Below are 121,896 nucleotides of genomic sequence, written 5' to 3'. Positions count from 1 at the left end.
AAGCCCATTAATTTTTTCTATTTAAAAAATAGTTTAAAAAAATGACGTTGGGTCCCCCCATTTTTGATAGCCAGCTAGGGTAAAGCAGACGGCTGTAGCCTGAAAACCACAGCTGGCAGCTTTACCGTGGTTGGGGATCCAATGTGGACGTCCCCCCAGGCTCTTTTTTTATAATTATTTTATAAATCTTAATAATTACACAAAAAAAGTAGGGTGCCCCCCAAATTGGATCACCAGCCAAGGTAAAGCGGACAGCTGTGGTCTGGTATTCTCAGGGTGGGAAGGTCCATAGTTATTGGGCCTTTACAGCCTAAAAATAGCAGGCCGCAGCCACCCCAGACGTGGCGTATCCACTAGATGCGCCAATCCTGGCGCTTCACCCCAGCTCATCCCGTGCCCTGGTGCAGTGGCAAACGGGGTAATAAATCGGGTTGATACTAGCTGTAAGGTCACCTGACATCAAGCCCAGCAGTTTGTGATGTCATGGCGTCTATTAGATACCCAACATCATAAACTGTCAGTACTAACAAAAAAAAAAAATCGACAAAAAATTTATTTGAAAAAACAGTCCCCAAAACATTTCCTCTTTCACCAATTTCTTGTAAGAAAAAAAATAAAGGGGTCCCACAACGACTCTGGACCGTCTAGAATATGGGGGGGAGACACTTAGGGAACGTATCCCCCATTTTCTAGGAGTGCAGACCCTTCATTTGAGGAGTGTGAGTGCAAAGAATCTGCACTCACTCTCTCCGGGTCCACAGCAGCAGAGTCCATGTCGTAATGGTTGCTACCAAAGCTGCAATGCCCTGCTCATGAGGTAAGGGCATGCCTAATCAGGAGAACTATTCTACATTTCCAAATATTGGTATTTGCTGATATTATTGCTATTCCACCTACTATATATTGGGGATAGCATCTTGGAGATGGAATACCCCTTTAAGTCCAGTTATCCAGCTGAATGAATACTTAACAACAGAGCTCGCTATTTAGATGTGTTTTCTTGTGGCGTATAACGGACTCTCATGTTTGGTAGTCGTTCAGCAGGGAAACTATAAAAGCAAATCCCTCCATTTGGAAATGTAGTATATAGCTCTCCTGATCAATTATGTTCCTTACCTCATGAGCAGGGCATTGCAGTAATAATAATAATTTATTCATTTATATAGCGTTATTAATTCCATAGCGCTGTATGTCTTTGGAGTGTGGGAGGAAACAGGAGTACCCGGAGGAAACCCACGCAAACACATACAAACTCCTTGCAGATGGTGTCCTTGGTGAGAATTGAACCCAGGACCTCAGCGCTGCAAGACTGCAGTGCAAACCACTGAGCCACCGTGCCACCCATTTAGCTTACAGATGCATAACCACCACTCACTGTGTCTGAACACAGGAAGCTGAGTTGACAGCCGCTCTGTGCATGCGGCAGCGTCTATTGTGAAGGAGAGGGCCATGGGGGGATCAACGCTGCACAGGTACCGTGGGACACCGGGGAACACCGGTGGGGTTATAGGGGGTGACCTGGCAGGGCCTGGGGAGGAGTTTTCTGTCGCATGTGTCATGGCACATGCGACAGAAATCAGAGGAGTAGGGTGAATGCGGCCGGCGCGCTGCTGTGCGCGCGGCCATCTTGGATTTCTGGGAGGGCATCAGGGGGGGGCATTTTGGCGACACCGGGGGACCGGAGGGGACCGGGGAGGAGATTTATCATGTTTGTTCATGCCAGATGGGAGATAAATAATTTTTTACCGGCGCTGTCATTTACTGTAACGTGATCATCGGTGTACGGTGTATAGCTGTGATCACGTGAGCGGGGACCGGAAAAACCATCCTGAATCATGATCTCCAGGGACTCAGCTAGCCCTGAAACCCCGGAGATTTTCTGACGCTGGGGGGCGTTATTCACTTATTTCTGCCTGCTGTTTATAAACGGCAGATCAGAATAAGGCTACATTAACACGACCGATCCATTTTTGCGGTCTGCAAAAAACAGTCTTTTTTTCACGGGTGCATCCGTGTGGCATCCGATTCCGTTCCGTAGACTGTCCGTATGTCATCTGTTTGTCATCCGTGTGCCTTCCAATTTTTTTGTGTACTGCAAAAAAACTGAAGGAGGGTAAATGCATAAATTTACCCAGGATCCATAGCTTCATCCTACATGAGGCGGTCACATGTTCACTCCAGTGCCATTTTCTACTGCTTTTCACAGCGTAGAGCGCTCTGGTGATTTTCTTGTGCTTGTGCACTTCATATCAGTCTTTTCTGTCATTATAATGGCAGAAAGACACATAATGTCCCACTCTCCTGCATTTTGTAAATTTGCACCCTTTGGTGCCTTTCATGTGGCACTAAGGGGTGCTTAGCTTTGTATTTAGCCAAAAAAATGGGAAAAAAAATGACGTAGGGTTCCCCCTATTTTTGTAGCCAGCTAGGGTAAAGCAGACGGCTGCAGCCTGCAGACCACAGCTGGCAACCTCACCTTGGCTGGTAATCCAAAACTGAGGGCACCCCACGCTGTTATTTTAAATTAAATAAATAATTTTAAAAAAAAACCACGTAGGGGTCCCCCCAAAATTGGATCACCAGCCAAGGTAAAGCAGACAGCTGGGGTCTGATATTCTCAGACTAGGGAGGTCCATGGTTATTGGACTCTCCCCAGCCTAAAAATAGCAGGCCGCAGCCGCCCCAGAAGTGGCGCATCCATTAGATGTGCCAATCCTGGTGCTTCGCCCCAGCTCATCCCGCGCCCTAGTGCGGTGGAAAACGGGGTAATATATGGGGTTAATACCAAATGTGTAATGTCACCTGGCATCAAGCCCTGGGGTTGGTGAGGTCAGGCGTCTATCAGATACCCGACATCACCAACCCAGTCAGTAATAAAAAAAAATAGACGACAAACACATTTTTATTTGAAAAAATACTCCCCAATACATTCCCTCTTTAACCAATTTATTAGAAAGAAAAACAAATCCAAGTCTGGTGTAATCCAAGGGGTTGCCATGACGATCCACACTGTCCCAGTCAATGAAGAGCAGGATGTTCCCCATTGGCTGGGAGAGCAGTACAGTGACCTGAGCTATCATCAATGGGTCAGCCCAGGTCACTGCAGGGGATGACAAGTGCTGATGTCAGCGAGGTACATTACCTGCGCTGATCTCCTGCACTGCTGACAGCACCTGTCACTGAGTTCAATGACCTTCACAGCCAAGTATCGCGAGAGGCCTGTGACGTCACCGCTAGTCAGTCTCGGGTCAGAAGCAAGAGAAGGTAATGTGACAAGCGGCGGCCATGGAGGACAGTGACAGCGCTGAGGTCGGGACTTCATCACCGCAGGTAAGCCGAGCGGGACCATGTGTGCAGAGTGCCAGGAGGACGTCAGTGTCGTGGACTGCATGGCTGGGGACATGTGTGTGTGTGTGTGTGTGTGTGTATGTATGTGTACATACCGTGTGCAGGAGAGGGCGGAGCGAGCTGAGCGGGGAAGTGTGGGCTTCCTGCACGTAACTAGGATAAACATCGGGTTACTAACCAAAGCGCTTTGCTTGGATACCCGATGTTTATCTTGGTTACCAGCTTCTGGCAGGCTGTCAGCGATGGCTCCTGCACACTGTAGCTGTAAAAAGCCCTGCTTTTTGCTGCTAGAACCATTCTCGATCGTATCTAGAACTATCGAGCTTTAGCAAAAAGCTCGAGTTCTAGTTCTATCTAGAACAGCCCCCAAAATCACTCGAGCCGCGAACTGGAGAACCTCGAACCACGAACCGCGCTCAACTCTACTCATGAATAAGCAATATTCTTGAGTAGCCTGTCGTCTGTTCCCAGACACACCTGAATTTCTTAAAGGAATATTGTTTTACCGGACTGTCCAAAAAGCTGTATAAAATGTTATACTTTTGAATACACGGGCAGAAGACCTCCACTTCTCCCAAATAGAGACACATTTCTCTGTGTGGTCATTTTTCTGATTCATATACCTCTGCGCAGTTCTGACTTGAAATCCAACTCCATGACCCTGAGAGAGACCCGGAGGTCTCCCCCAACATTGGTAGTCAGGGAAAGCAGTGAATATGAATAAGGGATAATGAGTGGCCCTGGAAGTACAGCCACGGGAGCAGTTACATCCACAGGGAGACTTAGTAAGTATGTCATGCTTTAACCCTTTTGCTTCCTCTTTTTTTACAGTGAGTTCCCTGGCCAATCACAGCCATGCCAATACTTGACATGACTGTGATGGGGCCGGGAGTGAGTTTTCTGCAAACAAACACTTACCAAACATTGCTGACTTTTGCGCAAAGTGTTCAATAAGCTGAGTCTGAATCAACCATCCAAGGCTCGTACCGAATCTGAAATTGACGAACGCAAAACATCTCTAGTGTCTAGTGCCCCTGTAACATTGTTTGTAGGAGAAGGGGGGTGGTGGACAGGATTGTGCTTAAAAGGTGGGAAGTGCAGTATAGTTTAGTGCAGGCCTTAGAAAGAAAGTCAGTCTTTATCATCCATCCTAGCCATTACATAGAGCAAAAACAAGGAACAAGCAATACACTCCATTCAGATAGATTATACAACCCTCTTTCCCATTCCCATAATAATTTTGTATAGTTTCAGGGAAAGTTTAGACTGAGAGGAAGGGATGGCTTATATGGTTGTATGTGTGCGTGTATGTGGGAAAATTGTTAGGTAATTGGGAGTTTTAGTCTTTGCTAATGTATATTCTATTAGTCTTGTAATAAAATAATATGCTGTAGACTTTTGTGTGTATATTCAGAAATATTCATTATTCTTAGTACACGGTTTTGTCTCAGTTTAGTTGCAGTTCATATAAGTAAGCACAAAAATAGCATAGGGAGCAGAAAATATTAAGGCCTAGTTAAATAAAATACAGTAATTGTCAATAGTCGAGACTGAGTGACACCAGCAATAAACATTGGATAATCCAGAATATCAGCTAAATTCGACTCTTTAGCAACTATTCATACAATGTAGAAAAATATAACAGTTTTAGATACATTAAAATAAAATGTAACATTTTGGTCACAGTTCTTAAATGAAATAGGAAAAATAAAAACTAATAAAATTATTGTAGTGATGAAATGTGTTTATTACAATACAGTATTTAATACTGACATCACAACAATACTCTGTGATAAAATCACCAATGATACATACTGGAGTAATGCACCATATCTGCCAGCTTTAATCTAGATTCTCATGTCACAGTAAATAAACATTTTCTATACAGTTAAAATCTAAAATTGCATTTAACGCCCAAATAGCCCTTCTTGATGGCTAAAATTCCAGCTGCAGCAGTTGCTAAGAAGGTTGTGCAGCCAATAAATCTAAGTAAACCTTGAGTAGATGGCAAATTTCGCTCCAAAAATGTTGTTGTAATTGGCAGAGCCGGAACATCCTAGAATGAGGAAATACAATTAGAAAGTTGTTCATTAAATTAGTTCCAAATTATTATATAGGTCTTTGAGCATATGTTTGGAAAAAGTCTGAAATCTAAGATAACATTTGTCACACTAATCAAGTAGTATGTATGTAGCCAAAGGACATGGCAATGTAATAGTAGCAATTATAAGCTTCTCTGCCACTCTCATCCCATTGTTATTTAAATATATAGAATTCACAATACCAAATGAGATGATTATCATTAGACACTCTGAATGCTACAGTCCTACTATCTGAGGCATAAATAAGTAAGTGGTCTTTCAAGAAGGGGGAAGTTTAGAAATAGCACACTGTACATTTTTGGACATCCTAAGATAGACAGTATATAGGCAGCAAACTGTCACGGATGGGCTAGGTTAGCTGGGAGACCTGAACTGGCCCTAAAACTGGCATCCGAGCACTGATCCTCAACGCCGAGGTACACTTAAGGGTACTGAGGTCTAAGTCCACAGTGTGTCCCTATCTCCTATTTATGCCCTGACCTAACCCCTTGCACCTATGGGGTGGGCAGGAGACACCAAGATAACCCCCCTCCCAGAAAGACACGGACAGTGGGAAGAAGTGAAACTCATTCACTCTGCAAATAACCACACAGGGAAGAGAATACAGGCACAGGGGTAAATAAAATATAAGGGAGGAAGTAACGCACACCAAGGGACACTTCCACACCCCACTAGCAACAGATCGCAGGTCACCAAAGAGGACTGCCAAGGGTGCCGGATATTCACAAGAGCATGAGCAGATGCTATCTTCTGCGATTTCCTAACAAACTCCTGAACCTTAAATGGTAATCAGAAACCTGACTCTCAGAAGAGTCGCACACTGTTCAGAGAAAGATTAACTCCTACATGGCTGGGAGCAGTGGACACAACTCAGCCAATGCCCTGCAGAACTGAGTATTAAAGAGAAACCAGGTTGTCTGTTGGACTCTGTAATGTGAACAGGGTCAGACCCTTTTGCGGTAATCTATGAGTGCGGATCCAGACAGCCCATGACACAAGCACAGAAACAGTTCTTGGTGTTCATGTGTTGGAAGTAGAAAAAAATGGGAAAGCCTAACGATATTAATAACTTTGTCAGCTATCAAACTGTGAAGGCTACATAACTGCCTCAGATGATATCCAAAACAGCAGACCTTGTTGGGGGTTTCTTGTATGCAGAGAGTAGTACCTGCTAAAGTTTTCCAGGAAAGAACAACAATATTCAAACATTCAAACTACTGTCCTTTAGCTCAAAACTTTAACTAGTGATGTGGTAGGGGAGCTTTTGTTCTTCCTAAGATAGTAGGGCTGTTACGGGGGGACCGGCAGATTAGGACCAGGGGGTATATATCCTAATCGCCAGTCGGGGCCCACCGTGCTCCAGATGACAAAGGAGCTGCTGGCACCTGAGGGTTAGGCGGAGACTATAGAGCTGGATGGCTCTGAGATAACCCAGGAACTCTGGGAACCGGTCACGTGTGTTGGGACACGTCAGACCGGACGACAACCCGATTAGCGTTTTGGTGCACCTAGCGCTACACCAACCACGTGTGCAGGAAACACGTCAGGCCGGGTGGTAACCAGGTAGCGTTGACCGGAAGACCGCCACGAAAGCGCCCTGTCGGCCACGTGTGTAGGACACGTCAGGCCGAACGGTCCTCTGATTAGCGTTTCTGGCCACCTCTCGACTGGCCACATGTGTGTAGGACACGTCAGGCCAGATGGGTACACCTGTAGCGTTGACCGGGAAGCCGAGGAGGATAAAGAACACCCTGTTAACTCCACAGGGGTCCTGGGGTACGCTGTCCGTGCACATAGGGGGCACAACCGGACAGGTGGCGCAGCAGGTGCGTTGTCCGGGTGCGTAGAGGGCACAATTGGACAGGTGGCGCAGCAGGTGCGTTGTCCGTGTGCGTAGGGGGCACAATCGGACAGGTAGCACAGCAGCCGCAGCCCAGTTAACGCCACAGGGCTGCTATAGCAAGACTGGAACGGCAGGAGGGAAGCACGGCGCCTGACCCTGATGTGCCGAGCCACGAATCTTGGCGTGACAGGCACCGTTCGCCTAACCCTACCTACCGCTTCCCAACATAGGCTTATGCCGCAATGAGGCTCTAACATGGAGGTGTGCTCTGACTAAGCAAAAGTGAAGACTGCGCACCTCCATGTTGTCTCCAGCCCCTTTTATAACCTGGGTCCGCCCCAAACCCAGGGTGGAACCACCAAGGTCCAATAGCAGAGTGCCATGTCATCAGTGACGTCACATGCGACCTATCCGGAACCGCCACGTCATTGATGACCTCATGGCAGCCACGCCCCAAACACTTCACCAGTCATCGTCTGACGACCAATACTGAGGTGCCAGATCATAGGGACGGGCCTCTGCGAGCCAGTCCGGAGTTGCCACATCATCAGGACACCTGACACCCTCTGCCCTATCAGGGCCTGCCACCTCACGGACATGCTCAGTGAGGTCCTTACCGGACCTAGCCTCTGATGCACTAAGTGCCTGAGCATGCTCAGTAGCCTGAGCCACAGGCTTAGAAAGCAGACTATCAGTTTGAGCATGCTCAGTAGGCACATCCCAGAACTTAGACACAGCACGAAGTCCAAGTACCTGTGCAAAGAGGCTGTTAGGGTTAATTGTGGGAGCATGCTCAGTAGCCTGAACTGAGGACTTAGTCTCAGACATAACACAAACAGGCTGAGCATGCTCACTAGGCAAAACAGCGGGCTTAAACTCTGGCTGGGGTAAATCGGTGCACGCATGCGCACTAGCCGCCTCTCCACACTTAGACTTGGTGGAAGGAACAGCCAACTGGATGACCCGAGGCACGGCCAAGAACGGCAGCCGCCGCCTGGGCGCAACAGGAACCGCAGCAGGCTGCTTGCGGCTATGGTGGCGCCGGTTCGTAACAAGGGCATACGTGAAAGAAATGTATTTTAAGTGACATGTGGCACTTCATTGATTTGTAAGCCTGAAGAAGACATTGAACCTGTTCAGCATAGTCTGGTGCCATGTAGTTGCCTAGAAAGTTGAAAACGACATTCTTGAAGGCTGACCATGCAACATGTTCTGCACCATGCAGAAGATCATCAAAGTTACTATCATTAACTAGCTCTTGGATTTGTAGGCCAATGAAAACACCTTCTTTTATCTTGGTATCACTGATGCATGGAAACGCCTGTCACAAGTAAGCAAAGGCTTCAGTTCCCTTATTCATTGGTTTGATAAAGTTCTTCATTAATCCCAGGTTGATGTGCAAAGGAAGGAATATCATCTTTTCATCTACAAATGGTTCGTGTTTAACATTCTTCTGCCCTGGAATCAATATATTGTGTAATGGCCAGTCCTTCCTGATATAATGTGAATCTCTTGTGCGACTGTCCCATTCGCAAAGGAAACAACAGTACTCTGTGTATCCCAGCTATCTGAGCATGCCTGAGAGGGCACAACTAATACAATGCTTGATTAGGCAGGGCTTAAGTGCTGTATATTATAATAAAGAGAGTCCATGTTATGCATTTCATTGGTTATTTCTACTAAAAATGCACTTCTGAAATAAAAAGATTAATATAAGTGCCAATTTATTATGCACTATGTACAGTCCTTATTATAATCGTAAAATCAAAATATCTCGGAAATGGTATGTGCTACAAACATTTTGATTACATTTCTGAAATCAGCGCCTCAAAATACATAAAGACAATATAGCTTAAAACAGAAAACAGAAAAAAAGTTTAAATTTGTTGACCAATGTTATCTAAAATAGGTGGGAGCTCATAATTTTTTGTTTTAATTTATTCCATATCCATGTTTGCAGAGCAATTGCCCCCATTTTGCTCCCCTAGCCCTTACTATAATCATTTTACAGCCATTTTCAAGTTTGAGTCCCCATTGACTTATATGGGGTTCGGGGTCAAGTTCGATTCCCGAATTGAAGTTTTAACTAAAGTCCGGCCAAACCTGCAGAACCCGAATTTCCATGGGTCCGCTTATAAGCAGACAGAAGATCTGTGGTCAGATCTCAAAGATGTTTGGAACAACCTCCCTGCTAAATGCCTTCAAAAACGGTGTACAAATGTACATAGAAGAACGGTTTTCACACAGCATATTAATTTGAGCTATATTTCTTATTCGTTCATTCACTTTTTATTTTAATTAATACATAGAAACTATTAGCACTTTATTTTTACAGCATTTTTACTTGTAGCATTTTTGTCTATTTTTTTTTACAGTACTGTATATTGCAGAGGAAAATCCTACTGAATCAAGTAAAAGGTAAACGATATATAACAAAATATCATCTCCAAATAAAAAAAGATTCAGTGCTTCTGTTCTGTTTTACCATTCATGAAATGCTCCCTTACGCATAAAAGATGTGTAAAATCATGTTTTATATGTTTTACTGTTCAGCTGTTATCTGTACAATGAAAATATACCCACTGGGAAGATTAACGTTTACATCCAATGAAGATAAATAACTTATATACTTCCTGTCAGAGCAATTGGAAGGTAGTAAACCCGTTTAGAATGGTTATAAATAGTTAAACAATGAATTTATTTAGCTATCACTTTGTCATGCAATATACAGTACATTTTTGTTAGCATTTTTAAATTGTTCTATTTTTATACATACCACAGATTCTGGTTCTGGAACCCATATCTGGTCCTCTCCAATCAGTCCCATCCTGCACATAACCTGCAAGGACACATTTCATGAGACTAAAATTCTGTATGGTAAATTATCTGATATTAACTAAATTTTGCATTTGAAATTTTTTAAATAAATCAAGTATTTTATCTGATTCATCAGTAAATAAATTCAGAAATTAGTAGAAGGGCATAAATAATACAAAAGTATGCATTGTAGTATTTATGATGATTGAGGCCCAATTACACGCAACGACGTATCTAACGATATATCGCCAGGGTCTTGGATTCTGTGACGCACATCTGGCATCGTTAGCGACGTTGTTGCGTGTGACACCAACGAACGTCCGTTAACGATAAAAAATACTCACCTTATTTTTGATCGTTGATACGTCGTTCATTTTCAAAAAATCGTTGATTGTTGAGGACGCAGGTTGTTCGTTGCTCCCGAAGCAGCACACATCGCTACATGTGACACCCCAGGAACGACGGACTACAGCTTACCTGCGGCCGCCGGCAATGAGGAAGGAAGGAGGTGGGCGGGATGTTATGGCTGCTCATCTCTGCCCCTCCGCTTCTATTGGGTGGCCGCTTAGTGACGCCGCTATGATGCCGCAGGAACCACCCCCTTAGAAAGGAGGCGGTTCGCCGGCCACAGCGATGTCGCTAGGCAGGTAAGTCCGTATGACGGCTCCTAACGATATTGTGCACCACGGGCAGTGATTTGCTCGTGACGCACAAATGACAGGGGCAGGTGCTTTCACCAGCGATATCGCTAGCAATATCACTGTGTGTAAAGCCCCCTTTAGGCTTGGACCACACGAGCTTATGGCATCTGATGCGAGTGCATCAGATGCAATATGCTAATAACCCTCGGCTCCCACTGTGTTGCGAGCGTAAGCTGAGTGTCATACCATTGAGATCCGATCCTGCGATCGGATCACAGCTGTGAAGGAGAGGGTAGGCACTGCGGAGGAGAGGAAGGGATTAATCTCCCTATCTCCTCCATTGTCAGCTGATGCGATTATCGCATTACACTCCGCTGTAATGCGAGTGCAATGTGATGTTTCTCTCGCCCCTTAGACTTGTATGGGTGCAAGTAAATACAGATTGCATTGCACCTGCAGCATGCTGCAACTGTTTTCTTGTAGTGTATCCCAGCCCTTAGGGAGACAGTTCACTGGTAGCAAACAAGCAACCTTTCTGAAAAAAAGCATCAACGTGATAAATATTACATTGGGACACCATATCAACAGTACACTGATTAATATTAATCTTTACTGTGTCCTGAAATGTTAATCTATTTATGTCCTGACCTTGCAATCAATAGAATATTTTTCAGTTAAATAGATGATTAGAGGAGCACACCCACACCCAAAAAAATAATGCCTATATAGTGAAGCTTAAGCTTTATTAAAGAATATCAATGAAGAGGTTTATACCTTGTGAATACCTTATTAGGCTGATGTACGATATCTAGGTTGTCTACCATCTTGATTCTTTATTTTACTGTGAATCATACAGCAGAGTCTCTGTGTATGCTAAGTGATGTATACAGCAGAATCTTAATATATCTTATGTAACATATACTGCAGTCTCAGTGTAGCCTATGTAATGTATACAGCAGAGTCACAGTGTATCCAATGTGATGTAAATATTCTCAGAGTATTCTATGTGATATATACACCAGTCTTGGTATATCCTATATGATGTACAATGATCTTCATAAATGAGTGCATTTCCTTTGAAAATTAATTTTAATCAATATCTCAATGAACACAAGAACAATTTTCAAAATTTAGACAAGACAGATTCACAGAATGTTTTTTTTTTTAATCCATACAAATAATAATATAACTTTCATTATAAAATCTTAGTTTTACTCAAATTGGTTGATGCAAAACTGAATACTCCCTATATCAAAAACTACTACGTTTAGCATTTTGTATGACCTCCATGATATTTAAGCATGGCACCAAGTGTTCTTGCCATGAAATGAACAAGTTGACAACATTTTGCAACATATATCTTTTTCCAGTCTTGAAGAATGACTTCTTTTAGAGCCTGGATGCTGAATAGAGAATGATGCTCAAGTTGACTTTTTAAAATTACCCATATACTATAGGTGTTCAATTGGGTTCAGATCTGGAGACATACTTGGCCACTGAATCACTTTCACCCTGATCTTTGTCAGAAATGCAACAGTGTGTGTTTTGGATCATTGTCAGATTGGAAAAGTACCTGTCTATCAAAGGCACGGAGTGATGGTAGCATCTTCTCTTTCAATATAGAGCAGTATATCTGGGAATTCACAATACCATCAATGAAATGTAGCTTCCTGAAAACAGGAAAACTCTTGCAGCCCCACATGAGGACACTGTCACCACCATGTTTCACTGTAGGTAGCGTGCATTTAGAAAAAATATGTCTACTAAGGGCATGGAGTGATGGTAGCATTATCTCTTTCAATATAAAGCAGTACATCTGTGAATTCATGATACTATCAATGAAATATAGCTCCCTGACATGAGCAGCATTCATATAGCCCCACATAAGGACACTGCCACCATTATGCTTTACTGTAGGCACCATGTAATTTTCAAAATGCATTTTTCTAAATGGAAACTACCTACAGTGAAAAATGGAGGTGGCAGGGCTCTTATGTAGTGCTGCATAATGCTGCTGGTGTTTGGGAGCTTCATTTCATTGATGGTATCATGAATTCACAAATATACTTTTCTTTATTGAAAGAGTAGATACTAACATCACTATGCCCTTCGTAGATTTGTAGTTTTTCACCATGATAATTATCAAAAACACACATCTGTTGCATTGAAGAAGAAAAGGGTGGAAGTGATACAGTGGCCAACTATCTCTCCTGATCTAAAAGAAACTAAAACACCTATGGGGAATTCTGAAGAAACAAGTTGAGCATCACTTTCCATCCAGCATCTGGGCTCTAAAAGATGTGCTCCAACTTGTTGATTCCGTGCCTAGAAGATTTGGTGCAGTCTTAAAGAAAATCAATTATTCATAAAGTTGTTTTATTAAAAGAAGAAACTCTGTGTGTGTGTGTGTGTATGTGTGTGTGTGTGTGTGTGTGTGTGTGTATATTGATTTTAGCTACATACTGACTGCTTTTAAAGTCAATTTTCATCTAAAAACCTTTGTGTACCTTTTTTCAATGGAAGAGCGCTACTATCTTGTGGTGGCACAACTTCTCACTGGTTCCTCTGCACCATGCTAAAGCGCAAGTGCAGGCAGAGTGACCGGATGCACTGCCCCTGGGGACATATTGCTACTTTATTAGAAGAGTTTTCCTTGCCTTTGTACATCTTTGCCATCTATTATTGTCACAACAGTCTGTGCTCTGATCGGAGTAAAAACATTCCAATCAGAGCAAAGAGTAATGTGATAGTGTATGAGTAGCATGGTGGCACAGTGGTTAGCACTGCTGCTCTGCAGCACTGTGGTCCAAATCTCAGCAAGGATAACATCAGCAAGGAGTTTGTATGTTCTCCCCGTGTTAGCGTGGATTTCCTCGGGGTTCTCCGGTTTCCACCTACATTCCAAAGACATAAGGATAGGGAATGTAGATTGTGAGTCCCAATGGAGACAATGATTATCATGTCTGTAAAGCGCTGTGGAATTAATGGTGCTATGTAAGTGAATAAAATAAATAAGTAAATAAAATAATGTAGCTGTTGACAGGCAAGGAAGTGCTGTAAGCGGTCTTCTAAGAAAGTACACTGATGTCCCTGGGAGCCACATGTATGTTAAAAGGAACCTGTTACCAGATTTGGTGACTATAAGCTGTGGCCACCACCAGTGGTCTGTTATATACAGCATTCTAATGTAGCGCCCCTGAAGCTCTGGTCGCTACAGGGTACTGCAACTGAATTAAGGAGCACTATCTATCTGGGGTAAGTGACAGGAGGATTGCCAGTGCTCACACCACACACACACACACATTTCACATGCAGTGAGAGGCCTTCCCAACAGAGGAAAGTGGACTGGGGTGGGCAGGGAGACTCAGCCATCCAGTAGCATGGGACTTCCCGGTCACCAGGACAACCACTGGGGGGCAGGTGCCACATGGGGTATAAGAGGAGGTAGCCATTACACATAGAGGGCTTTCTACAGGGACGTCCCCTGAGACCAGACTGGGTGAAGGAAAGCACCAGTGCAGGAGAGACGAGACAAAGCTCACCTTTCTGCTGTGGAGCCTGGGACTTGTGAACAGGAGCTCAGCCCAGGTTCCTTCTGCCAGTCGCTTGATAGCGAGGACAAACAGGACATTTACACTGACACCGGTAACCACCAGGAACTTTCACCAGATAACCAGAGGCTTACCAGCAGTGAACCAGGACCCTCTGAGGCAATTTCCTAACCAGTGAGTAAACACCTGAACTGGAGCTCTTGCCTCGTCTCCCTTATTTACCGGCGACGCTGTCCTACGCTCCGGCGCCTATGACCCACTGTCAGTCAGCCGGCCACCCTCCCGGGGCAACCACTCCGCTTGTGGGAAGTGACTCCATCTTGGCTGCAATCAACATCCATCCCCGGTGAGAAGAACCCTGCAGTGGCGGCCAGCTTACCTGGCCGCACACCACAGGTGGCGTCACGTATAAACACTAACCTAAATCCCCTGTAAATACACCACATTACAAAAAGGGCCCAGGGCACGGAACCGGGCATAAGCCACCACGTGACATTCCCAAGAGAGACCTTGCCCGGGACTGAGTACCCCATATCCCTGGGTGCGACACTAACATGCTGTATACTGTATAAGAGCCCAGGCCACTTTGTAGAATGTAAAAATCACTTTATAATACTCACCTAACAGTCGGTGCGGTGCAGACCAGTCGCATGGGTTTCTCCGTTCTCCGGGTACGGCGCCTCCTCTTTCGGCTATCTTTGTCCTCCTTCTTCTTAAGCCTGGGTGCATGACGCGTCCTACGTCATGCACACAGGCCAGCATGGTGAGAATGGAGACCCATCTGACCAGTCTGCACCACACCGACTGTTAGGTGAGTTTTATAAAGTGATTTTTACGTTCTACACAGTGGCTTGGGCTCTTATATACAGCATGTTAGAATGCTGTATATAAGAGCCCACTGGTGGTGGCCGCAGCTTATAGTCACCAAATCTGATGACAGATTCCCTTTAACATTTCCTAGTTTCTCACGCTTCACTAAGTTTTGAGATCTCGCTACTTACAGTGGTAGATAGTGAAACTGCAGACAGACAGGTAAAACTCTTCTAATAAAGTAGCAGAACGTCCCTGGGAGCATTTGCACGCCACAACCCTGAACATGGTATCTACTCTGAGCATCACTATGTGGGGAGCAGATATGTCACTTCAGTGCTGTGGAGTAATGTAGCGCCACTAGGTATGTTGGGAAATACCAGCGACTTTTTACTGATAGTCGTATTAGCATATATTTTAATAGTTTTCCAGTATTAATAAAAGCCCTTTCTTCATTGATTTTCAATGACATATAGTTACAATTTAGTTTATTTTTTTCATTAGTAATATATTAAAATAAGTAAGGCAGCAGTAATTTGTGGTGATAAATAGAGATGAGCGAACCGGCCGTGGTTCGGCTTGAGTTCGGTTCGCCGAACGGAGGTCCCGTTCGAGTTCGGTTCGGTGAACCGGTTCGGCGAACCACTCGAACCGCATAGGAAACAATGGGAGGCAATCACAAACACATAAAAACACCTAGAAAACACCCTCAAAGGTGTCCAAAAGGTGACAAACAACTCACAACACAACACAAACACATGGGAAAGTGACAAGGACATATACTCATGCGAAAACAAAGAGCTGGACAAGGAAAAAGAGGAGGAGACACAGATATAGGCATGGCACGCCCTTCTAAAATCATGTAAAACACTGCAAGGTGACTCCAAGCGGAGTCTCCCTTTTTTCCAAAAATTGGGCCACACACACCCCCACCCCATCAGTGGCAGCACTTGTGCCCTAGTTGTACACTTCACAGGTAAATTTACATCAAGCACATTCAAAAATACGCCATCCTTAACCATCCCCAGGATGACACCGGGGTAGGTAGCTAAGTCTTTCCTGATCCCAGCTCTGTTCATCTTGACTCCTTTTAAAAAACACAGCAAGCAAGGGTTTCTCCAAGCGGAGTCTCCCTTTTTTCCAAAAATTGGGCCCCACACACACCCACCCCTTCAGTGGCAGCACTTGTGCCCCAGTTGTACACTTCACAGGTAGATTTGCATCAAGCACATTAAAAAATATGCCATACTTAACCATCCCCAGGATGACACCGGGGTAGGTAGCTAAGTCTTTCCTGATCCCAGCTCTGTTCATCTTGGCTCCTTTTAAAAAACACAGCAAGCAAGGGTTACGCCAAGCGGAGTCTCCCTTTTTTCCAAAAATTGGGCCACACAGACACCCACCCCTTCAGTAGCAGCAGTTGTGCCCCAGTTGTACACTTCACAGGTAGATTTTCATCAAGCACATTCAAAATCCACAAGCATTTACTCTCCCCAGGATGACACAGGGGTAGTAAATTCCTTGTGGATCCATGACTTGTTCATTTTGATGAACGTTAGTCTGTCCACATTGTCACTGGACAGACGCGTGCGCTTATCTGTCAGCACACACCTAGCAGCACTGAAGACACGTTCAGAGACAACGCTGTTAGCTGCACACGACAAAATCTCCAAGGTGAAAGTGGAGAGCTCTGACCATTTTTCAAGATTTGAAGCCCAAAATGAGCAAGGCTCCATTTGCAAAGTAATGGCATCGATAATCATTTGGAGATACTCCTGTATCATCCTCTCCAGCCGTTGACTATGTGTCAGACTTGTTGTCTCTGATGGCCTTGCTAAGGAGGGTCTAAAAAAATTATGAAAAGATTCAATAAAATTGCTGTTACCAGCACCAGATACGGTCCTACTGGTACGGTTAGACTGTTGAAGATGACGAGACCGTCCCATGTTTGTCAAGTTACAACTGGGAGATTCACTCCCTGCACCTGCATGGTTGTTTGGTGGAAAAGCCGAGCTAAGATCGAGTAACAGCTTCTGATGATACTCCTGCATACGTGCGTCCCTTTCTGTGGCTGGAATTATGTCACAAAATTTGGACTTGTACCGGGGATCTAATAGTGTGGTAAGCCAGTAGTCATCATCACTTCTAATTTTGACAATACGAGGGTCATGTTGGAGGTAGTGATGCAAGAAGGCACTCATGTGTCTTGCGCAGCCATGCGGACCAAGTCCACGCTGTGTTTGTGGCATAGAGGTGCTAACCGTTCTTTCTTCCTCTGACATCTCCCCCCAACCTCTTTTAACTGAAATTTGACCAAAGTCTCCCTCATCCGCTGAGTCTTCCATGTCCATGGACAGTTCGTCCTCCATTTCTTCATGTTCTCCTGCACCTTCCTCAACATTTCGCCTGCTACCATGCGCCCTTGTTGATCCCTGTCCCCCATGGTCCCATGCCTGCCGCGTTGGTGATGATGAACGTCTGGACCTTGGTGATGTTGTTGTCTCTTGCGCATATGAATCCTCCTGTAGTTCCTCCCCTTCCTGTTGTCCCACCCCCTGACTCCGAATAGTGTTTAGCGTGTGCTCCAGCATGTAAATGACTGGAATTGTCATGCTGATAATGGCATTGTCAGCGCTAAACATATTCGTCGCCATGTCGAAACTGTGCAGAAGGGTGCATAGGTCCTTGATCTGAGACCACTCCATCAGGGTGATCTGCCCCACCTCTGCATCTCGTTGGCCCAGGTTATACGTCATGACGTATTGCACCAGGGCTCAACGGTGCTGCCACAGTCGTTGTAACATGTGGAGAGTCGAATTCCAGCGTGTCGGCACATCGCATTTCAGGCGATGAACCGGCAGGCTGAAAGACTTCTGGAGCGATGCAAGTCGCTCAGCAGCGGTGGTTGAACGGCGGAAGTGAGCAGACAGTTTTCGTGCCCTGTTCAGAAGGCCATCTAGGCTGGGATAGTATGTTAAAAATTGCTGGACAACAAGGTTCAACACATGAGCCATACAAGGCACGTGTGTCACCTTGCCCGGGTGAAGGGCCGCACCCAGGTTTGCAGCATTGTCGCACACGGCCTTACCAGGCTGCAGGTTGCGTGGAGACAACCATTTATTAAACTCAGTCTCCAGAGCTGCCCACAACTCAGCCGCTGTGTGACTCTTATTTCCAAGACATGTCAAGCTAAAGACCGCCTGATGACGTTGCGCTCTGCTGCCAGCATAGTAATGAGGGTGCGTGATTCCTTCTGCGCAGTTAGAACGCTGGTGGCCTGACCAGGCAGGCTTGGGGCGCAGGTGGAGGACCCAGATGAGGTGGAGGAGGCAGAAGCAGTGGCGGAACTTGGACAGACAGAGGATTGACACACAAGTCGTGGGGACAGCAAGACTTGTGCAGCAGACCCTTCACCATCTATCACCATAGTTACCCAGTGCCCAATTAGCGACATGTAACGTCCCTTTCCATGCTTACTGGTCCAAGTATCGGTGGTGAAATGCACCCGTTGACACACAGAGTTTCTCAACGAAGCGGTGATGTTGTGTGTGACATGCTGGTGTAGCGCAGGCACACCTTTCTTAGAGAAGTAGTGGCGACTGGGCATCTGGTACTGGGGCAGCGACAGACATAAGGTCTCTAAAATCCTGTGTGTCCACCAGGTGGAAAGGCAGCATTTCGGTAGCCAAGAGCTTACAGAGGGATAAAGTCAACCTCTTAGCTTTGTCATGGGTCGCAGGAAGTGGCCTTTTATTTGTCCACATCTGAGGGACAGAGATCTGGCTGCTGTGTGTAGACGGTGTTGAGTAGGGTGTGCCTGGAAAAATGCAGGTTTGTGAGGAAAGTGCAGGCGTAGACATGATGTTGCCTTCATCCAACGTTGGTGCTATCGATGTCTGAGAGAGCTGTACACACGCACTTGTTTCCCCTTCCAAACCAACTGACGACCTACCAAGCAAACTGCCTGGTGCGGTTACAGTGGTGGAAGTTGTGCATGGAAAACCAGGTGTGACAGCTGTCCCCACAGTCCTAGAAGATGAAGAGCGCGCAGATGCACTGGAAGGGGCAGGCGGTGGATGGTTCGCTCCGCTAGGCTGCATTGCAGCACGGTCAGCTTCCCACTGGGACATATGATATTTATTCATGTGACGATTCATGGAAGAAGTTGTCAAACTGCTGAGGTTTTGCCCTCTACTAACAGAATCACGACAAATTTTACAGATCGCATAATTTGGGCGATCTTTTGCTATGTCAAAAAAGGACCAGGCTAGGCAAGGCTTAGAGGGCATGCGACCTGCTGATCCACCTCAATTAGTGCTCAGAGGCAGAGTGGTGGCTGAGGATGCAGTTGTAGACATGCTACCAGTGCTCCGACTCTGTCCAGGAAGGCGCAAGGTAACTTCGTCATCAGTTGCATCCTCCTCCACCGCCTCTGTTGACCTCCTCGAGGGCCTGACTGTGGGTTGACAGTAGGTGGGATCTAGAACTTCCTCATCAATTGTTGTGTTTGCACTCCCCTCACCCTCAGACCGAGCCTCTTCGTGCCCTGACAGAATATTTAAGTTGTCATCCCAATCTGGTATCTGCGTCTCATCGTCATCAGTTCCTCATTGTCTATAACAACAGGTGTTACAGTTTGTGAAAAAGGGTCAACATTATGCTCAGAAACTTGGTCCTCACGGCCTGAATCAGAGTCACAAAGGTTCTGGGCATCACTGCAGACCATTTCCTGGTCTGTACTCACTGTAGCTTGGGAGCAGACTACTGATTCCCAGGCTATAGTGTGACTGAACAGCTCTGCAGACTCAGCCATCTCAGTTCCACCATACTGTGCAGGGTGGATGGAGACTTCAGAACTGGGAGAAAGCAAGTGTGATTGGGATGACAACTCAGAGGACTGGTGTTTTTTGGATGCGGTAGTTGAGGTGGCGGAGAGGGCACTTGTTGGACCACTTGAGATCCATTCAAGCATTTTCCTTTTTTGGCCATCATCTACCTTTGTTCCAGTTGTTCGTGTCCGTAAAAAAGGGAGCACATCGGATTGTCCACGGTAAGTAGTAGACATCTTACTTTTGCTGGAAGATGGTCTATCTTCAGCAGATGTTAATGGAGCTTTGCCACCTTCCCCACGGACAAACCCTTTTTTTCCTTTTCCAACACGCCTCTTCCCCTTTCCACCAGCATCTGTCATTTTGCCACTCATTTTGATTGCGACAAGATTGTGCGCTTAAAATGTGGTAGTAAAAATTGAGAGGTGGTGTAGATTGCAGCGGTGGTCTAGCTTTATTAACAGCAGAATAAACAACAATAATTATCCCTGACAATGCAACTACGGCCCTTAAACTGGCAGCATAGTTTGCTAGTATAATGGCTTAGTAACAATGAGTTTGAGTGTGCAATGCAGAGGTTCTGCAAATAAATTTGCACTAGTGGGACACTAATGGAAGTCCAACTGCCACTTTTAGGATGCCACTAAGTTTACTCAGTGTTTGCTAGTATAATGGCTTAGTAACAATGAGCTTGAGTGTGCAAAGGGCAGGAGGGTACAGTGGCAGGGTTGTGGGTCTGGGTAGAGGAAAGGAAGCCTCACTTTCTATCCCTCCTAATGGGGAAATGCAGCGAGGAAATCCCTGACCTTAGCTACACAGACGCTGTTATCTTGTGTAGCTGTTAAAATCTGTTTTCACGGACCTGACTGTCACCTATGGCTCTGAGCCTGCTGGTATTAGCCCTTACAAGGGCTAATAGAAACTTCTATCCCTATTCTGTATAGCGCTGTGTGTAGAGCGTACACAGCAGTATCGGAGACAGGAGATACGCCAGCGGTGACTGACACCCAGACGCAGAAGGCAGATAATGGCGTCCAGACGGGCAGATGCCCGTATTTATAATGCAGGGACATGTGACATGGACATCCTATCACACATGCCGTTGCTTCTCTGGCTAAAAGTCCACTTAGCTGTGTGCGTGTCTGGGATTGGTTGACATGCTGGCCCGCCCCACTACACGCGCGCGCTTAGGGAAAGAAGACAAGGAAAAAAAAAAATGGCTATCGTCATTATACCAGCAGCAGTGATCTGAATGCACTGTTCCCGCACACTATACGCTGAAATTTCATAATAGTGTAAGTCACAGAGTGACTTACACTATTACAGCGGTAAGCCAGCTAGTAATTAGCTTGGCTTTTTGCTGCTAGAACCGTTCTCGAACGTAACTAGAACTATCGAGCGTTAGCAAAAAGCTCGAGTTCTAGTTCGATCTAGAACAGCCCCCAAAATCACTCGAACCGCGAACTGGAGAACCGCGAACCGCGAACCGCGCTCAACTCTAGTGATAACTAACCTTTAAAAATCATGAAGGTCATATTAAATACTAGACGTAGAATTTACTGATGTGGGGTGTATTAATTTTATATTATCTAATTTGAATAAAACTAAATATTTTGTAATGAAAGTTATATTATTAACCCCTTCACCCCCAAGCTTTTTTTCCTGATCAGGGCAACATTTGCTATTCCAACCAGTGTCAATTTATGAGATTATAACCTTGGAATGCTTCAACAAATCCTAGTGATTCTGAGCCTTTTTTTTTTTGTGGACATAATACTTTATACCAGTCAAACTTTAGGCCAATATGTGTGTTTATTCATGAAAAAATAGGAAATTTGATGAAAATGTAGAAAAATGTGTAATTTTCAAACTTTGAATTTTTATGCCCTTAAAACAGATGGTAATACTAATAAAACTAATTATTAAAAAAAATGTCTATTTTACACCAAAACTACAAAACAGATACAGCTGCACACTAAAATGCTAACAATGAATAAGAGAACTCTAATATTGCATTACTGCTATAGGAATATTTGAAAAAAAGAGAGATATTTAGCATAAGTATTTGCCAATGCATGTAAGCCTGGTTACCACGACAAAGTGATCTCAGTGTACCGGGACCCTAACTTGAAATGCCTCTATCTGGGTTAAAACCTTCATTTCTGGGCTGCTAGATTCCAGCTATAAAGGGGAATGAACACAGCCTGGTTATAAGGCGGAGTGCTCAATCAGAAAGAAATGCACTACAAATATATGAAAAGATATACGGGTCAGTCTTTCTATATATTAATTTTACACCAGAACATTTTTAAAACATATGCTTGTAAGTTAGAATTTCTTAAAGGTTTATCTGCAGATTTTCATTTTTCAACAAAATTTTCAGAACCAATTTGACGTTACCTCTCTAGCTGCTCTTTCTCCAGCTTCTATAGCACCTTCCATGTATCCACTCCACACTGTAGCCGTCTCTGTACCCGCAAAGTAAAGCTTTCCAACAGGTTTTCGAATGACACTGTGAGAACATATGACATATATTCGATACATACCCATCATTTTATTAGAAGGACTGGTTCATTTATGTATATGTAAAATGAGTTAAATGTGAACTGGTGCAAGCTACTGTGACTGAAATGTAAACAAGTGCAGCAGCACATTAATGCTCTATGAAATTTGGGAACATGGAATACATGAATTTTGAACTGCATTACTGCTACATAGACTATTAGAGATGAGCAAATCAGTTTGATGAAAATCATATGTACTGAATTTTTTAGGAACTCGCTGAAGCTGTCAAATTCGAACAGTTTGCGATTTGCTGTGCTCAAATCACATAAACTTGGCCACTGACATTGTTCAAATGGCTGAATATTGAAGCAGCCAGAGAAGGATCACATCATCTTGGGTAGGTTTCCCCCCTTAAGGTCCTACTGTCACATAAAATGACATAGCACAGCTAATCGAGAGCTGCTATCATAGCCTGTATGAAAGCAAAAACAGGAAATACGAGTACAGCAGTCATATTGTGGTGAATCTGGATAGTGACAGGACGTCACAGCTCATAGTATAGCTATATAAATAGGGAAAGGAATCCATAAAACACTGAGAACCTGTAAATATAGTGTGTGACAGCACAGCAGTGAAGATTAGTGTGGCAAAAAAGTGGATAGGGCCTAATATGACAATTAGAGGATTTGAAGTTCTTTTGTTTTGCGGCAAAATGATTCTCCAAAAATTGAATTGCCAAGAAAAATGTGGTAAATATGTCAATTCACATTTCAAAAGATTTACTCATCTCTATAGACTACATTGTAAAATGCGGAAACTCAGCAGATTAATTAGTCAGTTTTGTGTACCCATCTGCCATTACCATAAATACTGTGCATTTGGTAACATACAGGTATGATCCAGCGGTAACTGAAAAAAAGCCACACTGATACAGTACAGTGAACACACATATATATGGTATATATGTGTATGTGTCCATATTCATAATATATATATATATATATATATATATATATATATATATATATATATATATATATATATATATATATATATATGTACAGTATATATGTATGTATATATATATATATATATATATATATTATGAATATGGACACATACACATATATACCATATACATGTGTGTTCACTGTACTGTATCAGTGTGTATAACAATGGAGAATAACATATAACATATGGAGAGTATATATAACAATGGAGAAAAAGACATGGATTGCAAATCCCAAGAATACATTGATCTAAAAGCCGCTAGGCAAAAATTTAAATAGAACATGAGGTTCTTAGTTACCATTCTGATCAGACTGTATTAAGCCCACTGCCATGTCACGGCGAACCTCTTGAGTGGGTCCCTATTCTAAGGCTGCACTACAAGGCTTAGAATAGGGACCCACTCAAGAGGTTCGCCGTGACGTGGCAGTGGGCTTAATACAGTCTGATCAGAATGGTAACTAAGAACCTCATGTTCTATTTAAATTTTTGCCTAGCGGCTTTTAGATCAATGTATTTTTGGGATGTGCGATCCATATCTTTTTCTCCATTATTGTGTGTGTATATATATATATAATATATATATATATATATATATATATATATATATATATATATATATATACATACACACATGTATGTGTTTGTATTTGTGTGTATTTTTGTTAGATGTACAATACATGATTATACTGTGGTGCCTTGTTGGACAGAAAAAATAAATGTGAATACTTTTACGCCCAAAAATGACAAACGTATTCTAGGAGTGATACCTTTATTGAGTAACCAGGAAAAAAAATATTTGCAAGCTTTCGGAGCACGAATGCTCCTTTGTCAGGCTGGTTTACAAATGAATTAGAGACAGAGACACAAAATGTGATGTTATGACAGAATATTTGTCACTCCTAGAATGCTTTTGTCATTTTGGGGCATAAAAGATTTTAGATCATTTGTATATTTCAACCTCTATACATCCATACCTTCCAAATTGAGTCATAATTCCTGGAGGAAAATATGCTGTGTAGCATCCACCGGAGTATTGTTCTTTACACCAGTCCTTTTCTTCATAGTGGACTGGCTATGAAAAAAAATGCAGAATAGTTTACAAATAGTTAAACAAAGAAAAGTAAAAGGCCCCCAATACAAACAATACAACATTCCGTACAGCAAGATTTTGTAAAATAGAATCCACTCATAGTTACGCTCCGACCTTTCTCTAAACTTAGAAGGAAAAAAATGACGAAGATTAGAGATTTTTTTTTTTACTACTCTGTGACTTGAAAACTAAACAGCCATAACAAAAGTGCCGTTTTTTATTGAAATAATCATACATTTTTGTCTTTATTTAGCTGCGGAATTATTTTATGAATTCTTTCCCTGTGGCCTTGATAGACTGCTAGGAAGCAAAATTTCAGCGGATGTGAAGTTTTAAGAGGCATATAAAATCATTCCCATGACACCTTAACCTAACCGATATTACAAAATTATAATTCTATATTCTACATTAATTTGTCAAGTCTAATTTGCTTCTCAGCATAATCAAGTTTCTGTCCAGTATCTTAAGTAAAGAAATGACCATATAATTAAATATCTAGGCGTCATACAGATGTGGATTTATGAAAGTAAAATTATATAGACTTAAAACAGACTTGAAAGAAAAAATTGCATCAGCTAAAATCCAGGAAAAAGCATAAAATGTGATACTTTAATTAAAAAACATTTTAAAATCACAGCATTACCGACTCAGCTCAGTGGGTGACGCTGTGATTTTAAAATGTTTTTGAACCAAAGTATCCCATTTTTTTTTTTTCTGAATTGGAGCTTCCGTAATTTTTTCTTTCAAGTCTCCTCTATGACTATGAACTGGTTGTGGCACACCAGTAATATTGGTGCCTATACTGGCATGTAACGTATAACCGCAGTGCGGTCAGCTTCCTTTTCCCTTGTTTGCAGACATAAAGACAATAAAAAAAAACACAGGAATAAGCAGATATGTTATTGTTAAGTGTATCCCAGGATTTTTATTCCCTTTATGTCACGGCTAATTTCCATTTTTTTTTTTTCATTTCTGTTTTTCCTCCCCTTATTTCAAGAGCCATACCTTTTTCCCTCAGTGATTTATGACAGCAGCAGTTACAGCACGTCACTCATACTAAAGACCCCCATATATGTCTTGACAATGTTATTATGAATTAAAAAATGTTATAGGTCTCAGGAAATGGTAATAAAAGCAAAAAAAAAAGTTTTCTACTATTTTCTGGTTTGCTTTTTTTTTACCACTTAAATAAAAAAAAAAATATGGGTGTTTGGTATCACCACAATTATACTTACCTGAAGACTCATTTTGTAATGTTATTTTTACCATATAATGAATGCTAAACCTACAGTAGATAACTACAATAAGGACAAATAAACTATGAATCTTTATTAAGTATTATTAAAACAATAAATACATAAACTGGTGATGCATATTACCAAAATGCCCCCAATAAACGTTTTGTCATGGCTTCTTACAAGGATGTGTACTGAGATTATGCATAAATGACCACTGCTGCTTACAGGCACTGTGCACTTGATACCTATTGCCGTTTATATGCACTGTGCACTTTTTGTATGTAACACATCTTTTGAAATTTAGAGAAGTGCTTAATTTTTTACTTATAATGATTTATTTATATATATATATATATATATATATATATATATATATATATATATATATATATATATACATATATATATATATATATATATAATGTATATGTATGTGTGTGTGTTTTTCATTGCCTTGCCTTTGCATCACTATATATTTTTTAATTTTACTTATTTTATACGTCATTTTTGTAGTAATCTATTGTAGGTTTTGCATTTGGCCAAGTTTCGATTTGACTACATTATTGCGTATTGTATTTGGTTACACTATCCAATAAGGCCCTCCTCTTTTTAGGTTTTGTGACAACCATATGTAACATGATAAAATAGATGGTGCCTTTCAAAAGTACAACTTTCCCTTCAAAAAAAGAAGCATTCACTTGGCTATGTGCAAGGAAAAATAAAAATGTTATGGTTCTTGGAAGAATGGGGAAAAAAACAAAAGTGCAAAATGAAAGATTGGCAGTCGGGAAGGGGTTAAACTTTACTTCCTTTAATGATTGATTTCATGATTATTTCAGAATTTGTCCTTAATATATTTGGCAGTAATAACTTACATGCAAAGCTTCTTCAGTTCCCATGACTTTGGCGTAGTATTCACATATTTTTCTTTTCCTAGTGAGCAAATGTTTGATAAGTCATCAATTTTAGTGACTTTTTAAAAACTGCATAAAAATCTGAATTATGCCTATGAAACAATGACTATCCCTTTTACTGTACATTGGAAGCATTAAAGGTTTTTTAAAAGTTCTTAGTGAGTAAAACCAGCCACCAAAAAGATGATTAACCTTACTTTTATGCATATTTGTTTTTATTATGTTTTCATCAAGACTTAATTCAAATTGATGCTGTAACAAAGGATTAAAAAGTGGTCTACAAATTGGTATGCTTTCAGTCTAAATTAACAGTAGGGCTTTAAAGGGCTTTATGGATGGAAAAGTTTTTATAATATAAGAATTTTAGGGGACGTCTCATTTTAGAAAACTCTCTGCTATATGTTGAAGTAGTTATACAAAAAGAAAGTGAGTATTACTTACCCTTCCCCGATCGGGTGCCAGCTCTCTTCCATCCCCAAGACTGTTGTTTGACTGCAGCGGCAACGTCATGTCAACTGTGTTTGCAGCTTATCAGTGAAGGTTAGGGGCTAGTGCCGTAAACATGGGCGGAACCAGTCAGGTCAGTGACTGGCGGTAGCGCTGCAGACAAACAATAGAGAAGTGGCAATAGAGGAGATCTTGCGCCAGACCCAGGAAGGGAGCTTTTTTTTTTATATATAACTACTACAGCGTATAGCAGAAAATGTTCTGAAAGGGAACAGTGCCTTTGAAATGTAAAGTAAAACAATTTTACAACTTATCAAAATGATATACTTTATATTATACCCCGACCAAAAATACCTTTCCTCCTTGGTCAGATTTGCAAATAAGGATGCTTTTCTTGACAAAATGAATCTATAAGAGAAAAGACAATGTAAATCAAACAATACAATCGAATATAAAAATATTTTTTTAGACCTACTGCACGTTCTTTATTTTTGTTGACAAATTAGAAACAGTCAAGGACCTTTATGCTTAACCCCTCCACGCTAAATGAGGGACATATATAGTGGGGAAAATGTGTTTGATACACTGCCGATTTTGCATGTTTTCCCACCTACAAAGAATGGAGAGTTCTGTAATTTGTATTGCAGGAACACTTCAACTGTGACAGACAGAATCCCCCCAAAAAATGCAGAAAATCCCATTATATGATTTTTAAATAATTAATTTCTATATATTGCAATAATATGATAGACTACATGTTCAAGTGCACAATGGTGACTGACAAAATACTGTGTAAAAAAAGTTTTAATGATATAATTCAACTAAGAAGCATAATATTTGAAATTTGATCCATAAAAATATACATATATTTATAGTAAATTTCAAAGAAAAAAAATTAAATTGTCAAAATTGCTACTTTTGGTCACTTCATCTACCCTAAAAATGGAGATGAATCAAAATGCCAAATATGCCTCAAGATGGTAGCATTAAAAACTACAGCTAAAATTTAAAAAAACTCTTGTGTCTTAGAAAATGGTGACAGCAAGTAATGTTTTTACAAAGTTCTACATTTTTTTAAATGATTAAATATTTTTTAAAATATATATTTGGCATCACCTTAAACATAATGACTTGTAGAAGTTACCAGGTAATTTTTATGCCTCAATGAAAGCCGTAGTAATGAAACACCAAAAAAAAAATAAAAAATATTTTACTATTTCACCACACGTATTTTTTTTGTTCACATTTGCTGCACATTATATGGTAATACAAATTGGGTAATTCAAAACTACAACTCGCCATGCAAAAATATAGCTTCATATAGCTTTTGGAAAAAGGGAAGGAAAAAAACAAAAACACAAAAATTGCTGCAGTGGGAAGAGGCTCCCTGCTGACTGGAAACTGAACACTTAAAGAAGCACTACCAATAAAGTTTTTTTTCTTTTAATATAGTGCAATCACCACATTATATAGCACAGTATACATACAGTTAGGTCCAGAAATATTTGGACAGTGACACAAGTTTTGTTATTTTAGCTGTTTACAAAAACATGTTCAGAAATACAATTATATATATAAAATGGGCTGAAAGTGCACACTCCCAGCTGCAATATGAGAGTTTTCACATCCAAATCGGAGAAAGGGTTTAGGAATCATAGCTCTGTAATGCATAGCCTCCTCTTTTTCAAGGGACCAAAAGTAATTGGACAAGGGACTCTAAGGGCTGCAATTAACTCTGAAGGCGTCTCCCTCGTTAACCTGTAATCAATGAAGTAGTTAAAAGGTCTGGGGTTGATTACAGGTGTGTGATTTTGCATTTGGAAGCTGTTGCTGTGACCAGACAACATGCGGTCTAAGGAACTCTCAATTGAGGTGAAGCAAAACATCCTGAGGCTGACAAAAAAGAAAAAAATCCATCAGAGAGATAGCAGACATGCTTGGAGTAGCAAAATCAACAGTCGGGTACATTCTGAGAAAAAAGGAATTGACTGGTGAGCTTGGGAACTCAAAAAGGCCTGGGCGTCCACGGATGACAACAGTGGTGGATGATCGCCGCATACTTTCTTTGGTGAAGAAGAACCTGTTCACAACATCAACTGAAGTCCAGAACACTCTCAGTGAAGTAGGTGTATCTGTCTCTAAGTCAACAGTAAAGAGACGACTCCATGAAAGTAAATACAAAGGGTTCACATCTAGATGCAAACCATTCATCAATTCCAAAATAGACAGGCCAGAGTTAAATTTGCTGAAAAACACCTCATGAAGCCAGCTCAGTTCTGGAAAAGTATTCTATGGACAGATGAGACAAAGATCAACCTGTACCAGAATGATGGGAAGAAAAAAGTTTGGAGAAGAAAGGGAACGGCACATGATCCAAGGCACACCACATCCTCTGTAAAACATGGTGGATGCAACATGATGGCATGGGCATGCATGGCTTTCAATGGCACTGGGTCACTTGTGTTTATTGATGACATAACAGCAGACAATAGTAGCCGGATGAATTCTGAAGTGTACCGGGATATACTTTCAGCCCAGATTCAGCCAAATGCCGCAAAGTTGATCGGACGGCGCTTCATAGTACAGATGGACAATGACCCCAAGCATACAGCCAAAGCTACCCAGGAGTTCATGAGTGCAAAAAAGTGGAACATTCTGCAATGGCCAAGTCAATCACCAGATCTTAACCCAATTGAGCATGCATTTCACTTGCTCAAATCCAGACTTAAGACGGAAAGACCCACAAACAAGCAAGACCTGAAGGCTGCGGCTGTAAAGGCCTGGCAAAGCATTAAGAAGGAGGAAACCCAGCGTTTGGTGATGTCCATGGGTTCCAGACTTAAGGCAGTGATTGCCTCCAAAGGATTCGCAACAAAATATTGAAAATAAAAATATTTTGTTTGGGTTTGGTTTATTTGTCCAATTACTTTTGACCTCCTAAAATGTGGAGTGTTTGTAAAGAAATGTGTACAATTCCTACAATTTCTATCAGATATTTTTGTTCAAACCTTCAAATTAAACGTTACAATCTGCACTTGAATTCTGTTGTAGAGGTTTCATTTCAAATCCAATGTGGTGGCATGCAGAGCCCAACTCGCGAAAATTGTGTCACTGTCCAAATATTTCTGGACCTAACTGTAGCATTGCTCATTTTGCCCTACTAAGCAGTTAATTCTTCTCTTTTCCATCAGGTCTATGAAATCATGTGATTAACCTCTTCACCAACAAGCCTGTTTTCATCTTCATGACAGGACAAATTTTACAATTCTAACCAGTGTCACTTTATAAGATATTAACTCTAGAATGCTTCAGTATTTCCCAGTGATTTTGATAACATTTTTTGTGATATATTGTGCTTTATGGTAGTGGTAAATTTTGGCCAATATGATTTGCATTTATTTATGAAAATATAAAAATTTGACCAAAAATTTGAAAATGTAGACATTTTTGAACTTTGAATTTTTATGCCCTTAAATCAGATAGTTATATCACACAAAATAGTTAATAAACAACATTTACCAAATGTCTACTTTAGCTAATCACCATTTTTGAAATTTATATTTTTTGCTAGGAAGTGGAAAGGTTAAAATATATCAGTAATTTCTCATTTTTCCAACAAAATATGCAAAAACAATTTTTTTTCGGGACCACACCCATTTGAAGTGACTTTGAGGCATCTGTGTGACAGAAATTGTCCAAAAGTGACACCATTTTAAAAACTGCACCCCTCAAAGTGCGCAAACTATATTCAAGAAGCTTATGAACCCTTTAGGTGCTTTACTGGAATGAAAGCAATGTGAAAGGAAAAAAATGAAAATTTTACTTTTTCCCACAAAAATATTGCTGTAGCCCCAATTTTTATTTTTACAAGGGTAGCCAGATAAAATGTTGTAGAATTTCTCCTGAGTACATACTCTATATGTAGTGGAAAACTACTGCTTTTGCACATGGTGCACCATTTACGGTAACTTTTGGAGCAAAAAATTGTCTTGAATAAACAGCGGACGATATGTTGCGTTTGCAGAGACCCTAATGTGCTTAAACTGTGGAAACTACCAACAAGTGACCACATTTTGGAAACTAGACCACTCAGGGAAGTCATCTAAATCTGTGGTGAGCACCTTGAACCCACAGATGTTTCACAGAATTTTATTATGTTGAGCTATGAAAAAAAATAGATTTTATCACAAAAATGTTGCTTTCATTTTTTTTTTTTCATTTTAAGAAGGCTATAAATAGTAAATGGACTATAAACTCTGTTGTGCAATTTACCGAGTACAGGATTATTCTATATGTGGTGGAAAACTACTTTTTGGGCACATGGCAGGGCTCACAAGGTAAGAAGTGCTATTTGAATTTTGGAGTACCATTTTGGCTGGAATAGATTTTGGACTCTGTGTCACTTTTGAAACGTCCAACAAGTGATCCCGTTCTGGAAAGTATACTTTTATCAAAGGAACTCATATTGGGATGTAGTGTAGCTATTTTAACCCTCAGGTTATTCATAGAATTGTCTAACATTGGGCTGTGAAAATAAAAAAAATACAATTTTTTCCACTAAAGTGTTATTTGGCCCTAGAATTCTAATTTTCAAAAAGGGGAATAGGAGAAAATGGACCATACCATTTGTTACACAATTTCTCCTCATTTTGCCAATAAACCATATGTGGTTGAAAACTACTTTTGAGGAACAGTGCAAAGCTCTGAAGGGAAGGAGCGCCATATTGAAGTTCAGATTTAGATTAAATGGTTTGCAGATGCCATGTCACATTGACAGAGAAACTGACATGCCAGAAAAGTATAACCCCCATTAGTGATCCCATTTTACAAAGACTACCCCTCAATTAATTCATCTAGAAGTACAGTGAGCATATTGACACCACAGGTATCCCACATGATCTGATACCAATGGGTGGTAAAGAAAGAATAATTACATTTTTTTCACAAAATTTTGTTTTAGCCCCAAGTTTTTAATTTTTATAAGGGCTAATAAAAAATGTACCCCATAGTTTGCTGTGTATTTTTTTCCTGAATGTGCCAACACCTTCCATGTAATCAGGAACTACTTTTGAGGTACAGTGCAAGGCCTGTTTCACGCGTCAGTGATTCTGGTACGTATGTCCTAGTTCTTATTAAAAAATAAAGGTTTTTTGCATCGCTGAATTTTGAAGTCTATATTTTTTTTATTTTTCTGCCAACAGTCATGTGACAGCTTGTTCTTTGTCTCATGAGTTGAACTTTTTATTGGTACCATTGTATGCAACATATTTTTTTATCGCTTTCTATTCTGCTTTTTATGAGACATTTTTACACCATTCACCTTGTCGTAAAAGTGATAAGACAGCTTTATTCTACTGGTCAGTACGATTACAGCAATACCACATGTATATTGTTTTTTATGTTTGCTGCTTTTCCATCATAAAAACAAGCATATACAACAAATTTGCTTTTGAAATACTGTATTCTGAGAGGGGTAGCTTTTGAGAACTATAGCTTTTTATTTTTCTGCTGATGGAGCTATTTATGCGGCAGCTTGTTTTTTGCGGGACAAGATGACATTTTCAGCGCTACCATTTTTATTTGCATATTACTTTTTACCTCATTTTATTCTACTTTTTTCAGCTGCATGATTAACCCCTTCACGACCTTGGACGGATCTATCTGTCATGGAGCGTGTCACGTTAAGCCCCGCCCCCTGCCGCGGGCAGGCGGCGGCGATCGGCACACATATCAGCTGTTTTCAACAGCTGACATGTGTGCCTGCATGTTGCAAGTGGAATCGCTTCCACTCGCAACATTTAACCCCTTAAATCTCGCTGCCAAAGTCTGTTAGTGAGATCTATATGTGCGTGGCCATGATTTTTACTTACCGCCACCGCCACAGGAAGTCACGTGCGTGAACACGTCACTTTCGGTGGTTTCCATGGTAGCACAGGGTCATGTGATGATGCCTGCAGCTATGACGTTTCCTTTTCGTTTTCACCCGGCCCGGAGCCGAATGAAACAGGAAGTGACCGTATCTGCTGTTCACACCTGTGTAGCTGTGATCAGCAGATAGATCAGAGTGATCCGATTGCTGATCGCTACAGCCCCCTAGGGGGGCTAGTCAAATAAAATAAAAAAAAGTAAAAAAAAGTTTTAAATAATAATAAAAAAAAAAAAACCCCTAAAAGTTCAAATCACCCCCCTTTCGCCCCATTGAAAATTAAAGGATTAAAAGATAAATAAATATACACATATTTGGTATCGCCGCGTTCAGAAATGCCCGATCAAAATATAAAATCAATTAATCTGATTGGTAAACGGCATAGTGGCAAAAAAATTCCAAACGCCAAAATTACGTTTTTTGGTCGCCGCATATTTTACGCAAAATGCAATAGCAGGCGATCAAAACGTAGCATCTGCGCAGAAATTGTACCATTAAAAATGTCAGCTCAAGACGAAAGAAATAAGCCGTCACAGAGCCATAGATCCCGAAAATGAGAACGCTACGTGTTTCGGAAAATGGCGCAAAACGTGCGCCACTTTTATTGGACAAATTGTGATTTTTTTTTTAACCTCTTAGATACAAGTAAACCTATACATGTTTGGTGTCTACAAACTCGCACCGACCTGAGGCATCACATAGATACATCAGTTTTACCATATAGTGAATACGGTGAATAAAACATCCCAAAAACTATTGTGCGATCACACTTTTTTTGCAGTTTTTCCACACTTGGAATTTTTTTGCTGTTTTCCAGTACACTATATGGTAAAACCTATGGTTTCATTTAAAAGTACAACTCGTCCCGCAAAAAGCAAGCCCTCACATGGCAAAATTGACAGAAAAATAAAAAAGTTACGGCTCTCGGAAGAAAAGGAGCAAAAAACAAAAACACAAAAACGGAAAGTGCCCGGGGGCTGAAGGGGTTAAAAGACATTTTTTTTTTATAGTGTTCACTGAGGGGGTTAACTAATGTGACAGTTTTATACATTTTTTTATGTTCTGATTTTTTTTAAAACAAATTGTTTTAAAAACTTTACTTACTCCCTACATGGGACATTAATGTTTATTACTCTGCGTGTTGTGAAAATATATTATACCTGTAAGTGTAAGAATATGTGCGCACCTTGCGTTTTTACCTGCTTTTCAGCTCTGCGTTTTGAACTGCAACGTTTTCATACCAAAATGCATGCGTTTTGATTTTTAAGCAAAGTCTATGGGAAATGGGGATTTCTTGTGCGCACTTTGCTGTTCAACACGCAGCGTTTAATTTCCATATCTTCGGGCAAAAACTCAGCGTTCAAAGAAGCAGCATGTCAATTGTTTTTGCCATTTGAGCTGCGTTTTGCTAACATTGAAGTCAATGAGAAGTTGCAAAAAGCAAACAACATTAAAATTCCAGCATTTTACATGCTTTTAGCTGCAGAAAACATGCGTTTTGGACTGCATAAACACATGCGTTTATGACATGAAAATAATGGAATGATATGTCCCTTTACACACACATAGTCCGATAATTAAATTAATGAAAAATATTAATTTGTTATTTTAGCCATAAATAGTATAAAACCGCTATAATTATATTAAATATAACTATTTTCGTTATAATTTAAATAATTATATTTGTTTTCTTTTTTTTTCCCTTTTTTTATAGTGTTTGACTGTTTAAACTTTATTTAGCAGTGTCCTTATGTTCAAAACGCATCTGTCTTTACGCAATGGAAAAGCATGTAAAAAGCGCTAAAAACGTGACTAAAATGCGGTAAATACACACGCGTATTTATCGCGTTTCTGTGGTCAAAAGCAACTTTGGCAAAAAACATTTCTGCCAGAGGATGCGTTTAGAACTGCAACTACCTCGACGCAAAGTGCGCACATAGCCTTAGACAGACAAAAGTCTCTTAGACCATGCTCCTTGCATGGTCTAACAGACTTGCCATAGCTGGCTGACCTGGAGGTTGTCATAACAACAACGTGTTGCCATGGCAGTGATCAGGCGCCCGTGATCAAGTCAAGGGGGTCACGATCAGGTGGGCGAGAAAGCGCACTCCCTCACCCAGCCTCCTAAATGCTGCGATTGCTATTGATTGTGGCATTAAAGGAGTTAAACAGCCAGGGTCAGTGCATGGACAGCTGGAGCTTGGCTATAACTTATGCCAAGCTCCCAGCAGAGATCGTGTAGGCACAGCTCCTGTGCCCATATGATCACCATGATGTACATTTACATCAATTTGCAACCATCAAATAATTGTATGTCAAATCTTTTGAAGGAGTGAAAGGCTGACTAGCTGAAACCTTCTATGGAAAAACAGAAAGTCTCTTTTCCATACAGGAATCACTCCAAAAGTCCCTGGCAGGGGGGAGGTCAGGAGTTGAAGAGGGAAATGCTTAATACAGGAACAAAAGACTTCCCATTTCTAGATAGAGCAGAGAAAAGTGAAGAATTTACTGGCTAGAAAGGCAAAATGAGCAATTGTTAGTACACAGTGTCATTTAATATGGTGATTGCAATATATCAAGAGGATAACAATTCTGATGGGAGTGCTTCTTTAAGGTTCATTCTGACATCCTTGAAAATTGGTCCACTCTGACTGCAATGCAAAGACTTGCCACAGGTCTCCTTACTCAAACGCTGTAGTCTCACATATGAGTTTGGGTCAGTCTGTGTATTGGGGCCCATGCACAGACAGATTTTCACAGATGCTTGAATGAGCACTTGTTGCCAGCTTTTCCCATAGTTTAAAGCTGATTGATGAGAGTGTTTGGAAAGTAGCATTATGTCACTTGCATGTAGTTAGGACACTTTCCATCAAGTACAGGTCATAATTCAAGATTAATGCAAAATAATTAAAGTAACCATATCTGTATGTAGATATCGTATATATTTCATTTAGACTTATGTTAAAACTTAAGCTACTCATTAAGCCATACCCTATTATAGCAGGTACAGAGCCATCAGGTTTTGTGTCATCCAGCGTGAATCCTATTGGGGTATCTTCATCTTCAATCATCATACATCCACAAAATCCTTATTAGATTTAAAATAAAAAAAGAAGAAAACAAAAGGATTTAGGGATAATTGTATTTTTAAAACTCCATCTATAAATATTTGGATTTCATAGAAATGTATGCTAGCCCTTTTTTTGAATGATGTAATCATACCTGCCTATTACAATAGCACCTCTGTCGAGCACATGGTAATACCCAATAGTATTGGTTTCACGATGTGCTTTATCAGCCTCCACCTAGCCAGTTCTTGTGTGAACCCCAGATAATGTAATAATTACATATCTGTGTTTGCAACATAAATTCTGCAGTGATGTTCATTTTCTTGGATGAGATTATTTGGCAGTGAAGATCTAAACCTGCATATAAGGCCGAGGCCACACGAGGATTCTGTGAGTGCTCGCATGGGAATCAGCTCATGCTTGCAGCACAGTGTCATACGAGTGTCATGCCACTATTATCCGATCGTGAGAACAGACCAAAGCTGCGGAAGGGGGGGGCGGTGCTGCGGAGGGGAGGGAGGGATTAATTTCCCTATCTCCTCCATTGCAGGCTGATGCGAGAATCGCATTGTTCTCGCATTACATCGGTGTAATGTGAGAGCAATGCAATGTTTCTCTCTCCCATAGACTTAAATGGGTGCGAGTTGAACAGGATCGCATTCCACTCGCAGCATGTTGTGATTGTTTTCTCGGTCTGATTAGGGCTGAGAAAATAATCGCTTATGGGAGCTGCCCCATAGAGTAAGATTGGTCTGAGTGGAATGTGATTTTTTTATCGCATTCCACTCGCACTGTTTTTCTCGCCGTGTGTCCTAGGCCTAACAACCACAATCTCTTCTCCTAATAAAGAGTGTTTTCACTGATTGGTCCCTAATTATATCTAGAGTATAGATACCACCCAGCACCTTCATACCTATTGGGTCATTATACGTAGAGTATAGTACCATCCGGCACCTTCTTAGGTGTTCAGTACACTTATGGACAAAACAAAGGCACAGTGAGTATTTGCAGTCACCGACACCACTCATTCCTCTCACTGCTGCACCCTGGCCATTGCCCTGTCAGTACAAGCAATTGTAATTGCACAAATTGTCATGAATATGATAGAATTGATTAATTGATATGAGCGCCACCAGCAAAAGAGCTATTATCAGCTCCCTGATTCACCAGGAACTCCATCGGAATTCATGCTGCTACCGGCCTGCACCCTGTTGGAGACAGCGCATGGTGGGGACATCGGACAGCACGATGCAGTGACATAATCATATCTTCCAGCACCCACTGCGGTACAAGATAGATAGCTAGGATTAAATGAGTAGGAGCTTTTTTTCCCCTCTTATTTTATCAAAGAATGGAGGACATCACAAGAGTGTCTGGCTGGAAGGACATACAGTGGATATAGAAAGTATTCAGACCCCTTTAAATTTTTCACTCTTTGTTTCTTTGCAGCCATTTGGTAAATTCAAAAAAGTTTTCTTATTAATGTGCACTCTGCACCGCATCTTGACAGAAAAAAAACAAATGTAGAAATTTTTAGAAGAAAAATTCTAATTTAAAAATGGCTTCGGATTCCCCCCTATTTTTTAGAACAAGCCAAGGTAAGGCAGACAAATGCATATTGGCCTGCCCAAACTTAAAAATAGCAGCTCACAACTGACCCAGAATTGGGACATCACATTAGATGCACCAGTTCTGGTACTTTAGCCGGCTAATTCCGATTGCCTTGGTACAGTAGCAATCAGGGCAATATATGGCCATCAAGCCCTATGTTAGTAATGGGGAGGTGTCTATGAGACACCCCATTACTAACCATGTAAGTCAAAATAAATAAACACAAAGAGAGAAATACTTTATTTTAAATTAAACACACTGTCACTGAGAGCTGCTATTTTTAGGCTGGGAGGGTTACTATTTAAGCAGAGTAAACAAATATTCCCAATATACAAATTTTTATTACAATAAAAAATATCACACCACAGTGTAAAACAAACATATGATCATAGGATCATGTACATATAGTTCATATCAAATGACAGTTCAAATGTGAAAGGTAATAATGGTTCACAATCAGGTTAGAGCATAGGACTTAACTTATAGGCTGCAATAGAATATTTGTTCAGCACCCAAGATTTGGGGCATGTCAGTCCATAAAGTCCAAGCAGTTATATGCTGTTGCTCTTCAGAAGTCCTTATATTATAAGTGAACCATCAACCTTCATGTCATGCATAAATTCCACCTCAGTAACTCCACCTCGACGCGTTTCCCCACACAGAGAGTGTGGTTCATCAGGAGGCTATGAGGTAAATACATAAAATCAGCATAGAGATACATACAGGTGCACAGTTTGAAAACATTATCACAATGGCATGAAAAAATGAAGAAACAATGATGATTAGTACTTGCCCAGGATGATATGGAGATTAGGTGTGCAGGTCCATGGCGTCAGGTAACAGGATCAGCAGTGGTACAGATAGTACTGTGCAGGTGACCACCACAGTCCAAGTGATCGCCATGGAGCTGCACCACCATGTGTGGTATATATATATGACACATCATTCAATACACCTGAGGGCACAACAGGGCGGATGCTATCGGAATATCCGGACTTTGGGTCCGATACATTGATGACATCCTCATCCTCTGGACAGGGTCCATTTTTGATTTCGAGCAATTTGTTGGGGGTCTTAACAATAATTCCTTAGGGCTTAGATTCACCTATACATGTGACCATAATTCAATTACCTTCTTGGATTTGGTAATAGTGAAAGACGGAAAGGGCAAGATCCAGACTCTTACACATCGCAAGCCCACGGCGACTAATTCTCTATTAAAATGGGACAGCCACCATCCTCTTCCTCATAGAAGAGGTATACCAAAGGGGCAATTCCTGCGTATATGCAGGAATTGTTCCAGAGAGGATGATTTTGAAAAACAGGCAGCAGATCTCTTTGATCGCTTTCTGGAGCGTGGTTACCCTAGACGTATCTTACAGCAGTCTTATGTTTATGCCCAAAGTACCAATAGACACTCGCTTATGACTCTGAGGATACGTGAGATTAACTCTAACATCACACGTATAATTGGTACTTTTGACACCCAATCTGACAGAGTGTTTTCGATAATTAAAAAACACTGGGGGATCTTAAGGGCTGACCCCGACCTTTCTAAACATATTTCAAAATCACCATGCATTACGTATAGGCGGGGACGTTCTTTGGGTGATAGGCTTACTCACAGCATGTACCAGGCACCTAGACCAGAAGGAACTTGGCTGGATAGAAAAATTGTCGGTATGTTCCGTTGTGGGAATTGCAAGTATTGCGGATCAATGAAACAATGTAAGGGAATAAAGAGTGCGGCCACTGGTAAAACATTCTATCTGCGTGATTTTAGCAATTGTAGGACCTCCGGAGTTGTCTATAGGGCATCTTGCACGTGTCCAATGGACTACGTTGGCAAGACCCTAAGAGAACTCCGGAGGAGAGTGGGAGAACATCTTTCCGATATTCGGAATAGACGCGATACACAAATTTCCCGCCATATGAATACGATCCATCGGGGTGATATAACTCATATTCGTTTTTCTGTACTAGAGCTGGTAAAACCTAACCCTAGGGGTGGAGATTTTGACAGGCTTCTTCTGCAGAAGGAGTCAGCATGGATATTTAAATTGGGCTCCCTTACACCAGGGGGGCTTAATGAGCAGCTTATTTTTAGTTGCTTCCTCCCCACTTAGTATGGACAGGGTTTATACTGTTTTTTAAAAAATCCCTTATGCCTTATTCTGGAAGAATACTCACTTACTCCGTAAGGGGTTTTATCTATATTGATGGATATTATTACTATTATCTTTGCAATGTGCTTGCCCTTAGGGTTGCTGTGGAGAATATGTATTGTTTATCTATGTAGGCGATATAAGCCACATGTATGTTTTCATATTCTATGATATCTTATTTAATCTATGTTAGTGTATTATCTATATTATCTTTCTTATACCTGGAGGCCTGCGGTGGTAGCTTTTATGGATGCGGTGATCAATAATGTATTCCTACACCGCTGTTTTAATGAGTTTCATCAGCGGCTGTAAAATCTATCTAAGTCCAGACTCTATGGCACTGCGCATGCTTGCCTACATTCTTTCTAATGGGTCACGAGATGTGGTTTCCTAAGGACGCTGGCGCTGCATCTATGGAGACCGCGCGCATGCGCGGTAGCTCCTTTTTCTTTGCCAGTAGCTCTGACCCCTGTGGGTTTCCGTCTGGCGCGGGCGCAGAGCGCGCACGATACTGGGCATGCACGGCATGATCCCCGGAGCGTATTAGCTTAGCTGGCCGGCAGGTCTATTGGTCCCTATGGGCCCCCGTCTGGCGCGTGCATGCGGCGCGCGCCGTGCCGGGGGTGCGCACCGGATATTCCGATAGCATCCGCCCTGTTGTGCCTTCAGGTGTATTGAATGATGTGTGATATATATATACCACACATGGTGGTGCAGCTCCATGGCGATCACTTGGACTGTGGTGGTCATCTGCACAGTACTATCTGTACCACTGCTGATCCTGTTACCTGACGCCATGGACCTGCACACCTAATCTCCATATCATCCTGGGCAAGTACTAATCATCATTGTTTCTTCATTTTTTCATGCCATTGTGATAATGTTTTCAAACTGTGCACCTGTATGTATCTCTATGCTGATTTTATGTATTTACCTCATAGCCTCCTGATGAACCACACTCTCTGTGTGGGGAAACGCGTCGAGGTGGAGTTACTGAGGTGGAATTTATGCATGACATGAAGGTTGATGGTTCACTTATAATATAAGGACTTCTGAAGAGCAACAGCATATAACTGCTTGGACTTTATGGACTGACATGCCCCAAATCTTGGGTGCTGAACAAATATTCTATTGCAGCCTATAAGTTAAGTCCTATGCTCTAACCTGATTGTGAACCATTATTACCTTTCACATTTGAACTGTCATTTGATATGAACTATATGTACATGATCCTATGATCATATGTTTGTTTTACACTGTGGTGTGATATTTTTTATTGTAATAAAAATGTGTATATTGGGAATATTTGTTTACTCTGCTTAAATTGTAATATTCCCGGGACTTTTTTGATCCAATTTTATATACTGGGAGGGTTACTATCCATGGACCTTCCCACCCTGATAAAACCAACCCTCAGTTGTCTGCTCTACCTTGGCTGGTTATAAAAAAATAGAGCGGTAGCCCACCTAATTTTTATTAATCATTATTATTATTTTTACAGTGGTGCGCCGGTCAATCACAGCCATGCCAATAATTGACATGACTGTGATAGGGCCGGAAGTGCCCATACTGAAAAAGCTTGCTGATTGGCTGTTCTGCCTCCTTTCAACAAGCTTTATTCAGATAACAAACCAAAACAGGAACCAGGCGTACAGTTAAAAGTCTGTGTTCGGGTCTGGGACCTGAAAACCCGGTGTTCGGTATGAACCAACCCTGAACTTTACTCTTTGGGATCGCTCATCCTTGTTCACAATAACAGTAATTTTGACCAAGGGTGCCCAAACTTTTCCATGCCGCTGTATATGGTCTCACATGGGATATATGGAGGACTAACTTTATCTGAACTTACTACATTTTGATCATTTTTTTCTCTATATTTTTAAATAATTGCTCATAGAATTATATTAAATAACATTCTATAACATATTGATATTAAAAAGAGAATACATGAGGGTAGACAAGTAACTATGCTATGGTGATGCAGGGCTACTTTTAGTATTGTTTTATTTTACCATTTACATTACCTATTGTTTCCTGAAGAAGAATAAATTAAGACAATTTGTTTTTATTAAGACATGAGCTGCATCAATTTAATCGAGTTAAATATGATTATATGGTTTATTCAATAATGATTTATGGTCTTAATAGACTTGTAACTTTATTGACAGTTTATTTATGTTCTTATAAAACTTGCTCCAATAGATTGTAAACCCTCTGGGAATAGAACTAATGAGAGTCATCACAAACTGTGCCAAGTGCTGAAGAATAGGTTGAATCTATAGAGGCAATAGGAAATAAATGCTTACCCATTTTTCTCCAAAAGGCTTCTTTATAATAGACCATGCACTTGATCACAGATCCCATTGGAAGACGATGTATTAGCTGGTTTCTTACTGGTGGCAGCTCTGGATTAAAGTGAATCTTTGTGGTCAATACTGGGGGTATAGCACTGATGACAAATTTGCTCTGAAAGAGAAAATCAAGCAAAAAATGTACATTTCTATGATTTATATTAATTATGGTGCTGCAGGGGCTTCCAGTTTGCCAATGCTTGATTATTCAATTGAGTGCATGAAGGACTGGCTCAGGATCACTGCGCTACCTGTTACCCCAAACCGTTTGGTATGTTAACCAAAGGGAACTGGTCCTGATTATACTGATGCCTTGCGTATGAACCATTGAAAAAGTTGTCTCCTTTGGATACTTTGGATAAGATGTACTTATCAGGATCCTTACATAAAAACAGGCGACATACTGTCACTTTCCTTGGACTCGGGCTAAGCAATCATCAGTTACCTGTGGGGAAACCTGGCAAAATGTAAACACTTTGGGCAATTTTTTATTTTTTGTGAAATAGTTTTTTCCTCTCCTTCTTCCATGCTATATGAGGGTTGTCTTTTTTTGTGTGTGTGGGGGTGGGGAGGGGGGGGGGGGGAATTATCCCATCAATTTCACCATATAATGTACTAGAAAATGGGCAGAATTAAAAAAGTGCTGTGAAATGGCAAAAATACCTAAAAATCTGCTATTATCTTTTGAGTGTTGTTTTACGGCACTTACTTTTACACAAAAAACTGACCTGACAGCATGATTCTTCAGGGCAGTATTAGAGAGGAGTAAACTGATTTGATGCAGTTGTAATTTTACGAAATTTTGCCATACTAATTTTACAAAATTTGCCTGTCCTGGTAAATTCAAGCAATTTACAAATTTCATGTGTGCAAATCCCTAAAAAATGCCTGCCACAAATTTTTAAATGTTGCAAAATAATGCATCAGCCCCAGAAGACTGTTAAAACCCCAGTGTCAAAATATCTTGCAGCTATCCCATCACATTGCATAGCACAGTCAATCAGGAGATATTATGAGAACTTGTATAAAAGCCAAGGCAGGGAATGCAGCAGCAATTTTGAGATCATTTATGATAGAGAAAGAATATCAAAGCTTGCAGACCAGCAATAAACAAAGCCCGAAAACATTAAAAAAATCCAGCAATAATATGATGTACAATTGCAGCAATGAAAAAGGTGAGAATAGTAGACTGAATAATACAGAAATTCAGTTGATAGAGAGAGAGAGAGAGAGAGAGAGAGACAGAAGTGGCAACAGTAGTGTCAGACTCAGTCTGATTGATTAGTAATGTGATGTGGATGGCATCTTTCAGGCTGCATTTAAATTACAAATACACATTTTTTTTTCTTCATTTATAATGCACTAGAAAGCAGCAGTAAGGCAGCTCAATATTTTTTTACTGAAAAAACAACTGAAATTCCTGTCAATCAGAAATAATGTACTTGGTGTCACAAGTAATTGTACTGAGTTTTTGTTTTTTTATTTCTTCTGAAGTAATTTTTGTGAAGAGGGGAATAATTTATTTATTTGTAAATACAAAAGAAATATCCCACAAATCCATACAATTACCTGCAACTGTCAAACTTATAAAATGTGTATGTAATAAAGTAATTTTTTTTTTTGCTAGTCAAACTTTAGATCCATATATGCGACACCAATACAACACCCTGTTTCATACTGCTTATTGGTCATGTACCTACCTAGAATTTCTTATTACATCATTTTTGGGAAAGCGGTTGAATTTTATTAAAAAGAATAGAAAAGAAAAATAAAGAAGACATTGATGTGTGCATGTTTGTTTTTGTTCATCTATTTTATTAGTCCAAACTCAAAACCCTACCCTTCAGAGGTATATTGTGGCCTACAGGGATCTGAACCTGTGATCATTGGATTACTTGTTCTATTTAGCTAAAATCACAATCTCCTATGTAGACCACCCTGTGGCTGGACTGTATGAGAGGTACCAGCATGGCAGCCATGGACGCCATCAGCTGGCACATAGCTACCGTTGCAAGCCATTGCCACCCCATGATTACCTCAAGAGAAGCCAATGTGTTCACTAAACCAAGTATTGCATACCTTAAATGCTACAGTTAGACATTGACAGTGACATATAAAGAGGTTAACAAGAATAATTGAAGTTTAGCTCTGATCATATCCTGACTATATAAAATAGCGAGCATTTTATGTGTATGGTGCAGGTTGCCCACTCCATAAACCCACACCTTGCATGTGATATATATGTCCTGCAGACTGACATGGCAACAAGTCTTGAGAACCCCAACAGTCACTTAAAAAAGAAATCAGCAGCGTGCAACTTGTAGATTTTGCCTGAGCATGGCCACCGAGCAGTATATGGGCTCAATAGAAAGTCTATAAGGCTGTTTTACAGTTTTTCATGTTTCCAATTCTGCAATGTAAATTTATGTTCAGGCTTGTATGGAATATATAAAAAATGTTAGAATATGTTGAAAAATAAATTTATTTTTTAACATAATTTATTGCTTTTACCTGATAAATGTCATGATTTAATGTCTCCACAGTGACAACTTCGCCAGACTGATCAAGCCTGATCACTGGTCTCTCTAACTTCACTCGGTCCTGTAGCCGTGCCATTATCTTTTCGCTTATCTGCCCAGATCCTCCTACAAACTTTCTCTCCTAAAAGCACAAACAAATTTTGAAACATATAGCATTTCAAATTCAATAAGTAATCTACACCATGTGCAGAATTATTAGGCAAGTTGTATTTTAGAGGTTTTTTTTATTATTGATCAACAACTATGTTCTCAATCAACCCAAAAGACTCATAAATATCAAAGCTTAATATTTTTGGAAGTTGGAGGGGGGTTTCTTTAGATTTGGCTATCTTAGGAGGATATCTGTTTTTGCAGGTAACTATTACTGTGCAGAATTATTAGGCAACTTAATAAAACCCAAATATATTCCCATCTCACTTGTTTATTTTCACTATGTAAACCAATATAACTGCACAAAATTTAGAAATAAACATTTCTGACATGCAAAAACAAAACCCCGAAAAATTAGTGACCAATAAAGCCTCCTTTCCTTATGATGACACTCAACAGCCTACAATATAATAATCCTTAAAAGCATCAATTTTAATTCAATCTTTTAAAGTCAATGTGGGGTAATTGGTGCATATATACGACCTCTTAAATGGTTAAATACCTCACTGGCTATCCATTTGATTACTTTTAATGAGCACGGTTTTGCACCCTATTGTTAGATATGAGCACCTTTCATACCTGCCGTTAGTACAAGATGGGGCAGTTTAGGGATAACCCTCAGAGAGTGGGGGCGCCATATCATCTATCATTAGTGTGCCAACCCCCGCGTGAGGTAAAGACAGGAGGGAGGCTAACTTGTAGGGTTTGTTCTATAACACTACTCCCTTTTCTATCTGTGCACTTTAGGTATTTATTTATTCATTGTGTGTTTTTGGATGATTTTAAGAGATTGAATTAAAATTGAGGTTTTTAAGGGTTATTATATTATATGCTTTTCACAAACAATCCCTGTATTTGAATTTCACTCAACAGCCTACCATCCATAGATTCTGTCAGTTGCTTGTTTATGATCAACATTGGGAAATTTCAAGACTGCTGCATCCCTCTGCAAGATATCTCACAATTTTGGACTTTTCAGAGCCCGTCAAATCTCTCTTCTGACCCATTTTGCCAAAGGAAAGGAAGTTGCCTAATAATTAAGCACACCTTATATAGGATGTTGATGTCATTACACCAAACCCCTCCTCATTACAGAGATGCACATCACCTAATTTACTTAATTGGTAGTTGGCTCTCAAGCCTATACAGCTTGGAGTAGGACAACATGTATAAAAAGTATCATGTGATCAAAATACTCATTTGCCTAATAATTCTGCACACAGTGTATATACTCATCGACGTTGAAATTTCAGCATCAAAAAGGAAAAGTCATAAAAGTATAAAAAGTACAGGATATAGAGGAAAGTAAATTATATATAAAGGATGAAATTATGGAGACAAAATAGTTAATAGTAAAAAACATCTTGATTTATTTTGTATCGAGTATGAGCACCATGCGCAGAAATACATGAGCTTACACGCCTTGGCATGTGAGGTTTTTAATGGTTGTATGAGGAATGTTCTGCCATGCTCAATGCATTGCGCACGCAGATGATTAAAATCCACTGCCTGCAGCTTCCTTAACAATTGCCAACCAATGATGACCCAAATTTGCTAGTACGTTTAGGTCATACAAGCTGTTCACAGGCGCACAAGCCACATGCAGCCTGACATTGTTGTGTGGGAAAATGGCCCCTTTGACCACTTTGGAGAAATGGCTGTACCACTGGATCCACCAGAAAATCAATGTAACACTGAGCTGTTACAATACCTATAATTAAAACTAGAGAATCCATCTACTGTACATTATGCCACCCCACTTCACAATCACAGAAGTAGGTCCAATGTAATGTTCACTTTTGAAGACATCTCCAGTCACTTCCTGCCACCAGTCTCAAAGGTTACCATTGTGGAGAATAAAAAAGGAGGCTGGAATGGAAGTCTATTCCTTTTAGCAATGAGTCCTGCTTTTGTTTTGAGGGCAATTATAGCTGAAATTTGGTCTAGACACCACTTAGGCTACAACATGAAGAGGCTTTCCCAGGGTAATATCACAACAGTCCTACTTTTGCGATTATGGTGTGGGATGGCATAAAATACGATAGTTGAACCTCAGTGGTACAGCCAGTTCTTCAAAAGTATCCAAGTCACCATTTTTCCACATGACATCAGGCTACATGTTGATGGTATTACTGTGAGCAGATCTGCCACCATGGTGTGCAATCTCTTTAGACTTGTCTCCTATCGAACACATATGAGACATCATTTGTTGGCATTTTGGCACCCAAACAAAAAAAGGTCTATTCAAGGGTGACATTTTTGCTTCCGTTGTGATCTGAAACATATCAGAAGGGACATTTTATTTTCCACTTTTATGAGAGTATAAAAAAAGCATTGATTTCTGTACAAAGGTTAATCACAAAATAGCTCTTAGATCTCTTAGATGTAACTTTTAACCACCTTTACACATTACATTTTATTACAGTATTACTTTATTGAGCAGCAGAAAGTCAATGCTAACCCTATTACAAGTAATCGTTACTGCCATGTCACAATGAGCATTAATAATTTGCTGGCACACAGTCGATTTTGCAGGTCCTTGAGAGAACTCCTCATTAGCATTTGTTGCAACCATCATTGATTCCAACTGTTATCTCATAAAAAATAGCAATGCTCATCAGTTTTTCTTTACAAATCTTAAAGGGAACCTGTCACATGGAAAATACTATTAATCTGCAGATATGGGGTTAATCTGCAGATTATAGCATTCTGAAACCTCCCAGCGCCCCCACTGCAAGGAGAAAAAGAACTTTAATCCTCCCAGCAGTGTTCTGGTTTCAGTCACGGGGGTGCCACGGAGGGTTCAGTCACCGATCTGTGTATGGAGAGCACCAGCTGTATCCACCCCCGTACTGACAGCTGGTTATAATGATGTGCAGCTGTCAGTCAGTGCGGGGGGTGGTTACAGCTGCCACTCTCCATACACAGAAATTATTGAACCCTCCACGGCACCTCCGGGACTGAAACCAGAACACTGATGGGAGAATTCAGTTTTGACCCCAAGACTAAAACCTGAACGCTGCGAGAGGTATAAAGATAATTTCCTCCCGGCAGTGGGGTTTAATGTGCAGATGCCAGGTAGGTTCATAATGCTATTAACATGCAGACTAACTCTAAATCTTCAGGTTAATAGCATTTTTCCTCATGACAGTCTCTTTCCCTCTCATGTAAAGTTGATTCATTGCAATTAATTGGCCAGTAGGTCTTCAAAACTTTATATTAAAATGAGCTCTAGTTCCCGATCTTTACTGTTTGGGACTACAATCTCTGCAAAAAAAGTTATTAAAGTGGCTACGCACATTAGATTTACACGTCTGTTTAGGTTAGCCATCCATCAAATGTATATGGTGGTGAAGGATGATTAGTTTTTGGTTGACTCTTTTCCTTCTCTTTATTGTAGACACATGCAGGCTCTGGAGAGCCCAGGTTATACTTTCATAAGAATAAGAGATAGGATAGCTATCAGCCGAATCAGTCTTCTAAGGTCACCTTGACTTCTCAACAACTTTTTGTATCTTTCTGACCTGACATATCATGTTGCCACAAAACGGCTTTCACATGACTTGCCCTTTAAGGCCGAGGCCACACGGGGATTACTGCGATCCCCACACTCAGGTCACGTTGGCAGTACAGCAGAGCCGAGTGTCATGCGAGTGTCCCTGAGACTGAGGTCCGACCATGCAAGCGGAACTCAGCTGCGGGGGGCGGGCTGGCACTGAGGAGGGGTGGGCCGGCACAGAGGAGGAGATTGAGGAATTTATCTCCCTCTCTCCTCCGTAGCCGGGTATTGCCATTCTCGCACTGCACTCGCGGTACACCAGTGTACCGCCAGTGCAGTGCGATTTTTCTCTCACCCCATAGAATGGGTGCGAGAGAAAGAGTCTTGCATTACAGTTGCAGCATGCTGCGATTGTTTTCTCGGTCCGATTAGGGCTGAGAAAATAATCGCTCATGTGTCCTGACACACAGGCTAATATTGATTTTTTATCGCACTCCACTCACACCGATTTTCATGCCGTGTGGCTTAGGCCTAAGGATGTCTAATCCGAGAAAACTTGTGAATCTTTGGAAGACGGCTATTATGTAGCTGTAGACTATTTTTTTTTTTTTTTTTTTTTATTGATGCACTCCACCCTAACACCCTGAAAGAGTGACTTGTTGGCACTGCAATCTTCCCAGCCAACAGTACGCCATTGTGCTATACATTTAATCTGTCTGTATTTTTTATAATAGGATTATAACATATACAACTTATTTTATTACAGACATCCACCTTTCTACTGATTTGCTTTTTATCACTTTAGCTCCTGGCAAGTGTGTAGAAATCGCTAAAACTTATTGGCTACATATTCACTACACATTCTGGAATTAATCCAAATGAACTCTGCAATAGAAATCAATCAGGTTAAAGAGCAACTACTGCTTTTTGCCAAAGATCAAGTACTTATCATTCTCCCATTACTTCTGTTTCCTACTGGGTGCAGCAATACAGGTACAGAAAGAGCAATAGAAAGGCCTATATTCTGCGGAAATCCCTACTTTCCAAATTCAAGGGCACAATGAATTGTAGTGACATCAGAAATAAAATGGTAGGCTTTCACATTCTGTAAACTATTAGGTTTGACATAAACTGCATGATTTCTCAATACAATTTCAATGATGATGCTTTATTCTATACAGCTCACCAAGGGCTTTTTTCTTACACCTTCTGCAAATTATTTACAACTTTAACCCCTTTTCAGTCTTAACAATAATTTGGTCCAAATGACACATACTCCCACTTAACACATCTTTCCCAATAGAATATGTATAATCGGATTCCAATATGTCACAGACTGCAAATTCAACAGAATTTAAGCAGAACTGAATGGGACATTCTCAGCAAAAAAAGACCAAGTACAGGCACTCATGCATCATTACGTGGCCAAACATTCACAATTAGAAGCAAAAGAGTAACAATGTTTTTAACTTTTGACTTTCAGGCTCCAAATCTCACTTTGAAATAGAGGTGCTAGATTGGCCCCCACAGTCCCTAGAACTCAACCCAATAATTGTCGGTAGAGTTGGTGAAATAGCTCTATACCCAAGAAGTCAACTAGTATGCACCAACATTGGGACTATGTAGGAGACCTGAGATCAGATTTCGGTCAAGACATGCTTGAGGCTAATCGAGAGTATGCCCAGAAGAGCTCAGGCAGTGTTGAAAGCCAAAGGTGGATTTACAAAATATTAACAAAATAATCAAAATTTAAATTGCAAGTCATTTATGTATGAGATAGCCAAGATGATTGTCTATAAAATGAAGGTAGTCTCACACTCAAAGATGTAGTGGATGGTGAGATATGGAGCCTGAAATTCTAAAGTCCAAAACATTGTTACTCTTTTGCTCATCAGTGTTAGTGCAGTTCCACCTGCTTATTTTCTATCTATCTCCACCCCCTCTCATTGATTGACAGTTCTGGCTTCATAGAGCCAGAAAAGGCCAGAACTATATGGAAACAAGCAGGTGGGAAGGTGCACTTAAATGATTGACTCTGCCATAGTGCACTGAGCACCCATACCTGGTTTTCAACAGTAATTTTGTGCTGACAGAGTCCCATTAGTTCTTGGTGGTTAAAAAAACAATAAAAGCTACTGTAAAACTAGAGTCATTGATTTCAACCACAGCAGGAGTTCCCGCCAGTTGGATTTGCCAATGTATTTAATAAGCTCAACTGTTTACCCTACTGTCCTGTTATAGGTGTCTGAGGGGCTACTTTGCACTATTGGCCTACCTTGTTCAGAGCGGTTACAAAAATGACATATCAGACAACTTACAAAAATTTTCTTTACAACTTCAAGATTTATGGATACAGATGCTATAAAAAATGTACATGTGACGCCCTGGCAAAACCAGGTTGTCACAGGAGACTGCATCCCTCTTCAAGATGCAGGATCCCCTCCTCCTTGTCCTACCAACACACCCCACACACAGGTACATACACCAGCCACAAGGCCTAGTCACCCCCCCAGTACAATAGGGACACACCAGGGGTCGGGGCCACGCAGATTGTGATGCCCACCTAGGGGTCCTGAGGTGTCAGGGGAGGAAACACGTCAGTTAGAGCTGAGACGCAGTTGAGTCTGGACAGAGGAAGTGAGAGGAGTGAAGTGGTAGTCGGGGGTTGTAGCTCCCGGACTGCAGGACTGCCTGAGCTGACTAGGTGGCAGATGGCAGAGCAGGGCCACAGGCAACAGAGATCCGGTCACGGGAAACCTTAAGTGGACCGGGGAAGGGTTGTAGCCTGCCGGTGCGAACAGCGGGAATCCGGTCCGAAGGCCGTACACAGTCGGGGTGCCTGGACCCTAGGGCGAGGACAGCTTTAAGCCCCTTGTCAATTAGCCAGCAGGGGACAAGATTCCACGTCTTGTCTCACCAGTGAGCCCAGATAGAGCAAGACGGAAGCCCAATGCGAGGGATAGGGAGTCTACAAATGCCTGCAAAAATCCCAAGGGTCAGATCTTGCGGGCAACAGCTCCCACAGCAATTTTTCCCGTTTTATACAGACTAGTCAACACACAAGACAAAACACTGAAGTGCAGGAGGAAGGGCCCCTGTCCTGTCAACCGGTGTGCGGGACCCAAGCACACCCCTCCGGAGGCTACCGGTATCCGGCACTTGGTTTACTACTTGGACTTTGAGTGATTTATTCCTAAACAGTGAGTACACCGGTGTCATCCGGTCCAGCCTGCAGACGGCGCCCCAACACTGCACATCACCTACACCTGGGCCCCGGGACAACACCTCCCCTACCCGTGGAGGGGATACCATTCTGCTGCCCTGCTCCATCAGCCCTGGGCGTCCCATATAAAGGCAGCGGCAGTGTCACCAAACTATCACCGCAACCCACGGGTGGCGTCACTGACAAAGTCTTCCCCTGTAAATACCCCCTTTGTTAAGTTGTGGGCGACGGGCTGCTGCACGAGCCCCGGATCCAGCTGCCACTTGAGCCACAGCCACGATCCTGGGTCCGGGCGCCTCGAATAGCTCCCCACTGGCCTGCGCCCCTGCCTGCGACACACACAAATACATTTCTGATGTTCCAATAAAAACATCAGTGACAAACATAGCCACCCTTCTTTTCAATAACAGTCATAAGGCTTCCATCCATGGGAGACATTATCACAGGATGGGGGCAAGAATGGCAGAAACTATTACGGCATGAGGGACATTATTACAGGACGAGGGCAGGATGTGGGACATTATTACAGGACAGGGGATGGTTGGGGTAATTATTACAGGATCAGGAAGATTATCACAGGATAGGAGACAATATTACATTACAAGACAGATGATATTATTACAGGATAGTGGCCAGGACAGGACACATTAGTTCAGGGGCCTCTACATCTGACGAACATGCTGATGGGCGCATTGGTCCAAATTTTGTTTTGGGGAACATAAGTCTCTAATTAGGCCATTGCCTGCAAACATTCAACATTGTATTGCTATAACGCAAGGTATAAAGTCAATATACATTAATAAATTACCTGTCCACCATTGTCAGTTGAGAAAATCCGTGTAGTTCCACCACAGATCCTTACATACCAGAGGAACCACAATGTAGAAACCTGTTGTGTCTCAGCAGTAACAACCAAATTCACAAATAACTCTGCAAACCGCCTTGCTGAACTGTTCAAATAAATATCAAATATAGTTATAAATTTAATATAAATGTAATATTTACAGTTTTTAAGTACAACATAATGTAAAGTGATTCTTATTTAGGGTAAAATGTATTTGTCATTATCTTTAAGGAATTATGATGCATTGTATCTCCAAGATCTATCAAAAATCCATAAATGCGTCATAGCTATCCCATTCTTAAAGGGAACCTGTCAGGTGCAATATGTATCCAGAGCCACGATCAGTTCTGGGTGCATATTGCTAATCCCTGCCTAACTGTCCCTGTATCTAGTAGCATAGATAAAGAGATGTTTAGAAAAAGTATTTCTAAAGATCTTATATCGTATACCAATGAGCGAGTGCACTAGCCCCCTGGGTGTTAGTTCCCCCGCCAGTCGGCCCCATTAGCATATTAGTACGTCCCTGTGGACATGCTAACATGCTAATGAATACGCAGCATCACAGGATGATCTCATTCACCTCTTCGTCACCATCACCATCCAACACTGGATTTCGGCTCAGTGCGCATAATTCAGAACTTTCGGTCATGTGCACTACTTCCGTTTGAAGCCAGGACGCGTACACCCGGCTTCATAGTGCGCATGACCCAAAGTCCGGGGTCATACGCACTGAGCCGAAATCCAGTTTCGAACGGTGATAGCGGCGGAGAAGTGAGTGATCGTGTGCGCATCATTAGCATGTTAGCATGCCCACAGGGGCGTACTAACATGCTAATGGAGGCTACTAGCCAGGGGAACTAACGCCCAGGGGACTAGTGCCCCTCACTTATTAGTGTCATGCTCCGGGGCAGCCGGGCTGCTCAGATCCGGCTGGACCATGGCTCGAGGAGTACCAGATCCAGGGGCACCTTCGACCAGTTTTATATGAAAAAGAAAACGAAAAAGAAAATAAAAGTCTGACTATGCCACTCGCGGTTTGTGGCCTGGGATAGTAGGGCTGCCGCTGCGGGTTCCCACTGGGGTCGATGGATGGGAGCAGCGTGGATGGTGGAGCCCTTCGAGAGCAGGGCTTTTCCCCAGGGGTAGGTGAAAGGGTTAACGTAGAGGTGCAGTGCAATGAAACAGTCCAGACAGAGAGTGCAGTTTGATGGTTTTTACTCACTGGATTCACGCCCTGGGGACATACTGGGTCCCAGGTGCGCCCGCGTCCTCATGGCTGTGCCTGCAAACCTCGTGCCACTCTCCACCTGTGCACTCTAGTGTATGTGGGTCCTCCCTGGCATGGAGCACTTGGAGGTCCTCCTGGTGTCTGGGTCCTGCCACAGGCAGCTTGGACTATTTAAGGGAATACGTCCCGGTCCCCTCTTTGCTGCTGATGCCTCGGATGTTAGTGGTGGCAGATGAGTCCTGTCAACCCACCCGCCTGGCAGAGTTAACAGATAGCTTGAAGTTTTGGTCTGTTCTGGGATCTGCAACCCGTGCGTGTAAAGTACTGTGAGCCCTGGATGTCCACGCCATAAGATCCCTCTGTCCTTGGAGCTTGCTCTCTCCCTCTGCATCTACTTTCCTCCTCTGAGTGGCTGATCTTTCTACTCAGGTCTTTGCAGTGACTTTACAACCACTCCGCCGACTTTCTTACTCCTCACTTTCCTTTGTTTCCTTCCACTTTCTCTGTGTCTCAAGAGCCTCTGGTCTGTCTTGACACCTTTCTTACAACTCCTCTCCTCACTCCTTCCTCTTTCACTTCCTTTCTCTGACTGCCCACTTACCACTTCCCAGGTCACTCTCTCCTTCCCAAGGTCTGGTCTCTTCCTCCTAGTTGGCTGCCTGTTATCTAACAGTGCCCAGCCCTGTCATCTGGTGAGGTGAGGCTCCCAGCCGGGTACAGCGAGTGTAAATGTCCTGGTGTGCTCGTGTGTATGTGTAATAACTGGCACAGTCATGTAATACCCGAGCTGTTACCTTGTTGTTACCTTATTTTTGTGACGCCTGGTTACCACAGGGGCGTCACAATAGCATACGGTAAAAGATCTTTAGAAATACTTTTTCTAAAGATTTCTTTATCTGTGTTAGCATATACAGGGACGGTTAGCCAGGAATTACTAATATACATCCAGAACTGCTTGTGGTTCTGGGTGCATATTGCACCTGACAGGTTCCCTTTAACCTCAATTACAGTATGTAACTTTGATTTTTAAAAATGAATAAAGGGAATGAATTAGCTTTTACTCCAATATGATCAAGTAGTGCAGAGGTAATATTTATTTAATAATTAGGTAAGCAAATTAGTATTGATAATTACAGTAAATGCAGGACTGATACATATATAAGTCAATGCTCCCATGTTCTTGACCAGCAGCTTTCATTGAAACACAAAAGACATAAATCATTATGTTCCAAAAAAATAAATGAAGAGATATAGAAATGCAGGAATAAACATTTTTCTTAAATATCTCTGCCCTTCGTACTGTAAATGAGACTTCACTCTAGCTACTGTATGTTGTGCAATCCAATAATTGCTGCTTTCATGTAGTGTTATTCAGTGGCATGTAACAGTTTGGGCACCCTGATCAAAATTACAGTCATTGTAAACAGTTAAGCAAGTGGAAGATGAAATCATCTCTAAAAGGTGTAAAATTAAAGATGACACATTTCCATTGTATTTAGGCAACAAAAATGAAACATATTTTCATCTTTTACATTTGAAAAATTACAAAAAGGAAAATGGGCCGATGCATAGGTTTGGGCACCCTTTGAGATTTGTGTGCTCAGATAATCAAGGTTTCAGACCTTAATTAGCCTGTTAGGATTATGGCTTGTTCACTATCATTATTTAGTAAGAAAGATCAGGTGATGCAAATTTCACAGCTTTATAAAAACTCAGCCTCCTCTAACCTTGTGCCAAAAAACAGCAGCAATGGGTTCTTCTAAGCAGCTGCCTAGCACTCTGAAAATGAACATGGTGGAGGCTAACAAAGCAGGGGAAAGCTATAAGAAGATAGTTAAGCTTTTTTAAGTTGCCTTTTCCTCAGTGCAACATGTAATTAAGAAACGGCAGTTAACAGGAACAGTGGAGGTCAAGATGAGATCTGGAAGGCCAAATAAAATTTCTGTGACTAGCATACTAGCATAGAATATCTAGCAAGGTATATCAGAACCCCTGGTTGACTGCAAAAGACCTTCAGGAACATTTAGTAGACTCTGGGGCTGTGGTCCCTTTTTTTTCCTGTTCAGAAACACGTACACAAATATGGGTTTCATGGAATAGTCAAAAAAACCTCTCCTGTGTCACCATAAAAGTCAGAATCATGTAAATATTCATCTAAACATTTCACTGTTAAAGGGAAAAATGGATTCAATTAAATTTCATCAAATTCTTGATGTTGGAGGAGATGGAAGAAAAGGATCCATCCACGCTGCCAGAAGAAGATCACTGAAGATCAACGGGGATTACGACATCAGATTTTATTGTTCTACGTGTTTCGGAGCTGGAAAACCCCTTCTTACATCCATATCCTTTTTTTCCATCTCCTTCAGTGCCATCTTCCTGGGTTCTGCAGCAGCTTTCCTCAACACGTGGTTATAGTGGTTGTGTCTTTAACACAACCGCACCAGGTTAGTGCACCTTTAAAATTCTTTCTGGTACCACCGGATAAGACACCATTTGCGCCGCTCTTCTTTGTCATTTCAGTTTCACGACATAACAAATTCTTGATGTAAGCATAACTGTAAAAAAGCTGAAGATGAAAAGAGGATAGCTTCTACAAATGGATAGTGCTAAGTGTGATGACATGGACTCTGTCAGTGCCTAGCATAGGTTAAGTTTCTTAAAATTCAGCCAGATATGATGATAACCGGGGGATAAGCCTCTCATTGTTTCTACAAGACTCTAAAGGGCACTTTACACGCAGCGACATCGCTAGCGATGCCGCTGCCGATCGCACCCACCCTTGTTTTTTGTGAGTCACGGGCAAATCGCTGCCCGTGGCGCACAATATTGCTATGCCCCGTCACACGGACTTACCTTCCCTGCGACATTGCTGTGGCCAGCGAACAGCCTCTATTCTAAGGGGGCGGTTCGTGCGGCATCACAGCAACGTCACACAGCAGGCGTCCAATAGAAGCGGAGATGCAGAGAGCAGCCACAGGACAGACACGCCCACCTCATTGCCGGGGACGCAGGTATGGTGCTGTTTGTTGTTCCTGGGTTGTCACACGTAGCGATGTGTGCTGCCTCAGGAACGACGAACAACCTGCGTCCAAAAGCAGCAATGATATTTGGGATTAGAACGACGTGTCAACGATCAACGATTTGGTGAGTATTTTTGATCATTAGCGGTCACTCATATGTTTCACATGCAATGACGTTGCTAAAGAGGCCAGATATGCGTCATGAATTCCATGACCCCAACGACATCTCTTTAGCGATGTTGTTACGTGTAAAGCCCCCTTTAGGAGTCTAGTGTTAAAGTTCTTGTTGACTCATGTAATTGCCTTGGCCAGTGAAGGTCAGATACTCAGACAAATCAATTATGCGAACCTCCCATCGTATTACTATATGTATTGCTAGATGTGATGTAACTTAGCTGTCTCTCCCTCATCCCTGCCAGAGACCATTACTACTAGAGATATTTTGTATACAGCTTGAAATCTAGCCAATACGAGCCCAGCCTTATCCACCAATCATGAAGACCTCAATGGTCTGAATGGAGGGCTCAGGGGTATAAGAAGAAGGACTGTCCATTGCCCGGCTAGACTCTTGCTACATGATACCAATCTAGGATCTGCGGATCCGATTGGCAAGCTATAACCGAACCAGGATTATAATACTATATGGACTTCAGCATCAAATGCAAGGATTCAGCTGAGATATCAAGGACTACCCAAGGAAGGAATCCAGCTTGGGACAATCCAGTCACCTGACTACAGGCTTTGCGGTTCTCAGCCAGCTTCCTAAATCTGGCGTTATTCCATTTTCGGTGGGTGCCCACCGAAAGCGGGGTGTTGCTGGTTTGGAGTAAGTAGCCCTGGAAGCTCTGAGGCATGGACATTCTAATCCCTGCTGAGCCAGAGAAAGGGTGAGAAACTGTTGCCGGTTACATTCTGTAGTTTTGCTGGTTATGTGCCATATGCCGTTAATTGATTGGGGATCCAATAAAGTCTTAATATTGTGATTCCCTCATCCTGTGTTGTCTGAGTAGTGTTCCGCCCACGGTTAAGGAGGTCGGGCGGGTTCAGCTGGGATGAACCCTGGGACATGCTGTCTGTCTAAAGGTGGCCGTGTCAGCGGATGGGAGCACCCACTGACCCACGTGTCTCCACACTAAGCACATGTCAAAATTCACAATAGCCAACCTTAGAAAGGTGCAAGCTGAAGGTTTTACAGTGGCCCTCACAGTCCCCTGATGTGAACATCAGTGAAAATCTGTGGCTAGACCTCAAAAAAGCAGTGCATGCAAGACAACACAGGAATATCACAGAACTGGAAACTGGAAATCCCTCAAAAAAAGCATTGAAAGTCTCTTTGCTGGCTACAAAAAGCATTAAGAAGCTGTAATACTTGCCAAAGGGGGTACTACAAGGTAGTACCCATGTAGGATGCCCTAGCTTTTGCATTGTCCCTATTTCCTTTTTTGTTAATTTTAAAATGTAAATAAAAATATATATTTGGTTTTGCCTAAAATATAAAGGAAACGTGTCATCTTTAACTTTATGACTTTTAGTGATAATTTCATCTTCAACTTGCTTAACTGTTCACAATAACAGTAATGTTGACCACTAATATATCAAAAAGACTGACCTGCGCATCCAACAAGTATGAAAAGGTGTTAGCTGAAACACAATAGAACTGCAAAAATACATACAGAAGCACTCTAGAATGCGAACAATAAATAAGAGAACTCTGGTATAGGAATAATTTAAAAAAAGAGATGCTTAGCTGATATATTGGCCAATGCATTTGAGCCCAATAACCAATGATAAGGTGATCTCTTATATACCAGGATCCTAACTTAAGATGTCTCTATCTGGGTTAAAAACCTACATGTCTGGGCAGAAAAGATGCAGTTATAAAGGAGAGTGGACACAGTCTGGTTATAGAGCAGAGGGCTCAGTCAAAAAGAAATACACTAGAAATACGTATATAGAAAAGACTGATCTGCACATCCAACAGTTGTGAACAGGTGCTAGCTAAAAATGTAATATAACTACAACAATAGGTAATTTTGATTAGGGGTGCCCAAGCCTTTACATGCCGCTGTATGCTCTACACTGTGCAGAATTATGAGGCAAATGAGTATTTTGGGTTGATTTTTATCACATGATACTTTTTATACATGTTGTCCTACTCCAATCTGTATAGGCTTGAGAGTAGAGTTGAGCGCGGTTCGCGGTTCTAGGTTCTCCAGTTCGCGGCTCGAGTGATTTTGGGGGCTGTTCTAGATAGAACTAGAACTCGAGCTTTTTGCTAAAGCTCGATAGTTCTAGAAACGGTTCTAGCAGCAAAAAGACCAGCTAATTACTAGCTGGCTTTCCGCTGTAATAGTGTAAGTCACTCTGTGACTCACACTATTATGAAATTTCAGCATATAGTGTGCGGGAACAGCGCATTCAGATCACTGCTGCTGGGATAATGGCGATCGCCATTTTTTTATTTTTTTTTCTTGTCTTCCTTCCCTAAGCGCGCGCGTGTAGTGGGGCGGGCCAGCATGTCAGCAAATCCCAGACACACAAACAGCTAAGTGGACTTTTAGCCAGAGCAGCAACGGCATGTGTGATAGGATGTCCATGTCACATGTCCCTGCATTATAAAAACGAGTATCTGCCCGTCCGGACGCCATTATCTCTTCTGCGTCCTTGGTGTCAGTCACCGCTGGCGCAGCGCCTATCTCCGATACTGCTGTGTACGCTCTATACACAGCGCTGTACAGCATAGGGATAGCACTTTCTATCAGTCCTTTTAAGGGCTAATACCGGCAGGGTCAGAGCCATAGGTGACAGGTCCGTGAAAACAGAGTTTAACAGCTACACAAGATGACAGCGTCTGTGTAGCTAAGGTCAGGGATTTCCTCGCTGCATTTCCCCATTAGGAGGGATAGAAAGGGAGGCTTCCTTTCCTCTACCCAGACCCACAACCCTGGCACTGTACCCTCCTGCCCTTTGCACACTCAAACTAATTGTTACTAAGCCATTATACTAGCAAACACTGAGTGAACTTAGTGGCATCCTAAACGTGGCTGTTGGACTTCTGTATTGTCCCACTAGAGCAAAGATATTTGCAGCACGTCTGCCTGCATTGCACACTCAAACTCATTGTTACTAAGCCATTATACTAGCAAACACTGAGTGAACTTAGTGGCATCCTAAACGTGGTTGTTGGACTTCTGTATTGTCCCACTAGAGCAAAGATATTTGCAGCACGTCTGCCTGCATTGCACACTCAAACTCAAACTCATTGTTACTAAGCCATTATACTAGCAAACACTGAGTGAACTTAGTGGCATCCTAAACGTGGCTGTTGGACTTCTGTATTGTCCTACTAGTGCAAAGATATTTGCAGCACGTCTGCCTGCATTGCACACTCAAACTCATTGTTACTAAGCCATTATACTAGCAAACACTGAGTAAACTTAGTGGCATCCTAAACGTGGCTGTTGGACTTCTGTATTGTCCCACTAGTGCAAAGATATTTGCAGCACGTCTGCCTGCATTGCACACTCAAACTCATTGTTACTAAGCCATTATACTAGCAAACACTGAGTGAACTTAGTGGCATCATAAAAGTGGCTGTTGGACTTCTGTATTGTCCCACTAGTGCAAAGATATTTGCAGCACGTCTGCCTGCATTGCACACTCAAACTCATTGTTACTAAGACATTATAATACCAAAAATTGAGTAAACTTAGTGGCATACAAAAACTGGCTGTTGTACTCCATTAGTGCCCCACTGGTGCAAATCTATGTGCAGCACCTCTGCATGACACCCTCCTGCTCTGTTTTTAATAAGCTATAATGATAGCAAAAAATACTGCCATTTAGTGGCATCATAGAACTGGATGTTGTATTTCATTATTGTCCCACTGGTGCCAAGCTATTTCTAGCACCTCTGCAGGACACCCTCCTGCTCTGTTTTTAATAAGCTATAATGATAGCAAAAAATACTGCCATTTAGTGGCATCATAGAACTGGCTGTTGTATTTCATTATTGTCCCACTGGTGCCAAGCTATTTCTAGCACCTGTGCAGGACACCCTCATGCACATTTTGCTACGCTAATGTTATAGCAAACTCAGGGAATTCATTGCTGCATTTGATAATTTGGAGGGATAGAAAGTGAGGCTTCCTTTAGCTTTTCCTTCTGTTCATAGACCGCATCTCCAAGTCCACACCCGAAGAGCAATTTCTCCTCCACGTGTAAGTGTGTAGAGGCAGCGCATGCGTGTGCCGATTTACCCCAGCTGCAACCTAACTACAGTGTTTCGCCTAGTGAGTATGCTCAGCCTGACTGTGCCATTCCTGAGGCTAACAAATAAAGAATAACGTTTGGAACACCATTCTAAGTCTGAACTGGGTGCAAAAACCTAAAAAAAAGTTCTCTACGTTGGGGTCCCTAGCTTGTGTGTGTCCTCTCATGCAGTTAAAAAACTTACCGTGTATGGGAAGCTGAGACCCAGGCTATTTATGCGTATGATATGGATTGGCAATAGGTGTGGTTGGGGAGGGTTCACAAACGAAAAACTACTAACAAATAAAGAATAACGTTTGGAACACCATTCTAAGTCTGAACTGGGTGCTAGGGACCCCAACGTAGAGAAATACTTTGGCGTAGTGTTGGGGCTCTATTGCATTGATCAATTCAGTAGCTAAATTCTCTTGATTCATATGTTCATGGCAGTAATGCAGATTCCATTTTTCACATTTTCACTCTTACATATAGCTATTGGATTTTTCAAGTCAGTATTCACACAGCAGTTTCTGCTATTTCATGTATTCCCCTTACATAGTCACTGGTGTGCATACCTTATCTCCCCATATTCCTGAGGCTAAGTCTTCATTTCGGGATACAGCGCATGCTCCCACACTTAGTGCGAAAAGCCTCTTTGCACAGGTACTTGCATTCCGTGCCGGGTCTAAGTCCTGTTTTGTGCCTAGACACCATACTAAAGCTGATAGTCTTTTTTCAGAGACTCTATTTCATACAACTGACCATGCTCAGGCACTTACTGCATCAGAGACTAGATCCGGTAATGAACTCTTTGGCCCTGCCCCTGATGTGGGGGGGCCATAGAGACCACAGGGCATCAGGTGTCCTGACAATGTTGCCAGGCCACTCCCAAATGGCTTGCAGAGGCCCGCCCCTATGACTTGTCACCTCATTATTGATGGTCAGACGATGACTGGTGAGGTGTTTGTGTCGTGGCAGCCATGAGGTCATTATTGAAGTTGCGGTTCCAAATAGGACGCTAGTTATGCCACTCATGACGTGTCACTCTGCTTTTGTCTCCAGGAGGTGCATTGTGGTCCACCCTGGTTTTGGGCGGACCCAGGTTATAAAATGGGCTGGAGCCAACAAGGAGGGGCGCAGTCTTCTATTATGCTCCGAAAGAGCACACCTCCATGTGTTGAACCCATTGCAGCTTTAGGCCAGAGGTAGGCAGGGATAGGGCGTCGATGCACGCCGCCACCACAGTTGGTAACGCAGAACGGTTAAGACCAGCTCCTGTCCTACAAGTCCTGCTTGTGCAGCCCAGTGGCATTAACAGGCCTGCTGCTGCTGATGCGCCTGCTGTCCACAGGTGTGGCCCCAATGCACACGGTCAGCGTACTCAATGGCCCCTGTGATGTTAACAGGGAGTTCCTGGGCTGGGTGGGCATGTGGACCCTGTGACGCTAACAGGGCTCCCAGTCTCCAGATCCGAGTGGCGTCTAACTCGGTTCAGGCAACTATTAGTTTCATAGCCACACAGATCTGTATCCTCCACCTAACCTTCCAGTTGCCAACCTCTCCTTTTCCATCTGGGAGCACGGTGGACATTGACTGCTGATGGGGATATATACCTTTCTCTTTCTTTTCTTATTAATTTTCGTTATATAGCGGTAACATAGTATATACCACCTTATCCAAATCTGCCAGTCCCACCGTAACAGATGGTGTTTCTTCATCAAATGTTACTTTTGCTTAACCAACAAACCCACGGACAAAAACTTTTTCCCCCTTTCCAACACACCTGTTCCCCTTTCCACCAGCATTTGTCCTTTTTCAACTCATTTGGTATATGACCAAAAGTGCAACTCTGCAGGGACACCGTACTCAATGCCATCTCAGCACAGCAGCCAGCCCTCGGTCCCTCAGATGTGGACAAGTAAAAGACCATTTCCTCCTATCCATGAGAAAGCATTGAGATTCACTCTGTGCAGCACTGGTAGTGGGAAAGCAGATCTAAGAATCCGTACCACCTTCTGCAGATACTCCTGTATACGTGCGTCCCTTTCTATGGCAGGAATTATTTCGGCAAATTTTGTCTTGTACCGGGGATCTAACAGTGTGGCAACCCAGTAGTTAGCATTACTTCGAATTCGTACAATCCGAGGGTCATGTTGTAGGTAGTGCAGCAAGAAGTCGCTCATGTGTCTTGTGCATCCAGGAGGACCAAGTCCTTGGTGTGTTGGTGGCAGAGAGGTGAGAATCATGCCTCCTTCCTCTGCCCTCTCCCCCCAACCTCGCACAACCGAAATGTGAGCAAGCTCTCACTCATCTGCTGAGTCTTCCATGCCCATCGCAAGTTCGTCCTCCATTTCTTCATGGGCTCCTGCACCTTCCTCAACAATTTTTGCTGATACTATGCGCCCTTGTTAATCCCTATCCCCCACCATAACTGCCGCCTAGGTGCCGCTCACCGTATGGACCTTGTAGATCTTATTATCCCTTCTGCATATGACTCCTCCTGTACTTCCTCACCTTCCTCTTGGACCAACACCTGACTCCGAATAATGCTTACAGTGTGCTCCATCATGTAGATGACCAGAATTGTCACGCTGAGAATGGCATCACCAGTGCTAAACATCTTCGTCGACATTTGTAAACTGTGTAGAAGGGTGCATAGGTCCTTGATCTGACACCACTCCAGCAGCGTGATCTGCACCACCTCTGGATCAAGTTAGCCCAGGGTATAAGTCATACCGTATTTCAGCAGGGCTCTGCGGTGCTGCCACACACGCTGCAACATGTGCAGATTCCAATTTCCGGCGTTTAACCGCCAGACCCTAAGACTTCAGGAGCGATGAAAGTTGTTGAGCTGCTGGGTGCGAAGGATGAAAGTGAGCACATAGCAGCGTGCCCGCTGCACAAGGCCATGTAGGCCGGGATGGTATTTTAAAAATTGCTGGAGAATCAGATTCAACACATGAGCCATACAAGGCACGTGTGTCACATTGCCCTGACGAAGGGCCGCAGACAGGTTTGCATCATTGCCGCACACGGCTGTTAAGTCACCAACGTAGTCCACTCAAACAATTTGTACTCCGGTCGCCAGGTGACAACGTGTTCCTTTCGTGCATAGTGCTGATGATGGGAAAGGAGTTGATGCCTGCGGCGCAGGTGGACGCAGGTTATGGTCACCCACTGGGTTGCGTTACCTTGACAGATACAGAACCACAGGTTGAATGTAGGTGGTGGGTATCTCACAGATGAAGTACCATCTTTCAGCTACAACCAATGGGAAGACACCACACCCTTTTTTAGGCCCCTCCTGTCTGCAGACCACTGCCAGACAAAGCTATGAACCTCTTGTTACTGTTACCCCCAGTTCAGTTTTATGAGTTTGTGTGCTTGTTACCTGACTACTTTTCCTGCTTGCTGTTTATGTACCTCGTTGGCCGATCCGCATTTCACCTCTGCTTGTTTTCTGATTAAGTCCTGGCCATCCCATTCTGTTCCTCTTCCTCAATTCATGTTTTTGACCCTGCATGACTACTATTCTCTGGAACTGCAGCCTTCCACAGGTATTGATCAACTTGGGCCCTGTGTAATTCTAAATCACTGTATAGGGGCTAAAGGGTTTCAGGGTTCTGGGTGTCCAGCTTGGTGAGTGGCTTGCCTCTAGCCTATCCTTTACAGCCCATCTGAGTGTGTCGATCCAGGCAGGCGTTACACCGTGCCCTCTGCAGAAGGCCATGTAGGCCGGGATAGTGTTTTAAAAATTGCTGGACAACCAGGTTCAACACGTGAGCCATACAAGGCACGTGTGTCACATTGCCCTGAAGAAGGGTCGCAGACTGGTTTGCATCATTGTCACACCCGACCTTCCCTGACTGCTGGCTGAGTGTAGACAACCATTGATGAAACTCGGTCTCACTCTCCAGAGCTAACCGTCCACAATTCCTCAGCGGTGTCTCACATTTCCCCTACATTTCAAAGTAAACATTTGACCGCCTGATGGCCTTGAGCTCTGCTGCCAGCATAGTAAGGAGGTGTGTGGGATTCTTTGGGCACAGTTACAAGGAAGGGTGGCCTGACCACACAGGGTTTGGGCCGAGGTGGAGGACCCACACGAGGTTGAGGAGGCAGAAGCAGTGGAGGAACTTGTACATACAGAGGAAGGATTGACACACAAGTTTGTGGGAACGGCAAGACTTGTACAGCAAACCCTTCTCCATCTCTCACCATAGTTACCCAGTGCCCAGTCAGCAACATGTAACTCCCCTGTCCATGCTTACTTTTCCAAGTATCTGTGGTGAAATGCACCCTGTCACACACAGAGTTTCTCAAGGAATCGGTGAGGTTGTGTGCGACCTGCTGTGGTAGCGCGGGCACGCCTTTCTTGGAGAAGGAGTGACGACTGGCCATCGGCTCTTGGGGCACTGCAATGGGCATAAGGTCTCGAAAATCCTCGGTCTCAAAAGGGTGTAAAGGCAGCCTTTCTGTTGCCAACAAGATGCAGATGATAAAACACAACCTCTTAGGCATGTCATGCCCTTCGAAAATCATGTAAAACACAGCGAGGGGACTCCAACCACAGTCTCCCTCGTTTCCACTAATTGGGCCACACACACCCCACTTGACTGGCATCACTTGATCCCCCTTTTCAAAATGAAACAGATGCTTTGCATGAAGCACTCTCAAAAATACGCGTGCCTTTTGCCTCCCCTGGATGACCCAGGGGAAGAAAAGTCCTCTGAGAGCCATGTCACATTGTCAGTGGACAGACACGTGTGCTTATCTGCCAGCAGACCTCCAGCAGCACTGAAGACAGGTTCCGAGAGAACGCTGGCTGCAGGACACGACAAGATCCCCAAGGCGTACGTGGCAAGCTCAGGCAATTTATCCAGATTGGAAGCCTAAAATGAGCAGGGCTCAAGTTGCACAATAATGGCATCGACGTTTCCTTGCATATACTCATATATCTGTGTGTCCTCCTCTTTTTCCTTGTCCAGCTCTTTTGTTTTCGCATGAGTATATGTCCTTGTCACTTTCCCATGTGTTTGTGTTGTGTTGTGAGTTGTTTGTCACCTTTTGGACACCTTTGAGGGTGTTTTCTAGGTGTTTTTATGTGTTTGTGAATGCCTGCCATTGTTTCCTATGCGGTTCGAGTTCGGTTCGTCAAACGTTCGACAAACCGAACTCGAACGGGACCTCCGTTCGACGAACCGAACTCGAGCCGAACCACGACCGGTTCGCTCATCTCTACTTGAGAGCCAACTAGCAATTAAGTAAATCAGGTGATGTGCATCTCTGTAATGAGGAGGGGTGTTGTGTAATGACATCAACACCCTATATAAGGTGTGCCTAATTATTAGGCAACTTCCTTTCCTTTGGCAAAATGGGTCAGAAGAGAGATTTGACGGGCTCTGAAAAGTCCAAAATAGTGACATGTCTTGCAGAAAGATTCAGCAGTCTTGAAATTGCCAAACTTTTGAAGCATGATCACCGAACAATCAAGCGTTTCAGGGCAAATAGCCAACAGAGTCGCAAGAAGCGTGTTGGGCAAAAAAGGCGCAAAATAACTGCCCATGAATTGAGGAAAATCAAGCGTAAAGCTGCCAAGATGCCATTTGCCACCAGTTTGGCCATATTTCAGAGCTTCAACATTACTGGAGTATCAAAAATCACAAGGTGTGCCATACTCAGGGACATAGCAAGGTAAGGAAGGCTGAAAAACCACCACCTTTGAACAAGAAACATAAGATAAAACATCAAGACTGGGCAAAGAAATATCTTAAGATTGATTTTTCGAAGGTTTTATGGACTGATAAAATGAGAGTGACTCTTGATGAGCCAGATGGATGGGCCAGAGGCTGGATCATAAAGGGCAGAGAGCTCCACTTCGACTCAGACACCAGCAAGGTGGAGGTGGGGTACTGGTATGGGCTGGTATCATCAAAGATGAACTTGTGGGACTTTTTCAGGTTGAGGATGGAGTGAAGCTCAACTCCCAGACCTACTGACAGTTTCTGGAAGACAACTTCTTCAAGCAGTGGTACAGGAAGAAGTCGGTATCGTTCAAGAAAAACATGATTTTCATGCCAGACAATGCTCCATCACATGCATCCAACTACTCCACAGCGTGGCTGACCAGTAAAGATCTAAAAGATGAAAATATAATGACATGGCTCCCTTGTTCACCTGATTTGAAACCCATAGAGAACCTGTGGTCCCTCAAAAATCGTGAGATCTACAGGGAGGGAAAACAGTACACCTCTCGTAACAGTGTCTGGGAGACTGTGGTGGCTGCTGCACGCAATGTTGATCGTAAACAGATCAAGTAACTGACAAAATCTATTGATGGTAGGCTGCTGAGTGTCATCAGAAAGAAAGGTGGCTATATTGGTCACTAATTTTTGGGGGGGTTGTTTTTGCATGTCAGAAATGTTTATTTCTAAATTTTGTGCAGTTATATTGGTTTACATGGTGAAAATAAACAAGTGAGATGGGAATATATTTGGTTTTTATTAAGTTGCCTAATAATTCTGCACAGTAATAGTTACCTGCACAACCAGATATCCTCTTAAAATAGCCAAATGCAAAAAAAAAACCACTTCAACTTCCATAAATATTAAGCTTTGATATTTATCAGTCTTTTGGGTTGATTGAGAACATAGTTGTTGATCAATAATAAAAAACAATCTTCTAAAATACAACTTGCCTAACAATTCTGCACACGGAGTATGTGATATGTTATAGTTATTAGCAGCTTACCTTGTCCAGCATACTTTGTGTATGAATTCTCTCATTGACATATTGTCCCAGTCTTTAGCATGAGGAGCTTTCCATGGGGCATCTGCAGGAATCTGATAGCAATATCAACAAATTTTAAGCAAACCCAAGAAAATGTTTATTCCTTAAATATGTCTAAATATTTGAGTAATATAGTGTAAGTGCAAACAACAAATGTGTGAAAAAGATACAAAAATGTAAAATAGCACCTGCCTGCCGAGGAAGGATCTCCAGCCATCTTGTGTCCCCCTGTCAGTAACTTTGCTGCCGGTCAGCCTGTAGTCATCAACCATCCTGTGTTTGCCTCTGCTTGCAGTCTTGACTGAGACAAGTGGCAAGCCATGAGTGGTAATCTCCCATCTATTATCTGACTCCACCCATCTGCAACTCGTCCGTTGCTTGTGTAATAAGATTTTCTGGACTCTGTTAAATTGTTACTTTAGTTTTCACCTCTGTGTTTTGTATTACCCATATGACTTCTGCGTCGGCACCCATGTATCCACCCGCACCAGCAGGCTTAGTGGATCTGCCACCACGTGGGCTCCGTCACGTAACACAAACCCGTCAATATTGGTGGGTTTGGCCAATGTTGGTGTCAACATCTGTCAGCCAAATGCTCACTTGTTTTCCTTGTTACCACCCCATATACAGTATATGCTTGATTGGCTTTCCCATGTGTTCTCAACAGGTAAAGGTGATTAAATTACTGCCAGACACCTGTGTATTGAGAACAATATGATTTGGCATACTGATTTCCAACTAACAGATCCTAATTGTCTGGGTCCGACCTTGCATCAATGTGTTTGGTCATTATAAGCAGGAGTTGAAGTAACCATTTTACTGTTTCAAGTATGCGCTAAAAGCAGTAGATATTGTACAATATTAGCTATTCATTTTGTTTTCAGCTAACTTGAAAGTTAAACCTTCTAAATAATACAACCTTTAAAACAAACCTGCTAAATAAAGCCCAATAAATAATAGCATCATACCTCACTTCCCCACTGATCCATAGTTCTCATGAAGTTGTTGTAATCCAAGAAAACAAGAGGATTATAGGCTGGTGGAAAAGCTCCACAAAATTTGTATGATTTACCCTGAAAATAAAGTTGCATCATTAACATATTGTTTACATTCATCACAGGTAAGTAAAATGTTCCAAAGTTTGAGAGATGGGAAATGAAGCCAAGCTTTGACTAATGTTAGGGACAAATGCTCTAGAGCAGTGACATATGACCAATAGTAGCAGACCACGTGGCCGCTATGGAGCCTGTGACTTGGGGGATTCCAGTGCCGAACAACATGAGCCCACGGGAGCAGGAAGCTCTTGACTTTCAGCTCCATTATTCAGCTTGTATCTCAATCTTAGTGCAGCAAGTATGATGACATTACCAAAATGTGCCTACTGCAAAGTATCAGTGTACACACGTAGCAAACTGGAACAGAGCATGGGGCTAAGTTAATAGTTTGGGGTTTTTTTTTTGTTTTTTGTCTGTCATTATTCTGTTTTAGGCCTGCAACACACATCCGTGCCGCCGGCACGTGTTTGTCATTTTTTACACGTGCCGCCGGCACGGAGACACGTTAAGCAATGCTACCCTATTGTAGCAGGCACACACACGTAAAACCACACGGAACGTGTGTCCGTGTGCGTTTGTACGTGTGTTTGTTTTTCAAAGCGCTGACATGTCAGTGTTTTCTCCCACAGCATGGGTGTCACACGGCCCGCACCCGTACCACACGGATGTAGTGTGGATGCAGTCCCGTGTGACACGCGCCGGAGAAAACACACGTGTCAGTGGAAAAAAAAAAAAACATTTACTCACTTTCTCCAGCCCTCCTGTCTCTGCCGCTGCTGCCTCTTGCTGCCGACCGCCGCTCATTAATCTCATAGAATATTCACTTCAATGCCTGGCAGCAGCAGCAGCGGGGAGACGGGAGGGCTGGAGATCGAAGATCAGCACCACGGACAGCAGCGCAGACAGCAGGAAGGACCAGGTGAGTATGTTAATTACCGGTTCTACGTGTGCTATCGCGGATAGCACACGTAGAACACACGTGTCCCGCACGTACCAGAGACACGTACTTACCTGCACGCAACACGCAGGGGAAATACGTGTCTCTCGGCACGTGCGTGATTTTCACTTGAGTGTGGCAGAGGCCTTAAGTGCAGTGGGAGACATCATAACAAGTTGGGAGCACTGTAGGAGCATCATACGTTCCTTGGACCACTATAAGGGGTATCATACTGGTTGTGTGTAGAGTACTGTAGGGGCAAAATATGTGAAAGTATTTACTGTGGTGGGTATCACAATGTGTATGTGGTGAGGGGGACATTCAAAAACAACACTATTTCTCCATATGTGTCCCAATATACGTCCCTCCCTGTGAGTTTTCCAATGAGCCGTAACCCTGCCTATTCCACAAAAAAATTTATTTTATTTTGGGAGGGAGTAATTTGGATTTTTTTATTGGGCTCTATGGCTGCTAGATACACCCCTTCAATACACGCTTCAATAGATCCCAGTGATTCTGAGATTGTATTTTCATTATACATTGAACTTCATATTAGTGTTAAATGTAGGTCAATATGATTTGTGTTTATTTATGTAAAAAATGGAAATTTGATGAAAAATTTTAAACAGTAGCAATTTCTTAAATTTTATTTTTATAGTCTTAAAACAGTCATACCACTAAGAAGACTTAGTAAATAACACTTCCTTCATGTCAAATTTACATCAGCTTACTGTATATACATACATATTTTTGACAGAGAAGATCTATGTCGATTGTATGTAATCTTGTTTACATCCATGTCTAATCCAGCAGCTCCCCTCTCACATATGTGCCTGCTCCATCTGCTCAGTCATTATTTTGGTGTATACAGTCTATTTTTGACTATCATTATTCTCATTTTTTAATTGTTTTTGGATATATACCTGCATGGTGACTGTGTTTTGTACCATATTCCATTTGCATTATTTATAGCAGCTTGCCCCCCTGTGACTACCTATTAGTGTCAGTCTTTCTCACACTGTTTTTAATTGTTTTTATGTGTGTAAGGCCCCTTTCACACGTCAGTGATTCTGGTACGTATGTGCTTTTTTTTATACGTACCAGAATCACTGACATACGCAGTCCCATTATAATCAATGGGTCTGCTCACACATCAGTGGTTTTTCACTGAACGTGTCTCCATGCAACGTATACCTGTTTCCGTGATTCTGCACGGAGACAAGTCAATTTTTTTCTGCCATCACTGATGACCCACGGACCACACTATGGTGTGATCCGTGTGTGATCCGTGAAACACGCACCAGAAAAACACAGACATATCAAATAATAAGCATTCTCAACTCAACTTTCCAGCGATTCGCTGTGCAGCCTCCGCTCTCTGCAACTCCTGCTCCGGCTCATGAATATTCATGAAAGCAGGAACAGCCGACCCGGAAGTAGCTGCAGAGATCGGTGGGCGCACGCTGCAGAGCTGAGAAGTTCAGCACCATGGACAGCAGTAGTGAAGGCAGGTGAGTAATGTCCATATGCAATCACGGATCACGGATTGAACATGGACAACCCACGTGTGCCGTGAATCACGGAACACGAAGGGACATGTGCGTGTTTTACACGTCAGTGAAGAACGTCAGTGTTTTTCACTGACGTGTGAAACGGGCCTAATTTTGTTTTGTTCTTCTTATGCTTCAATAACAATTTTCATATTTTTGCGCATATTCTTATTCTTCTTAATGTGTGCACATCACATATGCATTGTCTCTCCTCTTGTTCTTTTTTTCTGGATTCTATTTGAATTTTGGAGCACCATTTAGACTAGAATAGATTGCAGATGCCATGATGCATTTGAAGAGACTCTAACATGCCAAAACAGTAGAAAACCCCCAAAAGTGACTCCATTTTAGAAGACACACCCCTCAAATAATTTTTATAGGAGTGCAGAGGGTATGCTGAATCCTTGAGTGACTCACAGAATTGTATAAAATTGGGCTGTCGAAATTAAAAATTACATTTTTCCCCCAAAAAATGTCGCTTTAGCTTCAACATTTTCATTTTCACAACAGTAGCTAGATTTTCTAAGGGAATTGGTGCTACCTGTGTTTTGGAAAACCATTTGGGCTCTTATAGATTACAGATGCCATGCCACATTTGAAGATCCACTGAAATGTCAAAACAGCAGAACCCCGCTCTGTCAACTACTCTTCTCGAAGTATTCATATAGGGGTGTAAGGTAGACAATTTTCACTTTCAATTCATTCGCGGAATAGTTTAATATTGGACTGTGACAATAATACAATATTTTTTTTTCACTAAGATGTCTTCTTGGCCCAAAGTTTTTCATTTTCAAAAAAGGTAGAAGGAGAAAATGGACAGTACAATTTGTTCCATAATTTCTCCTGAGTTTGGCACTGCCCCATATGTGGTCGAAAAGTATTTTTGAGGCCCAGTGCAAAACTCACAAGGGAAGGAGGACCATATTGGGGTTCAAATTGTGATGGATTGGTGTGGGAGTGCTACATCATATTTGGAGAGCCTCTGATATGCCAAAAAAGCAGATTCCCCCCATAGGTGACCCCATTTTATAAACTACACTCCTCATTGAAATCATCTAAAGGTTCAGTGAGGATATTAACACCACAGGTGTGCCACAAAATGTTATATCATTGGGCGGTGAAGAAAGAAAATCATAATTTTTTAACTAAAATGTTATTTTTGCCCTAAGTTTATAATTTTTTATAATGGTTAATAAGAAAGAAAAATGGAACCCACAGTTTGTTGTGCAATTTCTCCTGAGTGCGCCAATACCATATATGCAGTGCCGGACTGGCTACCAGAGGAACCTCCAGTAATACCAGTCCTGGCTGCTGCTACCTGGATTGTACTCCGGAGCTCTCTCCTGAGCTCCGGAGTGCAGCCTGGACTGAACTCAGGGTTTGCAGGACTGAACTGCAAGCGCCGACTGATTACCCAGTGTTTGCGGTTCAATTCATTGCAGCTGCAGACAGGCCGTGCTGAATTCCGAAGCTCTCACCTGAGCTCCGGAGTTCAGCCCGGCCTGTCTGCAGCTGTGACATGAACTGAACCACAATTTTCCGTGGAATCAGTCGGCGCTCACAGTTCAGACCTGTAAACCCTGAGTTCAGTCCAGGCTGCACTCCAGAGCTCAGGTGAGAGCTCCAGAGTTCAGTGCAGGTAACTGCGGCCAGGACTGGTATTACTGGCGGTTACTCCAGTAGCCAGTCCGATTCTGCATACATTTAATCAGGAACTACTTTTCAGGCATAATGCAAAGCTGAGAAGGGAACAAGTGTCATATTATAGTGCAGATTTTGCTGGAATGGTGCAAATTCTACTGAACATGGCAATACCTCACATGTGACTGTGTACAGTACTGTTTGGCCACACAGCAGGGCTTGGGAGGGAAGGGAAACAGATTTTCCTAGAATAATTAGAGAACTCCATTTGCAGAGCCCCTAAGTAACAGAACAGCAGAAACACATCAAGTAACCTCATTTTGGAAATCAACATTTCTGGGAATTCATCTAAGGATGTAGTGAAGATTTTATCTCTGAAAACTAGCCATGGGGTCAAAGGCAGTGATTGTTGCAGGATGAAAATTTTCAAATCTGTCATTGGAGTGCCTGTACATTGTGTCTAGCTAGTGCTTCTGGAGACATGGACCTCATAAATTAAGTCGGTCTAATTTCTACACTATTTACAAAAATGTGGATGCGAGCTATGTTTTGAGCACATTGTGGTGCTGGATTTCTTTTTGGGAGCAGCCATGGTGTCTTTGCAGAGCCTTTGTGCTACTAGTAACATGGAACCCTCTTTATTTCCGATAACAGATGATAGATCTCATGTAGACTTGTTTTTTGTGGGTTGAGTTGAATGCTATTAGTTAGCATTTTAGGTTCCAGAACTTTTTTGATCAGTTTACATTTATCTTGTGCTTTACAGTAAGCACTTACATTCGAGTTTAAATCTACAACTCTGAAATTTTGGCGTTTGGAATTTTTTTTCTCACTACACCATGTGCGGATCAGATTGATTGACTTTATATTTTGACAGATCGAGCATTTCTGAAAGTTTTTTGCATCATCATATTTTGATGGTAAAATTTTTGGGTGCATAATATTTTTTGTTCTCTTTTTATTACACTTTTTGGGAAGTAAAGAGTACAAAAAAACATTTAGGAATTATTGTGGGGAGGTTTTATTTTACACCATTCTCTGTATCAAAAATTCCATGAGAAATATATTCATATAGACATACAGAGGTATTCTTTGGGTCAGTGTAAATACAACGATATCATATATAGATTGGGTTTTTTTTGTTTTTTTTTAAAGTTTTGCTGCTTTAACACAATAAAATTAATGTTATAGAAACAAAATTGTTTTTGCATGGCTTTATTCTGATAGCTATAACTTTTACATTTTTTTCAGAGGGCGCTGTTTAGGGGTTTGTTTTTTTGCCTGACAAAATGGGATTTTTAGGGATACCATTTCTATTTACATACAAATTTTGATTGCATTTTAGTCCACTTTTTGTTTTCGTTATGCTGTTCACTGTAGGTGTTGCCTAGAGTATAAGTTTTATAGATTGTCTCGTTCCGGATGCAGCAATACTGAATATGTTAAGTTTATTTGTTTCTTTTTGTTTTTACAGAAATACATATTTTTGGTGTAAGATTTTTTTCGTTCTTTATTTTATTCTTGGTTTTACACTTTTTACAGCTTTTCTTTATGGGATTTTAAATTTTATTACTCTATTCACTGGTATGATGCATCAGAGTACACATACAGTATACTGCAATGCATTACACCTGTCAGTGTTCTACAGACAGAACGCCTTTTAGAGCATGCTCCTGGTATGACCTAATAGGCCACCATTGCTGGCATACCTGGACTTTATTATTTGACCTCAGGTTGCCATGACAACCATCGGCAGCCTGCAATTACATCGCAAGGGGTGCTGATCCCTTTTTTTAACCTTCCAAATACTGCAATCAATATTGATCACAGAATTTAGAGGGATAAACAGCCATGGTCAGTGTGGGCACCAGCCCTGGCTGTTCCAGCTATAGCTTGGTATCACTTAACCACGAGCTCCCAGCGTTGTTCGTGTGGGTGCAGCTTCTGTGCTCGCACAATCATCTTGACATACTGTTAAGTGCATTTGAAAGAAGTACCCAAAAATATGACGTCCAGTGTGTTAAATGTCAGAAAGGGGTTAAAGAAACTTGTCATTAGAGTTGAGCGATGTTTGATGTTCGAGGTTCGCCAATTTCATGTTCGAGTGATTTTGGTGGGTGTTCGAGCTCGAACTTGAACTTTTTGCTAAAAGCTCGACAGTTCGAGTTAGGTTCGATCAACAAAAACGTGGCTTTTCACAGTAAAGCTATGTGCACACATTGCTATTTGCATGCGTCCTGCATCCCCAGCACAATTCCTCTCTCTTTCCAACTCACCGAGCACGGCTGTCAGAAATCTGCGGCGTCTTTTCCTCTTTAGAAAATGGCTGCCGCTTCATTATTTAATCAGGTATTCTGTGCTTTCCCCACCCACCGGCGCCCATGATTGGTTGCAGTCAGACACGCCCCCACGATGAGTGACAGCTGTCTCACTGCAACCAATCACAGCCACTAGCGGGTGGGTCTATATCGTGCAGTAAAATAAATAAATAAATAATAATAATAATAAAAAAAAAATGCAGTTCCCCCATATTTGATACCAGCCATGATAAAGCCACACGGCTGGAAGCTGGTATTGTCAGGGTGGAGACCCTAACAATATCACCCAGCAGCCGCCCGGAATTGCCGCATCCATTAGATGCGACAGTCCCGGGACTCCACCCAGCTCATCCCAAATTGCCCTGGTGCGGTGGCAATTGGGGTAATAATGAGTTTAATCATGACAAGCATCCCCCCGAGATACCTTCCATGATTAAACTGTAAGTGAAAGTAAAGAAACACACACAGCAAAAAATCCTTTATTTGGAATAAAAGACAAAAAAAACTGACTGAAGCAACTTCAGCCACTGCTCAGTACTCACTGGACATGCACTGGCACTTTGACAGCCACAATGTTGTTATGGTGATGTTTTTTCCTCCATACAGCATTTATGGTATGGGTTGATTAATTTTAGATTGTGATAGACTAGATTTTTACAGGAATTGCAATGTCAAATATGACAAATGTCTATTTATTATCATTATTATTATTATTTATGAATGAGGGAAGAAGGGGATACACATTTTTAATTTGTATATTTTTACAATGTTTATTATAAAGATTGTAGGCTTTAGCCATCATGTTTGAGTTTCATAGTGAATTTGCTTTTCTGAACTGGAATGGAGAAGAATATTTTTAAACATCTTTACTGACAGCAATGACTAATAAATTATATGTGCCTGCTAATATTTTACACTAAACCTGATTTATTTGCTGGCAAGCACTTAGCATCTCATACCATATCATATATTCTGGTCTTATGTAATATCACTTCTGAATGTATAAATATAACATTACAGTTATAAAGATATGTGTCTGTTTTACTGTTTGCACACCATTGTAACCCATGAGTTGAATAAGCAACTTTTCCAATGTCCGTTTGTTATGACTATGATGACACTAAACAGATATCACTGGTGTCCAGCAGGAGTAAGGCTATGTGTGCATGTTGCGTTCTGGCGTGACAAATATAATTTTGGATACATTTTGAATGCATTTTGGATGCATTTTTGACAGTGCGGTCCCACTCGGCTCTGCTACATCCCCATAGAACATGGCTGGCTGCGAGATAAAGCCGCATGATCTGAATGAACTCGGATGAACTTCACCCGACTTCATTGTCATCGTGCGGCTCTGTCTGTGTGCCGCGGCCTAATTTGTGATCACAGGTGAAGGACTCACCGGTGACTGCAAATCCCCTGAATGACTGAAGTGAGCCACGCAATCAGCGGTGCGGTCACTCAGGTTACCCACGGCCACAGCTGTAGTCCTCCACCCGATATCAGTGGTCGCGGGTAACCTGAGTGACATCATCGCTGATCGCGTGACTCACTTCAGTTGCAGCGTGGAGCTCACAGAGAGCGGTCGTGCTTTACGGCCGCTTCTGTCAGCTTCATGTAGCAGAGCTGGATGAGTCGCGGGACCTTGTGAGGATTGCGCCAGATCTGGAGGGGTATTTGGGGATTTTAATAAAGTGGTGAAAGAGGGTGTTTTTTTTTTAGCCTTTTATTCCAAATAAAGTATTTTTTCGGGTGTATGTGTTATTTACTTTCACTTACAGGTTAATCATGGGGGGGTGTCTCATAGACGCCTGCCATGATTAACCTAGGACTTAGGGGCAGATATGGGCTGCCATTAACTCCTTATTACCCAGACTTCCACTGCACCAGGGCAATTCGGGATGAGCCGGGTAGAGTCCCAGGACTGTCGCATCTAATGGACGCGGCAATTACGAGCAGCTGCTGGATGATTTTTTAATGCTGGGGGGCTCCCCATAATGTGGGGCTCCCCATTCTGAGAATACCAGCCTTCAGCTGTGTGGCTTTACCTTGGCTGGTATCAAAATTGGGGGGGGACCGCACGCCATTTTTTTTTAATTATTTATTTATTTTACTGCACTATATAGACCCGCCCTCTGGCGGCTGTGATTGGTTGCAGTGAGACAGCTGTCACTCAGTGTGAGAGCTCGTCTGAATGCAACCAATCATAAGTGCCGGTGGACAGAGGAAGCAGTGAATACGAGATGGAATAATGAGCAGCCGGCATTTTCAAAAGCAGGAAAAGCCTCCGGAGCTTTGTGAAAGTCGTGCAGCGCAGCGCCGGTGATTGGTCAGTCATCTGTGAGTATGAGACAGCGGGAAAGAGGGAGAGACCGACAGACAGAGAAACAGACCAACATGGACAGAGAGAGAGAGACTGACACAGTCAGAGTCAGAGACTGCCCTTCCCGTGGTTGTTCCTTCCCAGTGAAAGATCTGGCTAGTTTCCTGCTAGCATTGAGGAACATGTGATGGTGTCTCTGCGGCATTCTTGTTTTGCATATTTTCCCAAGGGGCCTTGTTCTAGTGTCACTGCATTGAGAAACACGTGATGGTGTCTTCGCGGTGTTGGATGTTGATCACCCTGAGGTCAACCATCCTTACCTATGTAGTCTTCTACTAGGCATTGCTCCCACTAGCCAGTTTCCTACTCCACACTGATGAGGGGCAAATACCCCGAAACAGCTGTCTGTGGATGAATACCATGTTTTGGTATAGGCGGTTTCCTTGACTGGAGACTGCCCTTCCCGTGGTTGTTCCTTCCCGATGAAAGACCTGGCTAGTTTCCTGCTAGCGTTGAGAAACATGTGATGGTGTCTCCGCGGCATTCTTGTTTTGCATATTTTCCCAGGGGGCCTTGTTCTAGTGTCACTGCGTTGAGAAACACGTGATGGTGTCTTCGCGGTGTTGGATGTTGATCTCCCTGAGGTCAACCATCCTTACTTATACAGTCAGAGAGTGATACCGAAAGACCTGCATTCTGTTTGTTAAAAAAAAGCATGCAGAACACAACAAAAATGCATTGCAAGTGCATTTTGGTTGCGTTTTGACACACTTCATTGATTTCAATGGGTGGAAAATGCAGCCAAAACGCACAAAAGAAGTGACATGCTGCTTTTTTAAACACAATAATTTTGTCAAATATTTGGCATCCAAAAAGCGTTTAAAAAAGCAACGTCAGCATGGAATTTGCCGACTTCTCACAGACTTTGCTGGGAAAGTAGAATGCATGCATTTACGCAGCTGTTTTAAACGCTGCGTAAACGAGGAAAAATACGCAACGTGTGCACGTAGCCTAATACAAATCTACAATGCTACTTATTGCCAAAGCTTATCTTACCTTTGAGTGCTGAAGGAGATGACCATTTAAGTATACTTTATAAGTCTCCACACCGAGTTCTTTGGCCATCCTTAATAACCGATTTTGTGTCGGTCCCACATAAGCACCTCCAACGTCCACATATTTAACTTCTTTGTTCTTTTAAAAGAGATGATGGAAGAGTAAAGATTAGTCTAGCAAGCAATAGTATATAAACAAAGGTATATTCATAGGCTTTGGTTCCACAAAATCGGCAATATTTTCACCGGTCTTGATGAGGGGGCCTTATGGAATAAGATGCTCCTTATTCACGAAGTTGTGCATGCCTAGACACACATTGGGTAGACGCTTTCAAAAAATCACATCCACTTTGCTTGACAGGTAAACACCACAGAATTTCTGTACAAAAAAAGGAGAATAAAAACCATAATATTTTTCTACATGTGAACAAAGCCTAAATTTCCAAGCAAAGTGGATGTGATTTTTTTTGAAAACTCATGACTACGACACTGCTGAACTGTGCAGTTTCAGTGATTTTTTTTTCTTTACAAGCTTCTACGCGGAGCCTTAAAAAATGCATGTAGAATGTAGAATGAAAGCTTTTCCGTACTATTAAAAAAGCATTAAAAATTCTGCTTGCTATCTTCATGAAAAACGTGTCAAATAAACGCTGCAAATACGCACTAATCAGAGAAGATTCTTATTGCGTTGTGTGATGCGGACACCAGCAGAAAATGTGTAGAAAAAAGTAGAAGAAAAAAAATGCCACAATTACACTACGTGTAAAAATGGCATCAGCATTACATTTTTATTATATTTTCAATGGTTGTAATGGAGAGAAAAATTAATCACACTATTTTTTTATAACATTCATCAATCAGCATTAATACTCTGATCACTGTGTTCACAGGTTGTTAAGATTAGAGTTGAGCGCGGTTCAAGGTTCTCCAGTTCGCGGCTCGAGTGATTTTGGGGGCTGTTCTAGATCGAACTAGAACTCGTGCTTTTTGCTAAAGCTCGATAGTTCTAGATACGTTCGAGAACGGTTCTAGCAGCAAAAAGACAAGCTAATTACTAGCTGGTTTTCCGCTGTAATAGTGTAAGTCACTTTGTGACTCACACTATTATGAAATTTCAGTGTATAGTGTGCGGGAACAGCGCATTCAGATCACTGCTGTATGTATAATGGCGATCGCCATTTTTTATTTTTTTTTTCCTTGTCTTCCTTCCCTAAGCGTGCGCGTGTAGTGGGGTGGATCAGCATGTCAGCCAATCCCAGACACAGACACAGCTAAGTGGACTTTTAGCCAGAGAAGCAATGGCATGTGTGATAGGATTTCCATGTCACATGTCCATGCATTATAAAAACGGACATTTTCCTCCAGCACACCATTATCTGCCTTCTGCGTCTTGGTGTCAGTCACCGCTGGCGTAGCTCCTGTCTCCGATACTGCTGTGAACGCTCTATACACAGCGCTATACAGAATAGGGATAGAAGTTTCTATAAGTCCTTGTAAGGGGTAATACCGGCACGGTCAGAGCCATAGGTGACAGTCAGGTCCGTGAAAACAGATTTTAACAGCTACACAAGATGATAGCGTCTGTGTAGCTAAGGTCAGGGATTTCCTCGCTGCATTTCCCCATTAGGAGGGATAGAAAGAGAGGCTTCCTTTCCTCTACCCAGACCCACAATCCTGCCACTGTACCCTCCTGCCCTTTGCACACTCAAACTCATTGTTACTAAGCCATTATACTAGCAAACACTGAGTAAACTTAGTGGCATCCTAAAAGTGGCTGTTGGACTTCCATTAGTGTCCCACTGGTGCAAAGCTATTTGCAGCACCACTGAATTGCACACTCAAACTCATTGTTACTAAGCCATTATACTAGCAAACACTGAGTAAACTTAGTGGCATCCTAAAAGTGGCTGTTGGACTTCCATTAGTGTCCCACTGGTGCAAACCTATGTGCAGAACCTCTGCATTGCACACTCAAACTCATTGTTACTAAGCCATTATACTAGCAAACTATGCTGCCAGTTTAAGGGCCGTAGTTGCATTGTCAGGGATAGTTATTGTTGTTTATTCTGCTGTTAATAAAGATAGACCACCGCTGCAATCTACACCACCTCTCAATTTTTACTACCACATTTTAAGTGCACAATCTTGTCGCAATCAAAATGAGTGGCAAAATGACAAATGCTGGTGGAAAGGGGAAGAGGCGTGTTGGAAAAGGAAAAAAAGGGTTTGTCCGTGGGGAAGGTGGCAAAGCTCCATTAACATCTGCTGAAGATAGACCATCTTCCAGCAAAAGTAAGATGTCTACTACTTACCGTGGACAATCCGATGTGCTCCCTTTTTTACGGACACGAACAACTGGAACACAGGTAGATGATGGCAAAAAAAAAGAAAATGCTTGAATGGATCTCAAGTAGTCCAACAAGTGCCCTCTCCTCCACCTCAACTACTGCATCCAAAAAACCCCAGTCCTCTGAGTTGTCATCCCAATCACACTTGCTTTCTCCCAGTTCTGAAGTCTCCATCCGCCCTGAACAGTATGGTGGAACTGAGATGGCTGAGTCTGCAGAGCTGTTCAGTCACACTATAGCCTGGGAATCAGAGGTCTGCTCCCAAGCTACAGTGAGTACAGACTAGGAAATGGTCTGCAGTGATGCCCAGAACCTTTGTGACTCTGATTCAGGCCGTGATGACCAAGTTTCTGAGCTTAATGTTGACCCTTATTCACAAACTGAAACACCTGTTGTAATAGACAATGAGGAACATACTGATGACGATGAGACGCAGATACCAGATTGGGATGACAACTTAAATATTCGGTCAGGGCAAGAAGAGGCTCGGTCTGAGGGTAAGGGGAGTGCAAACACAACAATTGATGAGGAAGTTCTAGATCCCACCTACTGTCAACCCACAGTCAGGCCCTCAAGGAGGTCAACAGAGATGGTGGAGGAGGATGCAACTGACGACGAAGTTACCTTGCGCCTTCCTGGACAGAGTCGGAGTACTGGTAGCACGTCTACAACTGCATCCTCAGCCACCACTCTGCCTCTGAGCACTAGTCGGGGTGGATCAGCAGGTCGCATGCCCTCTAAGCCCTGCCTAGCCTGGTCCTTTTTTGACATAGCAAAAGATCGCCCAAATTATGTGATCTGTAAAATTTGTCGTGATTCTGTTAGTAGAGGGCAAAACCTCAGCAGTTTGACAACTTCTTCCATGAATCGTCACATGAATAAATATCATATGTCCCAGTGGGAAGCTCACCGTGCTGCAATGCGGCCTAGCGGAGCGAACCATCCACCGCCTGCCCCTTCCAGTGCATCCGCGCGCTCTTCATCTTCTAGGACTGTGGGGACAGCTGTCACACCTGGTTTTACACGCACAACTTCCACCACTGTAACCGCAACAGGCAGTTTGCTTGGTAGGTCGTCAGTTGGTTTGGAAGGGGAAACAAGTGCGTGTGTACAGCTCTCTCAGACATCGATAGCACCAACGTTGGATGAAGGCAACATCAGGTCTACGCCTGCACTTTCCTCACAAACCTGCATTTTTCCAGGGACACCCTACTCAACACCGTCTATACACAGCAGCCAGATCTCTGTCCCTCAGATGTGGACAAATAAAAGGCCATTTCCTGCGACCCATGACAAAGCTAAGAGGTTGACTTTATCCCTCTGTAAGCTCTTGGCTACCGAAATGCTGCCTTTCCGCCTGGTGGACACACAGGATTTTAGAGACCTTATGTCTGTCGCTGTGCCCCAGTACCAGATGCCCAGTCGCCACTACTTGTCTAAGAAAGGTGTGCCCGCGCTACACCAGCATGTCGTACACAACATCACCGCTTCCTTGAGAAACTCTGTGTGTCAACGGGTGCATTTCACCACCGATACTTGGACCAGTAAGCATGGACAGGGACGTTACATGTCACTGACTGGGCACTGGGTAACTATGTTGATAGATGGTGAAGGGTCTGCTGCACAAGTCTTGCCGTCCCCACGACTTGTGTGTCAATCCTCTGTCTGTCCAAGTTCCGCCACTGCTTCTGCCTCCTCCACCTCATCTGGGTCCTCCACCTCCGCCCCAAGCCTGCCTGGTCAGGCCATGAGCGTTCTCACTGCGCAGAAGGAATCACGCACCCCTCATTACTATGCTGGCAGCAGAGCGCAACAGCATCAGGCAGTCTTTAGCTTGACATGTCTTGGAAATAGGAGTCATACAGCGGCTGACTTGTGGGCAGCTCTGGAGACTGAGTTTAATAAGTGGTTGTCTCCACTCAACCTGCAGCCTGGTAAGGCCGTGTGCGACAATGCTGCAAACCTGGGTGCGGCCCTTCGCCTGGGCAAGGTGACACACGTGCCTTGTATGGCTCACGTGTTGAACCTTGTTGTCCAGCAATTTTTAACACACTATCCTTGCCTAGATGGCCTTCTGAACAGGGCATGAAAACTGTCTGCTCACTTCCGCTGTTCAACCACCGCTGCTGAGCGACTTGCATCGCTCCAGACGTCTTTCGGCCTGCCAGTTCATCGCCTGAAATGCGATGTGGCGAAACGCTGGAATTCGACTCTCCACATGTTACAGCGATTGTGGCAGCACCGCCGAGCCCTGGTGCAATACGTCATGACGTATAGCCAGGGCCAACGAGATGCAGAGGTGGGGCAGATCACCCTGATGGAATGGTCTCAGATCAAGGACCTATGCACCCTTCTGCACAGTTTCGACATGGCGACGAATATGTTTAGCGCTGACAATGCCATTATCAGCATGACAATTCCAGTCATTTACATGCTGGAGCACACGCTAGACACTATTCGGAGTCAGGGGGTGGGACAACAGGAAGGGGAGGAACTACAGGAGGATTCATATGCACAAGACACAATAACATCACCAAGGTCCAGACGTTCATCATCACCAACGCGGCAGGCATGGGACCATGGGGGACAGGGATCAACAAGGGCGCATGGTAGCAGGCGAAATGTTGAGGATGGTGCAGGAGAACATGAAGAAATGGAGGACGAACTGTGCATGGACATGGAAGACTCAGCGGATGAGGGAGACCTTGGTCAAATTTCAGTTGAAAGAGGTTGGGGGGAGATGTCAGAGGAAGAAAGAACGGTTAGCACCTCTATGCCACAAACACAGCGTGGACTTGGTCCGCATGGCTGCGCAAGACACATGAGTGCCTTCTTGCTGCACTACCTCCAACATGACCCTCGTATTGTCAAAATTAGAAGTGATGATGACTACTGGCTTGCCATACTATTAGATCCCCGGTACAAGTCCAAATTTTGTGACATAATTCCAGCCATAGAAAGGGACGCACGTATGCAGGAGTATCAGCAAAAGCTGTTACTCGATCTTAGCTCGGCTTTTCCACCAAACAACCGTGCAGGTGCAGGGAGTGAATCTCCCAGTTGTAACTTGACAAACATGGGACGGTCTCGTCATCTTCAACAGTCTACCCATGCCAGTAGCACCGTATCTGGTGCTGGTAACAGCAATTTTATTGAATCTTTTCATAATTTTTTTAGACCCTCCTTTGCAAGGCCACCAGAGACAACAAGTCTGACACATAGTCAATGGCTGGAGAGGATGATACAGGAGTATCTCCAAATGAACATCGATGCCATTACTTTGCAAATGGAGCCTTGCTCATTTTGGGCTTCAAATCTTGAAAAATGGCCAGAGCTCTCCACTTACGCCTTGGAGATTTTGTCGTGTCCAGCTGCCAGCGTTGTCTCTGAACGTGTCTTCAGTGCTGCTGGGTGTGTGCTGACAGATAAGCGCACGTGTCTGTCCAGTGACAATGTGGACAGACTAACGTTCAGCAAAATGAACAAGTCATGGATCCACAAGGAATTTACTACCTCTGTGTCATCCTGGGGAGAGTAAATGCTTGTGTATTTTGAATGTGCTTGATGCAAATCTAGCTGTGAAGTGTACAACTAGGGCACAAGTGCTGCCACTGAAGGGGTGGGTGTGTGTGTGGCCCAATTTTTTGGAAAAAAGGGAGACTCCGCTTGGAGTAACCCTTGCTTACATTGTTTTTAAAAATGATCCAAGATGCACAGAGCTGGGATCAGGAAAGACTTTGCTACCTACTCCGTTGTCATCCTGGGGACGGTTAAGTATGGCGTATTTTTGAATGTGCTTGATGCAAATCTAGCTGTGAAGTGTACAACTGGGGCACAAGTGCTGCCACTGAAGGGGTGGGTGTGTGTGGGGCCAAATTTTCGGAAAAAAGGGAGACTCCGCTTGGAGTCACCTTTCGGTGTTTTACATGATTTTAGAAGGGCGTGCCATGCCTATATCTGTGTCTCCTTCTCTTTTTCCTTGTCCTGCTCTTTTGTTTTCGCATGAGTATATGTCCTTGTCACTTTCCCATGTGTTTGTGTTGTGTTGTGAGTTGTTTGTCACCTTTTGGACACCTTTGAGGGTGTTTTCTAGGTGTTTTTATGTGTTTGTGATTGCCTGCCATTGTTTCCTATGCGGTTCGAGTGGTTCGTCGAACGTTCGCCGAACTGAACTCGAACGAGACCTCCGTTCGGCGAACCGAACTCGAGGCGAACCGCAACCGGTTATATATATATATGTGTGTGTGTGTGTGACGCCCTGGCCTATCAGGTCGTCACAAGCGTGCCTTGCAATCTGCCCTTCTGCATCGTACCTGCTCCTACTTGGTTACGGGTCCTGTCAATTTGGTGTTGCTACCAACAGGTGTACCAAAATTCTGAGGAACACTCTGTAACACACCCACCAACCACCCATTGGGCAACCTGAGGGGAATAGGGCCACCCAGATGGAGGGATGGATGAGGGAGGGCAGAGATGTCAGCTATAGAGTAGAAGTTGAGCAGTGAGTAGCGGTGACAGGACAGGTCACGCTGTGGAGCTGGGCTCCTGTTCCCGTCTCAGGTGCCAGACCAACGTCACCTTGGTCTGGCCAGAAGGAGCTGGAACCCCGGTCGCAGGGGGTAGTGACAGGAGGCACGGTGCTGCTACAGAGAGCAGGCTGGCTGCCTTGTGCTACAACCGGGCAGGGACCAGGGCATGATGGGGTATGCGGACCCTAGGCTGGGAAGAAGCTTCTCGCAGCCCAGTAATTTACCCGACGGGAACGGAATCTTCAGGAACCGTTACCCACCCGCTCCAGAATCAGGGTACTAGCGCAAAAAGGGAGATAGGTATTCCCACAACCATGCAGAAAATCCCAAGCATGAACCCTCAGAGCAAGCTCACCCTGCTAGCCATGCAGGTGAGCGAGACCCAAATCGCTTCATGTGAGAGGGATCCACACGTAGGACACACAGTGCCAGGGGCCAAGGCTTCAGACCAACCTGCAACACCAAAGAGGCACGGACCCAGCATACTCACCTAAAGAGAGCAGGATACTCAAGAGTTTGGTTTACCTGGTGTCAGCGTCAGTGACTTTGGACTGTGTGAGTACCCGATGTCCCTTTTCACCCGATAGGTTCCCCACTCCATCCATCACCGGATCCCGGAACATCACCCCCCCTGCCCACGGAGGGGTTAACATCTCGAGCTTCCACACACCATCGTCCCCGGGCTTCCATCCCAAATGGCAGCGGTGGTCCTTAATGTTACCACACACCGTGGGTGGCATCACGAACATTATCCCATTCACCACCAAAACAATTCCCCCCTTTTACCGTATTTCCGTGGTAGCCGCACGACCCTGCCTCGGATCCGGAGACCCCTCAAGCCACTGTGGATCCGAGTCCGAGCGGCCCGTCGGCTGTCGCGGGGGCGGCACATTAATATATATATATATATATATATATATATACACATACTTTATATATTTCTTTAAAAAAACAAATCACAAAAAGCTGCTGTAAAAATACTATTGTACTTGTTTTTCATTTTTTTTGTAACTTTAAAGGAAGAAAAAATCTGACAGTTATTCTTCCTCTGGAATACAAGTACATAGAAACATGCTGCTATATACAATGTATATCTATTTATCAGAGTCATCTGACTGTTATTTTGTTATTTCACAGCCAGCTAAGCAGCATCATGCATAGAAAAATCTCTGCAATCTGTAATTGTGTCCTGTGGTGCAGAGCTTTAGCAACTATTTCTAATCCTACCGGGTGTGGGATCAATACCCTGAAGATCCAATCATGGCTGTTATTTTCTGATTTGGGATTATTTTTTTAAAGTGCATCAAAAAAATCATTACTGTAATTGTTTTTTATTAATTCTTACTAAATGTATAAAAAGAATAAAATCTGACTTTTATTTTTCTTCTAGAATACAGGTACATAGAAATACACTGTATACACATAAATAACTATGTACCAGTATATTCTGCCCAAGGGTTTAAAGCCTGCAGTTCAGCTTTTGGTGATGAAAATGTTCCCATACTTGTCAGTGCAGGCTGACAGCTTTAGCTGCTGCTTCATATAATACAGATTGTAAATTTGATTCCTGGTGAGACCAAATTACAAAAAAAGAGAAGAACTGATACTTGTTTATATAGATTGAATGTAAGTGTGAGCAGAGATTCCGGCCATGTCCCCAGAAGAGGCGTTACCAAGCATTGAAGACGCTGAGACAAGACATCGCAAAATCAGCTCTAATTGTTTACATGTATATTCACATGGAGGTTTTTGACATGGATTTTTCTGGCTGAAAAATCTACCTTAAGCGGGCTTTACACACTGCGATATCGGTCCCGATATCGCTAGTGTGGGTACCCGCCCCCATCTGTTGTGCGACACGGGCAAATCGCTGCCCATGCCGCACAACATCGCCCAGACCCGTCACACATACTTACCTGCCCAGTGACGTCGCTGTGACCGGCGAATCGCCTCCTTTCTAAGGGGGCGGTCCGTGCGGCGTCACAGCGACGTCACTGAGCGGCCGCCCAATAGCAGCGGAGGGGCGGAGCTGAGCAGGACGTAACATCCCGCCCACCTCCTTCCTTCCGCATAGCGGGCGGGAGGCAGGTAAGGAGAGCTTCCTCATTTCTGCGGCGTCACACGGAGCGATGTGTGCTGTCACAGGAACGAGGAACAACCTCGCTACTGCTGCAGTAGTGATTTTTGAGAATGGACCCCCATGTCACCGATGAGTGATTTTGCACGTTTTTCAACGATGCGAAATCGCTCATCGGTGTCACACGCAACGGCATCGCTAATGCGGCCGGATGTGCGTCACCAATTCTGTGACCCCAACGAGTTCGCATTAGCGATGTCGTAGCGTGTAAAGCCCCCTTAAGGCCCGTTTCACACATCAGTGAAAAACACAGACGTTCTTCACTGACGAGTAAAACACGCACATGTCCCTCCGTGTGCCGTGATTCACGGCACACGTGGGTTGTCTAAGTGCAATCCGGGCTCCGTTCTCCGTGGTCCGAGATTGCACATAGAGATTAACTCACCTGTGCTCGCTCCCGCTCTCCATGGTGCTGAACGCTCCCGCGGTGCAGCATCCAGCCGGCGCTGACCCCCGCAGCAGCTGCTTCCGGGTCGGCTGTGTCGTGCATCATGAATATGCATGACAGTAATGAGCCGGCTCAGAAGCAGCAGGCAGAACAGGCTGCACAGAGCGCCGCTGGAGCCGGGTGAGTAAAAATGATTTTTATTTTATATGCATGTTTTTTTCTGGCACGTGTTTCACGGATCACACCACTGCGTGGTCCGTGGGACATCAGTGATGCCAGAAAAAAATGGACATGTCTCCGTGCGGCAATCACGGACACGTGGGTACGCCGCACGGAGACACGTTCAGTGAAAAATCACTGATGTATGCGCAGACCCATTGATTATAATGGGTCTGCGTATGTCAGTGATTCTGGTACGTAGAAAAAAAAGCACAAACGTACCAGAATCACGGACGTGTGAAACAGGCCTTAAAAAAACCATTTCAAAACCCATTTTTTGGTGGGGGACATTCCAATGTATTTATTTATTTTTTATTTGTTGCTTAAATACATTCAGTAGTCAATGTTTAATTGATTTTTTTAAGCAGAATTGTTTCAAGAATTTACATGTTGCTTTTTTTGCACGTGAAATAATCGTGCCATGTGCAATATGAGCATATTTTTTTATTAAAAAGAATTGTATGCTTATTGTGAGAGAATTTGAAAAGGCTTTTAATGTGGATTTTGGAGCAGAATCTGTTCCCAAACCCATGTCAACAAACATTGTGTGAATATACCCTAAAGATTATAATATAAACTGGCATTGTACAGAAAAAAACTATAAAAAACATACTTTCTGAAAATACACGTGTTTGATGTTGTTAGTTATTATTAAACATTATTAGTTTTTACAGGGGGAACAAATTGGATTTTTGTGACACATTCACTTGTGACGCCCCTGGACTATTCAGGTCGTCACAGGGTACTGCACAAACTATTCTCCCATGTAGTTTTCAACCCTCCAGGGTTCCGAGTCTCTATCCTGCAGTGTTGCCTCCATCAGCATTCACAAATCCTAGATACACTTTGCACCAAACCTGTCAGGCACACCAGTGGGCTGCCTAAGCAGGAATAGGGCCACCCACCTAGCGGTCAGACAGGGAGGTGGGAGGTGTCAAGGTCAAGTCAGTGAGAGAGAACAGAAGTAGCTCCCGGTGAGAGAGGAGCTGCGTGTTGGAGCTCCCTGAGAAAAGGAAAACGAGGTCACAGACAGTGGTCTGGACCTAGAGGAGTCGGACCCCCGGTCACAGGGGATTGAGGCTAGGTGCCTGGGACTTGTCAAGAAGGATGGTCAGCAGCCTGGTCCTATCATGGGTCTGCGACCGAAGGCACGACGGGGTACACGGACCCTAGGTCGGGGAGACGCTTTAGGCAACCCGGCAATTAACCTGAGGAGAATGGAGCCTTTATAGACTGTTCTCACCAGCTCCTGAATAGGGGCACTAGCGCAACGAGGGGGATAGGGCTTTCCAGAGAAGTAGCCCACTGAAATCCCAAGCGTGAGCCCTGAGAGCAGGCTCCTCCACTTAGCCATAGTGAGGAGTGGGGCCCGGATAGCGCCAAGCTACCGGACCACAACGGACACTCTAAAATCTAGTGCCAGGAGGCAGGTTATGGACCAGCAGCAGCACTGAAGGGGACAGGACCCGGTCGAGCTCCCCTTGAGAGGCAGCGGCATTCAGAGACTTGGTTTACCTTGTTGTCAGTGTCTGCTTCATTGCTGAGTGAGTACCCGACTGACCCCCTGCACTGTGTCCCTGCACCACCATCCAGAGTCCCGGGGCCTACCCCTACCCGTGGAGGGTAACGTCACCTAGCTGCCCCACTCCATCACCCCGGGTCCTCCCAACGGCAGCAGTGGTACTCCCAATTACCGCACACCACGGGTGGCGTCACAAACTATATAAATTCCCCTGTAAATACCCCCTTTTCACTTGAATGTGGCCCCTAGGCCCCCGAGTCCAGAGACCCTTGAGCCACGAGCAATCATTAGCCCCGGATCCGAGTGCAGCGGGGCAGCACACACTTGTTAAAAAAATGAAAGTACATTTTTTAACTGAGTTGTTAAATTAAATAAGAATGAAGTGCTTTTAAACTAATAAGAACTCACCCGTATAGTATGTGTTCTTCCACCAACTCTGTTCTGAGCCTCCAACACAATGACATTGAGTCCTGCCTCTGTTAGCAGTTTAGCAGCTGAAAGGCCTGAAAAAAAGACAAAAATAATTATAAACTTTACACATTGAGAATTAGAAAATGTGAGGCCTTTGTTTTAGTATAGTGTAACCCTCAGTATTTATTGTACAGTACCATAGATGCATATTAGACCAATTATGGGATGCTGTAATGGAAGATCCTAGGTTATTACTATCAGATATTGACCACTTTTGCCCTAAATTGTGGAGGACTTGTATAAACAGGATAAGACTTTACAGAATAACACATAGTTCAACACGTATCAAGAGGAATGAGGGTCCTGCATGCAAGTTTACAATCTATGAGGAAATAGGGCTAAAACAAAAGGTAAAAGGTAAAAATGTAGTGCTTGTGGTGTAAGGTCCAGTGTAAATAGACGCATTCCATTAACACAGCATAAACCAGTCACTAGAGAGTCTGTACAAGTTCAGGTACGGAGAGCTACAGACATGTGGAGGAAAGAGTAGGGGGATAGTTAGTTAAAAGTTAGGTATTAGGTCAATCTAAAGAAATATGTTTTTACAGCATGCTTGTACCAGTGGATACTGGGAATTAGGGTTCACTCAAATTTGTGTATAACTTGGACAAATGCTATACAATGTTTTATTGGATAGCACTCGCTCTAATAGACTATAGAGCAGTGTCATCCAGCGATTTTTTTTATTTTGGCATGAGAAAAAAGTTGTTGAATGCTGCGACTGGTAGTGTATCTTGGATGGCACACAACCGTTCATGTCAGTGGGTGTGATCAAACCATCAGACTGCAATCGGATGTCATCTGAGTGCAGTCCTATGTACACAGATTGTACACAAATTAAGTTCTCCATCTTCTTCACACTTGAGATCCGATTCTTGATTGTGCGAGAATCGGATCGCAGTAACATGGCACTTGGCTCATGCTGGCAGTAAAGTGAATGTGCAATGACAGGTATACGGCAGGAGGTTTCCGTGCCTGCATCCTGGACATGGGATTGACAAGGATGTAGCACAAGGGAAGATGCAGTTGTGTCACCCCAGACACTGATTGTGGATCCATGCGTTCCGTCAACCTAATCGGGTGCTTTGATGACATGTGCCTGAGCATGCTGGTAGTGGTCAGGTTGGTAGTGGTCAAGCCCCTACTGATCTTGGCATGGGACAGGTTGCAAATAACCATTTTTTTTATCATCTGCACTTTATTTAAAAAAGTGCCAGACTGGGGAATTCTTAACCCTTTACCTAAAAAAATGGCACATGTGTGTGCTATCGGGAACAGTATAATGCCACCTAACTATGGCTACCCAACTGCCTCTTTCTGTCTGCTGCAGTGCTTCAAATACCTCCTATTCTGCACTGCTGTTCTTGCTCTGCATGCCACCTTCAAAGGTTGGGTCAGTGACTTCATCATTGACCACCTTCTCTTCCACTTCTGCACTCTGGTCCTTCTCCTGACTTGTCGTCTTAACAACATCACATTTTGACAATTGTGTCTCATTATCATCAACCTTTTGAGACAGTAATTACAGTTCCCCACTATCTTCTTCTTCTGACTGTGACTGCTCATCTATTTGGGCATCACTGCACACGATCTCTTCATGTCACTCTTGAAACATGCAGGGCAAGAGGCCAGAATCAATACATGTAAACACAAAGAGCTGCTCGGAGTGTGTCAGTGTGGGATGACTTGTCTCTGCCATCGTGCGAGGAAGGAAGAAAAAGGTAAAAATTATGTCCAACCCACCACCTGTGCATACTGTTCTGGATTCATGCCCCCCTGCAAATTTGAACAAAAAGCTGGGTTTAGATGATGAGTTTGCTTGTTATGCTCCCACAGCAGGCACATTTTGACCTGGCCCATGGCCACGGCCTCTGCGTGCACCACCATCCATGGGACATCCACTTCCCAGTCCTTTACCTCATGCCTTGCTCACCTTAAATTAGGTATGCAGCTAAGAGCAGTATTAATATGGACTAGAATAGAATAGATGTAGGCGTGAAAAGTACTTTTGTTTTTTAGTTTCAGCAGCAAGGACTGTAAGGCAATAATCCAGGCCTTGATGCCTTTAATGCTAAACTATCCTTTCTCCAACAACTCTCCTTACACTAAATGTAGCTTAGTGGTATTATTAGAGAATAAAATAGATGTTTTATGTTGCAGCAGCAAGGACTGTAATCTGTAAGGCAATAATCCCTGCCTAAATGTCTCATACACTATTCCTTCTCAAGTAGCTCTCCCTACACTAAATGCTAAATGCAGCTAAGAGTTGTATTATTAGACAACAGAATAGATTAGACTTAGCCCTAAAAATAACTTTTGATTTTACATTTCAGCATCAAGGCCTTTAAGGCAATAATCCCTGCCTAGATGCCTCTAATACAATATCCCTTCTCCAGAATCTAGCCCTATACTAAGTGCAGCTAACAGCTGTATTATTAGAAAATAGAATATTTTTTTTACATTGAAGCAGCAAGAACTGTAAGGCAATAATCCTTGCCTAGATGCCTCTAATACACTATCCCTTCTCCAGCAGCTAACCCTGCACTAAATGTTCAGTATTATTAGAGAATAAAATAGATTAGATTTAGCCCTGAAAAGGACTTTTGGCTTTACATTGCAGCAGTGAGGACTGTAAGGCAATAATCCCTGCTTAGATGCCTCTAATACATTATACCTTCTCCAGCATCTATCGCTACATTAAATGCCGCTATAAGCAATATTATGTTAGAAAATAGAAAAGATTTTTATGCTGCAGAAAGGCAATAATCACTCTAATATAAAATCCCTTCTCCAGTCGCTCTCTATATTGCTTCCAGGGTTGATGTAATGTGGCTGGCATTACTGTGATTCACAGGCAACCCCCGTATTTTTAGTCACTGAAAAACTTCCATGAAACATACCGGGTGGTGACTGATCAGATACTCGATTGAATATCGAGGTCACAAGGTTAGGGAGGCAGTCATCAGTTTAAGATGTGGCCAAACGCATCCACTTTTATGCCTTTCTGTGACTTTTCCAGTCTATTGTATCTCTGTTACAACCTGCTGATGACACTCTAAGCTCAGTGGCCACTTCTCTCTGAGATCTTGGCCTCATGATGATGTCAAAATGTGAAAATCATGAGGAGGACTGTTTAAATACCTATTTAAATTTAACCCCATAATTTATTAGGAAATTCATGGATCAAATGCCTGTTGTGAATTTTGCCATTAAGCTCCTTGCCAGAGAACTTGTGCAAAAAGTACTAAACATTAAACAGTTGGACATGTGCATTCAAGAGTTTAGAGAAGGACACATTAAGGTCACCTAAAAAGGTTAGAGGGCATTTTAGGATCATCCTGAAATTTTACCCAAAAGACAAATATCCCTAACTTTTTGTGAGTAATATATAACTTCATCTTTTAGCGTTGTGCACAAGTCTAAAGTACAGATCAGTTCCCTAAAGTAACTAAACTTTCACTTTTTTATAATTTTGTACAGTATGGTTATGAAACTTTGAAAACCACTTTTTTAAGGGATTAGTCTTCTTTCTTTTAAGAAAAGAATGTATGTAAGTGGCTTCCTTTCCCCTTGTGTTTCCCCAGTCCATTTAGCTGCATTTATGATAACATATTACAGAATAAGGACTTCTGCACATGAGGATATGAATCGGATGAGTGCTATCTAAATTTGTTTTCTGATAGCACTTGGACTAATGTTATTCAGTGAGGAAGTGAATATAACTGTTTTTTACTGACACAATCTGTCTTTGAAAGAAAATTTAGCATGCTGCAATTTGACTTTGAAATCGGATGCGAGTCACCCATTCCATTCTATGGGTGTAAGAAAAAAATCGGATGTCAAAGTATAGAATCCGAGCTTTACAGATACATTACAATTCAGTAATATAGGAAACTGTAAATGGTACTGTAAAAGCTAAATATCTGCTACTGTAAAAAAAAAAAAAAAAAGAGTTGTCCACAGATGACAGACAGACTGCACACCGATGACAAGTGAGAAAAAGATCGTACCCCTTTTCTAAATGACAATTGGACCAACCTTTTACAATGTCATGTGTACCTATCCTATCAAATGGTCAAATGGTAATCAACACATGCCAAGAAGACTGAGGGCCCTTCTTGCAAGCTTACAATCTAGAACGAAATAGTCCTGACATGAAAAAAAAGGTAAAAATAAAGTTCTTATATAATGTCCAGCCATCAGTATAATACATAGTGGCATTCAAATAACGCTGCATGAACCATTCACCAGTAGTATCTATACAAGAACAGATGCAAAGTCCTATTCAGTGCATGTGTAGCGCCCCTGACTATATCAGGATGCTACAGGGAACTGTGTCCTGTACTCCAGAGTGCAGGGCCTACCCCCAGTGATTCCAGGTTTCCATCAACAGTGTCACTGACATCCGCACTACAAATCCCAACCACACCTCACACCACGGCTGGACAGACACACTAGTGGGTTGGTCAAGTTGGGGCACGGCCGACCACCTAAGGGTCAGGCAGTCTGGTGAGAAGGGAGACAAGGAGAGAACAGAGTTAGCCCTCAGAGAGTGAGGAGCAAGGGAGTTGGAGCTCCCAGGGAGGCGACAGGTTTGGTCGCAAACAGTGGTCCGGGACCACAGGAGTCAAGGACCGGTATTACGAACACTGGACAGGAGTGTAACAGACGCAGACTAGGAGGACTGTTGGCAACAGAAATCCCAGCCACCTTACCAGTACCGAGCATGGCGGAGTACAGGACCCTAGATCGGGGAGTAGCTTCAAGCAACCTGATAATTGACCTGTGGAGGATAGTCTCTTTACCAACTTTCCCCAAGAGCTCAGAGATTGGAGGTATCAGCACAACGCAGGGGATAGGGTTCTCCAAAAATGCACAAGCCACTGAAATCCCTATTGCCAGTGACCAAGAGCACAGCTGCCATGCACATGGGTAGCGGGGCCCTGAAAGCTTCAAGCCAAGGGGCCACAACTGTCAATCAATTTGTGCATGGAGGCAGGGCTCCGGACTTACCAAGTGACACTGGTGGGAGTGGGACCTGGATGGGCTTCCCCCGTAGAGACTGCGGTGCCTAGAGACTTTGGTTTACCATCTTTGTGAGTGTCTGCTTAATCCACCTAATCCAACACCATGACTACGGCAGTGAGTAATCTAACCCCTGCACTCTGCTTCCCAAGGCCAAGCAAGCTACATGTTCACCAAATCCCCACTATCCAGGGCCTTCCCTACCTGCGGAGGGACTGACATCTGGCTGCCCCACACAATCTGCCCTGGTACTCCCATCGGCAGCGGCGGTACTCCCCTTTACTGTAACCCACAGGTGGCATCAAAAACATTCATCCCCTGTAAATATCCCCTTACATTTGAAGTCACCACAAGCCCCTGGGTCCGAAGACCCTCGAGCCACAGTAAACCCGGATCCGAGCAGTTTGATTGCTGCTGGGGTGACTCACATGGAAGATTGAACAGGGGTTAGTTAGATTAGTGAGGTAAGGTGATAGACCAGTCTAAAGAGATGTGTTTTTAGAGCACACTTGAAACTGTGCATACTGTATCCTCACGCATCCCTTGTAGACTGTGAGCCCTCATGGGCAGGGACCTCTCTCCTCCTGTACCAGTCTGTGCCTTGCACTAATTATCATTATTGTACTTGTCCCTATTATGTATACCCCTTTCACATGTAAAGTGCCATGGAATAAATGGCACTATAAGAAATAATAATAATAATACTGGCAATTAATCATATTGACTGGGGTAGTACATTCCAGAAAACTGGTACAGCACGGAAGAAGTACTGGAGACGGGAGTGAGAGGTTCAGGTTCTAGAAGATATTAAGCTTAGGTCATTAGTGGAATAGAGAGGACAGGTAGGGTGCACGAAAAGGATGAAGAAATCCTGTACACCATTTCTCATAAAATTCTTCAAGACTATTGACACATTAAAATCCTTTTTTATAATTGTGTATTCCGGATATCCAACCCCACTTACGCTTTTCAGATATACGTCCTTACTCAGGCATATCAATTCAAAGACTGACATTTATACAAAAAGACCAGATACAAGCCCATTCAAGAAGTGTTAATTAAACAAATAGTACAAATATCTTGCAAATGAAGAACCTCCCTACCCCACTACCATAGAGTTAAAGCACATATCTTTCACTTACCTGCCACCGAGCAGGAACCTGAAGCCCTGAGTGGCCCTACAATAGTCCTGGCTAGTGAGTGGGGCAGATAAGGGATGCTAGCCCCACCGGTGCACTAAAACAACACACCAGGGAAGGAAGACAGACATAGGCAAAACACTATAATAGACTTCTGCAGTCAGAACCAAGACTGTAGCCACCAGAGCAACTTAAAGAGAGGGTTACAGCAGCTCCTTTGACCTCTTGGCGCAGCATCTAAATGGCAAAACTTAACCAGCACCCTCTGCTTGGTCGCAGGGGATATATAAAGGGACTGGGAGTGGTCCCAAACTGGAAACACCTGACCAGGATTCAGAAGCTGCTGGAAAGCAATCTGAAATTAACCCTAAGGCTGGTGGACACACGGTCTTTATTGCGAGTCAATCTCATAACACTTAGCTCCCGCTTTGCTGGAGTGTAAGCTGAATGTCGCCACAGTGATGCAATCCTGCAATCACAGCACAGCCGCGGAGGAGGGGGGTGGGCGCTGCAGAGGAGAGGGAGGGAGTAATCTCCCCATCTCCTCCATTGTCAGCTGATGTGATTCCCGCACTGCACTCGCATTACACCAGTGTAATGCGAGTGCAATGTGATGTTTCTCTTGCACCAATAGACTTATATGGGTGTAAGTGAAAATGATTCGGATTCCACCAACAGCATGCTGCGATTGTTTTCTCAGTCCGATTAGGGCTGAGAATAAAATCTCTCATGAGAGCAACGCCATAGAGTAACGTGAATGCAGGTGGAATGTGATTTTTTATTGCATTCCACTCGCTCCATTTTTCTCGCCGTGAGCGCTTACTCTATGACTGCCAAAGGAACGGAAATCCATTTAATATTGAGAGTCTAGCATGGAAACACTCATAAGACCTGAATCTGTCACTAATCTCCTTATACAGAGAGACAGGTGTGACAAAGTGTTTGTGAAGTATAAAGGAAATGATACATGGTTTTCTAAATATTGAAAAAAATATGAACCTGAAAATTGTGACATGCATTTGTATTCTGTCCCTATGTTTCAATAATTTGTAGGACCACCATTCACCGCAATTAGTGCTGCAGTTCTTTTGGGGTGTGTTTCTAGCAGCTCTTCATATATCGAGGATGACATTTTTGCCCAGTCTTCTTTGCAAAATATTGCTAGATTAGCGAGATTGGATGGAGAACATCTGTGAACAGACATTTTCCAGTTTTGCCACAGAATCTCAATGGTATTCAGGTCTGGCTTTTAAATGGGCCATTACTGTGGGGATGGTGTCTTAAGGATTATGTGCCGTGGGAGGTTTCCCTCCATGCATAGCATTTTACACTTAGCTAAAAAAATTCTACTTCTGTCTCATCTGACCAGAGCACCTTCTTCACATGCCATGCAAGTGACACAGATAGCATGTGGAAGAAGGCTTTGTATAGGAATCTGGCCGCATGTTTCAGCTATCAGGTTCACTTTAATCAAATATACCACACAAATGTCAATTTGCATAATCATATAGCAATACATTTCACACGTAGTCTTAGGCAGGCGGGCTTTGCACATTACGACATCGCATGCCGATGCTGCGATGTCGAGTGCGATAGTCCCCGCCCCCGTCGTACGTGCGATATCTTGTGATAGCTGCCGTAGTGAACATTATCGCTACGGCAGATTCACATGCACTTACCTGCCCTGCGACGTCGCTCTGGCCGGCGACCCGCCTCCTTCCTAAGGGGACGGGCCGTGCGGCATTATAGCGACGTCACATGGCAGGCGGCCAATAGCAACGGAGGGGCGGAGATGAGCAGGATGTAAACATCCCGCCCACCTCTTTCCTTCTCATTGCAGCCGGGACGCAGGTAAGGTGATGTTCCTCACTCCTGCGGCTTTACACACAGAGATGTGTGCTGCCGCAGGAACGAGGAACAACATCGTATCTGTCGCTGCACCGGCATTATGGAAATGTCGGAGACTACACCGATGATACGATAACGACGCTTTTGCGCTCGTTCATCGTATCAAAAAGGTTTTACACACTACGACATCGCAAGTGACGCCGGATGTGCGTCACTTTCGATTTGACCCCACCGACATCGCACCTGCGATGTCGTAGTGTGCAAAGCCAGCCTTAGTATTATCAATGCAGCCAAAATCTTAATCCCAAGATGTTTTAAAAATATCAAAGTACCAAAATTGAAAAGAGTGGTTTAGTGAAATATATAATGTTAAATATATTGAAAAATTAAAATAAAATAAGTAACAAAAACAAACATACAACGACTTGTAACCTTTGCAACAAATTTCAAAATTTTATCTTTTTACATACCTTATTTCATTACAATACTTCACTTGCCCTTGACTACTGGACACCATATAGATATATGAATAAGAGGTAAAAGATATTTTTATGTGTGGTTGAATTTCCTAACGATACGTTAAAATGGATATCAAACTATCCTTGGCTCCTTTCACTCAGTCCCCTGATATATTCCTCTATCTTCATTGAATATATGACACATGTTAACAACCAATATGACTTGAGTTGTGTGTTTTGTTCCTTGTTTAAATGTTCTTATTTTTTGCTGAAGCAATAAATAAAAAATATACAAAAAAAACATGGATTGCATTATGTTCTACAAACTTCAATTCCATTTACACAAAGTAGCCAATTTGAGAAGGTAAAGATGCCGAGGATGGAGAGAGCAGCAGCCTAAACCCATGGGAAACAGATATGTCGCTGATAGATGTCTATTATGTTCTGAAGAATAAAAACCACCAAGTGGCAAGTAGAAATGAATAATTTGGCAGAAAAGTATCACAATTTATTTACAGGCTTACAAATATTAAACTTATTAATTGATAGTTGGTTTAAGTTTGCTGTAACTTTTTTTATACATTTTTCACTGTTCAACTAGAACTGTATTTAAAAATCCAAATTTTGAATCCTGAGTTCTGTGCAGTATTGTACTGTAGCCCTACATTCTAGCCGAAAAAGGACAAAAAGTTCACAAAAACTTCCACCTACCATTTAGAGCATGTAAAGTCATGAAACATAAATGTTGCCAAGAACTTAGTTTATGTTTAGCTAGTAAAAGTTTGTTGCAGATATAACTTAGCTCTGGCGCTCAACAGTTCTTGAAAATATTTATTCTATTCTTGTTCTGGTTTCCATGTAGCTAAAGTAATGATCAAGTTTAATATCATATTTTCAGAACGTGACTGGAAAACTGGCCCGTATCTATATGACAGAAAGCAGGAACAAAATAACTGTAGGGAATGTATTGGCTTTATTAGTTTTAATAATTAAAGGTACATTCTGAACTGTTTTTATGTAGTTATCGGTGGCATACTGCCAATGCCGGCAAGCCACACGACCGCTATGGAGCCCATGAGGGAGGGAGGCCCGGTGCCAGTGCCCCCCTCTATCATCATTCTCCCACTGTGTCTGCGATGCATTGACTTGTCAACACAGCGGAGCGTAATGACGTCAGTACAGTGTGCCACTGTGCTGAGATATGTGCAGAACAGTGGACACACGCTGAGGAGACCGGAGCAGTGAGGGAACGAGGAGAAGTGAGTATGCATTTAATCAAGGTGGCCAAACGATTATGTGGGTGCATTAAACAATATGGAGGCTGTATGCTACTATATGGAGGAATATAAGGGTTGCATATTACTATATGGGGGCTGCATACTACTATCTGGGAGCTTAAAATGCTATATGGAGGCTGCATAATACTATATGTAGGAATATAAGGGGTGCATTATACTACATGGAGGATAAGGCCTGCATAATATTATATGGAGGAATATAAGGGCTACATACTACTATATGGGGGCTGCATAATACTATATAGGGACTGCATAATACTATTTGGGGGCTGCATAATACTATATGTAGGAATATGGGGCTGGATAACACTACATGGAGGACTATGGGGGCTTCCTAACAATATATAGAGGAATATGGGGGTTGCATACTACTATATGGCGTAATATGGGGCTGCATTATATTATGTGGAGCAATATGGGGTGCATTATATTATATGAAGGAATATTGGGTGCATTATACTATATGGAGGAATATGAGGATGTATTATAATACATGGAGAACCATCGGGTGCATTATACTATATGGAGAACTATGAGGAGTTTATTATAATATTTAGAGGACTATAGGGAGTGTAGTATAATATATGGAGGTATATGGGGAGTGTATTATAATTTATGGGGTGCATTATACAATATCAAGGAATATGAATGGTGCATTTTAATATATGGAGTACTATAGGGAATGCATTATAATATATGGATGACTATGGGGAATGGATTATAATATATAAAGGACTATGGGGTGCATTATACTATATGGAGGACTATGGGGGATGCATTATAGTATATGGCGGACTATGGGGTGCATTAGATGATATGGAGGACTATAAGGGGCCCATTATACTTTATGGAGGACTATAGGGGAGCATTATACTACATGGAGTACTATGTGGGGCCCATTACTATATGGAGGACTGTGTGGGCCATTATACTATATGGAAGGTTTTGTGGGACCATTATATTATTTGGTGGGCTATAAGGGAGCCTTTTTACTTTATCTAGTTATTTGAGGGCCATTATACTGTATGCAAGCATATACACAGTGTGAAGGTTTGTGTGGGGGTCTATCATACTGTGCAGAGGGCTGTATGTGGGCAATTATACTATAGGTAGGCCCATTATACTGCATGGAGGGCTGTGTGGGGGACACAGTTTGGGATCTTACTTTGTTAGGGGTCCCCATTCATTGCCAGGGTAGGTGAAGTGGGGGTACAGTAGGGTCATCATCCTTTGCATGTGGAGGATATTGTGGAGGAATTTACTGTGGGGGTATCATACAGTGTTTGTGGGGCACTGTTGTTGCCATTATACTTTATGGTTGCAGTAAAAGAGAAATCTTGGGGCTTCAATAAGAGAAAAATTACTTTGTAAGGACTTCAAACTTGTGAAGTATGCTCTTTTGTGGCTCAGTCAAATATTATTTATTACTTTTTTGGGGGCTTAGGGGCCCAATTAGAAATTCTGCTATGGGGCCCCATGATTTCTATGTATGCCCCTGATAGTTATTATAAGTTGTTTATTTTTTTATTTTTTTCTTAGGGGGGGGGGTTGGTGTTTGGTTTATTCTATTTTCCTTCTTTGGTTATGGTAGCAGCTATAACAGCAGTTAATTTATTTTACCGTAGGTATCTAGAAAACTAAGTAATACAGCTAAGCTAAAATGCCAGTGCTATAGACCTGAAATGTCAACCTAGGAAAGTAACAATGGGAGTGGTTTTTGTATAAAAAAGCCTTAAAGAGCTTGTCAGGCCATAGGGTACAAGTCTGCAGTCACTCTACAGACTACTGAAAGCTCAAAGTTTACGCACTGCACAATGTGAGGATTCTCCGGTGCTGGCACTAGGAGTGTGTAGTCATGTGACCAGAAATATGTCAGTTACTACCAGCCACATACCGACATACTGCAAGCCACATTCCAACTAGACTCATCCCGCCTCGCTCAATACACTGGCATTTTATGTGATATATCAACAAAAAGTAGCAAGTATCTGTGAGGTGTAAATAAAATGATCCATGGCTATCTAAACATTTTAGCAAAAAGTTTAGAAAAAATGCCTCTGTACGGTTTCACAAATGACATGTGGTCTTATTGGGGAAATATTAAAAAGCCACTTTCAGACACTCTGACAATGACTTATCTCATGAAGAACAAAATGATTAGGTGATTGATTTTAATCCCATTTATATCAACTGCTGGCTGTAATTTTATAGGTGTGGGCGATTAGTTTTTTGTTTATTTTAGGAGTGTCCAATTCATTGCTATAACATGCAAAGGTAATTTAACACATTTAGAAAAAACTCTTGTTTTAATCTATAACCATGTGTTGAGTCTGCCTCGGACATGATACCTACTCTTTAAAACAATAAATACAATAAATAAATGATTAGGTACACATTACTTACAGAACCATATCACCACTGTATATTGCAATAAAAGCGAAAATATAGATATGAGTTTTAGAATTCTTTGTCTTCAAATTTGACTTTGAAAAAAATTGTTTTTTGCTCATCTACAGTATATCCCCAAACAAAGCAGACCAATTAGTTATTTTATAAAGTGAAAATATATATTAAAAAAAAAAAAAGAATATATCTTATCAGAAAAATCTCTTTCTTTCTCGACCAGGACTACTCTTCATTCTCAAAATTCTCAATTCACGATTAAAAATGATTCAATGAAAGCAGATTTTTCTATTATTGAGACAAGAGATGTCAGTTGGTGCTCATAAGGTTCTATGCAGAGGGGAGTGGCACTAAAGGCCCAGTCACACTAAACAACTTACCAGCGATCCCAACAACGATACAACCTGATAGGGATCGCTGGTAAGTTACTAGGAGGTCGCTGGTGAGATGTCACACTAAGCGACGCTCCAGCGATCCCACCAGCAACCTGACCTGGCAGGGATCGCTGGAGCGTCGCTACACATGGAAGCATGCTGCGCTTGGTAACTAAGGTAAATATCGGGTAACCAACCCGATATTTACCTTGGTTACCAGCGCACACCTAGCCACAGTACACATAGGGTTAATTACCCGATGTGTACTGCAGCTACATGTGCAGAGAGCAGGGAGCCACGAACACTGCTTAGCGCTGGTTCCCTGCTCTCCTGGCTACAGTACACATGGGGTTAATTACCCGATGTGTACTGCAGCCACATGTGCAGAGAGCAGGGAGCAGCGGACGCTGCTTAGCGCTGGCTCCTTGCTCTCCTGGCTACAGTACACATGGGGTTAATTACCCGATGTGTACTGCAGCCACATGTGCAGAGAGCAGGGAGCAGCGTACACTGCTTAGCGCTGCTCCCTGCTCTCCTGGCTACAGTACACATGGGGTTAATTACCCGATGTGTATTGCAGCTACATGTGCACAGAGCAGGAGCCAGCACTGACAGTGAGAGCGGCGGAGGCTGGTAACAAAGGTAAATATCGGGTAACCAAGGTAAGGGCTTCTTGGTTACCCGATGTTTACATTGGTTACCAGTGTCCGCAGAAGCCGGCTCCTGCACATTCAGTTGTTGCTCTCTCGCTGTCACACACAGCGATCTGTGCTTCACAGTGGGAGAGCAACAACTAAAAAATGGCCCAGGACATTCAGCAACAACCAACGACCTCACAGCAGGGGCCGGGTTGTTGCTGGATGTCACACACAGCAATATCACTAGCAAGTTGTACATCAGCAGCGATGTTGCTAGCGATGTTGCTTAGTGTGACGGTACCTTAAGGAACTAAAGACAGAGCTTCTACCCACCTCCCCCTCCCATTTACATGGAAACTTATCAGTAGCAATAATCATCTCCTATATCAGTAATGTAACATTCCATTTTCATTGAATACAGATTTTACCTCTGAAATGAGAATTTCGAGAATGAATGATGAGTCCTGGCAGAGAAGGAAACTGATTTTTCAGATAAAATATATTGCAGAATTTCTTATTGTCATGTGTACTATTGATTTATGAAATAAAAATTAAAACAACAGTTGCTCTTTAAATGACATCTGGCTCTGATTTATAAGTAGAAACGTGCTTTTTTACATTTTAAAAATTGATAAAAGTGAACCTAAATTCCGATATGTCAGAACTACATCATTTTCTCCACAGCCCAGCAGACACACCTACTGTCCTTTAACCTTAACCTTTACTCTAAAGATTGCTAAAAGGATTCATAGTTAATTATAAAGCTTTGTGTTTACAAACACAGCACATTTTTCAGCAGGTTTCTTATATAGTCACAAAAGAAGAGAACAGATTTTATTGAAAGTAGCAATCCTATATCAATATCGACCCTTTAAAGAGCCTTCTTGCAACAACACAGGACGCAAAGCCAATCCACAATCCCAAGGTGTCAACAGCTATGTGGGAGTTTTTGCCAGCCATTAGTATATATATAATCTAATCAACAGAGTCCCCATCTGCCTACAGCTGCATGGGGAGTTTTGCCACCCATTAGTGGCAAATTTGGAGGATTGCTTGGCTGGTCACAAGACACAAGGCTGTAAGAGGGGATAGTTTTGCCTAGAGGAGCAGTACGGTACAGTGCTGGCCAAAAGTATTGGCACCCCTGCAATTCTGTCAGATAATACTCAGTTTCTTCTTGAAAATGATTGCAATCACAAATTCTTTGTATTATCTTCATTTATTTTCCTTGCAATAAAAAAACACAAAAGAGAATGAAACAAAAATCAAATCATTGCTCATTTCACACAAAACTCCAAAAATTGGCCAGACAAAAGTATTGGCACCCTTAACCTAATACTTGGTTGCACAACCTTTAGCCAAAATAACTGCGAACAATCGCTTCCGGCAACCATCAATGAGCTTCTTACAATGCTCTGCTGGAATTTTAGACCTTTTTTCTTTGGCAAACTGCTCCAGGTCCCTGAGATTTGAAGGGTGCCTTCTCCAAACTGCCATTTTGAGATCTCTCCACAGGTGTTCTAAGGGATTCAGGTCTGGACTCATTGTTGGCCACTTTAGTAGTCCCAGTGCTTTCTTTCAAACCATTTTCTAGTGCTTTTTGAAGTGTGTTTTGGGTCATTGTCCTGCTGGAAGACCCAAGACCTCTGAGGGAGACTGAGCTTTCTCACACTGGGCCCTACATTATGCTGCAAAATTTGTTGGTAGTCTTCAGACTACATAATGCCATGCACACAGTCAAGCAGTCCAGTGCCAGAGGCAGCAAAGCAACCCCAAAACATCAGGTAACCTCCGCCATGTTTGACTGCAGGGACCGTGTTCTTTTCTTTGAATGCCTCTTTTTTTTCTCCTGTAAACTCTATGTTGATGGCTTTTCCCAAAAAGCTCTACTTTTGTCTCATCTGACCAGGGAACATTCTTCCAAACCATTTAAGGCTTTCTCAGGTAAGTTTTGGCAAACTCCAGCCTGGCTTTTTTATGTCTCAGGGTAAGAAGTTGGGTCTTCCTGGGTATCCTACCATACAGTCCCTTTTCATTCAGACTCCGACGGATAGTACGGGTTGACACTATTGCACCCTCGGACTGCAGGGCAGCTTGAACTTGTTTGGATGTTAGTCGAGGTTCTTTATCCACCATCTGCACAATCTTGCGTTGAAATCTCTCGTCAATTTTTCTTTTCCTTCCACATCTAGGGAGGTTAGCCACAATGCCATGGGCTTTAAACTTCTTGATGACACTGCGCACCGTAGACACAGGAACTTTCAGGTCTTTGGAGAAGGACTTGTAGCCTTGAGATTGCTCATGCTTCCTCACAATTTGGATTCTCAAGTCCTCAGACAGTTCTTTGTTCTTCTTTCTTTTCTCCATGCTCAATGTGGTACACACAAGGACACAGGACAGAGGCTGAGTCAACTTTAATCCATGTCAACTGGCTGCAAGTGTGATTTAGTTATTGCCAACACCTGTTAGGTGCCACAGGTAAGTTACAGGTGCTGTTAATTACACAAATTAGAGAAGCATGACATGATTCTTCAAACAGTACCAATACTTTTGTCCACCCTCTTTTTATGTTTGGTGTGGAATTAAATCCAATTTGGCTTTATGACAATTTTTTTTATTTTTTTTCATTGAAGACAAATTAAATGAAGATAATAATACCAAAACATTTGTGATTGCAATCATTTTCAAGAAGAAACGGAGTATTATCTGACAGAATTGCAGGGGTGCCAATACTTTTGGCCAGCACTGTATATATATTTATAAAGGGAACACTAAAATACCATTTTGTTGTTTAAGGCTATGTGCGCACTATGACGTTTTCGCATTTCTATAAAATGCTGCATTTTTTGCCGCAAAAACGCACAAAAATGCACCGGCATCAGAAACACGTTTTTACCGTGTTTCGGTGTGTTTTTGGCTGTGTTTTGCTGCGGTTTTGATCATGGCGTTTTGCTGCATTTTTCCAATGCATTGCATGGGTGAAAAAAGCAGTAAAACGCAGGAAAGAATTAACATGCCCTTTTTTTTGGTTTTAGCTCAAAAACGCAGCTAAGAAATAAAGCTGTGTGCAGACAGCAAAAATGAAAAGTCATAGCCTAAGTGTTCCATTTATTTTTTTGAGCAGTATACATATATATATATATAATAATATTTATTCACTTATATAGCGCTATTAATTCCACAGCGCTTTACATACATTGTCAACACTGTCCCCATCGGGGCTCACAATCTAAATTCCCTATCAGTATGTCTGTGGAGTGTGGGAGGAAACCCACAAACTCCTTGCAGATGTTGTCCTGAGTGGGACTAGAACCCAGGACCCCAGCACTGCAAGACTGCAGAGCTAACCACTGAGCCACCGTGCTGCCTGATGTATATATACAATCATGATGCAAAGCCAAACCTGAATCCCTACCTGCCTACAGCTGTGTGGGTTTTTTTTGCCACCTATCAGTGCAAATTTGGAGGACTGTTTGGCTGGGTGACAAGGCTGTAACAGAGGGTAGTTTCACCCAATAGAGCGCTGTATATTTTTACATATATATATATATATATATATATATATATATATATATTTGTGCTACAAAGCCAGACCAAAATCCCAATCTGCCTACAGCTGTGTGGGGGTTTTGCCACCCATCAGTGCAAATTTAGAGGACACTGTGGCTGGGTGAAAAGGATGTGACAGGGGATTTGAGGGCTTAAGTTTTTCCTAGTACAGTGGTATTTCTATTTACATAATTCTGTTTTAATTATCTAATCATTAGGAAAGTTCTTTTATTAAATTTGTAATGCTACAGACCTGAAATGCCTCCTCCAATGACAATCACATCGTACGTGTCCCTCATGTCTCTGCTTTTCTCTTTTCAGGATCCCTGGTTAGAATGCACGGGCGACTTCTCCACGCTGAGGATGTCACAAGGGAATGATGTCCCTGTTATTGTTCTGTTACAGCCCATTACTTACAGCTTAGGAGACGAGTGCTTTGGGATTGGTTGCCAAAGGAGTGGGCGTAAGAAGGAAGCTTGGATCTGGAAGCTTGCCCATATAAACAATTGATAGAGTATGTTATCTGCTCTGGTGCAACACTTGAAATCCCATGTAATGCTTAGGTTGCATAAATTCATCAAATTATGTAAGATTTTACTTAATCAGCCCTATTGTGAATTCACAGTTAATAATTAACACTCACTGCAGCTTTCCCACATTGCTTATGTTCCTCTTCAGCTGATCATGTGAATGAGAAACACTGTAGACTAAAAGTTGTTTATCAAATAGGATTTAAGAAATCCTATTAAATATGTATATCAGTTACTACAAATTCTTAAAGTTGACATATAACTTGAATTTAGCTTAGAATTAAAAATCTATTTACCTTTAGAAGTAAATTGATATGTATTAACTATCACATATAACTCAGGTGGCTCTTTTGTCTGTAGTTCCTCTAAAAGTCATCTGCATAGACATACTCTGCTTTATGAAGTATGATCCTTGAAATATTACATAGCTAAATAATCAGCATGACTGAGAAAAGAAACATATTCAACTGAGGAATGGGAGACAATAAAGGATATGACCAAAATGCAAGAAGCCATCTGCCATAACCGGTTAACCACCCAGCAATTTTCCATTTTGGTTTTTCCTCCCCTTCTTCCAAAAGCCATAACTTTTTTTATTCCGTCACGATATCCATTTGAGGACTTATTCTTTGTGGGACGAGTTGTACTTTTGAATGGCACACTTTTGAATGACACTGGAAACAGGAATAAAATTCAAATGAGATGAAACTGCAAAAAAAGTGCAATTCACAATTGTTTTTTGGGTTTTCTATTTACCATATTCACTATATGGTAAAACTGACCAAGCGTTAGGATTCCTCAGGTTAGTAACATTTTGTAGATACCAAACATGTATACTTTTACTGTTATCTAAGTGGTTTTTGTAAAAAAAAAATAAAAATCTTTTGTCGCCAATCCTGAAACTCGTAGTGTTCTCATTTTTGAGGATCTGGGGCTCAGTGATGGGTTCATTTTTGTGCACCTTCAGCTGATGTTTTCAATAACATCATTTTTGGGTAGATGTGATGTGTTTATTGCCTGCTATTGAACTTTAATGCAATACTGCAGCAACCAAACAAACCGAAATTCGGGAATTTTTTTATTTTTTTTGCTAAGCCCTTTACCAATCAGTTTAATTGATTTTATATGTTGATTGATTGAGCATTTATGAAAGCGGCGATACCAAATATGTGTTTTTTTTACCATTATTGTTTTATTTTCAATGAGGCAAAAGGGGGGGGTTATTGGAACTTATATGATTTTTTTTTCAAACTTTTTTTTTACATTTTTTATTAATTATACTAGTCCCTTTGGGGAATTTTATGCATGTACTATCCGATTGCTTCTGGTATTCAGAATGGTGCTTCAGCATTGCTCTGATCAGCAGAAATGCTGTTCTCCTTTGAGTGCCAACGCTCTGTCGGCATTCACAAGAAGGGAGTCATGACAGCGACAAGGGTCTGAAGCCAACCCAGTGCTGTCATGGCAACCCAGAGTTGCCCTGTAATCATGTCACGGGGCCGCTGATGGAACAGGGAACAGCGCGATTCCCGACAGAGCGCGATAGATCTGACAGCGCGATCAAGGGGGATAAAAGGCGCAGGTGGATGTCTGAACCAACTGCGCCTGTTTGCTGCACATGTCTACTAATCATATCAGCAGATATGTGTGGAGAATAATGCAGGCTCGCCGTGTGAGCCCGCATTAAATGGTAGGACCGCATATTTATATCCTAGGTCGTAAATGGGTTAAAAAAGAAAAAGTAAAACCAATCCTAATCCAAAGTATCAATTAATTGGCTCAATATTAAGAACCATAATTTAATACAATTGTAACAGGGTGGCAGGGAGTGCCGTAGTTATGGTCTGGCTGGTGTTTGTGTGCAGCCAGCCCCTGGTCTGTTACAGGCAGCTCGTGGGCCCAGTGAACGTGTGGGGTGCATCCACTTACTTGCTAGTTGCAGTACCTCAGTCCCTTTTCATCTCTGAGGGTCCGTCCCAAGAATGTAAAAAACACATAGCCCTAACTGTTCCCTTCCAGTTTCTTCAGGTCCCAGCTCTACACTTCCTGTACTGTTCGGGTTCTGCATAGCCCTACATCCAGCAGACTGGTTGTGCAGTTGTGCCCAGCCTGCAGGGGATTGGTCCGACCCCAGAACTCCACACCACCTCCTCTCTGGACAGCCATTTTCCTTCTCCTTCCTCTTCCTGTCCAAGGGACTTATCCTTCTAAAATCCTCCCAGGGTCTAAACCTATCCTTAAGTCCTAGTATCCCTGCCTTAGCCTGCGGCTCACTTACCCAGACCAGCATCCAAATCAGCAGCATTTTCCTGATTACATTTCTACTTCTGGTTTATGTTATCTATAGAAGACTCCTATTTTCTATCTTCTTACTACACAGAAATACTTCACATCATACATGGCACATACTTAAAGTCACATAAGACAACATGGTTGGCGTTTCCAGGGGTGAGTCTCCATACACCGACCACCTTCTTACACAATACATAAGAATTAATCTTATTTTCTTCTAAGAAATAATCTAAGCCTTTTTTTAATGAACAGTTCCCGCTGTGACCAGCTGTTCAGATAGGATGTTCCAAAGGTTAAAGGAGTTGTCTGGCCTAAAATGATTAGTTTGCAGCCACTCTATGGGACTGCAGACTTATGAATTCTCCTAGTGCACACACTGATTTGCCATCTTCTGAGCCAGGAGTAGCGGAAATATGATCGTAATTGTGTGATATGCATGTTCCCGGTCAAAACCCAACTAGTGGGCATGGCCCCACTCCATACACTTCTATTGAGAGAGGCCATGCCCAGAAGTCGGGTTATGGCTGGGAACATGCATGTCGCAAACTCAAGGTCACATGACTGCCATTCCTGGCTAAGAAACGGGAGAGTCCTTTCAGTCCTTGTGTGCTGGGAGGATTCATAAGTCTGCAGTAATATAGAGTGGCTACAGACATCATTTTAGACTGGACAACTTCTTTAATAGTTCTCAAGGTAAAGAAGCTTTGTCTCCTTTACAGACTTTTTACTCCAGTTGTAGGGAATGCTCTCTTATAACAGTATTTAATCTAATTTTTTTATGGGCCATTTATGTACTTATATAAGTTAATCATGTCTCCCCTTAGATGTCTCTTTCAAGACTAAATAAATGTAATTATTGTAATCTATCCTCATGCCTCTTATCAGTTGTGTGGCTTTTGTTTGTACTATTTCTACTTCCAGAACATCCTTCTTATGAATTATTGTACAGCATTGAACTATATATTCCTGATAAGGACACAGTAAGGCTTTGTAAAGTAGTAGTGTTACATCCTTGTCCAGCGAGACCATGTCTCTTCTAATATGAGACAAAACCATTATAGTTTTAAATGCAGCTGATTGACAATGCATTCTGTTATTTGGTCTAAGACCTACCAGTGCACATCTTAACTCTTCTAGTTTTATGCCAATCTGAAGGAATACTTACTTGAATACATCACCAAAACCACCATCAGTACATTAATACATCACCAGAACCCCATTTTAAGTATTTGAAGAGGATTTGGAGAGGTTCTGCTAAGTTTCTGCCCTTAAAAAGACATAGCAAAAAGGAGAAAAAACATGTGCCAGGCAATAACGTAAAAAAATCTGGGCTGTGATGCTGGGCTGTGATCAGAAGTGAAACACCGCCCACACCGCAGTCACTCAGGAAGACTGGGGCTGGCGGCGGAGATGTAAAGTCAACTGGACAGCAGCTGTAGTTGACTTGCAGAAATGGGTAGCTCAGGCAAATCTGGGTAGGTTTTCAGAAATCTCTGAACCACTAAGTTGAGCACGTGAGCCAAGGATGGCATGTGTGTGAGGTTGCCAAGCTTCAGAGCCATCCCTAGGTTACGCCCATTATCACACATGACTATTCCTTGTTGTAGGTTCAGTGGCCAGAGCCACAGATCTGTCTGGTCTGTTATAGCTTTCAACAACTCTATGGTAGTGTGCTGTTTATCACCTAAAAAAATTAGTTTCAGCAGAGCCTGTTGCCGCTTCACCGAGGCAGTGCTTCAGTGCTTCCAGCTTATGACTGATATGGACGACGTGCTCCAATATGACAATTCGGAGATGAAAGAGGAGGAATGGGTGCAGGAACTGATACATGAGGAAGAGGAAACCCTGATGGAATTAGAGCCCACGTGTGCCATCCCAGGCTTTGACTCAGTCCCAGCCTCCACAAGGTTGGCCCAGTGTGCCATCAGGGAAATGAAGCATCTTGGCCACAAGCACTTGTTCATGTGTCAGTCATTAAGTGGACCTTCCTAGTAACTGCATTGGTCAAGGCACAGGTGATATTATGGGACAGGAGCTGGTGTAAGGCTGGGAAGGCATACAGGGAGAAATAGTGGCGGCAGAGGTTCACCCACTAAGCAACAGCCACGATTAGATTGTCTCAGTGCCCACAAGCTTAAATGGCAATATTTCCAGGGCAAAGAGTCTGGAAATGTGCCTGTTCAGTGTTTTCTAACCACTAAGCACTTTGTCTCTCAGTCAGCATAGGGTTTAACCATTAAATACAATTTGCCAACTTTATAAATCTGTGATAGAATTAATGATGTGCACTCAGCCAAGGAGATTTTTTTGAGGTGCTAGTGAGGGAACCGAGGTCCAAACTGTATATCTCCACTATAAACACTGCACTCTCTTCTAGTACAGAAAAAAAAATTTTGGAAAAAAAGATAGAGTTGAATTTTTCTTTGCAATTGAACTTGTATATTTATTAATAAGGTGACTGAGAAGACATGGGACGTTTCGGCCCTATAAGGCCTTTTTCACGCCAAGTCACTGAAAAAAGTGAAAGAATAACAATCAATATTTTACAATATAATACAAAAAATACATATTTACATGGAATATTACATTATGTACATACATTTTTGGTTGAAAAATCCATCAGCAAAAATGTAGTCGGATGAACTGAAGCAACAGTATAGTGCATTTATATCAGACTAATCAATTTATATTGCGACAAATCAGCAACAATATAGCATACCTCCACAAAAGAGTTTTTTTCCAGAGGAATATTTTCAAGAAAAGTAAAAGAAGTTGAAGAAGAAGTTCACCAATAAGTTTTTTTTGTATAATGAATCACTGGAGGTAAGTTCTGTTGACAAATTATATGCATATGAGTGATTTGCATATACCATCTATATACCAAAAAACAGAGGGGGCGATGGGATTCCTGGTTAGTATTTTTCTCAGGTTTTTCTTTTATATAGTCACATCCTTTGGTATGGAGATAAAGGCCCTTAATAGTAAATTCACTGTATTTGAATATACCTTTATAGATATAGAAATGATAATTAGGATCGAACGGTACTATATAATAGTGACTTATGATATATGTTTCAATACCTGGAATTTGCTTCAGAGTATGAAAACCATGGGGGAATAATTCTATATTATATTTAGAGATACCTCCATCTAGAGGGAGAGACATAAATAGATATAGAATTCTGTTACCTGTTGTAATCTTATCAGGATATATCAAATAGCGGTTGGCATTTAGTAACATGCCATATGGGTATATTTTATAACTGCAAGAGACATTTGCCAGGTGTCAAGGTATAAAACAAGTTATAGAACAAGTATTACCTATCCTTATATCTGCTATTAGGTTTTATACAACAGGTTCTGTATGGTGGATAGTGAGGGGGTTTTTACCTGTACAATAGTGATTAAAGGTTCGTTTGCATTGGTGGAGTGAAGTTTCTTCTGCAAACAAAATAAACAAGATTAGGGAAGCAAAATTCTGATAATAACGGAGGTGGATAGTGGGGCATAGGAATGGAGGGGTTGCTTTTTTACCTGAACGCTGCCTTCCCAGGATGTGGCTGTGTGTGCGTTTCTCAGCGCCCACATGTTATTAAATGCTGAAGTAATGAAGGACGCCGGCGCATGCGCCGTCATCACTTGTGATGTGTTTACTGTTAAGGCATGAACGGTATGTTACCGCTCTATCTTGAATATACGCGCATCGCGCATGCGCAGTAGTGTTTTATTTGGAAAAAGTATGCTCGTAAGGTCAGAATACAGAGAGTAGGGGGAGGAAAGTAGGTGATAACAGTTAGATTCCAGCGGTATTATGCAAAACGTGAATTGGTAAACAGGAATATATAGTGTAATTATTAGCAATGAGTAAATAAGATAACAATATGATAAACAAATATATGAGCACCGCTGTATATTCAAATTTAGAGGTCCTGAAAGGAGATCTGAAATGACCTGAAATGAACTTAGGTTAGACACATACATGAGAAGGTAAGGGTCCCAATATTCTATAAGCAAACAAAAGAAGAGTATATTGGATTCTATATGCTATCATTATATAGAATAGGGGGAGGAGGGGTAAGGGATCAGGTGATTTATACTTTACCATCTATGAATGAGTGCAGGATGATAGAAAAGGGAAAAGGAGGAAGGAAAAGCATGGAGGATATCCTTCAAGATTTCTGTAAATAACATCATATGAAGATTAGTATATGTCAAACATTATCCATAAAGTTTACTGTTGTTGGTTATAAAACATTAAAAACAACATGTTTAGATGACATTATAGTGGCCAATCAATTTCCCTATTCAAACCCTTTGGTGCCAAAGTCTGTAGTGTGTGAATCCAGTAACTCTCTCTTTTCTTTAGGAGTTCGATATGGTTGCCCCCTCTTCTGGGTCTGTGTACTTTCTCAATAACTTGGTAGCGCAATTGAGCAATTGTATGTTTGCCTTCGTGGAAATGATGGGGGATGGGAAACCACAATTTACCGCATCTGATGGTTGATTTATGGCTGGCTATACGGTCTCCCAAATGCTGGATGGTCTCTCCCATATAGGAGACCGCACGGACACTTGATGATATAAACAATAAAGGTGCTCTCGCATGTAAAGTACTCATTTATCCGAAAAGTTTTTCCTGACCTAGGGTGTGTGAAGTGATCGCCTTTTATGACGTTGGAGCATGGTGGACAACTGAGGCAAGGAAATGTTCCCATGTGTCTTGTGGTTAAAATGGTTTGTGAACAGCCCTTTTTGTCACTGCCTATGTCCGCTCTTACTAGGGAGTCCTTGATGTTTTTTTGTCTTTTCTTACACATTAGTGGGGGAAGAAAAAAAAGTTGCTGTTTGTGGGTATTCTCGCTTCAGAAGGGGGCCAATGTCTGGTAATAATATTGTAGACTTTAGGCATTGAGGGGTGATAAGTATGTACAAAAGACAATCTATCTTCTTTGATTTTTTTCAGTAGAGATGGTGGCCAATGCTTTTTCTTTTGTTAGTAATGCCTTAAGGCCACTTCACACATAACGAGATCGTGAACGAGATCGTTACTACGGCAGTTTCTGTGACGCAAGAATGACTTTAATAGCGATCTCGTCACGTTTGACACGTACCAACGATTCACCCCCTGCTGCGAAATAGCTGATCAATGCCGAACAGCTTGGGCCATTTTTGGCTCGTTGGAGTCCTGCTGGGCTGAATGAATCTGTATGTTTGACACCCTACTAACGATTTTATTGACAACCTAGATGAGATGCACGAAGGCGTGTAGTTGCGTCTCCGTTTCCACGCCCCTTCTGCACCGATTGGTTGGCGCTGAGAACAATAGCGTGTAGTTACGTCACCATTTCCGCGCCCCTCTCTGCACCGATTGGTTAGCACTGAGAACACTACTGCATTCTGATTGGGTATCGCTTCATGCTTTGTTCCCTTTTGAGTCTTCTAGGAACAAACCTGTGACTACACCCAGATTCACTCGTGCTTTGTTCCCGCTTGCTTGGTTTTTGGATAAAAGCCGCATCTGCACTTGGATTAATCCCTCCATCGTTCCCGAGCGTGTCGCTGTGAGGATCGAAACTGCGATTATTAATAGATAGCATAGACGGCTGTATTTTCTGGACACGGTAAGTCATTTTGAAAAGTTTTTTTTATTTGTTCCATGTTTTTGTTATAGTATTAATAGTATTTGTGTTTATAGATAGTAATTATTATTGCAGATAATGAAAGTAGTTGGCTGTTATCTGTATACATATTGCCTTTGTGCGTACATCCATAGTGCCGTCCTTTTAGTATTGCTGGCTATTTTGTCTCTCTGCTACAGCCGCCATTTTGTGTCTCTGACACAGTTACAAATAGAACTGGTGCACTTCTATGGGGGCGGCCATTTTAGTGTCTCTTCTACACCCCCCAAAAAAATGTGATTGGTTTATAGCAACTTCTCTCATCTTTACATGTTTTTTTTGCAGTGTGGACAACATGAACGACATGCAGCGTGTTGTGCTGGGTGCTGCATTGATGTTTGAGGCCGGTTGGCTACGTGAAGGGGAACAGAGGCGTTCCAAACGAAAGCGCTGCATGTGGACCAGAGAGTGGCTGCAGAAGAGGTACAAATACTACCACATGCAACTTCTAAGAGAGCTGCAGGAGAATAATCCTCAGGATTTCCACAACTTTCTGCGGATGTCAGAGGAATCATTCAACCTTTTACTCGAAAGAGTTACGCCTATTATTCAGCACAAGAATACAGCGATGCGTGCTGCCATCCCGGCAGATGAAAGATTGGCAGTCACACTGCGTTTCCTGGCCACCGGACGCTCCCTGCAAGACTTGCATTTTTCTTCTGCAATTTCAAGGTCCCGGCTCAGCATTCTTATTCCGGAGACATGTAGAGCAATTTTCCACAGTCTGCGTAACTACATTGAGTTCCCCAAAACTGTGGAGGAATGGCAAAAGATTGCCTCCGATTTTGAGCACCTTTCGCAGTTCCCAAACTGTGGTGGGGCTTTGGACGGGAAACATGTGCGGATCACTCAACCACTGAACAGCGGCTCCTATTTTTATAACTATAAGGGCTATTTCAGCATCATCCTAATGGCCCTTGTGAATGCCAATTACGAATTTATTGCTGTTGATGTTGGCATGAATGGCAGGGTTTCAGACGGTGGGGTTTTAGAGCACACAGGCTTTGGTGAACGTTTGCAAAATGGTGAACTGCACTTGCCCCCCAACTCTGACACTACCGCAAACCTTAACTTTGTATTTGTGGGCGATGAAGCATTCTCACTTCATCCCAATCTCATGAAACCATTCCCCCAGAAAAGTCTAATGGCGGAAAGACAAATGTTCAATTACAGATTATCAAGGGCACGCAGGGTTGTGAAAAATGCCTTTGGGATAATGGCAAATCGCTTCCGAGTTTTCCACACACCAATTAACCTGAGTCTACCATCGATAGATGCAGTTGTTTTGGCCTGTTGCGCCCTTCACAACTTTCTTCGACGGCGAGATGCAATTACGTACTGTCCAACAGGCTTTGTAGACTCTGTTAACTTAAACGGGGAAGTGGTGCTTGGTGAATGGCATTCTGACGATCCCGGAATCGCAGGACTTCAACCATTGGCGCCCGGCAGAAATACCGATGATGCGAAGGCCTGTCGAGAAAAGTACTGCCAATATTTTAATGGTCCTGGTGCAATTACGTGGCAGCATTAGATAGACTTGTATTGATCACATTTATGCAGAGCTATAATTTCTTGTATTGATTTGTTTAATAAACTTTCCCTCTTAATTTTAAAATATTTGTTGCATGTAGTGTTATGTTCATCACATTTATACTAAAATGTCATTTTTTTAAAATGATTACTTTAATAAACAGTTGTTTTTACTTTTCACAAGATTTGTTTGTCATTCATTCACTATTAAGGGCTACTTTACATGAGTTCAATTTTTGACATTTTTTTGTGACATTAGAAGGGTTCAAAGTTCATCATCAATTTTTCATTTTTATAAGAAAATGTAAAATGGAATCCATCACTTTTGAAGTGAGTTGCAGAGGCCTAGAGGCCACTTTACAGAAATGTTGCTGGCGATCGCTCCAGCCCATTAAAGGGTTGATCCGGCTTATTTTGACTTTTTTTTATTATTTCTCTATGGGACTACATTGGGGCAGGTAAGTAGATGGAGACCACAGGGGACGGTCCCTAGAAACTGGAGGAAGAGAAGTCATTTCCGAAAGTAAAAACCGAGGCTCAGGGAAATTGCAAACTTCCCGGGCCACAGCCCACAGCCGAACCTCTGGAAAGGGGGTAAAACTACCGACAGGCAGGCCCCTGGCCCGGAGGCTGTAGTGGAGGCCAAGCCAGGTTCAGCCAACAAGGGCAAGGCTTAAGAAGTCAGCTGAAGAGAGGAACACATAGAGGGGTGCACCGGCTTTCATTCCAGGATCTACCCAGGATCGGCGGAGGTCCCTGACAGTGAGTTCCAGTCGCCCAAAGGCACCAGTGTGCTGCAGCCCAGGAATTGTGAGTAAAAACCTTGGAATTGCACCCTCTGGAGTTGCCTCCATTATTTCCGCCTGCATAGACTTCCATCACTGCATAGACACTTACCAGCACCAACTGTTGCCCCAGGGTCCAGCTCCACCTGTGGGGAGCAGTACCACCATTGCTGCCGTTCCATCACCCCCGGAGGCTCCATACAGCAGCGGCGGATTAAGGTGGCGTCACGAATATTAACTACAATCACCCCCACTGAAGCCATATCAGTTGACTCCCGCCAGGGTCACGGAGTCAGGCCCCACCACCACTGACGACCCCCAGACTAGTCCGGCCCGGCACCGGGTGTCCCATAGCTCTGGGGTGGGTGAGTCATCACCACTAGCATTGGGCCTCCTGCTCCGGATCGCACATTGAGAGTGAGCGTAGCGATTCTTCTCATCACTGTACCGCTGTCAGTTCAGGACAGCGGTGGGTGACGTCACTACTGTGCTATGTCCAGACCACACAGCGGACGAACATGATGAATAAGTGGCGTCAAGGGTCGTTTTCGCAACAACTGCGTGCCAAAATATGCACCCAACCACTTGATTTCCACCACATATTACATATCGGTGTACTAAGAAGAAATTGCACAATATATTTTATGGTGAATTTTTTCATGATACCCTAGTAAAAATGCTCAATGGTATGACTAAAATTAGATTTTTGGGTTAAAAAGTAAAATGTTCACTTTTAACTTCAACATTGCTTTTCTTTATGTGAAACCCTGAAAAGGTTAATTTACTTCCTCAATTTGGCGTTCAGCTGTATGAGGAATACATCATTTAGGACTCTTCTACAATTATGATTTCCATATGCCAATGCAATTAAAAAAAAAAACAAAAAAAAAAACACACTCACAATGTTAATCTATGAAGCCGTATACTTGTATTTTTTTTAAACGGGGCCGTTTGTGCGTCGCCGAAACCGTCATCGAACGACATCTCATTATCAAATTTCTATAATTGTATGTGCGCTCGCAGTGTGTGCTAAAACGACCCTTGACACATTGTTTGCGTCATGGCGCGATTTCATTTCTGCAGCAAAGATCATTATGATTTGTTGTTGAAAGTGAGTCGCACTTTCACCTTCAATCATAGCAATTGTAATATTTCACCAATCAACCTTGGAGAAGTATTACAATCCAGCCATGGCCGAAGATGCAATATCATCGGCCATTGGCTGGAGCAGGCTCACCGCCCACCCCAATCTGATTGGAGCTAGCGTTCATGTGACGCTATCCGTCGAATCAGATTTGGAGAGGCGTGACCACGGGTGATGCAACTGCGTTTGCTACGCAGACGCAACTGCGACCGATCATAACAATGGCGGCACGCAGGAGAGCGACAGCTTGGGGAGAGGCGGAGGTCCGTTACCTGATAAGAGAAGTGGATGCTCGCGACTATGATTGTCGTGGGTCGCAAGAGCATCCACTTCTCCATAAAAAAAACGTATTGCGCAGGATCCAACGTGGGCTAAGGAGGAGGTTTCATTTGGAGAGGACCTGTGCCCAGATCCGCAAAAAACTTGCGGATCTGTGGTACCGTTCCAGTGCCCGGATCTTTGCCATACAAGCAGAGTTGCAGCCTAACCAAGGTAGGTGCAGATGAGTGTGCCTAGGCAACTTATAATGGTCTTCTTAAATATATATATCTATATATATCTATATATTATTTATATATATTATATATATATATATATATTTATTTTTATAATTATATATATATATATGAGATAGATAGATACACCGACACTTGTGGTACGGGTTAATTACACTGACACTCGGGGCACAGGAAAATGACGCTGACACTTGGCTCTCTGTCAGGGCCAGGCGGTCGGGCAGACCCAGGAGGTGGATCCACTGGGCCGAACTCTAAGATGGTGGTAAGGAGTCCGGTAGCTGAAGCACTATGGGCAGCAGAACAGTCCGTGCAAGTGAGTGTAACGGAGAAGTCCCTGGGACCACGGAGTCACAGATGGTAGTCCGGGTGACGTAGCTCAGGTTCGGAAGCCGAGATGATGTCAGGCGGGGTCCGGAACCTTTGGAGCGAGATGACGGGTCACCGCAGGGATCCGAGAGGGTACGGACTGTCAGATGGCAGACGGACAGCGTGCGGGGTTCAGGATTCAGCAGGACCGGATGGCGAGGCAGGATCAGCTCTAGAAGAGAGATACGTGAGTATGGCAAGAAGACACAAGGAGACCTGACTCCTAGCTTGGAAAACACGAAGATCAGGCCCCGCCCCCTTGGACAATAACCCCCTTTATACCCTGTACCTGTTTAGCCTCATTTCCTGTTAATGGACGCTGGCCCTTTAAGAAAGGGTCAGTGACCGCGCGCGCGCCCTAATGCGCATGCGCGCAGCCCGGGTGCCAGAAGCCAGGGAAGGAAGCTGAGAGGAGGACGCAGGGGAGCCGGCCAGGGCCTGGGAAGCCGTCGGGCGCCGGGATCGGAGACCAGGGGGCCTTGGAAGGACGGGCACCGGAGGCTGGAGAGCGGGGAGCGTGGCAGGTGAGCCGGGGAGCGGGGCTGAGGACCCGGGGAGCGGAGCAGAGGACCCGGGGAGGGGAGCCGAGGACCCGGGGAGCGTGACAGTACCCCCCCCCCACGCCCCCCTCCCCGCAACCGGGACATGAAGGCACGGATCAGAGGAGTGCCCACGTTTTCCCTGGGTTCCCAGGACCTATCCTCAGGACCATAGCCTGCCCAGTCCACCAGGAAGAACTGTCGGCCCCGTACAGTTTTCATGGCCACGATATCCCTTACCGCATAGATGTCGTCCTCAGCAATAGGAGGAGGAGCCGGACTGGCAGCAGCGGAGAAGGGACCAAGGAAAACCGGCTTGAGCAGAGAGACGTGGAAGGAGTTGGGTATCCTCATCGTGGCCGGAAGCCGCAGTTTGTAGGAGACCTCATTGATCTTGCTGAGGACCTTAAACGGCCCGATGTAGCGAGGACCCAGCTTGTAGGATGGTATCTTCAATCGGATGTACTGGGAAGCAAGCCAGACCAGGTCACCAGGAGAGAAACACGGAGGGTCCAGACGCCTCTTGTCAGCGTGTTTCTTCATCCGCTGGGAAGCGCGCCCAAGGGACGCCTTGACAGAGTCCCAAATGGTAGCGAAGTCACGGGCTACAGTATCAGCAGCAGGGACATCCGAAGAAGGGGATATAGGCAATGGGACGGAGGGCTGAAGTCCGTAAACGACATGGAAGGGAGATTTGGAGGACGACTCACTGATGTGGTGGTTATGGGAGAATTCAGCCCAAGGCAGAAGCGTGGACCAGTCGTCGTGATGGGCGTTGACATAGTGACGTAAGAAGGAGGTCAAGATTTGATTGACCCTCTCCACTTGGCCATTAGACTGAGGATGGTAAGCAGAAGAAAAGTCCAGAGTCACTCCCAGATGTTTGCAGAGCGCCCTCCAGAAGCGGGAGGTGAACTGAGTTCCTCTGTCGGACACGATGTGGGATGGAAAGCCATGCAAGCGGAAGATGTGATGTATATAGGCTTCCGCGAGTTCCTGAGCAGAGGTCAGTCCGGCCATAGGGACGAAGTGAGCCATTTTGGAGAACCGATCCACCACGACCCATATGACTGTGTGCCCGGAGGATAATGGCAAGTCCGTAATAAAGTCCATCGCTATGTGTTGCCACGGAACTGAGGGTATCGGCAGAGGCAGAAGACGGCCATAGGGCAGGTGTTTGGGCGTCTTGTTCCTGGCACAAGAGGAGCAGGCAGAGACAAAAGCAGCGACGTCCGTGCGAAGGGATGGCCACCAGTAATGGCGTACAATCGCACCCCATGTTCTCTTCTGGCCTGCATGACCGGCTGTTTTTGAGGCATGACCCCAGTGTAACACTTTTTGCCTGTCGGTCTCAGAGACATAGGTCTTCCCGGGCGGTATCTGGGCCAGGGTGACAGGAGCCACCGGAATAATCTTGCTAGGAGAGATGATAGGTTGGGTAGTCTCTTCCTCCTGCTCCATGGGCATAAAAGACC

General features: G+C 42.8%; 1 protein-coding gene across 1 annotated transcript; it reads right to left on the bottom strand.

The window, feature by feature from the left end:
• Positions 1–5,082: 5,082 nt before the first annotated feature.
• On the bottom strand, positions 5,083–107,425 carry LOC142291191 (amine oxidase [flavin-containing] B-like). Its single transcript, XM_075335538.1, has 15 exons — positions 107,293–107,425; positions 90,245–90,339; positions 78,695–78,832; positions 68,783–68,887; positions 67,776–67,867; positions 52,488–52,629; positions 44,779–44,928; positions 42,223–42,382; positions 36,064–36,160; positions 27,501–27,554; positions 26,661–26,718; positions 24,432–24,529; positions 22,342–22,453; positions 10,070–10,132; positions 5,083–5,404 (listed from the first exon to the last, which is right to left on the bottom strand). The coding sequence occupies exons 1-15, from the start codon at positions 107,336–107,338 to the stop codon at positions 5,237–5,239; spliced, it is 1,578 nt and encodes a 525-aa protein (XP_075191653.1). The 5' UTR covers positions 107,339–107,425; the 3' UTR covers positions 5,083–5,236.
• Between the last annotated feature and the right edge of the window lie 14,471 nt (positions 107,426–121,896).

This window comes from Anomaloglossus baeobatrachus, chromosome 2 (assembly GCF_048569485.1).
Source record: "Anomaloglossus baeobatrachus isolate aAnoBae1 chromosome 2, aAnoBae1.hap1, whole genome shotgun sequence".
NCBI classification, from domain to species: Eukaryota; Metazoa; Chordata; class Amphibia; order Anura; family Aromobatidae; genus Anomaloglossus; species Anomaloglossus baeobatrachus.
Note: the sequence above shows the minus strand (reverse complement) of the source record. Positions and strands in the feature narration are given on the sequence as shown.

Excerpts from the sequence above, each read along its gene's own strand:
- LOC142291191 (XM_075335538.1), bottom strand. The coding sequence starts at position 107,338 with ATGAGGGACACGTACGATGTGATTGTCATTGGAGGAGGCATTTCAG. Across the intron at positions 44,929-52,487 it reads CAACTGACAATGGTGGACAG|GAGAGAAAGTTTGTAGGAGG; the intron begins GTAATTTATTAA and ends TTGTGCTTTTAG. Across the intron at positions 27,555-36,063 it reads TCTGTACCTGCTATAATAGG|ATTCATTTTGTCAAGAAAAG; the intron begins GTATGGCTTAAT and ends TTTCTCTTATAG.